Source organism: Cannabis sativa, chromosome 1 (genome assembly GCF_029168945.1).
Source record: "Cannabis sativa cultivar Pink pepper isolate KNU-18-1 chromosome 1, ASM2916894v1, whole genome shotgun sequence".
NCBI classification, from domain to species: Eukaryota; Viridiplantae; Streptophyta; class Magnoliopsida; order Rosales; family Cannabaceae; genus Cannabis; species Cannabis sativa.
In genome coordinates this window covers 71,996,541-72,140,719 of record NC_083601.1, presented here as the reverse complement: position 1 = coordinate 72,140,719, position 144,179 = coordinate 71,996,541, and the positions used below count along the sequence as shown (strand labels likewise).

The 144,179-nt window shown below is 33.8% G+C and overlaps 2 protein-coding genes and 2 pseudogenes across 2 annotated transcripts; 3 read left to right on the top strand and 1 right to left on the bottom strand.

Moving 5' to 3' along the window:
* Positions 1-31,886: 31,886 nt before the first annotated feature.
* LOC115705844 (amino acid transporter AVT6C) lies at positions 31,887-34,289 on the top strand. The gene is made up of 5 exons (XM_030633291.2): positions 31,887-32,512; positions 32,755-32,907; positions 33,035-33,238; positions 33,326-33,791; positions 33,900-34,289. Exons 1-5 carry the CDS (start codon positions 32,149-32,151, stop codon positions 34,030-34,032), a joined length of 1,320 nt encoding a protein of 439 aa, XP_030489151.2. The 5' UTR covers positions 31,887-32,148; the 3' UTR covers positions 34,033-34,289.
* A 319-nt stretch (positions 34,290-34,608) lies between these two features.
* LOC133033697 (cyclase-associated protein 1-like) lies at positions 34,609-36,828 on the top strand (annotated as a pseudogene).
* Positions 36,829-59,799: 22,971 nt separating this feature from the next.
* LOC115704003 (pentatricopeptide repeat-containing protein At3g53360, mitochondrial-like) lies at positions 59,800-116,254 on the top strand (annotated as a pseudogene).
* A 4,503-nt stretch (positions 116,255-120,757) lies between these two features.
* LOC115706983 (protein LURP-one-related 14) lies at positions 120,758-123,783 on the bottom strand. The gene is made up of 3 exons (XM_030634770.2): positions 123,422-123,783; positions 121,527-121,754; positions 120,758-121,437 (listed from the first exon to the last, which is right to left on the bottom strand). Exons 1-3 carry the CDS (start codon positions 123,692-123,694, stop codon positions 121,300-121,302), a joined length of 639 nt encoding a protein of 212 aa, XP_030490630.2. The 5' UTR covers positions 123,695-123,783; the 3' UTR covers positions 120,758-121,299.
* Between the last annotated feature and the right edge of the window lie 20,396 nt (positions 123,784-144,179).

The window sequence follows — 144,179 nt, the reverse complement described above, 5'->3', positions numbered from 1 at the left end:
GTATGGAGTATACATCGGAAGGGGCCGATATTGAACTTTGATTAAAATTTACCATAATATCTATTCAATTCAATATCACCTATTGATCCTAGATCAAATGATCTTAATCCTGATATGTTTAGGTTCGATCTCAAGAGTATTATACATGTTCTTTGATTTGTTAGTTAAGCCTACTTTTGGGTCAGGGTGATACGTACATTTTGGGAACATGATAGTATAATTGAGTGGGAGCGCTAACATAAATATGGAATCTATAACTTCTATAGGGATTTAGAAGTGAAACTATGATATCCTTCGAGCTTGGCTAAACAGAGATAAATGGTGGAGATCTCATTTCACTTTGCTGAAATATCATTTATGCGGAGCTAAGTGTTTTAAGGATAAAATACATTGAAGGTGTAACGGTAACTGTTGGGTTTTATGCCCTAAATAAAACTCATTTCAATATAATCAGATTTACTTATTAATAAAGATCAGAAATAACATTTAATGTTGCATGGTTCACATGATTTATTTCATGATTATTTACATAATGTATGAATTCTATTTAAGTCCAAAACATATCAATTTGTTAATGATTATAGTGTTGTCAACAAAGTGGAATATAATCTTAATTATATGTTCGAAAGTTCATTCCCTGATTTGTCAGTTCACTGGATTTAGACTGACATGATAATCAGCGATAGGTATTCTTACACCTTGGATAAGTGTTATGTCCTTTCCAGGGCATTGGCAAAGTTTACCAGCATCGGATGTATTGAGTATACATCGGAAGGGACCGATATTGAACTTTGATTAGATATGTTAAAAATTACCGTAATACCTATTCAATTCAGTATTACCTGTTGATCCTAGATCAAATGATCTTAATCCTGATATGGTTAGGTTCGATATAAAGAGTACTATACATCTTCTTTGATTTGTTAGTTAAGCCTACTTTTGGGTCAGGGTGATACGTACATTTTGGGAACATGATAGTATAATTGAGTGGAAGCGCTACCATAAATATGGAATCTATAACTCTTATAAGAATTTAGAAGTGAAACGATGATATCCTTCGAGCTTGGCTAAACAGAGATAAATGGTGGAGATCTCATTTCACTTTGCTAAAATATCATTTATACGGAGCTAAGTGTTTTAAGGATAAAATACATGGAAGGTGTAACGGTAACTTAGTGCCTTTTCAATGTAGATCATCTGTTAGAGGGTCATTAATCAAATTAGGATTATAACAATGGATAACTAATGACGTATCTATATCGTGGAACATATAGAACGTTCTATATACTGAGAGTGCAATTCTAAGTTCTATGCGTGGATTCAACGGAGAATTAATAATTCAGTGAATTTAAGATATAAATTCTTGATCTGCTTATTGGAAGCTCGGATATATAGACCTATGGTCCCCATACTAGTTGAGACCATACTGCTTGTAAGACTCAGTTAATTGATTTTGATTAATCAATTATAATTCTAAAGTTAGACTATGTCTACTTTGTGAATTTTCATTAAGCAAGGGCGAAATTGTAAAGAAAAGAGATTCTAGGTTTATTTGTTAACTAAGAGACTTTATATGTCTAATTAATAAATATATTAAATGACAATATTATTTAATAATTAATTTTTAGTTATTAAATAATTAGAATTGGCATTTAAATGATTGAATTTAAAAATTGGCATTTTTGAGAAAATGAGATGCAGAAATGATAAAACAGCAAAATTGCATAAGTGAGGCCCATTATCCAAGGCCCATGGCCGGCCACACTTATAGGGTTTTATCATTTATTTTTTCATTATTTTAATGCCAAATAATTCTAACCTAAACCTAGGTGGTTACCTATAAATAGATAGTGATGGCTCTCATTCACACTTAACTTTGTCAGATGAAATTTGAGCCTCCTTTCTCTATAGGTCGAACCTCTTCTTCTCTTTTCTTCTTTTACTTTTCGAAATTCTTGAGTGAATGAGTGAGTGCCCACACACATCAAGTGGTATCTCAATCATAGTGTGTAAGACTGTGGAAAATCAACAAACAAGAAGGAGAATCAGCATCAAAGGAAGGAGAGAAAGAGATTCAGGTTCAGATCTTCGTGATGCTCTGCTACAGAAAGGAATCAAGGGCTAGAGATCTGAACGGAAGGAGTCATTATATTCCGCTGCACCCAATGTAAGGTTTCCTAAACTTTATATGTGTTTATTTCATTGTTTTAGAATTCATATTAGGATGTTAATGAAACATACTTGTTAGTAAATCTATATCCTGGTAAAATATATCCAACAGTAACTTAGTGCCTTTTCAATGTAGATCATCTATTAGAGGATCATTGATCAAATTAGGATTATAACAATGGATAACTAATGACGTATCTATATCGTGGAACATATAGAGCGTTCTATATATTGAGAGTGCAATTCTAAGTTCTATGCGTGGATTCAACGAAGAATTAATAAGTCAGTGAATTTAAGATATAAATTCTTGATCTACTTATTGGAAGCTCGGATATATAGACCCATGGTCCCTATACTAGTTAAGACCATACTGCTTGTAAGACTCAGTTAATTGATTTTGATTAATCAATTATAATTCTAAAGTTAGACTATGTCTACTTTGTGAATTTTCACTAACCAAGGGCGAAATTGTAAAGAAAAGAGATTCTATGTTTATTTATTAATTAAGAGACTTTGTATGTCTAATTAATAAATATATTAAATGACAATATTATTTAATAATTAATTTTAGTTGTGAAATAATTAGAATTGACATTTAAATGGTTTAATTTGAAAATTGGCGTTTTTGAGAAAATGAGATGCACAAATGATAAAACAGCAAAATTGCATAAGTGAGGCCCATTATCCAAGCCCATGGCCGGCCACACTTTATGGGTTTTATCATTTATTTTTTTATTATTTTAATGCCAAATAATTCTAACTTAAACCTAGGTGGTTACCTATAAATAGATAGTGATGGTTCTCATTCAAACTTAACTTTGTCAGATGAAATCTGAGCCTCTATCTATTCTCTATAGCCGAAACCTCTTCTTCTCTTTTCTTCTTCAATACTTTTCGAAATCCTTGAGTGAATGAGTGAGTGCCCACACACATCAAGTGGTATCTCAATCATAGTGTGTAAGACTGTGGAAAATCAACCAACAAGAAGGAGAATCAGCATCAAAGGAAGGAAAGAAAGAGATCCAGGTTCAGATCTTCGTGATGCTCTGCTACAGAAAGGAATCAAGGGCTAGAGATCTGAACGGAAGGAGTCATTATATTCTGCTGCACCCAATTTAAGGTTTCCTAAACTTTATATGTGTTTATTTCATTGTTTTAGAATTCATATTAGGATGTTAATGAAACATACTTGTTAGTAAATCTAGATCCTGGTAAAATATATCCAACAACTGGCCTCAGAGCCATGGTAATGATTTACTTTCATGAAATATGAATTAAAATGATGATTTGTGTTGATTTGGATGGTTTCATGTGGTTTATGTGCTTATTTGATGATAGTTTAGAAATCGCAATATATGTTACTGAAATACTTCCTTTTTCGATGGGGAAGTATTTTTTCTGGAAAGTAGACGAAAAATTAAAAAATTTATGCTTTTACAGAACCTAATTTGGATTTTTTATGAATTAGTTATTATTTTTTGAAGTTGGACGATAATATCAGGATTTGAATGCACGCACGCACGCGCGGACGCTCGGACAGCACCCCTGTCTGAAGTGTAGCTCGCGCCCACGTCCCTTGGTCAAATGAGGCTGCTCGCAGCCTCTTTCCTAGGCCAAAATCATGCATCCGCGCGTGCAGGGGCATGCAATGCATACATTGCATACCCTGTGCCTCAAACTTGTTTTCTTCATAACGTTTGATTCAAAGATCGTTTTTCATTGAAACAAAAGCCAGTTTTTGGTAGAATTTTGTGTAGAATTTGAATTTTCAATTAAACATCTAATTGTCATCATAAAATTAATTTTTATTAATTTTTTAATTAATTAAAATTAGTTTCTGATATTAGTAGGCTTTGAATTTTGAAAATTTAATTTCTCACAAAGGAGCCTTATGGTTATTTTTGAAATTTTAGATTATTTTATTTATTTTAATTATAAGATAAGATATTATTTTAAATTTTAAATGATCTTACTTTGATATTAAAATATTATCTTATAAAAATAATCTTGTACTAATTTCAAAATTTGCTAACCATATCATATTTTTTTTTTCAAATTTGTTATTTTCAAAATATATTTTATTAATTAAAATCATAAGATTAGGAATATGTTAGGTTTAACATTTTATCTTATTAGACATTGTTTTATTAAAATTACATTTTGGCAAAAATAACATGAAGATTTGAAAAATTGGTTAGTTTAGTTTGAATAGATATTTTAGGGTTTCAAACCATAAACTTTTCAAACTTATTATTATTATTATTATTTATTCTAACCATATAAAATATCTTATTTTTCAATTAGTTTATTTATGTAATATTTAAATTTATTAAATTATAAGACTCAGAATATAATAAAATATCTAAATTTAAAATTCAAGATATTATATTATATTATCTTATTAGAAATTTTAAATAAATTTTAATTTTGAATAAACTTGATATTTGAAAAATTGGTTAGATATTTTTGATTTTTTGTTAGAATTTAAGAAATTTAGGAGTTTGTTGAATTTTGAATTTTTTCAAATATTCTCTAACAACCTAAATTTGAATTCTAGTTAAGATATTTATTTTAAAATTTTATTTTATTTTAAATTTTAAAATTGAGATATTTTAGCTTACTTTCTAGATATTCCAGATCAGTTATTTGTTTGTATTGTTTGATTATATTATTATGTATTGAATTTTTTTTTTTTACAAACCTATTATTTATTTGATCTAAATTGCTATGATTAACTTGTTGACAGATCCAATGATCTGATTTTAATCATAGTCCAATTGTCAATAGATCTTATAAATAATTTGTAACAAGTAAATTTTGCAATTTCTTTCATCTGTGTAAACCTAGTAACATGATAGGGCCCATCCAAATCTTTTGACCTGTGTGAGCCTATATGTTTGCTATTGGGCTTAGATGCATATAGGAAGCCCATTTAAGTTTTACTAAGTAAATGGACTAGGTTGCTAAAATAAATTTTGACATAAGTAAATTTATTTAGGCCCAATTAGATTTGGGCTTATTCAATGAATAACAATTGTTTATTTAAAGGTTAAATTCCTCTCTTTTGGGCCTTGTGTGAGAGTTGGGGATCAATAGAAGTGGGTACGACATACTGAACCCAGCTCCCCCTCACATGAACTACCTCAATTGTGAAGGCCCATTTGCCATATTTAAATAATTGTATAAGGTTAATTATATTAGTCTAACCTAATTAAAATTTAATTAGCAACATAATTAACTTTTAAAATATATAAAATTTATTTTTTTCATTTAATATTTTAAAGTTAATTTTAGAAAAACACTTAGTAAATGAAATTATTCTAGATAGTTATTTCTAGAACTAGTTATTTGTTCTAATATTTAATTAGGAAAATATCATAGATTGTGAAATTAATTGTTTAATAATTAATTTTGGTACAATCTAATCTAAAGTATATTTTTCCTAGTATTAAATTAGAATTAATAATTAAGTCTTCTCTATACTTAATTATTTATTTCTTCAATTTAATACATTTAATTAAATTGAAAATTTAAATATTTAAGTTGATTTTCACCATGATACTTAAATATTATTATTTTCATGTTATTTAATTAAAATTAAAAATTATTTTAAGTTTGAAATCTTATTTCATATAACTTAAATTTGAATAATTTTCAAAATATATTTTATTTTATTTTATTAATCTTTTTCCACAATTTTGAAATTGCATTTCTTAAATGCAGAAATTTTGAATTTTATTTGAAAAATAGATTAAAGTTGTAAATTATTTATTTTAATTTTGGACCAACTTAAATCAATGATTTTTTCATTTAATGATTAATTAAAATAAATGAAGTAAAATATATTTAATTAGAAAATGAATTAATTAGTCAATGAAAATCTAGATAGATATTATTTGTTTTTGCTTGAAGTATTTTTCTAGTGTATTTAATTAAATAGAAAATTAATATTTAAGTTGATTTTCAGCATGATACTTAAATATTTTAAATTTTTCTTATATATTTAATTAAATAGGAAAATTATATTTTTTTTGTTGTAAATTAATTTTATTAATTAATTTTGGGCCAACATTAAATTAGAATAATTTTTCCAGAAGTTATTTTTATTTATTTTTTCGAAATGCAATGTATATTTATAGAAAATTAAATTTGAGTTGTAAATTAATTTAAATTAATTTTGTAACAACTTAAATTGAATATTTTTCTAAATATTTATTGGAAATTATTACTAAGATGGAAATAATTCATGTTATTTTCATATCCATCTAAGTAAAATTTATAAATATTAAATTAAAATTTATATTTAGAATCTTTCATTCTAAATTGGAAATTTTAATTAAATAAATATATATTTAAAATAAATTGATTAAAATAAATATTAGAAGAAAATACACTTTAAATAATGAGCTTTATTATTAGGACATTCGATCTCCATTGTTGGTTTTACATAGCTTATGTTTTAGTGAGTAATCCTCCCTAATGGAGGAAAGTTCATTAGCAAGTTAGTGTTGGGTTTTATGCCCTAAATAAAACTCTTTAGAATCTGATTAGTTATCAATATAAGAAATTTGAAGTGATTGATGTTTGCATGAATTTTACATGCTAATGGTTTAATATGTTTAATATGTTTATTACATTCATACACACAAAATCAGTTAAATCCAGATCATATGTTTATTCACAATTACAGTATCGTCAACACAGTGGAATGTGATTGTGATCATATGAATCAAAAGACTTGGTCCCTGTTTCATCAGTGTTATTGGATTTACACTAATGTGATAATCAGCGATGATGTATACTTACACTTGGAGTAAGTGTTATGTTCTTTCCAGGACATTAGTAAAGTATACTAGTTTCGAATGTATGGAGTATACATTGGACTGGACCGATATTGCAACTAAGTTAAGATATTACAAACTTACCGTTATTGTAACACCCTAACTAACATAGGCGTATTACGTGATTTTTAAACATTCTGTGTAGCTCGTTGCTAATCAACGAGGTTTATGGAAAAACGTGATTAATTAAAATTTTTACTTTTTAATTAAACTTATAAAATAATATTACAAAAGACTCGGGATCCCGATTATAAAATCATTTACAAAAAGATTTAACTGTTTAACTAATACACAAAATAAATGTCGCCTAGCGACCAGTTACAAAATCAGCCTCGCTGTCCCGATGATCGTACGCTCCAGGCCTAACCGCCCCGACATGTACAACCTTCATAAGCTCGCTCACGGTCCATCAGCTCTAGCCTTGCCTTTACCTACACATCAACGTAGAACTGTGAGTCGACAGACTCAGTAAGAAAAGCATAATAATACTCATACATAAATCCCGGTCATGATCAGACGCCCATACCCCTGACCACAACCCTAACTGTCGTGTCCAACACGATACTGAGTCCCGCTACTGCCGTGTCCAACACGGTACTGAGCCACTACTGCCATGTCCAACATGGTACTGAGTTCTGAACGTTCATAGGGACGGTACTATTGACACGTAACAACCTGATCGGTCGAACCGGTCATACTCCGCCGCCGGTCATACTCGAGTTCGTACCAACGTGTTACTATATCCTCCTGATCGGTCGAACCGGTCATACTCCGGCTGCTGGTCATACTCCAGCCTGTACCGACGGGATACGTCAATAGTACGGAACCACCAACCAAGTGTCAGCCTGATCGGTCGAACCGGTCATACTCCGGCTGCTGGTCATACTCCAGCCTGTACCGACAAGACAGGGTTGGATGGTTCGAAGCCAACATACATAACTAATGTAATCTAACAGGCTTCTTACATGCACGCTAAACATGTAATCTACATATGCATACTATTATACTAATCTTACCTGGATTCCGAATTCAGGTGTGCCGGTCAACCTGACTGGAACTTTAACTGCGCGGCGGATTACATGCTCCTAAACCATAAAAATCACAACACTATAAGTGACACGCTAAATCACTTCCCGGGGACTTAAACTAGGAACCAAAAGTTTCCCTATCGATAAAAAACATGGCAATACCCCCTAAAACACAAAATCGAGAAAATCTAGGGTTTCAGAATTTTCCTCAACCGGCAGACCGGTTGCCCAACCGGAATTCCGGTTCTGGGAAAATTCAGAACCCCATCCGGAATTCCGGATGCACAACCAGATTTCCGGTTCCTCGCAGGCAGCAACATCAAAAATCATATCTTGCACAAATCAACCCCAAATCACATGAAACCTTCCAGACCTGTTCTATACCTCCCCTAGAACATTTCTAAAGCCTCAAAACCACCCAGAAAGCACAGAAACGAAAAGTGCCATTAAAGCTCAAGCTTTGAGTTCTAAACTCAAACTTGAGTAAAATCACCTAACATGCATTCAAACCAACTCAAATCCTCCTAAACAAGCATAATATAGCCTCTGAAAATGAAATCTACTAACTACAGCAAGTAATTTACAGATCCACACATTTCTTCAAAAATTCATGTTCTTGAACTAAAAACTTCAAAACTTAAATCCAAGCAACTATCATGCATACACTAACTCTGAACCACTTAAAATAGCAAGATTAAACCATTGAGAACAACAACAAACACAGCAGCAAGTATCACAACAATTCACATGCAACAATCATCTTTTAAACATTTTCTTCATAAAATACAAGAGGAAGAGATTAAAGACCTTACCAAAGCTTGAAGAATACTTAGATTGGAAGAGAAATGGCTTGAAAATCAAAGGAAAAAATCTAGCTTCATGCAACCACATACCCAGCCGAAAGAGAGAGGAAAAGAGAGAGAGGGTTTTTGAAAATTTTCTTTATTTTTTCTAAGTGTTGATTTTTGTAAAAAAAAAATGAATTAAAGCCACTTAACATATACAATCCATTTCAGCCAAATAAAGCATAAATAAACATTTATTTTTCAATTACTAAACTCACTAAAAGACAAAATACTAATGGGGCAAAAAGACCATTTTGCCCCTCCACCTTAAAACCACATAAATCATACTAAAGGGGTATTTTTGGGAAATTCTAAATTCCCGGCCATTCCCGACATTCCCAATGTCTAAAACTCGTCCCAAACTACTAACATACTAAGTTGTGATTTCTACTGAGCCAAACGCCGAGTTCTAAAATACCGGGCACCGGAAATGCAAAATATGAAAACTACTGAATGACATAGCAATGCATTTCTGAATTCCATAAATAACAGTATAATAAATTATTTAAATAGCTATAAATAATTTTCATAATTAATCATAAACACTGCTAATTTCCAAATTAACTAAGCGGGCTTTACAATTATCCCCCCATTAAAAGGATTTCGTCCTCGAAATCTAACCTGAATAACTCTGGATATTGAGCTCTCATATCTGACTCTAGCTCCCAGGTGGCTTCCTCCACCTTGTTGTTTCTCCAGAGAACTTTGACCAATGCTATGGTCTTATTCCGAAGGACTTTATCCTTTCTATCCAGGATCTGCAATGGCTGTTCCTCATAAGTCATGTCTGGCTGTAGCTCAAGACTCTCATAACTGAGTATATGAGAGGGATCTGAAACGTATTTTCTCAACATCGAGACATGGAATACGTTGTGAACTGCTGATAAGGCTGGAGGCAATGCTAACCGATATGCCACTTGACCTATCTTCTCAAGAATCTCGAAAGGTCCTGTAAATCTAGGGCATATCTTGCCTCTTTTCCCGAAACGTTTAATCCCCTTCATCGGAGATACCCGTAAAAACACATGGTCCCCTACTTGGAACTCAACATCTCTGTGTTTCGGATCTGCATAACTCTTTTGTCTGCTCTGTGAGGCAAGCATTCTAGCTTTTATCTTCTCTATTGCCTCATTGGTCCGCTGCACTGACTCTGGACCTAGGTATTTCCTCTCCCCTGTCTCATCCCAGTGGATAGGAGATCTACATTTCCTACCGTATAACAGTTCATAGGGAGCCATCCCTATCGTACTCCGGTAATCGTTGTTGTAAGAAAATTCTATCAACGGTAGATACTTATTCCATGAGCCTTCAAAGTCCATAACACAGGCTCTCAACATGTCCTCCAATATCTGAATTGTCCTTTCGGACTGACCATCTGTCTGAGGATGGAATGTTGTACTAAATTTCAGCCTTGTACCCATTGCTCGTTGCAAACTTTGCCAAAATTTGGAGGTGAACTTCGGATCCCTGTCCGAAACTATAGACTTCGGTACCCCGTGAAGTCTCACTATCTCTCTGACATACAACTCTGCCAACTGATCCACTGTAAATGTTGTTCTAACCGGCAGAAAATGAGCAGATTTCGTAAATCGGTCCACCACTACCCAGATGGAATCAAACAAACCCGTGGTCCTAGGTAACCCGACCACAAAATCCATCGTGATATCTTCCCATTTCCATTCTAGTAGGGTTAGAGGCTGCAACAACCCTGCTGGTCTCTGATGTTCAGCCTTAATCTGCTGACAAGTGAGGCATCTCGATACGAATTCTACCAAATTCTTCTTCATACCGCTCCACCAGAAGTACGGTTTCAAATCTTGGTACATCTTAGTGGTGCCGGGATGCAGAGAATACGAGGTAGAATGAGCCTCCTCAAAGATCTCATTTCTAAGTTCCACACTATTCGGAAGACAAACCCTGGCTTTATACGAAAGCATCCCACTGTCTGACACTGAAAAGTCCTTGGCTTGACCAGCCAACACCTCATCTCGGATCTTCACTAACTCTGGATCCGTCATCTGAGCGACTTTTATTCTTTCCAACAGATCAGATTGCAGCGTTAAGTTGTGAAGCTGACCTACCACAAACTCAATGCTGGATCTAACCATATCCTCTGCTAGCTGAGGTGAGATCCGAACCATACTAACTACTTGCCCGGGACCCTTTCTGCTCAGGGCATCGGCCACTACATTGGCTTTTCCGGGGTGATAGAGGATCTCACAATCGTAATCTTTCACTAATTCCAACCAACGTCTCTGTCTCATGTTCAAATCCTTCTGAGTAAAGAAATACTTGAGACTTTTATGGTCGGTATAGATTTCACACTTTTCCCCGTAAAGGTAATGCCGCCATATCTTCAGTGCAAAAACCACTGCGGCCAACTCTAGATCATGAGTCAGGTATCGCTGTTCATAATTCTTTAACTGACGGGAGGCATAAGCGATAACCTGGTCGGCTTGCATCAACACACACCCCAAACCCTGTTTGGATGCGTCACAATAAACTACGAACTTCTCCTTGTCTGAAGGCAAAGCTAGCACTGGAGCGGTAATCAACCTCCGCTTTAACTCCTGAAAACTAGCTTCGCACTTGTCTGTCCAAATAAATCGCTGATTTTTCTTTGTAAGTTCGGTTAGGGCATTGAAATTTTAGAGAACCCTTCGACGAACCTACGGTAGTACCCAGCTAAACCTAAGAAGCTTCTGATCTCTGTCACTGTCTTCGGTCTCGGCCAATCCCTGACGGATTCAATCTTCCCGGGATCTACCTTGATCCCATCTTTGCTCACAATGTGCCCTAGGAAGGACACCTGAGATAGCCAGAACTCACATTTCTTGAACTTGGCATAAAGCTTATGTTCTCGAAGCCATTGCAGTACCATCTGAAGATGTAACTCATGCTCCTCTTCTGATTGAGAGTACACGAGGATGTCGTCGATAAACACAATCACACAGATATCGAGGAAATCCTTGAATACTCTATTCATCAGGTCCATGAATGCTGCAGGAGCATTGGTTAGTCCGAATGACATAACCAGAAATTCGTAATGTCCATACCTAGTGCAGAAAGCCATCTTCGGAATGTCCTCCTCTCGGATTCTCAACTGATGATAACCCGAACGGAGATCAATCTTAGAAAAGACTATCTTCCCCTGAAGCTGATCGAACAAATCATCGATCCTAGGTAATGGATATTTATTCTTCACCGTCAGCTTGTTCAATTCCCTGTAGTCGATGCACATACTAATAGACCCATCCTTTTTCTTGACGAATAAAACCGGGGCTCCCCAGGGTGACACACTGGGCCGAATAAACCCTATGTCAAGCAACCCTTGGAGCTGAATCTTTAATTCCTTAAGTTCAGCTGGAGCCATTCTATACGGGCTTTGGAAACCGGTTCCACCCCTGGTGCCAAATCTATCACGAAGTCAATCTCCCGCTGAGGTGGTAACCCTGGAAGTTCTTCGGGGAAACATCCAAAAATTCCCGAACCACTTTGATGTCCTCTGGCCGAATGGTATCTGGCCGAGTGGTGTCCACCACCACGGCCAGAAACCCTAAACAACCGACGTGCAATAAATCCCTAGCTGACATGGCCGAAATCACTGGGATCTGAGATCCCTGAACTGAACCAACAAACACAAATGGTTCTTCACTTTCCGGTTGGAAGATCACCATCCTCCTTTTACAATCAATGCTCACCGAATATTTAGATAGGAAATCCATTCCTAAAATAATATCAAACTCTACTAGACTCATCTCTATCAAATCAGCACTTAACTCTCTACCATCTATCCTGATAGGCATAGACCTAATCCACCTTTTGAAGATAACCAATTCTCCGCCAGGTAATAGGGTTCCAAACCCTGATTCACATCTATCGTACGGTCTATCCAATTTACTAAAGATTCTGGCAGCCACATAAAAACAACCTTGACCTAAGCACTCACCCGGAGGATGCCTCTTACTAATGAGACACTCCAGTAGGAATAACGGGTCTCAACACTACCCTGACGACCGTCTTGATTCTGGTTCCCTCAGAACCTCTTGTTCTGCCTCGAGCCACCGGATGCAGTGGATGATTTCCTCCTCCAGTCCATGGCCGAACCACTACCTCCCCTGCTGAAACCTGACGCAGGAGGGGTAGGAGCCCCGCCACATACTGGAGTCTAACTGATCCCACATACATCTAACTGCGCCCTCAGCTCACAGTGCTTTCTCCGCCATCTCAGCTTAGATGGTCTTATCGTCGGTAGTGATCATAAGGTCATACTTGATCTTCACATCAAGTCCATCAAGATATTTTTCTTTCTTACTGAAATCGGTTGGCACGAATCCCGAGGCTAACCTCGCCAATCGGTTGAACTGAGTAATATATTCCGTCACGCTCATATTCTCACGTTGGGTCAGGTGAGCGAACTCTTTCCTCTAGGCGCTTCTGACTGCCTCATTATAATACTTGACGTTGAAGAGTTCCTGGAACCTTTCCCAGGTCATGGTGGTGACGTTGTGAATCTGAGACACCATGTCCCACCAGACCGGAGCGTCTTCTTGAAACTAGAAAGTGGCACACACCACTCTGTCGTTCCCGGTGACACCCATAAAGTTCAGGATCTTGGTAATCACCGTCAGCCACTGCTCGGCTTTCATCACGTCCGGACCTCCCACGAAAACCGGAGGTGCTTGCTTCCGGAACCGCTCGTACAAAGGTTCCAATCTATTAGCCGCCACCATTATCTCGGCCTGGGCAGCAGAGGCAGGTGCCACTGGAACTACGGGCACTGGAACTGCGGGAGCACCCTGCTGTCTCAACCTCTGAATCTCGAGGTCTTGCTCTTCAATCCGGGCTTGCATTTCAGCAAACCTAACTTCCCACCCCGGGCTTCCCGATTGACTTGGGCGACTCGCGGCGAGTTAACATCACCCCAACCGCGAACCCTGCACCTGGGACCTCTACCTCAGCCCAAAACACTTGAGGGGAACTGAGCTCCTCGACCTTGATCTGACCCGACTGAGATGCCCTAACTCCTAATATTTCGTCTAACGTCCATCTAGTCTGAACCGCCTCGAAATACCGAGTTGGCACTTCAGGTCACGATCATCGAGAGCTTACTAATGCCGCTTAATTTGGAAATTAAAAACGAAACATGCGCCTATTCTACTATTAGGCTACTAACATGCTTCCTAACAGACTTTTCTTTTTCATAACTGAATAAATAAACTACTAAAGCAATAAAGGCTTACTGAACCGTGAAACGAGCTAATTGCTGATGATGATTGTACATGTCGTGACGATCTTCTAAGACAACCCGCGGCTACGATACCAAATTGTAACACCCTAACTAACATAGGCGTATTACGTGATTCTTAAACATACCGTTGTGCAAATTTCGTTGCTAATCAACGAGGTTTATGGAAAAACGTGATTAATTAAAATTTTTGCTTTTTAATTAAACTTATAAAATAATATTACAAAAGACTCGGGATCCCGATTATAAAATCATTTACAAAAAGATTTAACTGTTTAACTGATACACAAAATAAATGTCGCCTAGCGACCAGTTACAAAATCAGCCTCGCTATCCCGATGATCGTACGCTCCAGGCCTAACCGCCCCGACATGTACAACCTTCATAAGCTCACTCACGGTCCATCAGCTCTAGCCTTGCCTTTACCTACACATCAACGTAGAACTGTGAGTCGACAGACTCAGTAAGAAAAGCATAATAATACTCATACATAAATCCCGGTCATGATCAGATGCCCATACCCCTGACCACAACCCTAACTGCCGTGTCCAACACGATACTGAGTCCCGCTACTGCCGTGTCCAACACGGTACTGAGCCACTACTGCCATGTCCAACATGGTACTGAGTTCTGAACGTTCATAGGGACGGTACTATTGACACGTAACAACCTGATCGGTCGAACCGGTCATACTCCGGCTGCTGGTCATACTCCAGCCTGTACCGACAAGACAGGGTTGGATGGTTCGAAGCCAACATACATAACTAATGTAATCTAACAGGCTTCCTACATGCACGCTAAACATGTAATCTACATATGCATACTGTTATACTAATCTTACCTGGATTCCGAATTCAGGTGTGCGGCCATTAACCCGATTTGGAACTTTAATCAACGCGGCGGATTACAGGCTCCTAAACCATAAAAATCACAACACTATAAGTGACACGCTAAATCACTTCCCGGGGACTTAAACTAGGAACCAAAAGTTTCCCTATCGATAAAAAACATGGCAATACCCCCTAAAACACAAAATCGAGAAAATCTAGGGTTTCAGAATTTTCCCCAACCAGCAGACCGGTTGCCCAACTAGAATTCCGGTTCTGGGAAAATTCAGAACCCCATCCGGAATTCCGGATGCACAACCGAAATTCCGGTTCCTCGCAGGCAGCAACATCAAAAATCATAGCTTGCACAAATCAACCCCAAATCACATGAAACCTTCCAGACCTATTCTATACCTCCCCTAGAACATTTCTAAAGCCTCAAAACCACCCAGAAAGCACAGAAACGAAAAGTGCCATTAAAGCTCAAGCTTTGAGTTCTAAACTCAAACTTGAGTAAAATCACCTAACATGCATTCAAACCAACTCAAATCCTCCTAAACAAGCATAATATAGCCTCTGAAAATGAAATCTACTAACTACAACAAGTAATTTACAGATCCACACATTTCTTCAAAAATTCATGTTCTTGAACTAAAAGCTTCAAAACTTAAATCCAAGCAACTATCATGCATACACTAACTCTGAACCACTTAAAATAGCAAGATTAAACCATTGAGAACAACAACAAACACAGCAGCAAGTATCACAACAATTCACATGCAACAATCATCTTTTAAACATTTTCTTCATAAAATACAAGAGGAAGAGATTAAAGACCTTACCAAAGCTTGAAGAATACTTAGATTGGAAGAGAAATGGCTTGAAAATCAAAGAAAAAAATCTAGCTTCATGCAACCACATACCCAGCCGAAAGAGAGAGGAAAAGAGAGAGTGGGTTTTTGAAAATTTTCTTTATTTTTTCTAAGTGTTGATTTTTGTAAAAAAAAAAATGAATTAAAGCCACTTAACATATACAATCCATTTCAGCCAAATAAAGCATAAATAAACATTTATTTTTCAATTACTAAACTCACTAAAAGACAAAATACTAATGGGGCAAAAAGACCATTTTGCCCCTCCACCTTAAAACCACATAAATCATACTAAAGGGGTATTTTTGGGAAATTCTAAATTCCCGGCCATTCCCGACATTCCCAATGTCTAAAACTCGTCCCAAACTACTAACATACTAAGTTGTGATTTCTACTGAGCCAAACGCCGAGTTCCAAAATACCGGGCACCGGAAATGCAAAATATGAAAACTACTGAATGACATAGCAATGCATTTCTGAATTCCATAAATAACAGTATAATAAATTATTTAAATAGCTATAAATAATTTTCATAATTAATCATAAACACTGCTAATTTCCAAATTAACTAAGCGGGCTTTACAGTTATACATATCTTTCCAAGTCCATATCAGTAGTTGATCTTAAGATTAAAAGAATCTAAGTCCTGATATGCTTAGGCTCAACTCAGGAGTGCTATTCATGTTCTTAGATTTATTAGTTAAGCCTACTTTTGGGTCAGGGTGATATGTATATTTTGGGAACATGATAGTATGATTGAGTGGGAGTGCTGAACATAAATATGGAATCTATAGCTTCTACTGGTGTATAGAAGTCAAGTGATGATTCCCTTCGAGCTTAGCAAATAGAAGTAAATGGATGAGCTCTTGTTTAACTGTAATGACCGCTTTAATAATTTGGATTAGTAAAGGCAATTAGCACTAATTTTTATTATTTTATTATTATTTGTGAATTAATTTAATTGTGGACCCCAATATTTAGAAATAAATATTAGAGTTATAATTTCTCAATTCCGGAGATTTTATTAAACTCTAGGGGTATTATCTAGCTTATATGTGTAATATGTTATTTTTGTAATTTTTGTTCGGCGACAACGGAAAATGCGATGGATGGCTAGATTGATCACATGGGTAAGTTTAGAACCTTATTTCTTAGTGGGAAATATTTTAAAGGAAATATTTTGTCGGGATTGAGCGGGGTTATGGAATTGACCATTTTACCCCTAGCTTTTGAGACACCTAAGTTGATAACTTAAAGGGCAAAGTGGTAATTTGTTTGGGGTTGTGTGGCTGCCTAAAAGTGTGGCACGTGGCCACTTGTTTTCAGCCAAGGGAAATGGATTTTCCCTAAATGAATTTATTTCATTTATCCCATTTAGAAAATTAGAAGGAAAATAAGAAATTCAAAGGAAAAGCTTTCTTCTTCTCTCTCTCTCTTCGTAACCAGCAAGGGCAAGGATAAAGGGGTGCTGAATCTTGGTGATTTTAGCAAGGAACCTTGGGAGATTCAAGTTAAGGTAAGCCCTAGTGAACCCCTCTTTAGTTTGTAAGTTTTTGCTTATTTTGAAATGGTGAAATTGTGTTAGAGGAGCTGTTAGAGTTTGATGTTAGTTTGGTTCGAATTCTAGGGTTAGGTTGAGTTGAATTTAGCCTATAGCAGCTGGTTTTGAGTTTATTTGGTTGGTTTGATATCACTTTGAACATGGAGTTCAAAGCTTAGAGCTTTAATGGCAAATTGATTTTGAATGGTTTGTTCTGTGAATTGTTGGCTGGAATATATTGTTTATGCCCTAATTAGGTACTCTGGAAGGTTTCATGGCATTTGGTGGAAGATTGAGCATTGAATGAAATGCTTTGGGGAAACTGGTGCAAACCGGCTAGCCGGTTTGCGGGCCTAAAAACCGGCTAGCCGGTTTTGGCAGGGTTCCCCGGGCCTTTCATTTTCTCAATTTTTGCCATTTCAATGCCTCGGATGGGTGTTTCCCCATTTCCAGAGTTGGAATAACCCATTAAGAGCATAGCAGAACCTAGGGTTTTGGTTTTGGATTTCCCGGGTTAGGGTTTTGAATCATGTAACTTACCCGGTTTCAAAATGTGATTAGGGCATCCATCTAGCACGAGATTTCCGTTCGTGTCGGCCAAAGACGTTTGAATTCGGAAAACAGGTAAGAACTGAATATAACGTGTGATATAAATATCTGGGTGTATGTATATGTATGATATATATATATGCATGCTGTGTGTATCCTTATATATGTTTGGGTGATATCATAGCGACATAACCATTGTGTCGGTTCAGCAGTACAGGCATCGTACTGGTTAAGAGTGTTATTCACCCTGGAAAGTATGTTTTGGTACTATCATAGCGACACAACCATTGTGTCGGTTCAGCAGTACAGGCATCGTACTGGTTAAGAGTGATATCATGGCCAATCATACTTTTGGATGCTATTGATGCTATCATAGCGGCACGAACAGTGCCGGTCCTACAACACGATTATAGTGCTGGTAGGAGTGATATCATGGTCAGTAGCACAAGCAGTTAGAACGTTCTTGCTCATCTGTTAAGCCCTATAGATAGGTGTATGGGCGCCTATTTACAGGTCGGAATTTATGTGATATGTTATATGCATTTCTTACTGAGTCTGTCGACTCACAGTTTCTACTTTCATGTGTAGGTAAAGGAAAGGCGAAGGCTGAACAGGAGTGAACCTGAGCTCGGGTGAGATTGTACATGTCAAAGCAGCGCGACCTGGAGTGTTCGGTCTCGGGACATCTGGGAGTTGTATTTTGAAAGTCGCTGTGCGACCTGTAAATCTGTATATTTTGGAATGTATGCTTGAAAAGTAAATTTTATAAAGTTTTAAAAAAAAAAAGGGGATCCCGGCACTTGTAAATATTTTAATAAATTACAAAGTTTAGTAGTTAATGCAAAAGTTTTAATTTGACACGTTTTTCGAGAAATTTCTTTGATTAGCAAAGATTGCACAATAATTTAAAAAGCACTGTAGCGTGCCTTAGCATTAGGGCGTTACATTAACTGACTAATTATTAGATCACTAAACACCATTTACAGGTAGCTAAGTGTTTTAAGGGGCAAAATACATTGAGGGGTGAGAATGGTAAAGAAATCCCATCTCGATGTAGATCATCTATATAGAGGATCTTTAAATCACAATAAGATTATAACAATGGTTAAATGAGATAGTATATTGATATCGTGGAACATACAATATGCTCTATATAAGTCTGAGAGTGCAATTCTAAGTTCTAAGAGTGGATTCAACGAAGAATTAATAAGTAGAAATTTACTTGGTAAATTTGGTTCACTTATTGGAAGCTCAACATATAGATCCATGGTCCCCATTCTAGTTGAGAACATTCTGCTTGCAAGACTCATTAATTGATTCGTGATTGATCAATTATAATTCTACAGTTAGACTATGTCTAATTTTATGAATTTTCACTAAGCAGGGGTGAAATTGTAAAGAAAAGAGTTTCTAGGTTTATTTATTTATTAATAGACTTTATATGTCTAATTAATAATTAAATTAAATGACAATATTATTTAATAATCTATTTTAGTTATTAAATAATTAGTTTTGGCATTTCAAAGGTTAGAATTGGAAAATTGACGTTTTTGAGAAAATAGAGATAAAATTTGATAAAACTGCAAAATCAAGTGAGGCCCATTAACACACCATGGCCGGCCACTTAAATAGGTTTTTCAAATTAATATTTTCATTATTTTAATGCCAAATAATTCCTAACCTAAACCTAGTAGTTGCCTATAAATAGAAAGTGATGGCTCAGTCACATAACATGCTTTCATTAGTAATCTGACAGAAATTTCTCTCTTCAGAAAAACTAAGCCTTCCCCACTTTCTATACCTGGCCGAAATCATCCCTCTCTTTTCCCTTCATCAATTTCGTGACCCTAGTGAAAGAGTGAGTGCCCACACACAGCAAGCAGTAACTCAATCATAGATTGGAAGACTGTGAAGGATCAAACTTGAAGAAGAAGGACATTCGGGCTCAGATCTTGATTATACTCTGCTACAGAAAGGATTCAAGGGTTAGAGATCTGAGTGGAAGGAGACATTAATTCCGCTGCATCAATGTAAGGTTTTCTTAACTTTATATGTGTTTAATTTATCGTTTTAGAAAGTTCATATTTAGGGTGTTTAAACAACATACTTGTGAGTAGATCTAAGATACTGGTAAAATATATTCCAACAGTTAGAACCGTTTAATCTCGAAAGATAAGTATATTAGTAAGTGTTTTATATGGTATTGATCACCCTAATGGTGGCGACTGTATTTGACTTACAAAATATGAAACAATGGTGGAAGCTCATAAGATAGAATAGCCTTGACTCTCGCCTAAACAGGACAACGCTGGATTCCAATCTTGATCGAATAAAAGGTTGCTAGAATGTTTATCATTTTAGATGAGCTGACAACTTTATTCAATGGATGGTATCACTGACTCTCGCCTAAACGGGACACTGATATCAGTTTGTTGAAGACCTTGGAAATTATTTAGGATTGTATGTTTTAGTATTTTCACTTGTCATTCCTACTTGCTATATGTTTAATAATTTCTGAATTGTGTATGAATTTACATTGAACCATGTTATTTTCTGTTATTAAATTGTAGTTTAATTTCTAATCTTCATTGTTGGTCTAACTTGGTTTGTTTTTCTAATGAGATAAATCCCTAATGGATTTTCACCATTATACATACATAATAGTGTTAGATCTCGAAAGATAAATATTACATTTAGCTGTTCATCAATTGATGACACGTTAGACTAGTATTTTTACAATATGAAACAAGAAGATTGTATAAATAAGATTGCTTTGACTCTCGCCAATCGAAGAATCGTTGGATTCTTATTTTAAACAACGAAATTATCCTAATTCCTCTTAGCTTATTCATTTCGAATTAGCTTAATAACATATCATTGGATGAATGGTCTATAAATCGTTTCATGTCATTCTATTTTCTCTTAAGAAATTAAATGACGCATATGATTATAATCCCAAAATTCTATCCCAAAATGATATAAATCCTCAATCTTAGAAATCTCCTACTTGTATGGGCAAATCAGACTTAGAGTAAAATTAGTAGTGGTGGTCCAATAAAGAATTACTCATTATATTTGGTATAAATTTAAGTCTTTGACTTTAATTTTAGATTCCAAACAGAAACTTTCTTATATTTCTAATTCCATAATACAATACCGTTACACTTTCACAAGTGTTTAATAACCATTTTCTATCAATGGATTCAAACTGTATGGAATATGAGTTTAGTATTCTGTGACCAGGATCCACCTGCACTATTCTAAGAACTCTTTGAAGTAACTAAACCTAAGTCATCAAAAAGACACAACCATATTTTATAAATCTATGGCATTTGTATCTTGTTCATAGTGGTTTTGACAAGATCATTCTCTGCAAAGAGTTAATATGCCTATATCCACTGAAAGTAAGTTCATCTCATTCACAGATGGATGTACATTCAGGGGTGGATATGAGTTTTTTGTTGTATTCTTAAAATGATCACTCTAGATTTTACCTTATGCAAAAGAAATTTGAAATGTTTGAAAAATTTCATGAATTTCTAGCAATGGTAAAAACCATTAAGGTAAGTGGTTAAAGATCTTGTGAACTGATAGGGGTGGAAAAATAGTTAGTAGATATGTAGTTCAAAGATCATTAAATGTATTTTTGAATTATATCCAAACTTACCTCCCCAGAAATTTTGATTTGCATATTGATGATTAGTTACTAATCGTTGCCTAAATCCTTCTATGGTAATACAATTTCAGAATGATGCAATGGTTGTATACTTAAAGTAAATCATTACTAGATTCATGGATGACCTAATCAAAAACTTAAGAAAAGTTAGAACTGTTAACCATGGTTTGCATGTTTGTTAGCTATTCTAAGTGATTAGGGGTGGACCATCCCATAGTCAATAGATAGGAAAGTGTTTGTGTAAACAAATACTACTTTTCTAAGAAAATGACTAAGTCTGAAAATAAAGTAGAAAATAAAGGAGATATTTTTCTTGATTCCAAAAGTGTTCTATCATCTTATTTGGCATATGATGATCTCACTGCTTCTGTTGTCTTGTCACAACCGAAGAGGTCCATACCATTTAGTTTTCTTAGACATAATTCACGGTACCTTGTCGTAGTGGGAGAGTTTCTAGGAACTCACCTTCTTATGACTTGGAAGACACTATTGATTAAAATCCATTGTGTGTTTAAATAAGTAATGGATTGTCAAGATAAGAAACTAAGAAGAAAAGCCAATAGAACTATGGTTTAATCCATTGACATGGAGTAACCTAAATTTTTCTATTACAAGGACATAAAAGGAAATTTTCGTTTATAAGTATATTCAATGGACTTAACAAAACTTCCTGTTCCTAGTATTATAGGTTTGAGTTTATCTAAACCTATGGCTTGTGGTATACCTAGTAATTACTTACTCTAATGCAAGCAACTTACTTTAGTAAGATGCTGAAGCATTTTCTTTCTAATGGCAATCTATAGAAGCTTCAAAACTTCTTAGACATAGATTTTATTTATCTAAGGAAAAGTCTCAACTATTCCAGAAAAGATAAAGCCATGAAAGAATTCTTTAAATCAACAGTGAGAGGCCTCAGGTATGCTTTAGTATGCCTTAGACCAGACACCTGCTGTTGAGTGGGAGTAAAGAGTAGGTATCAGATTAATCCAGGAAAGGAACATTGGAAGACAATCAAGTAAATCTTAAGATTAAGAAGAGGAACTATATGTTAGTCAATAAGGGTGTGTTTAAAACTCTTAGACCACACCACATCAGATTTCGAGACTTGCCTTTGTGCTAGAAAGTCTGCTGATAAGATGGTGATTACTCTGGGGTGGAGTAGTGATTTTGGAGAAGTGTAAAAACCTATCTGAAGTCTCTTAGTCCACCAGAGAGAGACTGATTGTTAAAGTTGCAGGAAATGTGCTTATTCAGTCTAAGAAAAGTTCTATATATAATTGTGGCACCGTTCCAACCTGTCTAAACTACTAGTGTTAATTTCCTGATTAACCAAAAGTAGTTGCCAAAGGTATAGAATCCAGTATCCCAAAAGAGTAGACATATAGAGAGGAATTTCACAATATCAAAGATTTTGTGATTAAGGAAGAGTAATGGTGGAGGAGAGGTTGTGGTTAATTCAACCCGTCAAATCCTATTACGAGGAGTATACTACTACTACACTTGATTTGTATATCAAGGTATTGAGATTATTTGAAATGCACATTTTGTTTTATATTAGTGCAAGTGGGAGTTTGTTGGGTTTTATGCCCTAAATAAAACTCATTTCAATATAATCAGATTTACTTATTAATAAAGATCAGAAATAACATTTAATGTTGCATGGTTCACATGATTTATTTCATGATTATTTACATAATGTATGAATTCTATTTATGTCCTATTACATATCAATTTGTTAATGATTATAGTGTTGTCAACACAGTGGAATATAATCTTAATTATATGTTCGAAATTTTATTCCCTAATTTGTTAGTTCACTAGATTTAGACTGACATGATAATCAGCGATAGGTGTTCTTACACCTTGGATAAGTGTTATGCCCTTTCCAGGGCATTGGCAAAATTTACCAGCATCGGATGTATGGAGTATACATTGGAAGGAACCGATATTGAACTTTGATTAGATATGTTAAAATTTATCGTAATATCTATTCAATTCAGTATCACCTGTTGATCCTAGATCAAATGATCTTAATCCTGATATGGTTAGGTTCGATCTCAAGAGTACTATACATGTTCTTTGATTTGTTAGTTAAGCCTACTTTTGGGTCAGGGTGATACGTACATTTTGGGAACATGATAGTATAATTGAGTGGAAGCGCTACCATAAATATGGAATCTATAACTTCTATAGGAATTTAGAAGTGATCTAGGTTCAGATTTTTGTGATGCTCTGCTACAGAAAGGAATCAAGGGCTAGAGATCTGAACGGAAGGAGTCATTATATTCCGCTGCACCCAATGTAAGGTTTCCTAAACATTATATGTATTTATTTCATTGTTTTAAATTCATATTAGGATGTTAATGAAACATACTTGTTAGTAAATCTAGATCCTGGTAAAATATATCCAACAGTAACTTAGTGCCTTTTCAATGTAGATCATCTATTAGAGGATCATTGATCAAATTAGGATTATAACAATGGATAACTAATGACGTATCTATATCGTGGAACATATAGAGCGTTCTATATACTGAGAGTGCAATTCTAAGTTCTATGCGTGGATTCAACGAAGAATTAATAAGTCAGTGAATTTAAGATATAAATTCATGATCTACTTATTGGAAGCTTGGATATATAGACCCATGGTCCCCATACTATTTGAGACCATAGTGCTTGAGACTCAGTTAATTGATTTTGATTAATCAATTATAATTCTAAAGTTAGACTATGTCTAATTTGTGAATTTTCACTAAGCAAGGGCGAAATTGTAAAGAAAAGAGATTCTAGGTTTATTTATTAATTAAGATACTTTGTATGTCTAATTAATAAATATATGAAATGACAATATTATTTAATAATTAATTTTAGTTGTTAAATAATTAGAATTGACATTTAAATGGTTGAATTTGAAAATTGGCGTTTTTGAGAAAATGAGATTCAGAAATGATAAAACAGCAAAATTGCATAAGTGAGGCCAATTATCCAAGCCCATGGCCGGCCACACTTTATGGGTTTTATCATTTATTTTTTTATTATTTTAATGCCAAATCATTCTAACTTAAACCTAGGTGGTTACCTATAAATAGATAGTGATGGCTCTCATTCACACTTAACTTTGTCAGATGAAAACTGAGCCTCTATCTATTCTCTATAGCCGAAACCTCTTCTTCTCTTTTCTTCTTCAATACTTTTCGAAATCCTTGAGTGAATGAGTGAGTGCCCACACACATCAAGTGGTATCTCAATCATAGTGTGTAAGACTGTGGAAAATCAACCAACAAGAAGGAGAATCAGCATCAAAGGAAGGAGAGAAAGAGATCCAGGTTCAGATATTGATAATACTCTGCTACAGAAAGGAATCAAGGGCTAGATATCTGAACGGAAAGAGTCATTATATTCCGCTACACCCAATGTAAGGTTTTCTTAAACTCTTATGTGTTTATTTCATTGTTTTAGAATTCATATTAGGATGTTAATGAAACATACTTGTTAGTAAATCTAGATCCTGGTAAAATATATCCAACAGGTCCACCCCTACTCACTTAGAATAGCTAACAAACATGCAAACCATGGTTAACATTTCTAGCTTTTCTTAAGATTTCGATTAGGTCATCCATGAATCTAGTAATGATTTACATTAAGTATACAACCATTGCAATGTTGACAATCCATTAGGGATTTATCTCATTAGAACAACAAACGAAGTTAGACCAACAATGAAGATTTGAAATTAAACTACAATTTAATAACAGAAAATAACATGGTTCAATATAAATTCATACACAATTCAGAAATTATTAATCACATAGCAAGTAGGAATGACAAGTGAAAATACTAAAACATACAATCCTAAATAATTTCCAAGGTCTTCAACAAACTGATATCAGTGTCCCGTTTAGGCGAGAGTCAGTGATACCATCCATTGAATAGAGTTGTCAGCTCATCTAAAATGATAAACATTCTAGCAACCTTTTATTCGATCAAGACTAGAATCCAACGTTGTCCCGTTTAGGCGAGAGTTAAGGTTATTCTATCTTATGAGCTTCCACCATTATTTCATACTTTTGTAAGTCAAATACCGTCACCACCATTAGGGTGATCAAATCTATATAAAACACTTACAAATAATATTATCTTTCGAGATTCTACGGCGTTAAATTACTAATGAACGTTCCTCCATTAGGGAGGATTACTCACTAAAACAAGAACTATGTAAAAACAACAATGGAGATCGAATGTCCTAATAATAATAAAGCTCATTATTTAAAGTGTATTTTCTTCTAATATTTATTTTAATCAATTTATTTTAAATATATATTTATTTAATTAAAATTTTAAATTTAGAATGAAAAATTCTAAATATAAATTTTAATTTAATATTTATAAATTATACTTAGATGGATATGAAAATAACATGAATTATTTCCATCTTAGTAATAATTTCCAATAAATATTTAGAAAAATATTCAATTTAAGTTGTTTCAAAATTCATTTAAATTAATTTACAACTCAAATAAAATTTTCTATAAATATATATTGCATTTCGAAAATTGAAGTATATAAAAATACTATTTTCGAAAATGCTTGTTAAAATAAAATAAAAGTAAATCTTGGAAAAATTATTCTAATTTTATGTTGGCCCAAAATCAATAAAAATTAATTTACAACAAAAATATAATTTTCCTATTTAATTAAATATTTAAGAAAAATTTCAAATATTTAAGTATCATGATTAGGAATCAACTTAAATATTGATTTTCTATTTAATTAAATATCACTAGAAAAATACTTCAAGCAAAACAGATAATATCTATCTAGACTTTCATTGACTAATTAATTCATTTTCTAATTATAATATATTTTAGTTCCTTTATTTTAATTAATCATTAAATGAAAAAATCATTGATTTAAGTTGGTCCAAAATTAAAATAAATAATTTTCAACTTTAATCTATTTTTCAAATAAAATTCGAAATTTCTGCATTTTAAAAAAAAATGCAATTTCGAAAATAATAAAAAAAGATTAATAAAATATATTTGGAAAATTATTCAAGTTTAAGTTATTCTGAAATTTTAAAGAAAAATTTCCAACTTAAAATAATTTTCTATTTAATTAAATATCATGAAAATAACAATATTTAAGTATCATGATGAAAATCAACTTAGATATTGAAATTTTCAATTTAATTAAATGTATTAAATTCAAGAAATAAATAATTAAGTATAGAGGAGACTTAATTATTAATTCTAGTTTAATACTAGAAAAATTATACTTAACTTAGATTGTACCAAAATTAATTATTAAACAATTAATTTCACAATCAATGATATTTTCCTATTTTAATATTAGAAATAATAACTAGCATAGAAATAACTATCAAGATAATATCTCAATTTAATTAAGTATCTTTTCAAAATTTGGAAAATATCTAATTTAAGTTGTTATAGAAAGAATCTAAAAAAAACAACTTAAAAAATTTCTAAATAAAATCTAATTAAATATCAAAATTAAGTAGTAACTACCTAATTTAAGAATATTCCATTTTGAGTTTAATAACTTAAAAAAATATCTCTAGAATCTTCAATAACCAACTCTTAGAATTCCTCAGCTCAATTTTAAATTCAAAAGATATTCAAATTTAAGTTGATAGGAAAAAAATTAGTTAGTAATAACTAATTTATAACTTAAATAGGAATATTTAATGAAATAATTAAAATAAGTTTCAGAAAGAATCTAGTTAGTTAAAATTCTTTATTGAATTAAATACAAGAAAAATACAAATAGTTTATCTAGAAATAATATCTTAAACTAAGAGTGTTTTTCTTAAAATTAACTATAAAATATTAAAATGAAAATAAATTTCATATATTTTAAAAGTTAATTATGTTGCTAATCAGTTTTGTTAAGTTAAACTAATTTCATTAACCTAACACAGTTATCCAAATCAGGCAAATGGGCCTTTACAATTGGGGTAGTTCATGTGAGGGGGAGCTGGGTTCAGTATGTCGTACCCACTTCTATTGGCCCCCAACTCTCACACAAGGCCCAAAAGAGAGGAATTTAACCTTAAAATGAACAATTGTTATTAATTGAATAGAAACAAAAACTAAATGGGCCTAAATAAAATCTATCATGGTGTGACATTTTATTTAGCAACAACCTATATGCATATAAACATAAAGTAAACATATAAGCTCACACACGCATACAGATTTGGATGGATCCTATCATGTTACTAGGTCATACACAGATGAAAGAAGAATGTAAAATTTACCAGTTACAAATTATTTACTTGACCTATTGACAATTGAACCATGGGTTAAAATCAGATTATTGGATCTGTCAACAAGTTAACCATGGAAATTTAGATCAAGCAATAATAGGTTTTAAAAAAAACTTACAAACAATCTAAAACACATACTCCTGCAACAAGTTAGATTGGCCAGTTGGATGTAGGATTTATTTAATTTAAAATATTAATTTCGAAAATAATAAATAAATAAAAAATATTTTCAGTTTTAAGTAAAATAAAATAATATTTAAAATTAAACCTACAATTTTTGAAAAAATTAGGTTTCTACTAACCTAAATATCATTTCAAAAAATTGCTAACCACCTTTTAAATTTTCATGTTATTTTATAAATTAAATATTCAATAAAATAAAATGATAAATACATACCCTTTTCTGATTTTATAATTTAATTTAAGTAAAAATAACAAAATTTAAAAGTTAGTAAAAATATCTTATTTCCTTTTAAAATACCATGATTATAGTAATCTTATTTTAAATCTAAATAAGGTCAAATTACTTAAAATAGAATATTTTATAAAAGGAATTTAATATCTGACCTTAGATTTAAAAATATGATAAAATAATCAAATTTTAAAAAATAAGAAAAGAAGTAAGCAAAAATAGATTTTTACCTATTTTCAAATTCAAATTACACTAATATCTAAAATTAATTTTTTTTTAAAAAAAATCAAATTAATTTATTTCTGATAATTTTAGATTTGAAATATGAAAAGTAAAAATCAAAATACAAAACTACACAAAAAATCGGAAGTTAATTTCATGAAATAGCATGAAAAATCGAAGAAAAACGAAAAAACTTTGAGGTGTACGGACGGTATGCAAAGCACACCATCCAGGTGCACATCCTTGGGCGCAAGGGGCTGCTTGGGCGCACAAAGGGTGCTGCCAGAAGCCAGCCACGCGCACAAGGGTGTGTCACCACCCCCGATTTTTTCAAAACTTCAAAAAATTATAACTAATTCAAATAAAATCGAAATTAAGTTCTGTAAAAAATTAAATTGCTTAATTTTTTCCAAACTATCCAATAAAAATAATTCCAGAAATGAAAATTCAATTATTTTTCATAAAATTTCACAAGCATCAATCAATCATCATATAACACACAGATCAACATGAAACCATCCAGATCAATATATATCATCATTTTAATTCATATTTAATGAAAGTAAATCATTACCATGGCTCTGGTGCCAATTGTTGGAAATATTTTACCAGGATCTAGATTTACTACCATGTATGTTTCATTAACATCCTAATATGAATTATAAAACAATGAAATAAACACATATAAAGTTTAGGAAACCATACATTGGGTGCAGCAGAATATAATGACTCATTCCGTTCAGATCTCTAGCCCTTGATTCCTTTCTGTAGCAGAGCATCATCAAGATCTGAACCTGGATCTCTTTCTCTCCTTCCTTTGGTGCTGATTCTCCTTCTTGTTGTTTGGATTCTTCACAGTCTTACACACTATGATTGAGATACCACTTGATGTGTGTGGGCACTACTCATTCACTCAAGGCTATTTCGAAATTGAAGAGAAGAAAAGAGAAGAGAGGGGCAGCTATGGCTTTTCTCTGAAAGAAACAATATGCAAGTCACCGTTTCATGAAGCCAACACTTTCTATTTATAGAATGCCAACTAGGTTTAGGTTAGAATTGTATGACATTAAAATAATAGAAAAATAAATGGTAAAAGGCTTGCATAGTGGCCGGCCATATAAGGAAATTGGGCCTCACTTTGCAACTTTCCCATTTTGTCATTTTTCAATCTCATTTTCTCAAAAAGGCCAATTTTCCAATTTAACCATTTAAATGTCAATTCTAATTATTTAATAACTAAAAAATAATTATTAAATAATATTGTTATTTAATATATTTATTAATTTAGACATATAAAGTCGCTTAATCAATAAATAAACCTAGAATCTCTTTTCTTTACAATTTCGCCCTTGCTTAGTGAAAATTCATAAACTAGACATAGTCTAAATTTAGAATTATAATTGATTAAACAAAATCAATTAACTGAGTCTTACAAGCAGTATGGTCTCAACTAGTATGGGGACCATGGGCCTATATAAACCGAGCTTCCTATAAGTCGAACCGAATTTACCAAGTAAATTCCCTAACTTATTAATTCCTTATTGAATCCACACTTAGAACTTGGAATTGCACTCTCAATCATATAGAACGCTCTATATGTTTCACGATATAGATACGCTATTAGTTATCCGTTGTTATAATCCTAATATGATCAATGACCCTCTAATAGATTATCTACATTTAATAAGCACTAAATTGCCGTTACACCTTCAATGTATTTTATCCTTAAAACACTTAGCTCCGTATAAATGATATTTCAGCAAAGTGAAATGAGATCTCCACCATTTATCTCTATTTAGCCAAGCTCGAAGGATATCATCTTTTCACTTCTAAATTCCTATAGAAGTTATAGACTCCATATTTAAGTTAGCGCTCCCACTCAATTATACTATCATGTTCCCAAAATGTACATATCACCCTGACCCAAAAGTAGGCTTAACTAACAAATCAAAGAACATGTATAATACTCTTGAGATCGAACCTAATCATATCAGGATTAAGATCATTTGATCTAAGATCAACAGGTGATATTGAATTGGATAGATATTACGATAAATTTTAATATATCTAATCAAAGTTCAATATCGGCCCCTTCTGATGTATACTCCATACATCCGATACTGGTAAACTTTGCCAATACCCTGGAAAGGACATAACACTTATCCAAGGTGAAAGAATACCTATCGCTGATTATCATGTCAGTCTAAATCCAGTGAACTGACAAATCAGGGAATAAACTTTCGAACATATAATTAAGATTATATTCCACTGTGCTGACAACACTATAATCTTTAACAAATTCATATGTTCTGGACTTAAATAGAATTCATACGTTATATGAAATAAATCATGTGAACCATGCAACATAAAATGTTATTTCTGATCTTTATTAATAAGTACTAAATCTGATTATATTGAAATATGTTTTATTTAGGGCACAAAACCCAACATGGGAGTCGTACCGAGTTTTCATAAAGTGTTTGTGTTACTTGCCTCTAAGTTTAGTTCTGTTGTGTTTTTTTTTTTTATTTCCCGTAATTTGAATAGTTTGGGGGATTTCCTGGCCTCACAAGCCAGAGAGAATCGGTTGTGCCAAACATCTCTGGTTTTAGGGAGTCACCCCCTGTTGTGGGAGACATCTGACTCGTTAGTTTTCTTTTTCGTTTTCAATGAAGGCAAGTTTTAATCAAAGAAAAAAAAAAAGTTACAGAACAGTGATATAGAGATTGAGACACAATAATTCAGATTTTAACTGCTTCTCTCAACAATAAATTAATAATAATGAAAAAATATCTTATTTAAAATAATAAACATGTATGTTTTTTTCTTGTAAAAAATAAGAAAATATCTAAAATTTTGGATAAGCACACATCTCCATCCAACCACCATATCTCCCTGCCCCCTGCCCTCTGCCCCATTGGCAAGCTTACCTGCCCATATTATACAAGACACTGATGCTTGCGCTTGACTGTTAATTATTATTCTTTTCCCCATTGAGTTTCTTCTCATAAAAGCAAAAAAAGAATGTACCATGAACTCATGAAGAGGGACGGTGGGTTAAAGTCCCATCTCTAAGTTTGATTTATGTGAAATGTTACACTAAAAACAGGTTTTATACCATAAAAATACAAAGTTCCGACTCGAAAATTAAATATATAAATAGTCTTAAGGGCCACTCTCATTTGCCATTTTTGGTTGATAGAAATGGTTTGTTTAGTGCCAAAAATGATATTAGTTTTAGTTTGCGTGCACGATATGGATGTACACGTTCCCTTTAATTCATCTTTTTGTTCTTATTTTAAATAATAATATTTTATATTTATGACTGGCAATCTGAATATATGGTCAAACATTATAAATAGTTTCAAGTGTAATTGCTAACTGTTTGTATGTATAGCGTATCAGGGCTGTAGATGACAAAGATTTTTAAACCGATAAGGCACTTTCTTTTGACCTTAACCCTACTCTCCCCATTTTACCCTCACAGGAACAAGCTTAATACTTATGCACGTCAATGGACATCTTGGTAAACTAAACTGCCCCAAAGCTGGGCCATCCATTATATATAGAGGGAGAATATGGACTAAAAAGCATTAAAGTTTATAATAAGGGAAAGTAATTGGACTCGGGAGGATGTCGCCGGCGATTGAACCACAAGCTCCGCTACTTCCGAAACAGCAAACGCAGGGGGCGAATCATGCGTCTATATCTGGTGCTGTGTTCAATATCGCCACAACCATAATCGGTGCTGGGATCATGTCGATTCCGGCAACTCTTAATGTTATCGGAGTAATACCCGCTTTTACACTTATTGTCATTGTCGGTCTATTAGCTGAAGTATCAGTGGAGTTCTTGGTGAGGTTTACGCAGTCCGGCGAATCCATTACCTATGCTGGAGTCATGAACGAGTCATTTGGCCGACTCGGTTCGGTGGCTACCCAAGTTTGTGTCATGGTGACTAATCTCGGGTGTTTGATAATTTACCTCATCATTATCGGTATGCTTCAATTGACAAGCTTATGAGTAATAGAAACTTGGGCTGTTCTGATTTAGGATTTGTTTAGTTTCGTTTCAAGTCTCTATGCTTACTGCGATACCCATTTATCAGAAATTCAAGTAGCCCAACCCTTAATTTGATTTCTATGAGCAAAATCACATGACGATCACAGATTTAATATATGTGGAAAGATTTTGTGGTAATCGTGTTGTTCATGAATGCTTTTGCATTTTTAATTGCAGGGGATGTACTTTCGGGAAGTCAATCTGGAGGAACTGTACACTTGGGAGTTTTGCGAGAATGGTTTGGCATCCATTGGTGGAACTCTCGCGAATTTTCCATCTTAGTCATTGTCGTTTTCGTTATGCTTCCATTGGTTTTGCTAAGGCGTGTAGGTCAGTCAAACCTACTGCAATTTTGCTCTGTTACTTCATATTGAATAAAGTTGAATTGGGTTATGCTTCAGAAGTTTTTGCCTGAATTTGCTGACTTTTTCATCTGGGTTATGGCTATTTTTGTCAGAATTGTTGAAGTTCAGTTCATTCGTATCAGTGCTTCTTGCCTTGGTTTTTGTTGGCATATGTACTGTGATGGCAATAATTGCACTTGTCCAAGGCAAAACCAAGGATCCAAAACTAATACCTCATCTAGACGAACACACATCCTTCTTTGACCTTTTCACTGCTGTCCCCATCATTGTAGCAGCTTTCACTTTTCATTTTAATGGTAAATAACATTCAAGAAGCACCCCAAATGTTTGTTCATATATAGGTTGCAATTATTGTGCTAATTCTTTCTGACCAATTCGAACAGTTCATCCAATTGGTGTTGAGCTAAGCAAACCATCAGACATGCTCTTAGCTGTCCGAATTGCATTAGTTCTTTGTGCAACAGTTTACTTCGCCATCGGCCTATTTGGCTACTTACTCTTCGGAGATTCAATCATGCCAGACTTACTAGTCAATTTCGATAGAAGCTCTGCTACACCAACTGGTGCAGTGCTTAATGATGCGGTTCGATTGAGCTATGCACTCCATCTGATGCTGGTTTTCCCTCTCTTGAACTTCCCATTAAGAGCAAATATAGATGAATTTCTCTTCCCCAAGGAATCCCTTTTGGCCTCAGACACCAAAAGATTTTTGGTTCTCACAATATCTCTTTTGGTCTTTTCATACTTAGCAGCCATAGCCTTCCCAAACATTTGGTATCTCTTTCAGTTTGTGGGGTCAACATCTGCAGTTTGCCTTGGCTTTATCTTTCCTGGTGCTATTGCTGTAAGGTTTGTTATCGTTTCTTTTCACCCACTCTTTGTTTGGAATGACATTATGCTCATTTTTATGTTCAAGTTATTTTGTTGGTGTTGTTTTGATTTCGAATCATTTTACAGGAATGTTAATGGTGTGTCCACAAGAAAGGACAAAATCATGGCAACAATAATGATAGTCTTGGCAGTAGTAACAAGCATAATTGCCATTTCCACAAATATATATAATCTGCTTGGAGATGGAGAAAAGTCATAGTTTTTCTTTTCCATATATATTGGTTGATTGAATGATTGTTAATTCTGTTGTTGTTGTTGTATCAAGTACGAACATTGCTTTTATCTTCTTCTTTTTCAACGATAATTAGGATAAAAAATACTTAATAGTTGATTTGATTGTACAAATAGATATATTTATAATGATAATTATGATTGAAAAAAAAAAAACAAGAATTGATGTTTTTTTATTGTATTATATTTTACTTACAGAATACAGATCCACCATCCTTTGCAAAACCAAAATGTGCCCTAACAATGTTGATTTTTTTTTTTTTTTTAATTTTTCGTGGAAAAACCTCTTTGTTGAAATCAAAAGCAAGCTGCCACATTGGGGGTAGCTTCCCTAATATTACTCTGGCTCCATTTAGCAATAGCTTCAATTGGAGATGGAGCGCCTAGGCTTCACACATTAACTCGATTGCTGAATTGATTTAATTAATTTTATCCATTGTAGAGAGCACATATGTGAAGCATATTGTGGGTTATCACAGCTATTTCCTAAGTTGTTTGATCAGTCTGAAACTGCACATCTACTTTGATCTTTGGTAATGTTTTAGAGATGAATTGAAAAAAAAAAATCCTATCTCAAATTAAATGCAGAACCACTTTGAGCATTTGTGACACATGACATTTTTCATGTATAGTCTTCATTATACCACTGAGGCTAGCTGGGTAGTGAGGGAGGGTAGGGGTAAGGTAGAGGTCTCATGTTTGCACCTAGGACCTCTTCATTATTTGGGTAGTAATCTGTGTACTAAATACTTCAAAAGAAAAAGAAAAAAAATGTGTAGTGCTTCATCAATGACAATAGAGTTTTGTGACTATACATGAACATGGCATTTCTAATTCAGATTCTTGTAGAGTACAAAAGCAAATACCCAAACCATGTAGAATGCGCCAAAGCCCTGGAGCTTTATTTACCTTGTTTGAGGGACTATGTTAAAAGTAATTATTCTTTGGGTCAAGTTTGGAGTTCTACTGGGAAAGCAGTCACTGCTGCTTCGTCAAAAGCTCCTAGACCCAGTGCTCCTGCGCCTCCTCCTCTCTGCCAGCATCTTTTTTTACATCTGAATCTTCTCATTCATCATCATCAACAGGTTGTAAGCAAGGGATGTCTGCTGTCTTCCAAGAAATTAATTCTGGGAAGCCTGTGACGTTTGGTAATTTTCTTTTTTGTTATGTTTTTTTTGCCTCTTTCCTTTGGTTTTATCTATTAAGTTTGCTTTAGGAATGTATTGGCCTGATTGCTATTTGTTTGTAGGTTTGAGAAAGGTTACTGATGATATGAAGATGAAGAACTGTGCAGGAAGAACTGGTGTTGTTGGTTCTGGTGAAAAAGAGACTCGCACCAGTGCACCTTCATTTTTTAAGGCAGGGCCTCAAAACTAGAACTTGAAATGGGTCATAAGTGAGTATTATTACATCTACATGGTGATTTATTTTGTATAGGGATTGTGCCAGTTTATGATGTTTTCAAATGGATGTTTATTTTGTAGGTGGGTTGTTGAGAATCAAATTGGAAAGAAAAGCTTAGTGATTGATAATTGTGATTCAAAACAATCTGTGCATATTTTCGGATGAAAAGACTCTATTTTGAAGGTTTCAAGGTAATTTATGTGTATTTACACGGTTTATAGTTTCTGTCTTACATGAGAAGTCGCATTTAGTTTATCATAATTTCTCATTTTCAGGTAAAGTAAATAACATCACTGTTGACAAATGTACTAAGATGGGAGTTGTATTTAGGGTAAGTAGAATATCTTTTGTGCCAGAAACAATCTGTTGTGATGTGGAATTCATGCTCATCAATGCTTTTTTTCCTATAATGCTTTTGAGATTGTAAACTGCAATGGGGTGGAGGTGCAATGTCAGTTATCTATTTATCTTTCCCTCAACTAACTTAATGATTTAATGGTTGAATTTGGACCTTTTGTGCTTTTAAACGTTATGATTCACAAGGTTTGGTCCAGAGGCCTTATATTATGTTGAGAATCAGTTGCAAGTATATTCCTAAAATGTTAATAAATGCATTTTCTTATTTATATGTATTTATGCTCTGTACGGATCAGCTCCAACAATTTCAGTTCACAATACAGAAGGCTGCCAATTAATCTAAGCAAAGATTCTCTTGGGGTTATCAATAACAACTGCCAAGTCAAGTGAGATGCCAAGTCAAGTGAGATCAATTCTGAGCTGGGCGGTGATTGGGTATGTTTCTTGTTTTGTATGACATTCTAATATCTTGTTTTTGACTACTTGATGGATTTTGTAGAGGTATCCTATAGTGCATAACTGGAATATTCTCTTTGATTCTAGAATATATGAACCTGATGCTTTTCTGTTACTTGACATTCTTGAATACTGCCTATACATCTTTACCAGGAACTGGAATGCCTTTTGGGCTGAATCTTATCCATGACCAGCTTCTATCACATGGCTTATCTATTTAAGGATGGTCACTTTGAGACTACTTGTAACACCCTAACTAACTTAGGCGTATTACGTGATTTTTAAACGTACTGTGCAGCTCGTTGCTAATCAACGAGGTTTATAGAAAAACGTGATTAATTAAAATTTTGCTTTTTAATTAAACTTATAAAATAATATTACAAAAGACTCGGGATCCCGATAATAAAATCATTTACAAAAAGATTTAACTGTTTAACTGATATACAAAATAAAAGTCGTCTAACGACCAGTTACAAAAATCAGCCTCGCTGTCCCGATGATCGTACGCTCCAGGCCTAACCGCCCCGACATGTACATTCCTCACAAGCTCGCTCACGGTCCATCAGCTTTTAGCCTTGCCTTTACCTACACATAAACGTAGATCTGTGAGTCGACAGACTCAGTAAGAAAAGCATAATAATATCATACATAATTCTAACTGCCGTGTCCAACACGATACTGAGTCCCGCTACTGCCATGTCCAACATGGTGCGAGCCCTCTTGCCATGTCCAACATGGTACCGAGTTACGAACGTTCATAGGGACGGTACTATTGACACGTAACAACCGATCGGTCGAGCCGGTCATACTCCGGCTTGGTCATACTCCGGCTGTCTGACGTGTTACTATATCCAGCTGATCGGTCGAACCGGTCATACTCCGGCTGCTGGTCATACTCCAGCCTGTACCGACGGAATACGTCAATAGTACGGAACCACCAACCAAGTGTCAGCCTGATCGGTCGAACCGGTCATACTCCGGCTGCTGGTCATACTCCAGCCTGTACCGACGTGACAGGGTTGGATGGTTCGAAGCCTATATACATAACTAATGTAATCTAGCAGGCTTCCTACATGCACGCTAAACATGTAATCTACATATGCATACTGTTATACTAATCTTACCTGGATTCCGAATTCAGGTGTGTCGGTCAACCTGACTGGAACTGAAACTGAGCGGCGGATTACTGGCTCCTAAACTATAAAAATCACAACGCTATAAGTGACACGCTAAATCACTTCCCGGGGACTAAAACTAGGAACTAAAAGTTTCCCTATCGATAAAAAGCATGGCAATACCCCTAAAAACATAAAAACGAGGAAAACACGGGTTCTGAAAAATTCCCCAACCGGTAGACCGGTTGCCCAACCGGAATTCCGATTCTGGGAAATTCAGGACCCTCATCCGGAATTCCGGATGCACAACCGGAATTCCGGTTCCTCGCAGGCAGCAACATCAAATTCTCATAACTTGCACAATTCAACCCCAAATCACCTCAAACTTTACAGACCTGTTCTATACCTTCCCTAGAACATATCCAAGGCATCAAAACAACCCAGAAACCTTAAACATGAAAAATGCCATTGGAGCTCAAGCTTTGAGTTCTAAACTCAAACTTGAGCAAAAACACCTAAACATGCATTTTACTAGCTTAATTCTACTTAATCAAGCTTATCTAAGCCTCTGAGAAACAATTAAAAACAACAGCAACATCACAGAACAGATTACACACTTTATCTTCAAAAATCACATATTTGCATATAAAAAGTTATGGCTTGCTCAACCTAATAATCATGCATCAAAACAACTTTAAATAACCCTAATCTAACAAACTTAAACCTCTGAAACTAACCTCAATTCACAGCAGCAAGAATCACATTAAAATCAAGCATGCATCATCACTTTTTCACACATTTTCATAAATTATAAAAGGAAAAGTTTAGATACTTTACCAAGGATGAAGAACACTTAGAATGCAAGAGAAATAGCTTGAAAATTCAGAAATTCCAGCCCTAGAATCACCCTACCAGCCGAGAGAGGAAGAGAGGAAAAGAGAGAGCCTTTTTGCAATTTTTTTCTATTTTCTAAGTTGAATGAAAAAAAAAAAAGAATAAAAAGGAATCTTTAAACACTAATTTCTTTCAGCCAAATAACATACATAAAATAAACATTTATTTCATTTAATAAATTCACATAAGACAAAACACTAATGGGGCAAAAAGACCATTTTGCCCCTCCACCATAAAATCACATAAATCATACTAAAGGGGTATTTTTGGGACATTCTAAATTCCCGGCCATCCCCGACATTCCCAATGTCTAAAACCCGTCCCCAAACTACTAACATACTAAGTTGTGATTTCTACTGAGCCAAACGCCGAGTTCCAAAATACCGGGCACCGGAATTACAAAATAGGCAAGCCTCTTGAATAACATAAATAACAGTATAATAAATTATTTAAATAGCTATAAATAATTTCATAATTAAACATAAACAACTGCTAATTTCCAAATTAACTAAGCGGGCTTTACAACTATCCCCCCCCCCCCTTAAAAGGATTTCGTCCCCGAAATCTAACCTGAATAACTCTGGATATTGAGCTCTCATATCTGACTCTAGCTCCCAGGTGGCTTCTTCCACCTTACTGTTTCTCCAGAGAACTTTGACCAATGCTATGGTCTTCTTCCGAAGGACTTTATCCTTTCTATCCAGGATCTGCACTGGCTGTTCCTCATAGGTCATGTCTGGCTGTAGCTGAAGACTCTCATAACTGAGTATATGAGAGGGGTCTGAAACGTATTTTCTCAACATCGAGACATGGAATACGTTGTGAACTGCTGATAAGGCTGGAGGCAATGCTAACCGATATGCCACTTGACCTATCTTCTTGAGAATCTCGAAAGGTCCTGTAAATCTAGGGCATAACTTGCCTCTTTTCCCGAAACGTTTAATCCCCTTCATCGGAGATACCCGTAAAAACACATGTTCCCCTACTTGGAACTCAACATCTCTACGTTTCGGATCTGCGTAATTCTTCTGTCTGCTCTGTGAGGCAAGCATTCTAGTTTTTATCTTCTCTATCGCCTCATTGGTCCGCTGTACTGACTCAGGGCCTAGGTATTTCCTCTCCCCTGTCTCATCCCAGTGGATAGGAGATCTACATTTCCTACCGTATAACAGTTCATAGAGAGTCATCCCTATCGTACTCTGATAAATGTTGTTGTAAGAAAATTCTATCAACGGTAGATACTTACTCCATGAGCCTTCAAAGTCCATAACACAGGCTCTCAACATATCCTCCAATATCTGGATTGTCCTTTCGGACTGACCATCTGTCTGAGGATGGAATGCTGTACTAAATTTCAGCTTTGTACCCATTGCCCGTTGCAAACTTTGCCAAAATTTGGAGGTGAACTTCGGATCCCTGTCCGAAACTATAGACTTCGGTACCCCGTGAAGTCTTACTATTTCTCTGACATACAGTTCTGCCAACTGATCCATTGAAAATGTTGTTCTAACCGGCAGAAAAATGAGCAGATTTCGAAATCGGTCCACCACTACCCAGATGGAATCAAATAAACCCGTGGTCCTAGGTAACCCGACCACAAAATCCGTCGTAATATCCTCCCATTTCCATTTTGGTAGGGTTAGAGGCTGCAACAACCCTGCTGGTCTCTGATGTTCAGCCTTAATCTGCTGACAAGTGAGGCATCTCGATACGAATTCTACCAAATTCTTCTTCATACCGCTCCACCAGAAGTACGGTTTCAAATCTTGGTACATCTTAGTGGTGCCGGGATGTAGAGAATACGGGGTAGAATGAGCCTCCTCAAAGATCTCGTTTCTAAGTTCCACACTGTTCGGAACACAAACCCTGGCTTTATACCAAAGCATCCCACTGTCTGATACTGAAAAGTCCTTGGCTTGACCAGCCAATACCTCATCTCGGATTTTCACTAACTCCGGATCTGTCATCCGAGCGACCTTTATTCTTTCCAACAGATCAGATTGCAGCGTTAAGTTGTGAAGCTGACCTACCACAAACTCAATGCTGGATCTAACCATATCCTCTGCTAGCTGAGGTGAGATCTGAACTATACCAGCTACTTGCCCGGGACCCTTTCTGCTCAGGGCATCGGCCACTACATTGGCTTTTCTGGAATGATAGAGGATCTCACAATCGTAATCCTTCACTAATTCCAACCAACGCCTTTGTCTCATGTTCAAATCTTTCTGAGTAAAGGAATACTTGAGACTTTTATGGTCGGTATAGATCTCACGCTTTTCCCCATACAGGTAATGCCGTCAAATCTTCAGTGCAAAACCACTGCGGCCAATTCTAGATCATGAGTCGGGTATCGCTGTTCATAATCCTTTAACTGACGGGAGGCATAAGCGATGACCCGGTCGGCTTGCATCAACACACACCCTAAACCCTGTTTGGATGCGTCACAATAGACTACGAACTTTTCCTTGTCCGAAGGCAAAGCTAGCACCGGAGCAGTAATCAACCTCTGTTTTAGCTCCTGAAAGCTAGCTTCGCACTTATCTGACCAAATAAATCTCTGATTCTTCTTTGTAAGTTTGGTTAGGGGCATTGAAATTTTGGAGAACCCTTCCACGAACCTACGGTAACACCCAGCTAAACCCAAGAAGCTTCTGATCTCTATCACTGTCTTCGGTCTCGGCCAATCCCTGACGGATTCAATCTTCCCGGGATCCACCTTGATCCCATCTTTGCTCACAATGTGCCCTAGGAAGGACACTTGAGATAGCCAAAACTCACATTTCTTGAACTTGGCATAAAGCTTATGTTCTTGAAGTCGTTGCAGTACCATCTGAAGATGTAACTCATGCTCCTCTTCTGATTGAGAGTACACGAGGATGTCGTCGATAAACACAATCACACAGATATCGAGGAAATCCTTGAATACTCTATTCATCAGGTCCATGAATGCTGCAGGAGCATTGGTTAGTCCGAATGACATAACCAGAAACTCGTAATGTCCATACCTAGTGCGGAAAGCCGTCTTTGAAATGTCCTCCTCTCGGATTCTCAACTGATGACAACCCGAACGGAGATCAATCTTAGAAAAGACCGTCTTCCCCTGAAGCTGATCGAATAAGTCATCGATCCTAGGTAATGGATATTTATTCTTCACCGTCAGCTTGTTCAACTCCCTGTAGTCGATGCACATCCTCATAGATCCATCCTTCTTCTTGACGAACAAAACCGAGGCTCCCCAGGGTGACACACTGGGCCAAATGAACCCTATGTCAAGCAACCCTTGGAGCTGAATCTTTAATTCCTTAAGTTCAGCTGGAGCCATTTTGTACGGGGCTTTGGAAACCGGTTCCACCCCTGATGCCAAGTCAATCACGAAATCAATCTCCCGCTCAGGTGGTAACCCTGGAAGTTCTTCGGGAAAAACATCCAAAAATTCCCGAACCACCCTAATGTCCTCTGGCCGAATGGTATCTGGCCGAGTGGTGTCCACCACCATCTTCATTTTACAATCGAAGCTCGCCGAATATTTAGATAGGAAATCCATTCCTAAAATAATATCGAATTCGACTAACTCATCTCCCATCTATCCTGATAGGCATAGACCTAATCCACCTATTGGAGTTAACCAATTCTCCGCCAGGTAAAAGGGTTCCAAACCCTGATTCATATCTATCATACGATCTTTCCATTTTTCTAAAGACTCTGGCTGCCACACCAGACATCCTTGACCTAAACACTCATCCATAGGATGCCTCTTACTAATGAGATACTCCAGTAGGAATAACGGGTCTCAACACTACCCTGACGACCGTCTTGATTCTGGTTCCCTCGGAACCTCTTGTTCTGCCTCGAGCCACCGGATGCAGTGGATGATTCCTCCTGCAGTCCATGGCCGAACCACTACCTCCCCTGCTGAAACCTGACGCAGAAGGGGTAGGAACCCCGCCACATTCCGGAGTCCTAACTGATTCCACATACATCTAGCTGCGCCCTCAGCTCACCATGCTTTCTTCGCCATCTCAGCTTAGATGGTCTTATCGTCGGTAGTGATCATAAGGTCATACTTGATCTTCACATTAAGTCCATCAAGATATTTTCTTTCTTACTGAAATCGGTTGGCACGAATCCCGAGGCTAACCTCGCCAACCGGTTGAACTGAGTAATATATTCCGTCATGCTCATATTCTCTCGCTGGGTCAGGTGGGCGAACTCTTTCCTCTTGGCGCGTCTGACCGCCTCGTTATAATATTTAGCGCTGATGAGTTCCTAAAACCTTTCCCAGGTCATAGAGATGACGTCATGGATCTGAGACACCATGTCCCACCAGACCCAAGCGTCTACTTGAAACTGGAAAGTGGCACACACCACTCTGTCATTACCGGTGACACCCATGAAGTTCAGGATCTTGGTAATCACCGTCAGCCACTGCTCGGCTTTCATCACGTCCGGACCTCCCAGGAAAACTGGAGGTGCTTGCTTCCGGAACCGCTCGTACAAAGGTTCCAATCTATGGGCCGCCACCACTATCGCGGCCTGGGCAGTAGGGGCAGGTGCCACTGGAACTACGGGCACAGGAACTGCGGGAGCACCCTGCTGTCTCAACCTCTGAATCTCGAGATCTTGCTCTTCTATCCGGGCTTGCATTTCCGCAAACCGTAACTTCCCAATTCCGGGCTTCCTGATTGACTTGGGCAGCCTGCGGCGAGTTAACATCACTCCAACCGCGAACCCTGCCCCTGGGACCTCTACCTCGGCCCAAAACACTTGAGGGGAACTGAGCTCCTCGACCTTGATCTGACCTGACCGAGATGCCCTGACTCCTAATATTTCGTCTGGCGTCCATCTAGTCTGAACCGCCTCGAAATCCCGAGTTGGCACTTCAGGTCACGATCATCGAGAGCTTACTAAAGCCGCTTAATTTGGAAATTAGAAACGAAACATGCGCCTATTCTACTATCAGGCTACTAACATGCTTCCTAACAGGCTTTTCTTTTTCATAACTGAACAAAATAAACTACTAAAGCAATAAAGGCTTACTGAACCGTGAACCGAGCTAACTGCTGATGATGATTGTACATGTCGTGACGATCTTCGGAAGACAACCTGGCGGCTCTGATACCAAAGTGTAACACCCTAACTAACTTAGGCGTATTACGTGATTTTTAAACGTATTGTGCAGCTCGTTGCTAGTCAACGAGGTTTATGGAAAAACGTGATTAATTAAAATTTTGCTTTTTAATTAAACTTATAAAATAATATTACAAAAGACTCGGGATCCCGATAATAAAATCATTTACAAAAAGATTTAACTGTTTAACTGATATACAAAATAAAAGTCGTCTAACGACCAGTTACAAAAATCAGCCTCGCTGTCCCGATGATCGTACGCTCCAGGCCTAACCGCCCCGACATGTACAATCCTCACAAGCTCGCTCACGGTCCATCAGCTTTTAGCCTTGCCTTTACCTACACATAAACGTAGATCTGTGAGTCGACAGACTCAGTAAGAAAAGCATAATAATATCATACATAATTCTAACTGCCGTGTCCAACACGATACTGAGTCCCGCTACTGCCATGTCCAACATGGTACTGAGCCACTACTGCCATGTCCAACATGGTGCGAGTTACGAACGTTCATAGGGACGGTACTATTGACACGTAACAACTGATCGGTCGAGCCGGTCATACTCCGGCTTGGTCATACTCCGGCTGTACCGACGTGTTACTATATCCTCCTGATCGGTCGAACCGGTCATACTCCGGCTGCTGGTCATACTCCAGCCTGTACCGACGGGATACGTCAATAGTACGGAACCACCAACCAAGTGTAAGCTTGATCGGTCGAACCGGTCATACTCCGGCTGCTGGTCATACTCCAGCCTGTACCGACGTGACAGGGTTGGATGGTTCGAAGCCTATATACATAACTAATGTAATCTAGCAGGCTTCCTACATGCACGCTAAACATGTAATCTACATATGCATACTGTTATACTAATCTTACCTGGATTCCGAATTCAGGTGTGCCGGTCAACCTGACTGGAACTGAAGCTGAGCGGCGGATTACTGGCTCCTAAACCATAAAAATCACAACGCTATAAGTGACACGCTAAATCACTTCCCGGGGACTAAAACTAGGAACTAAAAGTTTCCCTATCGATAAAAAGCATGGCAATACCCCTAAAAACATAAAAACGAGGAAAACACGGGTTCTGAAAAATTCCCCAACCGGTAGACCGGTTGCCCAACCGGAATTCCGGTTCTGGGAAATTCAGGACCCTCATCCGGAATTCCGGATGCACAACCGGAATTCCGGTTCCTCGCAGGCAGCAACATCAAATTCTCATAACTTGCACAATTCAACCCCAAATCACCTCAAACTTTACAGACACATGTTCTATACCTTCCCTAGAACATATCCAAGGCATCAAAACAACCCAGAAACCTCAAACATGAAAAATGCCATTGGAGCTCAAGCTTTGAGTTCTAAACTCAAACTTGAGCAAAAACACCTAAACATGCATTTCACTAGCTTAATTCTACTTAATCAAGCTTATCTAAGCCTCTGAGAAACAATTAAAAACAACAGCAACATCACAGAACAGATTACACACTTTATCTTCAAAAATCACATATTTGCATATAAAAAGTTATGGCTTGCTCAACCTAATAATCATGCATCAAAACAACTTTAAATAACCCTAATCTAACAAACTTAAACCTCTGAAACTAACCTCAATTCACAGCAGCAAGAATCACATTAAAATCAAGCATGCATCATCACTTTTTCACACATTTTCATAAATTATAAAAGGAAAAGTTTAGAGACTTTACCAAGGATGAAGAACACTTAGAATGCAAGAGAAATAGCTTGAAAATTCAGAAATTCCAGCCCTAGAATCACCCTACCAGCCGAGAGAGGAAGAGAGGAAAAGAGAGAGCCTTTTTGCAATTTTTTTCTATTTTCTAAGTTGAATGAAAAAAAAAGAATAAAAAGGAATCTTTAAACACTAATTTCTTTCAGCCAAATAACATACATAAAATAAACATTTATTTCATTTAATAAATTCACATAAGACAAAACACTAATGGGGCAAAAAGACCATTTTGCCCCTCCACCATAAAATCACATAAATCATACTAAAGGGGTATTTTTGGGACATTCTAAATTCCCGGCCATCCCCGACATTCCCAATGTCTAAAACCCGTCCCCAAACTACTAACATACTAAGTTGTGATTTCTACTGAGCCAAACGCCGAGTTCCAAAATACCGGGCACCGGAATTACAAAATAGGCAAGCTACTGAATAACATAAATAACAGTATAATAAATTATTTAAATAGCTATAAATAATTTCATAATTAAACATAAACAACTGCTAATTTCCAAATTAACTAAGCGGGCTTTACACTACTCCTGTTTCCCACTCTGGAGGGTAGTTAATACTTATTTCAGTTGCCGATTGCGTATACTGTTGTTCTCTAATATTATTCCTTGTCATTGATCATTTGGGCTGTGGTTGCGATTCTAGTCTTCTGTTCTTTCTTTAATACGTTATGGCAACCTTATGAGTTTGATAAACCTTGGGAAATTTTAGCACGATTTTCTTCTTTTTCAACCGTTTTTTTCTGTTGAGTTTTCTGAGTGAGATCTGTAACAGCTATCAAGCTGTAAAGAAAAGAGCATATGTATGTTCTTGTAATGTTCTGCTGTATAATTTTTCTTATTATCTTATTTTTTATTTATTTATATCGATTTTGTACTTGTATTTGAGTATTTTGAAGATGAAAGTAATGGTTTTGAAGCTGTTATTTGTTTTGAAGTGATGCGCGTTTTGCCAAAATATATTTAAGAATATGGTTTTGAGTGTAATAATTTGACAGTATCTTGTTCATGTTTATGTCTTTGTGGTTACATTTTCAAGGGTTGGAGACTGCTTGGAATTCTTTTGCTTTATGTTACGTAGATTAGGAATGCATGTAGTGAATTCTTTTGCTTTTACTATTCAAGGGTTAAATATTTTAGCTCATTATCCCAATTTGAGGAAATGCATGTACTTTGGCGGTCTTCATCCAATTTAATCTACATTATTTTGCTCATAGTGTATTCGAATCGCACTAAGTGCAGATTTCATATTTTAGATCTAATTCAATCCACACAATAGCTAAAATTCAATTCAATACATATTAGATCGATTATTTTAGATTAGTTACTTTTTAATATTAAATTATTTAATATCTATTAAAAAAATATATTTTTTCATATAACTAACAACAAAGTAAAATAAATTATTATTGTTTTATGTCTTCAACAACGAATAAAATGAATAAAAGAAAAATAACAAATCAAATGAAGAAAAATAATTGTATGTACAAAGAAATGTTTAATTTTTTTTTTACATTATATGTAAAAAAAAATTAAATGCAAAAATAAAATATACATTTGATCTATTAAGTTTTGAAATATATATTTGTACTAGATGGATGTTACGGTCTTGCAAGTAAGTTTAGTTTTATTTTAGATTTTCTTCATTCCATGGTCAACTACTGTCATTAATTCATTCAGCATCAAATGTATGTAAACCAGAAACAATGGCCTTGAACCCACATTACATTACGGCCTCCCACAATAAGCATAAGTAAGAAACATAAACATAAGTAAGAAAATTAAAGAAACAATGAACTAATAATGAGACCAATATCAATATAACATATCACGGAGAATTAACGATACTACACACTATACAAGACAAGATTTAACCAACATGTATAACAAGATCATCATTGTACAAAGGATCAGAGTAAGGGACACCCAATTCAAATATATCAGATCCACACTAATCAAGAACCTTCAAAGCTTTTCCCATGGTCTCAAGATCAGGATCACCAGCAATGATAAAAGGGATAATTTCCACCTACAAATTAGACACTTGTTTGATTATAAACATTCTCAAAAACTACTTTCTTCAACCACGAAAAAATTAGGTGTTCTCAATGTCACCTAACAATCATTTTTTTTCTTACCGGAGGGCAATTACAGTCAATTGATGAGACTGTGAAGAGTTTCTTCAAACAGGTGTCCAACTTTTGATTGAACGTGACAACCTTGATTTAAGAAACATAACCCAACAAGTAGGAAACTTACATGGAAAATTTCCTTTAGCTTTTTGAAATATTTTACATCTTCAAAGAGCATCCCTTTTAGCTTTTTCAAAGAAACATTAGCTTCTTCTCTGACTTAAGGGCAGTAACAAACAGATCAACACCAAAAGAATCAATATTATAGGAGAGAAGAGGATTGAGAGACATGCGAAAATGAGGATCAATTTACCTTGAGACTGCCATGGATGTTTGAAGCGGTCATTCGCTGACGTCGTTTTCTTGTTGCTAGGCTAGACCGATGAAAACTCTTCAAAAATTCAAAAAGGATGTAGCTATATAATACTTAACTACTTTTCAGGTTTTTAGGCAGTAGCTAAATTGAATAAAAATTTTTATCTTTTCAGTTCAAATATCTATAATTTTTACATTTTTTTTATTAGAATAATTTATAAAAGAATATAAATTTAATTATGGATATTCTGTTAAAGAATGGTATATTCTGTTAAAATAAACAGATAAACCAAAAATAATCGTTAAACCAAGAATTGACGTTTGATAGACACTTTTAATATATAAAGATTATGTGTTAGATTTTTTAATTACAATTTTTTTTTACATAAAATATTAGTTATACATATAATTTATTTAAAATTTATATAAATGTGTGTATATTAGATTGGGGTCAGTTACTTTTACATGTCAATCAACATCCGATCCGCACAAGTGTAGATTTTGAAGTTTCTAATCCAATCCGCACTCTGCAATTTGTAGATTGAATTAGATTAGATTGTGCGAATTGAATTGGATTGCTTATTTTATGAACACCCCTATATAATGCAATTTAAGCAACTACGTAACGAACATTTTCACTTCATCTAGTCTACGTTTTATATTAGATTTTCAACATTTTAGCTCATTACCTCAACTGGTGTACAATGTTGGAAATTATTTTACCAGGATCTTAGATCTACTCACAAGTATGTTGATTAACACCCTAAATATGAACTTTCTAAAACGATTAAATAAACACATATAAAGTTTAGGGAACCTTACATTGGGTGCAGCGGAATAATATGACTCCTTCCGTTCAGATATCTAGCCCTTGATTCCTTTCTGTAGCAGAGCATTATCAATATCTGAACCTGGATCTCTTTCTCTGAATCTTTGATGCTGAAACTCCTTTTTGCTAAAAGTCTTTCTTCACGATCTTCCTCACTATGGTTGAGGTATCACTTGCTCTTTGTGGGCACTATTCTCGCACTAAGAATTTCGAAATTGAAGAGGGAAGAAAGAGAGAGGGAGTGGTCGGCCAGATAGGGAGAGAGAAGGCTCAGGTTATCTTCTGAAGGAAAAATAGAAAATTTAAGTGTAATTTTCCTGAAGCCTTCACTATCTATTTATAGCATTCCACTAGGGTTAGGTTTGAATTATTTGACATTAAAATAATGAAAATATCAGTTTAAATTCCCTACAAAAGTGGCCGGCCATGCATAGTGGATTTGGACCTCACTTTTTGCAATTTTGCACTTTTATCTTTTCTGCATCTGATTTTCTCAAAAACGCCAATTTTCTAATTCAACCATTTAAATGCCAATTCTAACTATTTAATAACTATAAATAATTATTAAATAATATTGTCATTTATCATATTTATTAATTGAACCATACAAAGTATCATAATTAACAAATATGCCCCTATAAACTCTTTCTTTACAATTTCGCCCTTACTTAGTGAAAAATTCACAAGTAGACATAGTCTAAATTGAGAATTATAATTGATTAATCAAAACCAATTATATGAGTTTTACAAGCAATATTATCTCAACTAGTGCGGGGACCATGGGTCTATATAACCGAGCTTCCAATAAGTAGATCAAGAATTTATTACTAAAATTCACTAACTTATTAATTCTTCGTTGAATCCACGCATAGAACTTAGAATTGCACTCTCAGTATATAGAATGCTCTATATGTTCCACCATATAGACACATCATTAGTTATCCATTGTTATAATCCTTATTTGATCAATGAACCTCTATATGAATGATCTACACTGTAAAGTGATTAGATTACCGTTACACCTTACAATGTATTTAATCCTTAAAACACTTAACCCCGTATAAATGATATTTCAGCTTATGTGAAATGAGATCTCCACCATTTATTTTTGTTTGGTCAAGCTCGAAGGAGATCATCCTTCACTTACTATTCGCCAGATAGAAGCTATAGATTCCATGTTTATGTTAGCGCTCCCACTAAATTGCACTACCGTGTTCCCAAAATGTACGTATCACCCTGACCTAAAAGTAGGCTTAACTAACAAATCAAAGAACACGAATAGCCTCTTGAGATTGAGCCTAATCATAACAGGATTAAGATCATTTGATATAAGATCAACTAGGCGATATTGACTTGAATAGATATTACGGTAAGTTTAATAAATCTAAGTCAAAGTTCAATATCGGTCCCATCCGATGCATACTTCATGCATCCAATCTGAGCTTTACTCTAACCAATGCTCTGGAAAGAACATAGCACTTCTCCAAATGCAAGTAAACTCTGTTCTAAATTATCATATCAGTAAAACCCTGTGTCTGATAAATCTAGGAAACTTTATTCACATAGTCATGTTTACTTTCCAATGTGTTGACAGCACAATAAACAGGATCAAGTATGTGAAAAGGGTTTCAGATGAATTCATACATTATGTACATATAATCATGAAACAAATCATGTGAACCATGCAACATTAAATGTTATTTCTGATCTATATTAATAAGTAAATCTGATTATATTGAAATGAGTTTTATTTAGGGCATAAAACCCAACAAACTCCCACTTGCACTAATATAAAACAAAAAGTGCGTTTCAAATAATCTCAACACCTCGATATACAAATCAAGTGTAATAGTAGTAAACTCCTCGTAATAGGATCTGAAAGGTTGAATTAAACACAACCTTTCCTCCACCATTACTCTTCCTTAATCACAAAATCATTAATAATGTGAAATTCCTCTCTATATGTCTACTCTCTTGGGATACTGGATTCTATACCTTTGGCAACTACTTTTTGGTTAATCAAGAAATTAACACTAGTAGTTAAGGCAATTTGGAATGGTGCCAAAAATGTATAGAACTTTCCTTAGACTGAATAAGTACCTTTCCTACAACTTTAACATTCAGTCCCTTTCTGGTAGACCTAGAGACTTCAGATAGGTTTTTACACTTCTCCAAAATCACTATTCCACCCCCAGAGTAATTACCATCTTATCAGAAAGATTTTCTAGCACAAAGGCAAATTTTTAAATATGATGTGGTGTAGTCTAAGAGTTTTAAACACACACTTATAGACTAACATATAGTTCCCCTTCTTAATCTTAAGATTTACTTGATTGTCTTTCAATGTTCTTCTCCTGGATTAATCTGATACCTACTCATTACTCCCACTCAACAATAGGTGTCTGGTCTAAGGCATACAAAAGCATATCTAAGACCTCTCACTGTTGATTTAAGAAATTGTTTCATGGCTTTATCTTTTCTGGAATAGTTGAGACTTTTCCTTAGATAAATAAAATCTATGCCTAAGAAGTTGTGAAGCTTCTATAGATTGCCATTAGAAAGAAAATGCTTCAGCATCTTACTAAAGTAAGTTGCTTGCATTAGAGTAAGTAATTACCAGGTATACCACAAGCCATAGGTTTAGATAAACTCAAACCTATAATACTAGGAAGTTTTGTTAAGTCCATAGAATAGACTTATTAACTAAAATTTCCTTTTATGTCCTTGTAATAGAAAACTTTAGGTTATTCCATGTAAATGGATTAAACCATAGTTCTATTGGCTTTTCTTCTTAGTTTCTTATCTTGACAATCCATTACTTGTTTAAACTCACAATGGATTTTAAATCACTAGTGTCTCCCAAGTCATAAGAAGGTGAGTTCCTAGAAACTCTCCCACTACGACAAGGTACCGTGAATTATGTCTAAGAAAACTAAATGGTATTAACCTCTTTGGTTGTGACAAGACAACAGAGGCAGTGGGATCATCATATGTCATATAAGATGATAGAACACTTTCAGAATCAAGAAAATTATCTCCTTTATTTGCTACTTGTTTTCAGAGGCAGTAGTATTTGTTTGAACAAACACTTTCTTATCTATTGACTATGGGATGGTCCACCCCTAATCACTTAGAATAGCTAACAAACCATGGTTAACAGTTCTAGCTTTTCTTAAGATTTTGATTAGGTCATCCATGAATCTAGTAATGATTTACCTTAAGTACCAAGCCATTACATCATTCTGAAATTGTACTACCATAGAAGGAATTAGGCAACGACTAGTAACTAATCATCAACATGCAACTCGAAATTTCTGGGGAGGTAAGTTTGGACATAATTCAAAAATCAATTTAATGATCTTTGAACTGCATATCTACTAACTATTTCTCCACCTCTATCAGTTCGCAAGATCTTTAACCACTTACCTTAATGGTTTCAACCATTGCTAGAAATTAATGAAATTTTTAAACATTTCAAATTTCTTGCTAAAAGGTATAATCTAGAGTTATCGTTTTAAGAATACAACGAAAAACTCATATCCACCCCTGAATGTACATCCATCTGCGAATGAGATGAACTACTTTCAGTGGATATAGGCATATTAACTCTTTGCAGAGATTGATCTTGTCAAATCCACTATGAACAAGATACAAATGCCATAGATTAATGAAAAATGTGGTTGAGTCTTTTGATGACATAGGTATAGTTACATCAAAGAGTTCTTAGAATAGTGCAAGTGGATCATAGTCACAGAATACCAAACTCATATTCCATACAGTTTGAATCCATTAATAGAAGATGGATATTGAACACTTGGAAAGTGTAACTGTATTGCTTCCTGGAAATAGAAATATAAGAAAATTTCTGTTTGGATTCTAAAACTAAAGTCAAAGACTTAAATTTATACCAAATATTATGAGTAATTCTATCTTGGACCACCACTACTAATTTAACTCTAAGTCTGATTTGCCCATACAAGTAGGAGATTTCTTAGATTGAGGATTTATATCAATTGGGAATAGAATTTCGGGATTATAATCATATGCGTCATTTAATTTCTTAAGAGAAAATATAGAATGACATGAAATGATTTATAGACCATTCATACAATGATATATTATTGAGCTAATTCGAAATGAATAAGCTAAGAGGAATTAGGATAATTTCGTTTATTAAATAAGAATCCAACGATGCTTCGATTAGCGAAAGTCAAAGTAATCTTATTTATATAATCTTCTTGTTTCATATCGTAAAAATACTAGTCTAAGGTGTCATCAATTGATGAACAACTAGATTTCGCATATACAATATTTATCTTTCGAGATCTAACAATATTATGTATGTCTAATGGTGAAAATCCACTAGGGATTTATCTCATTAGATAAACAAACCAAGTTAGACCAACAATGAAGATTCGAAATTAAACTACAACTTAATAACAGAAAATAACATGGTTCAATATAAATTCATACACGATTCAGAAATTATTAAACATATAGCAAGTAGGAATGACAAGTGAAAATACTAAAACATACAATCCTAAATAATTTCCAAGGTTTTCAACAAACTGATATCAGTGTCCCGTTTAGGCGAGAGTCAAAGCTACCATCCATTGAATAGAGTTGTCAGCTCATCTAAAATGTTAAACATTCTAGCAACCTTTTATTCGATCAAGATTGGAATTCAGCGTTGTCCCGTTTAGGCAAGAGTCAAGGCAATTCTATCTTATGAGCTTCCACCATTGTTTCGCAATTTGCAAGTCAAATATGGTCGCCACCATTAGGGTGATCCATACCATATAAAACACTTACAAACTACTTATCTTTCGAGATTAAACGGTGCGAAATTGCTAATGAACGTTCCTCCCATAGGGAGGATTACTCATTAAAATAAACGCGATGTAAAACCAACAATGGAGATCGAATATCTTAATAATAAAGCTCATTATTTAAAGAGAGTTGTATTTTCTTTGATTCTCTTTATTTAATCTATTTATTTTAAAACATATATTTATTTAGTTTAAATTTCCAATTTAGAATGAAAAATTCTAAATATAAATTTTAATTTAATATTTATAAATTTTACTTAGATGGATATGAAAATAATATGAATTATTTCCATCTTAGTAATAATTTCTAATAAATATTTAGAAAAATATTCAATTTAAGTTGTTACAAAATTAATTTAAATTAATTACAACTCAAATTTAATTTTCTATAAATATATATTGCATTTCGAAAAATTAAAGTATTCAAGGATACAATTTTCGAAAATGCATGTTAAAATAAAAAATAAATCCTGGAAAAATTATTCTAATTTAATGTTGGCCCAAAATTAATTAATAAAATTAATTTACAACAAAAAATATAAATTTCCTATTTAATTAAATATATAAGAAAAATTTCAAATATTTAAGTATGATGATGAAAATCAACTTAAATATTAATTTTCTATTTAATTAAATACACTAGAAAAATACTTCAAGCAAAAATATCACCTATCTAGATTTTCCTTTGACTAATTAATTAAATTTCTAATAAAATATATTTTACTTCATTTATTTTAATTAATCATTAAATGAAAAAATCATTGATTTAAGTTGGTCCAAAATTAAAATAAATAATTTACAACTTTAATCTATTTTTCAAATAAAATTCGAAATTTCAGCATTTAAGAAATGCAATTTCGAAATTTGATTAATAAAATAAAAAAATATATTTTGAAAAATATTTAAATTTAGTTTAAAAAATAAATTTCAACTAAAAATAATTTTTCTATTTAATTAAGTGTCATGAAAAAGAAATATTTAAGTATGATGATGAAAATCAACTTAGATATTTAATTTTCAAATTAATTAAATGTATTAAATTCAAGAAATAAATAATTAAGTGTAGAGAAGGCTTAATTATTAATCTCTAGTTTAATACTAGGAAAAAATATACTTAAAATAAATTGTACCAAAATTAATTATTTAAATAATTAATTTCACAATTTATAATATTTTCCTAAATTAATATGAGAAATAATAAGTAGCCTAGAAATAACTATCTAGAAAATATCTTATTTGACTAAGTATCTTTTCCACAAAATTTGAAAAAAAATTTCTAATTTAAGTTGTATTAGAAAAAATCTAGAACTTAAATATTTTCAAATTTAAATTTAATTAAATATCAAAAATTAAGTTGTAACCACTTAATTTGAAAATATTCTATTTTAAGTTAATATTCGAAAAGATATTAACTTAAAAAATATCTAAAGAATCTTAATAACCAATGCCTAAAATTCCTCAACTTAATTTTGAAATTTTAAATCCAAAAGATATTCAGATTTAAGTTGGTTAGTTGTAAATAACTAAATATCAACTTAAATAGGAATATTTAATGAAAAATTTAAATTAAGCTTCAGAAAGAATCTAGATGGTTATAATTCTATATTTAATTAAATACAAGAAAATACACATAGTTTAGCTTAGAATAAAATTCTTTAAACTATGATTTTCTTAAATTAATTTCAAAATAAATTAAATTAATTATGTTGCTAATCCATTTTTTTAGGTTAAATTAGTTTAATTAACCTAGTGCAGTTATTCAAATCAGGCAAATGGGCCTTCACAATTGGGGTGGTTCATGTGAGGGGGTGCTGGGTTCAGTATGTCGTACCCACTACTATGGTTCCCAACTCTCACACAAGGCCCAAACGAGAGGAATTTAACCTTAAAATGAACAACTGTTATTAATTGAATAGGCCCAAAAACTAAATGGGCCTAAATAAAATCTATCAAGAACTGTGACATTTTATTTAGCAACAACAACCTATATGCATCTATAATGAAATTAAACACATAGGCTCACACAGGTACACTTTGGATGGGTCCTATCATGTTGCTAGGTCATACACAGATAAAAGAAGATTGTAAATATACCTGTTACAAATTATTTACTTGACCAAGGGAGCCATCAGATCATTAGATCTGGCAAAAGTTAACCATGGCTATTTGTAATCAAGCAATAATAGGTTTTAAAAACTTACAAACAAGCTAATACAAACAAGGTTAGCTGGATAGTTGGATGTAGGATTTATTTAATTTTAAATAAATAATTTCGAAAAAAAAAATTTCGAAAATTTAAAAAAAAATTTATAAAATTTAAAATTCGAAATTAATATAAAAAAAATCTTTAAAATTAAACCTACAATTTTGAAAAATTAGGTTTCAACCAACCTAAATATCATTTCAAAATTGTGCTAACTACTTTTAAATATTTAATGTTATTTTATAAATAAAAATTAAATAAAAAATTAAAAAAGATAAATGAATATCTTTTTCAGATTTTAAATGTAATTTAAATAAATAAAATAGCAAAATTTAAAAGTTAGCAAAATATCTTACATCTATTTAAAATTACATAAGTATAGTTATCTTATTTTAAATTTAAATAACGTCAAATTATTTAAAAAAAAAGATTTATTTTAAAAATTTAAAATCTGACCTTAAATTTAAAAATAAGATAAGATATAATAAAATTTAAAAATAAGATAGATAATTAAGCAAAAAAGATAGATACTTACTATTTTTAAATTCAAATTACACTAATATCATGAATTAAATTTAAAAAATATTAATAAATTTAATTATGATAATTAGAATTGAATTAGGAATAGTAAATGTATAAATACAGAACTACACAAAAAATCGGAAGTTAATTCCATGAAAAGGCATGAAAAAACGAAGAAATACGAAAAAATTGCAATCTGTACTTGGCATACTGTCCATGGGCGCGCAAGGGGCTGCATGGGCGTGGTTTCTCGGTGCGACACAACCCGATTTTTTTGAAACTTCAAAAAATCATAACTAATTCAAATTAAATTGAAATTGAGTTCTGTAAAAAGGTAACTTGCTTAATTTTTTCCATAATATCCAATAAAAATAATTCCAGAAACAGATATTCAATTATTTTCACGAAAATTTACAAACATCAATCAATCATCAAATAACACTCAATACAACATGATACCATTCAAAACATCAAACAATCGTTTTAAAGTCCAAATTTCTTGCAAGCTAATCAATTACCATGGCTCTGAGGCCAGATGTTGAAAATAATTTATCAGGATCTTAGATCTACTCACAAGTATGTTGATTAACACCCTAAATATAAACTTTCTAAAACGATGAAATAAACACATATAAAGTTTAGGAAACCTTACATTGGGTGCAGCGGAATAATATGACTCCTTCCGTTCAGATATCTAGCCCTTGATTCCTTTATGTAGCAGAGCATTATCAATATCTGAACCTGGATCTCTTTCTCTGAATCTTTGATGCTGAAACTCCTTTTTGCTAAAAGTCTTTCTTCACGATCTTCCTCACTATGGTTGAGGTATCACTTGCTGTGTGTGGGCACTATTCTCACACTAAGAATTTCGAAATTAAAGAGGGAAGAAAGAGAGAGGGAGTGGTCGGCCAGATAGGGAGAGAGAAGGCTCAGGTTTTTTTCTGAAGGAAAAATAGAAAATTAAGTGTAATTTTCCTGAAGCCTTCACTATCTATTTATAGCATTCCACTAGGGTTAGGTTTGAATTATTTGGCATTAAAATAATGAAAATATCAGTTTAAATTCCCTACAAAAGTGGCCGGCCATGCATAGTGGATTTGGGCCTCACTTTTTGCAATTTTGCAGTTTAATCTTTTCTGCATCTGATTTTCTCAAAAACGCCAATTTTCTAATTCAACCATTTAAATACAAATTCTAACTATTTAATAACTATAAATAATTATTAAATAATATTGTCATTTATCATATTTATTAATTGAACCATACAAAGTATCATAATTAACAACTATGCCCCTATAAACTCTTTCTTTACAATTTCGCCCTTACTTAGTGAAAAATTCACAAATAGACATAGTCTAAATTGAGAATTATAATTGATTAATCAAAACCCATTATATGAGTCTTGCAAGCAATATTATCTCAACTAGTGCGGGGACCATGGGTCTATATAACCGAGCTTCCAATAAGTAGATCAATAATTTATTACTAAAATTCACTAACTTATTAATTTTTCGTTGAATCCACGCATAAGAACTTAGAATTGCACTTTCAGTATATAGAATGCTCTATATGTTCCACCATATAGACACATCATTAGTTATCCATTGTTATAATCCTAATTTGATCAATGATCCTCTATATGAATGATCTACAGTGTAAAGGGATTAGATTACCGTTACACCCTACAATGTATTTAATCCTTAAAACACTTAACCCCGTATAAATGATATTTCAGCTTATGTGAAATGAGATCTCCACCATTTATTTTCGTTCGGTCAAGCTCGAAGGAGATCATCCTTTACTTACTATTCGCTAGATAGAAACTATAGATTCCATGTTTATGTTAGCGCTCTCACTCAATTGCACTACCGTGTTCCCAAAATGTACGTATCACCCTGACCTAAAAGTAGGCTTAACTAACAAATCAAAGAACACGAGTCATAACAGGATTAAGATCATTTGATCTAAGATCAACTAGGCGATATTGACTTGAATAGATATTACGGTAAGTTTAATAAATCTAAGTCAAAGTTCAATATCGGTCCCTTCCGATGCATACTCCATGCATCCAACCTGAGCTTTACTTTAACCAATGCTCTGGAAAGAACATAGCAGTTCTCCAAATGCAAGTAAACTCTGTTGTAGATTATCATATCAGTAAAACCCTGTGTCTGATAAATCTAGGAAACTTTATTCACATAGTCATGTTTACTTTCCAATGTGTTGACAGCACAATAAACAGGATCAAGTATGTTAAAAGGGTTTCAGATGAATTCATACATTATGTACATATAATCATGTAACAAATCATGTGAACCATGCAACATTAAATGTTATTTCTGATCTATATTAGTAAGTAAATCTGATTATATTGAAATGAGTTTTATTTAGGGCATAAAACCCAACGTACAATTCAATTGGTTACATTTTTAAGCTAAATTGCTCATTATCTTATTCCAATTGGGATAAGGAGCTAAAATATTGAACGCACATAAATATAGTTTTTTTCTTTTAAAAAAATGTAAATGTAGTTTATTTAGGAAGTAATAATGTCACACTTATATTATTTTGGGATTATTTTACAAATACACAAAAATAATAAAAAATTACAAAAATACAATTATGCGGAATTTTAAATATATTTCTTTTTACAATTTTTATAATTTTATTTATAGAAAATATGGTCTTTTGATATATTTTTATGTTGTACTCTTGTTCATTTGTTATTTTTTTTGAACAAGAAGAAAACTTTTTATTCAAAACAACCACAAACTACAAGCAAACAACATCTGCAACACGCTAGCAAGCCACCCAAACAACAATTACCACTCATTAACTACATTAAAAATGTATTCCTCGAACCTATTCGTACTACTAGAACAGAAGCCCATAAATCTAATTTTAACAACCCTCCTAATTTCATTACTAACAACTACAATTGTCATAGAATTAAAAAGACAACTATTTCTAATCAACCAAACATAATACAAGGTTGTTGCAATAAACGAGTTTATGACTTTCTCTTGCAAACTTTGAAGAAGCTTTGAGTACCAAACACTGATATTAATAGGCCAATCAAAGACACCCAACCATTTGCTAATCTCGTTAACCACCCCGTTCGTAAAGGAACACTCCACAAAAAGATGGCTATGAGTCTCTCTAGCACCATCACAAACTGGGAAAAAATCAATAGGTATAGTCAGAATTTTACTGATATGATCTCTAGTTAGAAGTTGGCTGTTGATAGCATACCAACCAATAAATCTATGCTTCAGAACAATCATCTTATGCCAAATATTAGTAGCATAATCCACTCTTTAGCCTTGAACAAAAGATAAGTAGAATTTTTTTGCTTTGAACTTACCTTTTTTACTAGCTTCAACAATATCATGTTTTTCCACCAACCCCTGAAGCCTCAAAAGCTTCTTCAAGTACCAACTCGCATCTTGCATAAAAGCTACCGACTAGAAGCTTTGACCCTTTAAGTAAATGACATTGATCCAACGCACCCAAAGGTTGTCCTTCTTGCTCGAAATAGCCCAAATGTATTTCTCCATCAAAGCAACCTTTTTAATAAGACGGGAGATAAAATTTTCTTCGATTGCCAATGGTTCCCCAAAGAAAATCTCTACAATATTTATCAATGGTTCCAGTAACTTTTTGGGGAAGAATAGATAGGCTCATCCAAAAGTTTCTTATACCCAAGAGCACTGAGTGAATTAATTGCGCCCTTCCTACAAAAGACAAATTTCTGCTAGCCCAGTTATGAAGTTTCTTGTGAACCTTGTCTATGATAGTACCACAATCAGCAGATTGCCATTTCGTTGGTCTAAGGTGGGCTCCCAGGTACTTAAGAGGAAAGCTACCCTTTTCCATTTGTAATAAGCCTAATCGAGTTTTCATTTCCTTTGTAGTAAATTATCAAATCATCTGCAAAGTAGAGATTCACATGTTTGAGAGACTTACAAATCGGATAAAACCCGAAGCCTTTCAACTTAGATCTTTGGATCATCAGTCTAGTCAAGTACTCCATGATTAACACAAAAAGGAGGGGTGACATCCAATCCCCTTGGCGAAGGCCTTTCTCACCTTCAAAGGTGCCTTAAAAATGACCATTCATCATTAAGATATAAGAGGCACCATGGAGGCAACTTACAATCCAAGTGATGAATTTTGAGGGAAAACAAAGGCCCTTTAACAGATCAGAGATAAAATTCTAATCAACAATGTCATATGCCTTGCTAAGATCAATCTTTAAAATACCTCTAACAGAGATGTTCTTCCTAGTGTACCCTTTAAGTATGTCTTGAAAAATCAAGATGTTATGGGCCAATTGTCTATTCTTGATAAAGCACCTTGATTGTCATAAATCAAGCTAGGGAGCACTTCTAATAAAAGAGCACAAATCATCTTGGAAATGCATTTGTAAATTGTGTTGCATGAAGGTATCGGTCTATAGTCGCTAGCATTATGAGGGTTATCTATTTTGGGGACAAGAGAAATATTAGTCTCGTTAAGCTCTTTTGGAAGAAAACTATCTTGAAAGAATCAACAAAATGCTTTAGATAAGTCCTCTCCAATACCATCCCAAAAACCTTTAAAGAATCCAAGGCTTTCTTGACATTTGTTTTATTGAAAGGCCAAGTTAATTGAACCTACTGAACCAGGCTTAATTTATTTCCTTCCTCCAAACAGTCAAAATCAATCCTCCTAGTAGTTGAACTCTTCCTTCCCATGAAGTTTCTAAAATGAAGAAGAAAATGATCAACCACTTTGGTAAAATCTTCAATAATAGAATCACCAACACTTTAGGAAAGAATCCTATTCTTAGTTTTCCTCTTTTTCATACTGGTATGGAAGTAGCTTGTATTATCATTCCGATATTGGGTTTTATGCCCTAAATAAAACCCATTTCAATATAATTAAATTTACTAATTGATAAAAGATCAGAAATCATTTTATATTGCATGGTTCACATGATTTATTTCATGATTGTATATGTTTAATGTATAAATTCTATTAAGTCCAGAACATATATTTATTCATGATTATAGTGTAGTCGACACAATGGAATGTAATCATGATTATATGTTCAAAAGTTCAAGTCCCATGATTTATCAGTACACTGGATTTAGACTGACATGATAATCAGAGATAAGGTATACTTACACCTTGGATAAGTGTTATGTCCTTTCCATGGTATTGACAAAGTATGCCAGTATCAGATGTATGGAGTATACATTAGATTGGACCGATATTGAACTTGGATAAGATATCATAAAGTTAACGTTATATTTTTCTAAGTCAATATCACTAGTTGATCTTAGGTCTATAGATCTTAATACTGAGATGGTTAGGTTCGATCTCAATTGTATTATTTATGCTCTTAGATTTGTTCGTTGAAGCTCGTACGATTGAACATATACATCTTGAGAACATGATAGTTCAATTAAGTGAGAGCGCTAATCATAGATATGAAATTTATAGCTTCTATAAGTGTTTAGAAGTGAAACGATAATTTCGTTCGAGCTTGGCTTAATAGAGATAAATGATTGAGGTCGCATTTCAATAACTATATTAGTTTACTGAAATATCATTTATAGGTAGATAAGTGTTTTAAGGATAAAATATACTGAAGGGTAGAGTGGTAAATTTGTCCCGATTCGATGTAGATCATCTTTAGATGATCTTTGACTATTTGGATTGTAACAATGGATAATTCATAGCGTATCTATATCTTGATACATATAGAGCGTTCTATATAGTTAAGAGTGCAATTTCGAATCTATAGTGGCGCAAGGAGAAATTAATAAGTTAGAGAATTTACTTGGTAAAATCTAGATCTACTTATTGGAAGCTTGATTATATAAGCCCATGGTCCTCACACTAGTTGAGATAATACTACTTGCAGACTTAGTTAATTAGTTTTAATTAATAAATTATAATTCTAAAATTAGGCTATGTCTTATTTGTGAATTTTTACTAACCAAGAGCTTAGTTGTGAAGAAAAGAGATTTTGGAGTTTATTTATTAATAAAGAGAATTTGTTAAGTCTAATTAATAAATAAGATAAATGACAATTTTATTTGATAGTTAATTATAATTATTAAATAAATAGTTTTGACATTTATAGGATTGAAATTGGAAAATATGGTACTATTGAAAGAAGAATAAATAGTTGAAATAAAGTGGCAAAATTGTAGTGAGACCCACATAATGGCCGGCCACTTAGTGTAATTTTTTCCCATTATTTTATTTTTCTAATCCATATAATTAAATCCTAAACCCTAGTTGAAATACTATAAAAGAACATGATGCTCTCATTGTCATTCAACCTTTCAACCTACCTAAATCTAGTTTCTAACTTTGTCAAACAACTTGTAGATGAGAGACTCTTTCTATAGTGATTTTGCACCTTATTCATTGTTCTTCACCGATTCGAGCCATAGTGATAGAGTATCATGCCCACAGATAGCAAGTCAAGTACTCAATCATAGTGCGGAAGACGGTGGTAACTAAACCCGAAGGAGAGAAAGAGATTCAGGCTCAGATCTTGTTATTATTCTGCGACAGAAGGAAACAAGGGTTAGAGATTTGAGCGGAAGGAGTCATATTATTTCGCTGCCATCAATATAAAGTTTTTTAAACTCTTATGTGATTAATTTCATCGTCTTATAGAATTCATATTTAAGGTGTAATGAAACATACATGTTAGTAAATGTAATGACCGCATTTGTAATATGGATTAGTAAAGACAATTAGCACTAATTATTGATATTTTTATAGTTATTTGTGAATTTATTTAATTGTGGGTCCCATTATTAAAAGTGGGCACTACAGTTATAATCTCTCAATTTTGGAGATTTTATTAAGATCTACATGTATTATTTGTATTATATTTGAATTATGTTATTTTTTATAATTTTTGTTTGGCGACAACGGAAAATGTGATGGATGTCTATTTTAATCACATGGGTAAGTCTAGAACCTTTTTCTTAGTGGGATATATGTTGGAGAAAAATAGAATACCGAGTTTGAGCGAGGTTAGGGTTTTTGACTATTTTACCCCTAGGCTTGAATTGGCTTTATTTAAAGCACCAAGGGCATTTTAGTCATTTTGTCTAGGTGATTAGGTGGCTGCTTAAGGAAATGGCAGCTGGCCATTTAGTTTAATTCTCAGCCTAATAATGTTAATTGATTTATTTACTCATTTGGAAAATAAAGAAAAATAAAGAAAAGCCAACAAAATCAAAGAACATTCTGTCTTTCCCTTCTCTCTCTCTTCGAACCCAGCAAGAACCAAGATGAATTTCTGTTGAATTTCTCATTTCAATTGAGAATTGGAGAAGACGATATCTTGAAGAATACATTCTGTACTAGGTATGGACATTACGAGTTTCTAGTGATGTCTTTTGGACTCACCAATGCCCCAGCTACATTCACGGATCTAATGAACCGAGTATTCAAGGATATTTTGGATAAGCATGTAATAGTTTTTATAGATGATATTCTAGTATATTCAGAATCAAAAGAGTAACATGAGTTACATCTAAAATTAGTACTTCAATGACTATGGGATCATAAACTCTATGCTAAGTTCAAGAAGTGTGAGTTCTGGTTGTCACGTGTCTCTTTCTTAGGGCACATAGTGAACAAGGATGGGATCATGGTTGATCCGGCCAAAATAGAAGTTGTTTAGGATTGGCCAACACCAAAATTAGCTACAGAGGTTAGAGGCTTTTTCGGTCCAGCTGCTTATTATTGTCATTTTAGCAAGGGAGTCAAGTAGGATTCAAGCTAAGGTAACCCTAGAACCTATAATCTTGTGTTTTTTTTTGAAGTTTTGAGTTTGGTTTGATTATGTGATTTTGAGATATAAGGGTTGTTAGGGTTAGGTTGTGTTTTAATTCAAATTCTAAGCTTAAATTGAGTTGATTTTAAATTCTTGATGCTGTATTAGATGATTGTTGTGGTGGATGACCAAGTTTGAGTTTCAATCATCAATGGCATATTTTGATTCAGAGTGTTTTTCTGGTTTCTATTGCTTGGAATATATTGTGAAAGGTTATTATAGGTGTTCTGAAAATTTTGATGGCATTTGGACAAGTTTTGAGCAAGTTTAGAATTGTTCGGGGAGACCTGGTGGAAACCGGTTAACCGGTTTGCCAGGACTTGTAAAACCGGTTCACCAGTTTTGGCGAATTCCCCGAACAATTTGTTTTCTCAATTCATGTCCACTACAGTGCCTTGGTTGGGTGATTTCTTATTTCCTAGGGTATTGTGGTTCCATTTAGTATTTACAGAATCTTAGGTTGGAGGTTTGGGTTTCCCAGATTAGGATTTTGGCATGTTATTTACCTGGTTTTAATATGTGATTAGGGATCCATCTAGCACGAGACTTTTCGTTCAGTTCAGTCAACTCACTTGAATTCGAAAAAGAGGTAAGAACAACGTATAATATGTGATATGAATATGCGAGTGTATGTATGTGTTAATGTATATGCATGCTTATATGGTTAGTACACTACCAACACTTGTACGGAAAAAATGGTGTTAACACAGATTTTCGTTAACCAAATTTGAGCCTCACGATGATAATTCAACACAGAAAAAATAAAAGCTATAGAAAAAAAATATATGAACACAGTGTTTTTTACATGGTTTTGCAGTTAAAATTCTGCATAGTCCACGAGTCAATCTTATTCAAATTTCTGAGTATTTTTTTAGGGCCTCTTTCATAAGAGTTTTTTCGTCCCTTTTTTGAGATTGTGTTGCCACTATGTATAATTGCATAGTGGCAGTTAATTACAAAGTTGACAAAAATATGTTTATAGCTATTAAAATCGTGGGATTTGATTACATTTCACAAAATGTAAATGTGGTGTATGATTTTGAAAATTATATAGCTGTGATTCTCCCGCTTTTACTGGGTCAAAAATATCGTGTATTAAACACGTCTTTATTTGTTGAATCCGGAGATGTCTCGACAGAAACTTGATTGTAGTGATCCCAATGGCGAGCTGGAGCCATTCTTCTTTCTAAGGTCGACAAGATATGTCTTACGTCGATCGCGGGTATACAGAAATCTTCTGACTTGCCAGGGTTATGAGCCTCGCTCCTGTTAGTTGGATGAAGCTATAGGAAGTCTCCTCATAGCGAGACGGTCATCTCGCATTCTTGTTCTTCGAGTCAATCCGACTTTGACATTTAGTTTGCTTATTGAAAGCTAAGGTATGTGTTACTTTTCTCCGATGCCTCGCTATTCACCTTCAGCGACATATGGTTTCTCGTTAATAAACTAAGTACAAGTTTGTACATTGATTCCTCGCCTAAGACCTTACAATTAGTGAGTTACAAATATACTCTAATACTTACGCAATTAATGAGTTATTCCATAAAAATATATTGCACCGATTCACATTCCCTTTATTTTGATACGTGTCCTCCAGTAGAATTTTGGGTATAATAATTACCCCGTAAAAAGTTCATTTTTTAATAAAAAAACTTTTTATTAATTAAAATTATAAGATTAGGAATATGTTAGTTTTAACATTTTATCTTATTAGACATTTTTTTTATTAAAATTATATTTTGGAAAAAATAACATGAAATTTTGAAAAATTGGTTAGTTTAGGTTTGAATAGAAATTTTAGGGTTTCAAACCATAAATTTTTCAAACTTATTTTATTTTATTATTTTTAATAAAATTAAAATATTCTAACCATAAAAATATCTTATTTTTCAAATAGTTTATTTTGTAATATTTAAATTTATTAAATTATAAGACTAAGAATATAATATTAGGAATATCTAAATTTAAAATTCAAGATATTATATTATATTATCTTATTAAAAATTTAAATAATTTAAATTTTGAATAATCTTGAAATTTGAAAAAATTGGTTAGATATTTTTGAATTTAGGTTAGAATTTAGGGAATTTAGGAGATTGTTAGGTTTTTGAATTTTTTCAAATATTCTCTAACAACCTAAATTTAAATTCTAGTTAAGATATTTTTTATTTTTGGAAAATTTTAAAATTGAGATACCTTAGCCTACTTTCCAGAATTCTAAATTATTTGTTACTTGGTTTGTATTGTTTGATTATATAATTAATTATTCAAAAAAAAAATTTACAAATCTATTATTTATTTGATCTAAATTGCTATGATTAACTTGTTGACAGATCCAATAATCTGATTTTAAACATAGTTCAATTGTCAATAGATCTTATAAATAATTTGTAACAGGCAAATTTTGCAATTTCTTTCATCTGTGTAAACCTAGTAACATGATAGGGCCCATCCAAATCATTTGAGCTGTGTGAGCCTATATGTTTACTTTTGAGCTTAGATGCATATAGGAAGCCCATTTAAGTTTTAAGTAATTATAGGTTGCTAAAATAAAATTTCACATAAGTAATTTTATTTAGGCCCAATTAGAATTGGGATTATTCAATGAATAATAATTATTTATTTAATGGTTAAATTTCTCTCTTTTGGGCCTTGTGTGAGAGTTAGGGGGCCAATAGCAGTGGGTACGACATACTGAACCCAGCCCTCCCTCACATGAATCACCCCAATTGTGAAGACCCATTTGCCTTACTTAAATAATTGTATTAGGTTAATTATATTAGTCTAACCTAATTAAAATTGAATTAGCAACCTTATTAACTTTTAAAATATATGAAATTTATTTTTTTATTTAATATTTTTAAGTTAATTTTAGAAAAATACTTAGTTAATGAGATATATTCTAGATAGTTATTTCTACTGACTAGTTATATTTTATAATTTTTAATTAGAAAATATTTTAAGTTGAAAATTAATTATTTATTTTAATTAATTTTGGACCAACTTAAATTAATAATTTTTTTCTAGTATTAAATTAGAATTAATAATTAAGTTTGTTTTATACATGATTATTTAATTCTTGTATTTAATACATTTAATTAAATTGAAAATTAAATTTTTAAGTTTATTTCATTCTTGATACTTAAATATTCTTTTTTTCAGAATATTTAATTAAATAGAAAATTATTTTAAGTTGGAAATTTAAATTTCAGAACAACTTAAATTTGAATAATTTTCATAACATATTTTATTTTATTAATCATTTTTTTATAGAGAATTCGAAATTGCATTTTTTTATTTAAATGCAGAAAATTTTGAATTTTTCTTGAAAAATAGATTAAAGTTAAAAATTATTTATCTTAATTTTAGACCAACTTAAATAATTATATTTTTCATTTAAATGAACTAAAATATATTATAATTAGAAAATAAATTAATTAATTACTATCAAATCAGCACTTAACTCTCTACCATCTATCCTGATCGACATATACCTAATCCACCTGTTGGAGATAACCAATTCTCCGCCAGGTAATAGGGTTCCAAACCCTGATTCATATCTATCGTATGGTCTATCCAGTTTACTAAAGACTCTGGCGGCCACATAAGAATGTGTAGCCCCAGAATCAAACAAGACTGAGTAAAGCGAGTTATTAACAGAAAGCTGACCTGTGACAACTGATGGGCTGGCATCTGCATCAGCCTGAGTGATGGCGAACACCCTGGCTGGAGTGGGTATCGCTGGAGCTCTCGGTGCCTCTGATCGGAGCTGGGGACAGTCCCTCTTGAAATGTCCGGGCATGCCACAGTGAAAGCATCCCTGACCTTTGCACTCACCTCGATGGTGCCTTTTGCAGCTAGGGCAGTCGGGATAGGAGAATCGGGTCTCGGTACCACCAGGACGACTCCCTCTATTCTGGTTCCCCCGGAACCTCTTGTTCTGACTCGAGCTACTGGATGCAGTGGGTGCTCTCTTCCTCTGATCAATGGCCGAACCACTACTCCCCCTGCTAAAGCCTGATGCGGGAGGAGTAGGAGCCCCGCCACTCGCCGGAGTACTAGCTGACTCCGACATACACCCAACTGCGCCCTCAGCTCGCAGTGCCTTCTCCACCATCTGAGCATAGGTGGTGTTGTCGTCCGTGGTGATCATCAAATCGTGTTTGATCTTCGCATTTAACCCGTCCAGATACTTCTCTTTCTTGCTGAAGTCGGTTGGCACAATTCCCGAGGCTAACCTCGCCAACCGGTCGAACTGAGTAGTATACTCGGTTACGCTCATATTCTCACGCTGGGTCAGGTGAGCGAACTCTTTCCTCTTGGCGCTTCTGACCGCCTCATTATAGTACTTGGCGTTGAAGAGTTCCTGAAACCTTTCCCAGGTCATGGTGGTGACATCGTGAATCTGAGACACCATGTCCCACCAGACCAGAGCGTCCTCCTGGAACTGGAAAGTGGCACACACCACTCTATCATTACCGGTGACACCCATGAAGTTCAGAATCTTGGTGATCACCGTCAGCCACTGTTCGGCCTTCATCACGTCTGGACCTCCCAAGAAAACCGGAGGTGCTTGCTTCCGGAACCATTCATACAAAGGTTCCAATCTATTGGCCGCCACCACTATCTCGGCACAGGCGGCGGGGGCGGGTGCCCCTTTGGAACTACGCACCGAACTGCAGGAGCACCCTGCTGTCTCAACCTCTGCATCTCGAGGTCTTGCTCTTCTATCCGGGCTTGCATCTCAGCAAACCGAACCTCCCAATTCTGGGCTCCCTGATCGGCTTGGGGAGCCTGGGCAGCCTGTGGCGGGTTCTCATCACCCCGACCACGAGCCCTGCCTCAGGGACCTCTACCTCGGCCCCTAACTGGCGGGGGAAACTGAGCTCCCTGACCTTGATTCGACCCCACTGAGTTGCCCTGACTCCTGGTAGTCCGCCTAACGTCCATCTAGTTAGAACCGCCTGCGAAACCAAGAGTTGGCATATCAGGTCGTATTCAAGGAGAGCTTACTAATGCCGCTTAATTTGGAAATTAAAAACGAAACATGCGCCTATTCTACTATCAGGCTACTAACATGCTTCCTAACAGGCTTTTCTTTTTCATAACTGAATAAATAAACTACTAAAGCAATAAAGGCTTACTGAACCGTGAAACGAGCTAACTGCTGATGATGATTGTACATGTCGTGACGATCTTCGGAAGACAACCTGGCGGCTCTGATACCAAATTGTAACACCCTAACTAAAATAGGCGTATTACGTGATTTTTAAACATACTGTGCAGCTCGTTGCTAATCAACGAAGTTTATGAAAAACGTGATTAATTAAAATTTTGGCTTTTTAATTAAACTTATAAAATAATATTACAAAAGACTCGGGATCCCGATTACAAAATCATTTACAAAAATTTACTGTTCATACAAAATACTTGTCGCCTAGCGACTAGTTAAAATATTTTGCCTTGCTGTCCCGAGGATTGTACGCTCCAGGCCTAACCGCCCCGACATGTACAATCTTCATAAGCTCGTTCACGGTCCCTCAGCTTTAGCCTTGCCTTTACCTACACATAAACGTAGAACTGTGAGTCGACAGACTCAGTAAGAAAAGCATAATAATATTCATACATAATCCCGGTCCTGATCAGACGCCCAAACCCCTCATCATAACCCTAACTGTCGTGTCCAACACGATACTGAGTCCCCCTAACTGCCGTGTCCAATATGGTACTGAGTTCTGAACGTTCATAGGGACGGTACTATTGACAAGTAACAGCCTGATCGGTCGAACCGGTCAGACTCCTGCTGCTGGTCATACTCCAGCCTGTACCGACGTGTTACAGTATCCACCTGATCGGTCGAACCGGTCATACTCCGGCTGCTGGTCGTACTCCAGCCTGTACCGACGGGATACGTCAATAGTACGGAACCACCAACCTAAGTGTCAGCCTGATCGGTCGAACCGGTCATACTCCGGCTGCTGGTCATACTCCAGCCTGTACCGACGTGACAGGGTTGGATGGTTCGAAGCCAACATACATAACTAATGTAATCTAACAGGCACGCTAAACATGTAATCTACATATGCATACTGTTATACTAATCTGACCTGGATTTTGAATTCAGGTGTGGCGGTCAACCTGACTGGAACTTAATTGCGCGGCGGATTACATGCTCCTAAACTATAAAAATCACAACACTATAAGTGACACGCTAAATCACTTCCCGGGGACTTAAACTAGGAACTAAGAGTTTCCCTATCGATAAAAAGCATGGCAATACCCCCAAAAACATAAAATCGAGGAAATCTAGGGTTCCTGAATTTTTTCCCAACCGGTAGACCGGTTGCCCAACCAGAATTCCGGTTCTGGAAAAATTCAGAGCCCCATCCGGAATTCCGGATGCACAACCGGAATTCCGGTTCCTCGCAGGCAGCAACAATCAAAAATTCATATCTTGCTCAAATCAACTCCAAATCAATTCAAACCTTCCAGACCTACTCCATATAACCCAAATAACATTTCTAAGGCATCAAAACCACCCAAATTGCACATAATAAAAAATCACCATTAAAGCTCAAGCTTTGAGTTCTAAACTCAAACTTGAGCAAACCTAGCTAACATGCAATCAAACCAGCTTGAATCTACTTAAACATGCATAACTAAGCCTCTGAAAACAACTTAAAACATCAACAACACCACAGCAACAGATTCAAGACATTTCTTTCAAAAATCATATTTTTGAGCTAAAAATTCCAAACTTGAAACAAAGCAATTAACATGCATTTCTAACAGCTTAATTAACTTCAAATTAACATGCTTACATCTCAGAAAATTATCAACAAAACACAGCAGTAACAACAACTAAAAATTCATGCATGCATGCATCATCTTTTCATCAAAATTCAACAATTTAAAGAAGAAAATAAGAGGAGCTAACATAGCTTGAAATGAACCTTAAAGAGAGATGAATTCACAAGCAAAACTTCAAGGAAAAAGGCCAGCTCCTTGCTGCTCCAAGATGATCGAAAGTGAGAGGAAAGAAAGAGAGTTTTTTTGAATTTTTTCTCTAATTTTTCTAAGTGTTGAAAATATGAGGCTTTGAAGAGGAAATGAAATAAAAAGAATTCTTTTCAGCCAACAAACAATTAAAATAAACATTTATTTTTCAATTAATAAAATCACTAAAAGACAAAATATCATTGGGGCAAAAAGACTATTTTGCCCCTCCACACTAAAACCACATAAATAACACTAAAGGAGTATTTTTGGGAAATTCTAAATTCCCGGCCATTCCCGACATTCCCAATGTCTACTAAACCGTCCCAAACTACTAGCATACTAAGTTGTGATTTCTACTGAGCCAAACACCGAGTTCTAAAATATCGGGCACCGGAATGCAAAATTATGCAAACTACTACATGACATAAAAATGCATCTCTGAATTCAATAATAACAGTATAATAAATTATTGAAATAGCTATAAATAATTTCATAATTAAACGTGATTAACTGCTAATTTCTAAATTAAACTAAGCGGTCTTTACAATACAACTCTTTGAAATAATGAGATTTTAGTTATAAGGATATTCGATCTCCATTGTTGGTCTTACAATAGTTAAATGTTTTCAATATAACCTCGAGACGCTAGACTTCGTCCCCCTTATGGATGGTTATTCGTTGAAAGCATTTAACACCGTAAGATCTCATATGATAAGTATTTTGTAAGTTTTCGTCTCTATTAGACTCTCCCCTGCGGTGACTACTTACAGATAAATTTCTGAAGTATGAAACAATGGTGGAAGCTCATAAAATAAGATAACCTTGACTCTCGCCTACCGGGACAACGTTGGATTCTTATTTTGATCGAATAAAAGGTTGCTAGAATGGTTTCTATTTTAGATGAGCTGACAACTCTATTCAATGAATGATACTTTGACTCTCGCCTACCAGGACACTGTATCAGTTTGTTGGAAACCTTGGAAATTATTTAAGATGTGCTTGTTTTGTATTTTCACATGTCTTTGTTATTTGCTAAATGCTTGATAATTTCTGAATTGTGTGTGAATTTATATTGAACCATGTTTTTTTTCTAATATTAATTCTAGTTTAATTTCGAATCTTCATTGTTGGTCTAACTTAGCTTGTTGTTTTTAATGGGGAAGATTCTAATGAATTGTCATCCATTAGACAAACATAACAGTGTTAGATCTCGATAGATAAATATTTGTAAATGCAACATCTAGTTGTTCATCAATTGATGACACCTTAGACAAGTATTTACAATATGAAACAAGAAGATTATACAAATAAGAATAACTTTGACTCTCGCCTACCGGGACATCATTGGATTCTTATTTTAAATCGAAATTATCCTTTACTTATTCCTCTTAGCTTATTCATTTCGAATTTGCTTACATAGTATATCATTGGATGAATGGTTTATAAATCATCTGCTTATAATGTCATTCCTATTTTTTTTTTCTTTTAAGAAATTGAATGGCGCATATAATTATATTCCCGACATTCTATCCCGAAATGATATAAATCCTCAATCTTAGAATCTCCTACTTGTATATGCTTACTTTAGGCAAATTAAACTTAGAGTTAGATTAGTAGTGGTGGTCCAAGAGAGAAGAATACTCATGTATATTTGGTATTAATTTAAGTCTTTTACTTTAAATTTTAGATTCCAACTGTATGTTAATATGGAATGTGAGTTTAATATTATGGAATGTGAGTTTACTTTCCAGAATACAATACAGTTCAAATTTTAAGTAATTAATATCCATTTTCTATCAATGGATTCAAGCTGTATGTTAATATTGAATGTGAGTTTAATATTCTGTGACCAAATCCACTTTGACTATTCTAAGAACTCTTTATTGTTAGACATAAGTCATCGAAAGACCACAACCACATATTTTATAAATCTATGGCATTTGTATCTTGTTCATAGTGGTTTTGACAAGATCCTTCTCTGCAAAGAGTCAATATGCCTATATCCACTGAAAGTATAATCATCTCATTCGAAGATGGAGGTACATTCAAGGGTGGATATGAGTTTTCATTATATTCTTAAGACTATCACTCTAGATTTTACCTTATACTTAAGAAATTTGAAATGTTTGAAAAATTTCATGAATTTCTAGCAATGGTGGAAAACCATTAAGGTAAGTGGTTAAAGATCTTGCAAACTGATAGGGGTGGAGAAATATTTGTTCGATATGCAATTCAAAGATCATTAAGTTGATTTTTTGAATTATATCCAAACTTACCTCCCCAGAAATTAGATTTGCATATTGATGATAGTATAAGGTCTATGATTAGTTACTAATCGTTGCTTAGGTCCTTCTAAGGAAATACCCCAGTGATAGGAGAATTTCAAAATGATGAAATGATTGTGTACTTAGTATAATGAGAAATTTACACCTACCGACGAAATTTTTTAAAAAATATCATAACTAACGCTGATGTTTTTATGTGTGAAATTTTGGCAGGTATATACGTGGTACAGTGTTTCTTTTTTTCATTTTGTATGTACATGCTAGCTTATTTATTTTTATATTTTTACCTAAGCATCCATCTACCTCCTTTATATTGTTTTTCTTTCTATTTATTCATTTATTTTGTTACTTTTTTTTGTTAATGACATGACATCAACATATCTCTTTCATTTTATTTTATTTATTTTTGAAAAACTTTATAATAATTTTCAACTTCATTTACTTCTTTCTCCTTTTTTTTTTTCTTTTTCCAAGTTTAAAAAGATTAATTTTTACTACATAAATAATTGTTTGGGTTTAAAAATTACATCATTGTATTTTTTTTAAGATGACTATTATGTGATAAGTATATATTTTTTCATCATCACTAAAGAAGATTAATCAGGGTCAAATGTAACATTTTAGTTTCTTTTATATTTTCTTAACAAATAAGTAATTAAACTTTAAACTTAAACAAAACAAAATTTAATGTATCATCAACTTGATAGGTTACTAAAAAGTATTTTTCTTTTTTTATCTTTAGATATTACAAGATTAAATTATAAATAAACTTATTGTTATAAAATTATTTTGATAGAGTTATAAAATAACTTGTAAATACAACAAATAGTATCTTAAACATCATACAAGTTATATTAAAAGAAAAAACAAAAAAATCACACATTAAATTTAGACAAAATTAAATATACTAGCCAATTCCATCAATTACTAAAAAATTATTTTTTTATATAATAATTAAATGTAACTAAATTGTAGTTTTTATATACTTATTTTATTATTTTATAGAACACATTTGATGTATTTTAAAACTACTTATTATAATGAAACTACATAGTATCTTAAATTTATAAAAAATATAAAATAAAAAAAAAGTTATATTAATTTTGCTAATAAGTTATATAATAATTTATTATATTTTTAATGTAATTTATTAGTTTCAAATATATTTGGAGGTAACATAAAGTAGCTATATAATATATATATGTATAAATAATATAAATTCATTTAATAATATAATATAACTTAAAAATAAAATTATAGTTGTAAAAGTAACTAATTAGTAGGTAAACAGCAATATGATTTTAAAAGTAATTAATTGGTAGGTAACAAAAATGTAAATGAGATAATATTATCTCAAAGTAAAACTTATTAAAAAGAAATCAATTAGTATCATAGTACTTTACTTTTTAACGATATAACTTTTAAATACAAAATTAATCTTTTTTGGGTAGATTAGTCACAATAAAAAAAAAAATACTTTTAGTATGGTACATATTTGATTTTGTTTGAGTTTAAAAATTTTATTATTTTTTTGAACAATTTCAAATATATTCTTCGGTGACGGTAAAGAAAATGTACGTTTCTCACATATCAAAATGATACTTGAGGAGTAGATCGCAATAATATTATTTTTTAATCAAAATAATTAACAGTGTAATTGTTATTTATTTTTTAAATTATAAAAAACAAAAATAGATATAGATGCAAAAGAAAATAATAAAAAAAAAATAAAAAAAAGTCACCATACATAAAAGAAAAAATGATGAAAAAAAAAATAAATGTGCCACTTGAATCTAAAACTAACATGAAAAAAGAGATATCATTTGTTTATATATGCGGTACAGTTACCACTTATTGTATTATTTAAATTATTCATGGTATATTTGTTAATTACTTTATAATTAAGTATATAATTAAAAATTTCCCTAGTATAAACCATTACTAGATTCATGGATGACCTAATCGTAATCTTAAGAAAAGCTAGAACTGTTAACCAAGGTTTGCATGTTTGTTAGCTATTCTAAGTGATTAGGGGTGGACCATCCCATAGTCATTAGATAAGAAAGTGTTTGTTTCAACAAATACTACTTTTCTAAGAAAATGACTAAGTCTAAAAAACAAAGTAGCAAATAAAGGAGTTATTTTTCTTGATTCCAAAAGGGTTCAATCATCTTATTTTATATTAGATGGTCTCACTGCCTCTGTTGTCTTGACACAACCGAAGAGGACCATACCATTTAGTATTCTTAGAAAAAATTCACGGTACCATTTTGTAGTGGGAGGGTTTCAAGGAACTCACCCTATTATGACTTGGGAGACACTTATGATTAAAATCCATTGTTAGTTTAAACAAGTAATGGATTGTCAGAATAAGAAACTAAGAAGAAAAGCCAAGAGAACTATGGTTAAAACCATTCATATGGAACAACCAAAATCTGTTACAAGGACAAGAAAGGAAATTTTCATTAGTAAGTCTATTTAATGGACTTAACAAAACTTTCTGTTCGTAGTATTATAGGTTTGAGATTATCTAAACCTATGGCTTGTGGTATACCTGGTTAATTAATTACTCTAGTGCTAGCAACTTACTTTAGTAAGATGCTGGAGCATTTTTCTAATGGTAATCTATAGAAGCTTCTCGACTTCTAGATATAAATTTTATTTATCTAAGGAAAAGTCTCAACTATTCCACAAAAGATAAGGCCAATGAAGGAATTCCTTGGATCAACAGTGAGAGGTCTCAGATATGCTTTAGTATGCCTTAAACCAGACACGTGCTGTTGAGTGGGAGTAATGAGTAGGTATCAGATTAATCCAAGAAAGGAACATTGGAACACAATCAAGTGAATCTTAAGATCAAGAAGAGGAACTATATGTTAGTCAATAAGGGTGTATTTGATGCTCTTAGACTACACCAAATTAAATTTATAGACTTGCCTTAGTGATAGAAAGTCTGCTGATTAGATGGTGATTACTCTGAGGGTGGAGTAGTGATTTTGGAGAAGTGTAAAAACCTATCTGAAGTCTCTAACTCTACCAGAGACACTGAATGTTAATGTTGCAGGCAAGATACTTATTCAGTCTAAGGAAAGTTCTATACATTTTTGGCATTGTTCCAACATTTATTAACTACTAGTGTTACTTCCTCACTAACGCAAAAGTAGTTGCCAAAAAGTAAAGAATTCAGTATCCCTAAAGGAGTAGACACATAGAGAGGAATTTCACAATATCAAGAATTTTGTGATTAAGAAAATGTAATGGTGGAGGAAATGTTGTATTAAATACAACCAGTCAGATCCTATTACGAAGAGTACACTACAAACTACACTTGATCTAGATATGAAGGTGTTGAGATTATTTGAAATGCACTTTTTGTTTTATATTAGTGCAAGTGGGAGTTTGTTGGATTTTGTGCCCTAAATAAAACTCATTTCAATATAATCAGATTTACTAATTAATAAAGATCAGAAATCACATTTTATATTGCATGGTTCACATGATTTATTTCATGATTATAAATTCTATTAGGAACAGAACATATGTATTTGTTCATGGTCATCGTGTTGTCAGCACAGTGGAATATAATCATGATTATATGTTCAAAAGTTCAATTCCCAGATTTGTCAGTTCACTGGATTTAGACTGGCATGATAATCAGCGATAGGTATACTTACACCTTGGATAAGTGTTATGTCATTTCCAGCGTATTGGCAAAGTTTACCAGTATGATATGTATGAAGTATACATTGGAAGGGACCGATATTGAACTTTGATTAGATATGATAAATTTACAGTAATATCTATTCAATTCAATATCACCTAGTTGATCCTAGATCAAATTATCTTAATCTTGACATGATAAGGTTCGATCTCAAGAGTGTTATTTGTGTTTTTTGATTTGTTAGTTAAGCCTACTTTTTGGTCAGGGTGATACGTACATTTTGGGAACACGATAGTACAATTGAGTGGGAGCGCTAAACATAGATATGGAATCTATAACTGTTGGAATTTATTTTACCAGGATCTTAGATCTACTCACAAGTATGTTGATTAACATCCTAAATATGAACTTTCTAAAACGATAAATTAAACACATATAAAGTTTGAGAAACCTTACATTGGGTGCAGCGGAATATAATAACTCCTTCCGTTCAGATATCTAGCCCTTGATTCCTTTCTGTAGCAGAGAATTATCAATATCTAAACCTGGATCTCTTTCTCTGAATATTTGATGCTGAAACCTCCTTTTGCTGAATGTCTTTCTTCACGATCTTCCTCACTATGATTGAGGTATCACTTGCTATGTGTGGGCACTACTCATACACTAAGGATTTCGAAATTTGAGAGGGAAGAAAGAGAAAGTGGGTTCGGCCAAAGATAGGGAGAGAGAAGGCTCAGTTTTTCTGATTCAGAAAGTGTCAGAAGAATAGTCTAATTTTCCTGAATCCTTCACTATCTATTTATAGCATTCCACTAGGGTTAGGTTTGAATTATTTGGCATTAAAATAATGAAAATATCAGAGGGAAAAACCCTACAAAAGTGGCCGGCCCTATACATGTGGATTTGGGCCTCACTTTTTGCAATTTTGCAGTTTTATCTTTTCTGCATCTGATTTTCTCAAAAACGCCAATTTTCTAATTCAACCATTTAAATGTCAATTCTAACTATTTAATAACTATAAATAATTATTAAATAATATTGTCATTTATCATATTTATTAATTGAACCATACAAAGTATCATAATTAACAAATATGCCCCTATAAACTCTTTCTTTACAATTTCGCCCTTACTTAATGAAAAATTCCCAAATAGACATAGTCTAATTTGAGAATTATAATTGATTAATAAAAACCAATTATATGAGTCTTACAAGCAATATTATCTCAACTAGTGCGGGGACCATGGGTCTATATAACCGAGCTTCCAATGAGTAGATCAAGAATTTATTACTAAAATTCACTAACTTATTAATTCTTCGTTGAATCCACGCATAGAACTTAGAATTGCACTCTCAGTATATAGAATGCTCTATATGTTCCACCATATAGACACATCATTAGTTATCCATTGTTATAATCCTAATGTGATCAATGATCCTCTATATGAATGATCTACATTGTAAAGGGATTAAATTACCGTTACACTCTACAATGTATTTATTCCTTAAAACACTTGACCCCGTATAAATGATATTTCAGCTTATGTGAAGTGAGTACTCCACCATTTATGTTCGTTTGGTCAAGCTCGAAGGAGATCATCCTTTGCTTACTATTCACCAGATATAAGCTATAGATTCCATGTTTATGATAGCGCTCCCACTCAATTGCACTACCGTGTTCCCAAAATGTACGTATCACCCTGACCTAAAAGTAGGCTTAACTAACAAATCAAAGAACACGAATAGCCTCTCGAGATTGAGCCTAATCATATCAGGATTAAGATCATTTGATCTAGGATCAACTAGGCGATATTCACTTGAATAGATATTACGGTAAGTTTAATAAATCTAAGTCAAAGTTCAATATCGGTCCCTTCCGATGCATACTCCATGCATCCAACCTGAGCTTTACTTTAACCAATGCTCTGGAAAGAACATAGCAGTTCTCCAAATGCAAGTAAACTCTGTTGTAGATTATCATATCAGTAAAACCCTGTGTCTGATAAATCTAGGAAACTTAATTCACATAGTCATGTTTACTTTCCAATGTGTTGACGGCACAATAAACAGGATCAAGTATGTAAAAAGGGTTTCAGATGAATTTATACATTATGTACATATAATCATGAAATAAATCATGTGAACCATGCAACATTAAATGTTATTTCTGATCTATATTAATAAGTAAATCTGATTATATTGAAATGAGTTTTATTTAGGGCATAAAACCCAACAAACTCCCACTTGCACTAATATAAAACAAAAAGTGCGTTTCAAATAATCTCAACACCTTGATATACAAATCAAGTGTAGTAGTAGTAAACTCCTCGTAATAGGATCTGAAAGGTTGAATTAAACACAACCTTTTCTCCACCATTACTCTTCCTTTAATCACAAAATCATTGATAATGTGAAATTCCTCTCTATATGTCTACTCTCTTGGGATACTGGATTCTATATGGCAACTACTTTTGGTTAATCAAGAAATTAACACTAGTAGTTTAAGGCAATTTGGAATGATGCCAAAAATGTATAGAACTTTCCTTAGACTGAATAAGTACCTTTCCTACAGCTTTAACATTCAGTCTCTCTCTGGTAGACCTAGAGACTTCAGATAGGTTTTTACACTTCTCCAAAATCACTATTCCACCCCCAGAGTAACCACCATCTTATCAGAAAAATTTACTAGCACAAAGGCAAATTTTGAAATCTGATATGGTGTAGTCTAAGAGTTTTAAACACACCCTTATAGACTAACATATAGTTCCTCTTCTTTATCTTAAGATTTACTTGATTGTCTTCCAATGTTCTTCTCCTAGATTAATCTGATACCTACTCATTACTCCCACTCAACAGTAGATGTCTGGTCTAAGGCATACAAAAGCATATCTAAGACCTCTCACTGTTGATATAAGAAATTCTTGCATGGCTTTATCTTTTCTGGAATAGTTGAGACTTTTCCTTAGATAAATAAAATCTATGTTTAAGAAGTTGTGAAGCTTCTATAGATTGCCATTAGAAAGAAAATGCTTCAGCATCTTACTAAAGTAAGTTGCTTGCATTAGAGTAAGTAATTACCAGGTATACCACAAGCCATAGGTTTAGATAAACTCAAACCTATAATACTAGGAACAGGAAGTTTTGTTAAGTCCATTGAATAGACTTATAAACGAAAATTTCCTTTTATATCCTTGTAATAGAAAACTTTAGGTTACTCCATGTGAATGGATTAAACCATAGTTCTATTGGCTTTTCTTAGTTTCTTATCTTGACAATCCATTACTTGTTTAAACTCGCAATGGATTTTAATCACTAGTGTCTCCCAAGTCATAAGAAGGTGAGTTCCTAGAAACTCTCCCACTACGACAAGGTACCATGAATTATGTCGAAGAAAACTAAATGGTATTGATCTCTTCGGTTGTGACAAGACAACAGAGGCAGTGGGATCATCATATGTTATATAAGATGATAGAACACTTTTGGAATCAAGAAAAATATCTCCTTTATTTGCTACTTGATTTTCAGACTTAGTCATTTTCTTAGAAAAGTAGTATTTGTTTGAACAAACACTTTCTTATCTATTGACAATGGGATGGTCCACCCCTAATCACTTAGAATAGCTAACAAACCATGGTTAGAAGTTCTAGCTTTTCTTAAGATTTTGATTAGGTCATCCATGAATCTAGTAATGATTTACATTAAGTACCCAACCATTACATCATTCTGAAATTGTATTACCATAGAAGGATTTAGGCAACGACTAGTAACTAATCATCAATATGCAACTCGAAATTTCTGGGGAGGTAAGTTTGGATATAATTCAAAACTCAATTTAATGATCTTTGAACTGCATATCTACTAACTATTTCTCCACCCCTATCAGTTCGCAAGATCTTTAACCACTTACCTTAATGGTTTTAACCATTGCTAGAAATTAATGAAATTTTTCAAACATTTCAAATTTCTTTGCTAAAAGGTATAATCTAGAGTTATCGTTTTAAGAATACAACGAAAAACGCATATCCACCCCTGAATGTACATCCATCTGCGAATGAGATGAACTACTTTCAGTGGATATAGGCATATTAACTCTTTGCAGAGATTGATCTTGTCAAATCCACTATGAACAAGATACAAATGCCATAGATTAAAAAAAATGTGGTAGTGTCTATTGATGAGATAGGTTTAGTTACATCAAAGAGTTCTTAGAATAGTGCAAGTGGATCCTGGTCACAGAATACCTAACTCATATTCCATACAGTTTTAATCCATTAATAGAATATGGATATTAAACACTTGAGAAAGTGTAACTGTATTGTATTCTGGAATTAGAAATATAAGAAAATTTCTATTTGGAATCTAAAATTAAAGTCAAAGACTTAAATTTATACCAAATATAATGAGTAATTCTATCTTGAACCAGCACTACTAATACAAACTCTAAGTCAGATTTGCCCATACAAGTAGGAGATTTCTAAGATTGAGGATTTATATCAATTGGGAATAGAATTTCGGGATTATAATCATATGCGTCATTTAATTTCTTAAGAGAAAATATAATGACATGAAATGATTTATAGACCATTCATCCAATGATATATTATTGAGCTAATTCGAAATGAATAAGCTAAGAGGAATTAGGATAATTTCGTTTATAAATAAGAATCCAACGATGCTTCGATTAGCGAAAGACAAAGTAATCTTATTTATGTAATCTTCTTGTTTCATATTGTAAAAATACTAGTCTAAGGTGTCATCAATTGATGAACAGCTAGATGTTGCATATACAATATTTATCTTTCGAGATCTTACACTATTATGTATGTCTAATGGTGAAAATCCATTAGAGATTTATCTCATTAGAAAAACAAACATGTTAGAGCAACAATGAAGATTCGAAATTAAACTACAACTTAATAACAGAAAACAACATGGTTCAATATAAATTCATACACAATTCAGAAATTATAAACATATAACAAGTAGGAATGACTAGTGAAAATATTAAAACATACAATCCTAAATAATTTCCAAGGTTTTCAACAAACTGATACAGTGTCCCGGTAGGCGAGAGTCAAAGTATCATTTATTGAATAGAGTTGTCAGCTCATCTAAAATAGAAACCATTCTAGCAACCTTTTATTCGATCAAAATAAGAATCCAACGTTGTCCCGGTAGGCGAGAGTCAAGGTTATTCTTATTTTGTGAGCTTCCACCATTGTTTCATGTTTTATGAGTTTATCTCTAAGTAGTCACCGTAGGGGAGAGTCTAAATAGAGATGAAAACTCACAAAACACTTATCAAATGAAATCTTACGGTGTTAAATGCGTTCAACGAATAACCATCCATAGGGGGACAAAGTCTAGCGTCTCAAGGTTATATTGAAAACATTTAACTTTTGTAAGACCAACAATGGAGATCGAATATCTTAATAATAATCAAGCTCATTATTTAAAGTGAGTTGTATTTTCTTTGATTCTCTTTATTTAATTTATTTATTTTAAATATATATTTATTTAAAATTTCCAATTTAGAATGAAAAATTCTAAATATAAATTTTAATTTAATATTTATAAATTTTACTTAGATGGATATGAAAATAACATGAATTATTTCCATCTTAGTAATAATTTCCAATAAATATTTAGAAAAATATTCAATTTAAGTTGTTACAAAATTAATTTAAATTAATTTAAAACTAAAATTTAATTTTCTATAAATATATATTGCATTTCGAAAAATTAAAGTATTCTAGGACACAATTTTCGAAAATGCATGTTAAAATAAAAAATTAATCCTGGAAAAATTATTCTAATTTAATGTTGGCCCAAAATTAATTAATAAAATTAATTTACAACAAAAAATATAATTTTCCTATTTAATTAAATATATAAGAAAAATTTCAAATATTTAAGTAGATGATGAAAATCAACTTAAATATTAATTTTCTATTTAATTAAATACACTAGGAAAAATACTTCAAGCAAAAATATCATCTATCTAGATTTTCCTTTGACAAATTAATTCAATTTCTAATAATTTACTTTAATTCAATTTATTTTAATTAATCATTAAATGAAAAAATTATTGATATAAGTTGGTCCAAAATTAAAATAAATAATTTACAACTTTAATCTATTTTTCAAATAAAATTCGAAATTCCAGCATTTAAGAAATGCAATTTCGAAATCTGATTAATAAAATAAAGAAAAAATATATTTTGAAAATTATTTAAATTTAGTTGAAAAAATAAATTTCAACTAAAAATAATTTTCTATTTAATTAAGTGTCATGAAAAAAATATTTAAGTATCATGATGAAAATCAACTTAGATATTTAATTTTCAAATTAATTAAATGTATTAAATTCAAGAAATAAATAATTAAGTGTAGAGAAGACTTAATTATTAATCTCTAGTTTAATACTAGGAAAAATATACTTAAATAAATTGTACCAAAATTAATTATATAAATAATTAATTTCACAATGTATAATATTTTCCTATTTAATATTAGAAATAATAAATAGTCTAGAAATAACTATCTAGAAAATATCTTATTTGACTAAGTATCTTTTCCACAAAATTTGAAAAAATATCTAATTAAGTTGTATTAGAAAAAATCTAGAACCTAAATATTTTTCTAATTTAAATTTAATTAAATATCAAAAATTAAGTTGTAACCACTTAATTTGAAAATATTCCATTTTAAGTTAATATTCGAAAAGATATTAACTTAAAAAATATCTAAAGAATCTTAATAACCAATGCCTAAAATTCCTCAACTTAATTTTGAAATTTTAAATCCAAAAGATATTCAGATTTAAGTTGGTTAGTTGAAGATAACTAAATATCAACTTAAATAGGAATATTTAATGAAAAATTTAAATTAAGCTCCAGAAAGAATCTAGATGGTTATAATTCTATATTTAATTAAATACAAGAAAATACATATAGTTTAGCTTAGAATAAAAAATTCTTTAAACTATAATTTTCTTAAATTAATTTCAAAATAAATGAAATTAATTATGTTGCTAATCAATTTTATTAGGTTAAACTAGTTTAATTAACCTAGTACAGTTATTCAAATCAGGCAAATGGGCCTTCACAATTGGGGTGGTTCATGTGAGCGGGTGCTGGGTTCAGTATGTCGTACCCACTACTATGGCTCCCAACTCTCACACAAGGCCCAAAAGAGAGGAATTTAACCTTAATAAGAACAACTGTTATTAATTGAATAGGCCCAAAAACTAAATGGGCCTAAATAAATTCTATCAAGAACTATGATAATTTATTTTAGCAACAACAACCTATATGCATCTATAATAAAATTAAACACATAGGCTCACACAGGCACACTTTGGATGGGTCCTATCATGTTGCTAGGTCATACACAGATGAAAGAAGATTGTAAATATACCTGTTACAAATTATTAACTTGACCAAAGGAGCCATCAGATCATTAGATCTGGCAAAAAGTAACCATGGCTATTTGCAATCAAGTAATAATAGGTTTTGAAAACTTACAAACAAGCTAAAATACATACTCCTCCAACAAGGTTAGCTGGATAGTTTGATGTAGGATTTATTTAATTTTAAATTAAATTATTAATTTCGAAATAATTAATTAAATAAAAAAGATATTTATTTTCGAAAATTTTTAAAAATATAAAAAAAAAATCGAAAATTTTAAAAATTTTTTAAATTAAACCTACAATTTTGAAAAATTAGGTTTCAACCAACCTAAATATCATTTCAAAAATTTGCTAACTACTTTTAAAATTTAAATGTTATTTTATAAATAAAAATTAAATAAAAAATTAAAAAAGATAAATGAATATCTTTTTCAGATTTTAATGTAATTTAAATAAATAAAATAACAAAATTTAAAAGTTAGCAAAATATCTTATATCTATTTAAAATTACATTATTATAGTTATCTTATTTTAAATTTAAATAAGGTCAAATTATTTAAAAAAAAAATTAATTTAAAAAATTTAAAATCTGACCTTAAATTTAAAAATAAGATAAGATATAATCAAATTTAAAAATAAGATAGATTATTAAGCAGATAAGATAGATACTAACTATTTTAAATTCAAATTACACTAATATCTTGAATCAAATTTAAAAAATATTTAATTAATTCAAAATGATAATTAGAATTGAATTAGGAATAGTAATAGTATAAATACAGAACTACACAAAAAATCGGAAGTTAATTCCATGAAAAAGCATGAAAAAACGAAGAAAAACGAAAAAATTGTGAGCTGTACGGGCAGTTTTCGCGATCGTGGGAAAATTTCAGCACAACTCCGATTTTTTCGAATCTTCAAAAAATCATAACTAATTCAAATTAAATCGAAATTGAGTTCTGTAAAAAAGTAACTTGCTTAATTTTTTTCATAATATCCAATAAAAATAATTCTAGAAACAGAATCGCAATTATTTTTCACGAAAATTTACAAACATCAATCAATCATCAAATAACACTCAATACAACATGATACCATCCAAAAACAAACAAACAATCGTTTTAAAGTCCAAATTTCTTGCAAGTAAATCAATTACCATGGCTCTGAGGCCAGTTGTTGGAATTTATTTTACCAGGATCTTAGATCTACTCACAAGTATGTTGATTAACATCCTAAATATGAACTTTCTAAAACGATAAATTAAACACATATAAAGTTTGAGAAACCTTACATTGGGTGCAGCGGAATATAATGACTCCTTCCGTTCAGATATCTAGCCCTTGATTCCTTTCTGTAGCAGAGCATTATCAATATCTAAACCTGGATCTCTTTCTCTAAATCTTTGATGCTGAAACCTCCTTTTGCTGAATGTCTTTCTTCACGATCTTCCTCACTATGATTGAGGTATCACTTGCTGTGTGTGGGCACTACTCATACACTAAGGATTTCGAAATTTGAGAGGGAAGAAAGAGAAAGTGGGTTCGGCCAAAGATAGGGAGAGAGAAGGCTCAGTTTTTCTGATTCAGAAAGTGTCAGAAGAATAGTCTAATTTTCCTGAAGCCTTCACTATCTATTTATAGCATTCCACTAGGGTTAGGTTTGAATTATTTGGCATTAAAATAATGAAAATACCAGAGGGAAAAACCCTACAAAAGTGGCCGGCCCTATACATGTGGATTTGGGCCTCACTTTTTGCAATTTTGCAGTTTTATCTTTTCTGCATCTGATTTTCTCAAAAACGCCAATTTTCCAATTCAACCATTTAAATGTTAATTCTAACTTTTTAATAACTATAAATAATTATTAAATAATATTGTCATTTATCATATTTATTAATTGAACCATACAAAGTATCATAATTAACAAATATGCCCCTATAAACTCTTTTTTTACAATTTCACCCTTACTTAGTGAAAAATTCACAAATAGACATAGTCTAATTTGAGAATTATAATTGATTAATCAAAACCAATTATATGAGTCTTACAAGCAATATTATCTCAACTAGTGCGGGGACCATGGGTCTATATAACCGAGCTTCCAATAAGTAGATCAAGAATTTATTACTAAAATACACTAACTTTATTAATTCTTCGTTGAATCCATGCATAGAACTTAGAATTGCACTCTCAGTATATAGAATGCTCTATATGTTCCACCATATAGACACATCATTAGTTATCCATTGTTATAATCCTAATGTGATCAATGATCCTCTATATGAATGATCTACATTGTAAAGGGATTAAATTACCGTTACACCCTACAATGTATTTATTCCTTAAAACACTTGACCCCGTATAAATGATATTTCAGCTTATGTGAAATGAGTACTCCACCATTTATGTTCGTTTGGTCAAGCTCGAAGGAGATCATCCTTTGCTTACTATTCGCCAGATATAAGCTATAGATTCCATGTTTATGATAGCGCTCCCACTCAATTGCACTACCGTGTTCCCAAAATGTATGTATCACCCTGACCTAAAAGTAGGCTTAACTAACAAATCAAAGAACACGAATAGCCTCTCGAGATTGAGCCTAATCATATCAGGATTAAGATCATTTGATCTAGGATCAACTAGGCGATATTGACTTGAATAGATATTACGGTAAGTTTAATAAATCTAAGTCAAAGTTCAATATCGGTCCCTTCCGATGCATACTCCATGCATCCAACCTGAGCTTTACTTTAACCAATGCTCTGGAAAGAACATAGCAGTTCTCCAAATGCAAGTAAACTCTGTTGTAGATTATCATATCAGTAAAACCCTGTGTCTGATAAATCTAGAAAACTTTATTCACATGACTATATTCACATAGTCATGTTTACTTTCTAATGTGTTGACGGCACAATAAACAGGATCAAGTATGTGAAAAGGGTTTCAGATGAATTTATACATTATGTAGATATAATCATGAAATAAATCATGTGAACCATGCAACATTAAATGTTATTTCTGATCTATATTAATAAGTAAATTTGATTATATTGAAATGAGTTTTATTTAGGGCATAAAACCCAACAATAACTTCTATAGGTATTTAGAAGTGAAACGATGATTTTCTTCGAGCTTGGATGGATAGAGATAAATGATTGAGATCTCATTTTAGTGATTATATTATTTCACTAAAATATCATTTATATGTGGTCAAGTTTTTTAAGGATAAAATATATGAAAGGGTGCAATGGTAATTTTATCCCTATGCAATGTAGATCATCCATAGAGCATCATTGGTTATTGGGATTATAACAATGGATAATTAATAGCGTATCTATATCGTGGAACATATAGAGCGTTCTATGTAACTAAGAGTGCAATGCCAAGTTCTATGGTGGATGCAATGAGGAATTACTAAGTTAGTAATTTACTTAGTGAATTCTAGATCTACTTATTCAAAGCTCGGTTACATAGGCCCATGGTCTTCTCACTACTTGAGATAATACTACTTGTCGGCTCAGTTAAATGATTTTAGTTAATCAATTATAATTCTAAAATTAGACTATGTCTTATTTATGAATTTTCACTATGCAATGGCTTAATTGTGAAGAAAAGAGGTTTTGGGGTCAATTTGTTAATTAAGAGACTTTGTATGGTCTAATTAATATATATTATAAATGACAATTTTATTTGATAATTATTTTAATTATTAAATAAATAGTTTTGGCATTTATAGGTTTGAATTGGAAAATATAGTATTATTGAAAAGAAGAATAAGTGGTTGAAATAAAGTGGCGAAAATCTAACTAGAAAGAGGTCCACTATCTTGTATGGCCAAGGTTGAGTTTTTGCCCAATATTTTATTCTTTTTTAATCCATATAATTCAACCCTAACCCTATTGAAGAATATTATTAAAGGAAGGCTATAGTCTCTTCATCCAAACTAATGTCTCCAAAGCTAATAACCTAGCTTTTGACGAGACCTCTTCCTTCTTCTTCTCCCTCTTCGATTTCAAAAACACTTAGCCTTTCTTTACCAAATTATATTCAGCCATTAGTGATTGAGTAAGTGCCCACACACATCAAGTTGGTCCACAATCATAGTATGTAAGACTGTGAAGAATCCAATCAACAATAAGGAGATTTCTCGGGCTCAAGGAAGGAGAGAAAGAGATCCAGGTTCAGATCTTGATAATGCTCTGCTACATAAAGGAATCACGGGCTAGAGATCTGAACAGAAGGAGTCATTATATTCCGCTGCACCCACTGTAAGGTTTCTTAAACTTTACATGTGTTTATTTCATTTTTTTAGAAATTCATATTAGGATGTTAATGAAACATACTTGTTAGTAAATCTAGATCCTGGTAAAATAATTCCAACATGCATCAAATTGGAACCTTAGAGCATAGTGAAACTTACAGCCTTTCGGCGATATTAATATTACCCCTGCACCCAAACCCTGTTCGTTGGATGCGCCATCCATATATAACTTCAAGGTTTCCTCATCTCGCTGATCAGGTGGGATCTCTTCTGGAGTTATACCTTCTATCAAGAAATCAGCTAAAGCTTGGTCCTTAATGGATGTTCGAGGAAGGTATGTTATGTCGAACTGCCCTAGTTAAATCGACCATTTTATCAATCTTCCAAAAGCATCTAGTTTTGATCAAACTTGTCTCAAGGGCTGATCGGTTAACACTTTTATGGGGTGAGCCTAGAAGTATGGCCGTAGTTTGTGAGACGCAGGGACTAGGCATAACGCGAGTTTTTCTATAGGGGGATATCTGGATTCTACCCCTAGTAACCTTTTACTTACGTAGTAAATAGGTTGTTGGTGCTTGCCCTTTTCTCGCACTATAGATGCACTAATCGCATCTTCTGAGATGGCTAAATAAAGAAATAACGTCTCTCCAGTTATTGGTTTTGCCAAAATTGGAGGCGTTACGAGATGCCTTTTTATGCTCTGAAAGGCCTCTTTGCACTCTTTTGTCCACTCGAAACTTTTGTTGCCTCACAATATGTTGAAGAACAGCACACACTTATCAGCTGACTTAGAAATGAATTTGTTAAGTGCCACCATTCAACCTGTCAAGGCCTATACTGTTGGGTTTTATGCCCTAAATAAAACTCATTTCAATATAATCAGATTTACTTATTAATATAGATCAGAAATAACATTTAATGTTGCATGGTTCACATGATTTATTTCATGATTATATGTACATAATGTATGAATTCATCTGAAACCCTTTTCACATACTTGATCCTGTTTATTGTGCCGTCAACACTTTGGAAAGTAAACATGCCTATGTGAATAAAGTTTCCTAGATTTATCAGACACGGGGTTTTACTGATATGATAATCTACAACAGAGTAGTTACTTGCATTTGGAGAAATGCTAAGTTCTTTCCAGAGCATTGGTTAAAGTAAAGCTTAGGTTGGATGCATGGAGTATGCATCGGAAGGGACCAATATTGAACTTTGACTTAGATTTATTAAACTTACAGTAATATCTATTCAAGTCAATATCGCCTAGTTGATCCTTGATCAAATGATCTTAATCCTGTTATGATTAGGCTCAATCTCAAGAGGCTATTCGTGTTCTTTGATTTGTTAGTTAAGCCTACTTTTGGGTCAGGGTGATACGTACATTTTGGGAACACGATAGTGCAAATGAGTTGGAGCGCTAACATAAACATGGAATCTATAGCTTCTATCTGGCGAAAAGTAAGCAAAGGATGATCTCCTTCGAGCTTGACCAAACGAAAATAAATGGTGGAGTACTCATTTCACATAAGCTGAAATATCATTTATACAGGGTTAAGTGTTTTAAGGATAAAATACATAGTAGGGTGTAACGGTAATCTAATCCCTTTACAGTGTAGATCATTCATATAGAGGATCCTTGATCAAATTAGGATCATAACAATGGATAACTTATGATGTGTTTATATGGTGGAACATATAGAGCATTCTATATACTGAGAGTGCAATTCTAAGTTCTATGCGTGGATTCAATGAAGAATTAATAAGTTAGTGAATTTAAGTAATAAATTCTTGATCTGCTTATTGGAAGCTCGGTTATATAGACCCATGGTCCCCCCACTAGTTAAGATAATATTGCTTGTAAGACTCGTACAATTGGTTTTGATTAATCAATTATAATTCTCAATTTAGACTATGTCTATTTGTGAATTTTTCACTAAGTAAGGGCGAAATTGTAAAGAAAGAGTTTTATTTGTTAATTATGATACTTTGTATGGTTCAATTAATAAATATGATAAATGATAATATTATTTAATAATTATGGCATTTAAATGGTTGAATTTGAAAATTGGCGTTTTTGAGAAAATTAGATGCAGAAATGATAAAACTGCAAAATTGCAAAAAGTGAGGCCCAAATCCATACTGTATAGGGCCGGCCACTTTTGTAGGGTTTTACCTCTGATATTTTCATTATTTTAATGCCAAATAATTCAAACCTAACCCTAGTGGAATCCTATAAATAGATAGCGAAGGCTTCAGGAAATTTACACTTAGCTTTCACACATTTCATTCAGAAAAACCTGAGCCTCTCTCTCTCTACCTTGGCCGACCACTCCCTCTCTCTCTTCTTCCTTAAGATTTCGAAACACTTAGTGATTAGAGTAGTGCCCACATAGAGCAAGTGATACCTCAATCATAGCGAGGAAGATCGTGAAGAAAGACTTTCAACAAGAAGGAGTTTCAGCACTAAAGAATCAGAGAAAGAGATCCAGGTTCAGATCTTGATAATACTCTGCGAGAGAAAGGATACAAGGGTTAGAGATCTGAACGGAAGGAGTCATATTATTCCGCTGCACCCAATATAAGGTTTACTAAACTTTATATGTGTTTATTTCATCGTTTTAGAAAGTTCATATTTAGGGTGTTAATCAACATACTTGTGAGTAGATCTAAGATCCTGGTAAAATAATTTCCAACAACTGGTATCAGAGCCATGGTAATTGATTTGCTTGCAAGAAATTTGCGCTTAAAACGATTGTTTGATGTTTTGGATGGTATCATGTTGTATTGAGTGTTATATGATGATTGATTGATGTTTGTGAATTTTTTTGAAAAATAATTGAATATCTGTTTCTGGAATTATTTTTATTGGATAGTATGGAAAAAATTAAGCAATTTACTTTTTTACAGAACTTAATTTCGATTTAATTTGAATTAGTTATGATTTTTTGAAGTTTAAAAAAAAATCAGGAATCGGGCAACCAGCTTCCGCGCGCGGAAATCATGCTAGTGACCCCCCTGCGCCGAGAAATCTCGGCTATGCACTCCTCTGCGCGCGCGGACGAGAATGCACAGCATACCGTCTGTACAGCTTGCATTTTTTTTTCGTTTTTCTTCGATTTTTCATGCTATTTCATGGATTTAACTTCCGATTTTTTGTGTAGTTATGTATTTATACATTTACTATTCCTAATTCAATTCTAATTATCATAATTAAATTAATTAATATTTTTTAATTTAATTCATGATATTAGTGTGATTTGAATTTGAAAATAGTAAATATCTATCTTTTTGCTTAATTATCTATCTTATTTTTAAATTTGATTATATTTATCTTATTTTTAAATTAATTTTTTTTTAAAATAATTTGACCTTATTTAAATTTAAAATAAGATAACTATAATCATGTAATTTTAAATAGATGTAAGATATTTTGCTAACTTTTAAATTTTGTTATTTTATTTATTTAAATTAAATCATAAAATCTGAAAAAGATATTTATTTATCTTTTTTTTAATTTTTATTTATAAAATAACATTAAATTTTTAAAAGTAGTTAGCAAATTTTGAAGTGATATTTAGGTTGGTTGAAACCTAATTTTTCAAAATTGTAGGTTTAATTTTAAATATTATTATATTAATTTCGAAAATATATAAATTTTATTTTATTTTATTATTTTTCGAAAATAATTTTTTTTATTTAATTATTTTTTTTCGAAATTATTTTAAATAATTTTTTTAATTTAATTATTTAATTATTTAAAATTAAATAAATCCTGCATCCAACTATCCAGCTAACTTTGTTGCAGGAGTATGTGTTTTAGCTAGTTTGTAAGTTTTTAAAACCTATTATTGCTTGATTGCAAATAGCCATGGTTAACTTATTGACAGATCCAATGATCTGATTTTAACTCATGGCTCCCTTGGTCAAGTAAATAATTTGTAACAGGTAATTTTCACAATCTTCTTTCATTTGTGTATGACCTAGCAACATGATAGGATCCATCCAAATTATGTGCCTGTGTGAGCCTACATGTTTAATTTTATTATAGATGCATATAGGTTGTTGTTGCTAAATAAAATATCATAGTTTTTGATAGATTTTATTTAGGCCCATTTAGTTTTGGGCCTATTCAATTAATAATAGTTGTTCATTTTTGTTGGGAATTTATTTTACCAGGATCTTAGATCTACTCACAAGTATGTTGTTTAAACACCATAAATATGAACTTTCTAAAACGATAAATTAAACACATATAAAGTTAAGAAAACCTTACATTGATGCAGCGGAATTAATGTCTCCTTCCACTCAGATCTCTAACCCTTGAATCCTTTCTGTAGCAGAGTATAGTCAAGATCTGAGCCCGAATGTCCTTCTTCTTCAAGTTTGATCCTTCACAGTCTTCCAATCTATGATTGAGTTACTGCTTGCTGTGTGTGGGCACTTACTCTTTCACTAGGGTCGAAAAAGATGAACGAGAAAAGAGATAGAGGGTTTCGGCCAAGGTATAGAAAGTGGGGAAGGCTCAGTTTTTCTGAAGAGAGAAATTTCTGTCAGAAAGGATTGTTGAAAACTTGTCAAAGCATGTGTTGTGACTGAGCCATCACTTTCTATTTATAGGCAACTACTAGGTTTAGGTTAGGATTTATTTAGCATTAAAATAATGAAAATATTAATTTGAAAAACTTCATCTAAGTGGCCGGCCATATGGTGTTTAATGGGCCTCACTTGATTTTGCAGTTTTATCAAATTTTATCTCTATTTTCTCAAAAACGCCAATTTTCCAATTCTAACCTTTTAAATGCCAAAACTAATTATTTAATAACTAAAATAGATTATTAAATAATATTGTCATTTAATTTAATTATTAATTAGACATATAAAGTCCATTAATAAATAAATAAACCTAGAATCTCTTTTCTTTACAATTTCACCCCTGCTTAGTGAAAATTCATAAAATTAGACATAGTCTAACTTTAGAATTATAATTGATCAATCACGAATCAATTAATGAGTCTTACAAGCAGAATGTTCTCAACTAGAATGGGGACCATGGATCTATATGCTGAGCTTCCAATAAGTGAACCAAATTTACCAAGTAAATTCCTACTTATTAATTCTTCGTTGAATCCACTCTTAGAACTTAGAATTGCACTCTCAGACTTATATAGAGCATGTTGTATGTTTCACGATATCAATATACTATCTCATTTAACCATTGTTATAATCTTATTGTGATTTAAAGATCCTCTATATAGATGATCTACATCGAGATGGGATTTCTTTACCGTTCTCACCCTTCAATGTATTTTGCCCCTTAAAACACTTAGCTACCTGTAAATGGTGTTTAGTGATCTAATAATTAGTCAGTTAAACAAGAGCTCATCCATTTACTTCTATTTGCTAAGATCGAAGGGAATCATCACTTGACTTCTATACACCAGTAGAAGCTATAGATTCCATATTTATGTTCAGCACTCTCACTCAATCATACTATCATGTTCCCAAAATATACGTATCACCCTGACCAAAAAGTAAGCTTAACTAATAAATCAAAGAACATGAATAGCACTCCTGAGTTGAGCCTAAGCATATCAGGATTTAGATTCTTTTAATCTTAAGATCAACTACTGATATTGACTTGGAAAGATATGTATAACGGTAAGTTTGTAATATCTTAACTTAGTTGCAATATCGGTCCAGTCCAATGTATACTCCATACATTCGAAACTAGTATACTTTACTAATGTCCTGGAAAGAACATAACACTTACTCCAAGTGTAAGTACACATCATTGCTGATTATCACATCAGTGTAAATCCAATAACACTGATGAAACAGGGACCAAAACTTTTGATTCATATGATCACAATCATATTCCACTGTGTTGACGATACTGTAATTGTGAATAAACGTATGATCTGGATTTAACTGATTTTGTGTGTATGAATGTAATAAACATATTAAACATATTAAACCATTAGCATGTAAAATTCATGCAAACATCAATCACTTCAAATTTCTTATATTGATAACTAATCAGATTGTAAAGAGTTTTATTTAGGGCATAAAACCCAACAAACTCCCACTTGCACTAATATAAAACAAACTGTGCAAATTGGTCAATCTGATGTCTTGATCTTCAGATCAAGTGTAGTATATTTGAATCCACCCAAACTTCTGGAAATTAGTTCATAAAAACTTATGAAACATCCTTTACTATATGCTTTACTCATCAAGGGATACTGAAATCTTTACTGTTTTAAAAGTACATCTGGATAAACAGAAGACACATCTCTCATATTTTAAAATATGTAATTGAGATAATACAGTGTAGACTTTTCTTCAGTGATATAACTTTCTGGTATTTTCGAATAGACCAAGTTATAGTTCTTTTCTGGTAGAGCTTGAATCATTATTCAATAATTCCTCCTTCCCCAAAGTAAGCACCATCTTATAGAAATCGAAATTAGATGGTGAGATACTAAGGATAACTGATACACAGTTCCTTAATATCTGACATATAGATCACTTTCATAAATCTTTCCTGAATATCTTCTAATGTTCCCTATTTGATTACATCTCAGATAGCTCCCACTCAATAGAAGATGTCTGGTTAAATAATACTTTTAACCTCTAATTGTTTAGAGAGTTACCTAGTTGTGACTTTTGTATTAGTCTTAAAACTTTAAGTTAAGACTAAGTCATCAACATAGCAGACTAGTATTTGAAGTGAAAAATACATGCCAGAGATAAAGTAATCAAAATTAAGATACCATCAAATTTTATGAGGATTAAGAATTCTTGGTTCAAGTCATTTGAATGAACTGAACTAGAGTTCTTTATCTTATTCTCATAATTCTGATAAGCTATTCCTATCCATGTGAATGGTTAGATTTGCTTTTCAGTAGTGTTCTTAAGTACCTATCACAATTATCAACCTAATGAAGATGGGTATAGAATTTTAAAATTCTCCCACTCAATTAAGGTAGTGTGAAACTTTAACAAAGAACTTTCAAAGGTATCAAACTTTTACTTACAACAGTAAAAACGAAATGGAACATACAATCAAGATCAAGAATTTATATTGACAATAGCTGACTCATTATATTACTTCCATGTTTAAACAAGATATGTGTTTCATAGGGAATTGTGGAATAGACTCCACCCCTAAGAATATACATATAGGGTACTTGTGGATAACCTCCACCCCTAAGTATATAGAGATTATGATCCACCTCTAAAGGTTGTAAAGATCATGATTCTCATAGTGTGATAGAGTTTATGTGGAGTTGAATACTATCCAAAGTTCATTAGATATAAAAGATCGTTGAACTGCATAGTTTTCTTAACTTTTCTCCACCCCTATCAGATCATAAGATCCTTTTATTAAACAAATTCTTAATAATTGTATGAGAATTAACAATTATTGATAAACATAGAAATAATTTCTAGTGTTTTTATAATATAACTCTATGAAGAGTTGAAAATATCATAGAATTTGCATCAATAATAAAAACACTTACACATACAAACATACAAATATAATGTGGTAATAATTGATGAAGATAAATTAAATGAAGCTCAATCTCATAAATTGCAATAGTGAATTTCGAAAATTAGAAACTTTATTAATAAAAAAAATGTATTGCAACAATATGAGAGAAACAGGGATAAATATCCCTGACTAAAATTTGAAATCCAAATTGTCTTTAAACTAAAACAATTAATTCAAAAATTGAAGAGCTTCATCTTCATCTGGACGATTTCACCCTTGGTCCAGCTTTCTGATTTAACTCAATTGAGTTCAAGTAGCTTGGCCTATAAGAAGAAGAAAAACAAATAAACAAAGTTAGTCCAGAATCATAAATCCAATTGGATAATAATTCACTAAACTCTTAAAGTTTATAAATGGAAATACCTTGTTTCTTTGCAAGAAGTTTAGGACACTGGGGTTTCCAATGACCTTTCTCATTGCAGTAGAAACACTTTCCTTTTAGTGCAGCATCACCGGAAGGAACAGCCTTTTTATTCTTCATGGCTTTTGTTCGCTTCTTGGTGTTGTTCCACTTCTTCTTCGATTTGGGCTTTGAAGCAGAGGCAACATTTGCTTCAGGTTTTATCGTCCCATTACCATTCCCAGGATTGTGAGGTTTACTCCCTTTCTTCTTGGGTCCTCCAATCAAATTTTCATAAGTTTGAAGGTCATTGACTAATTCATGAAAGTCAATTTCCTTCTTATTCATGACATAATTTGATGTATATGGTAGAAATACTGGAGTCAGGCTATTCAAGATAAGACTAACTTGAGTAGCACTGTCCATTTCAGCACCATGATCCTGGGCTTCTTGGAAATAACTGGACATGAGGAGAACATGGTCACGCACGTTTTGATGAGGTTCCATCCGTGCATTAATGTACTTCTTAGTCGCGTCAAAGCATGACTGAAGTGATGCCTTACCGAATAACTCATTTAACTTCGTCATTACTTCAGCAGCCTTCTCAGTTTTAGAAAACCAAGTTTTGAGGGTGTCAACCATGCTAGAAAGCATAAAGTATAGAGCTTTGTCATTTGCTTTCTGCCAACGCTCATACTTTTCTTTCACAGCTTTGGATGCATTATCCCCAGGCACTTCAGGTGACGGCTCAGTTAAAACAAACAAGGCACTTTCTCCTATGAGAGCAATATTAATGTTCTCATTCCATTTATTAAAGTTAGATCCATTCAGCTTATTTTTCAGTCAACAGTGATAACATGGGATTCATTTTGACAAAACAGGATACTACAAAATAATAGAAATCAACAAATAGAAATTAAATAATGGTTTAACACACAAAATCTATTCAGAAATTATAAGCACATAGCAAGTAGGAATGATATGAGAAAATACTTAAAAAATTCAATCCTAAATAATTTCCAAGGTTTTCAACAAACTGATATCAGTTTCCCGTTTAGGCGAGAGTCAAAGCTACCATCCATTGAATAGAGTTGTCAGCTCATCTAAAATGTTAAACATTCTAGCAACCTTTTATTCGATCAACATTGGAATCCAGCGTTGTCCCGTTTAGGCGAGAGTCAAGGCTATTCTATCTTATGAGCTTCTACCATTGTTTCGCAATTTGCAAGTCAAATATGGTCGCCACCATTAGGGTGATCTATACCATATAAAACACTTACAAACCACTTATCATGCGAGATTAAACGGTGCGAAATTGCTAATGAACGTTCCTCCATTAGGGAGGATTACTCACTAAAACAAACGCGGTGTAAAACCCACAATGGAGATCGAATATCTTAATAATAATAAAGCTCATTATTTAAAATGTATTTTCTTTATTATTCTAATAAATAAATCTCATTAAATTCTAAATTAAGAATTGAAATTCAAAATAAGAATTTAATATAATATTTATAAAATTATACTTAGATGGTGATTGAAATAAAATTAATTATTTCCATCTTAGTAATAATCTTAAATATAAATATTAAGGAAATTAATTTAAGTTGAATTAAATAAATAATTAGCAACTTAAAAATTTCCTTTGAGAATATATTTATTGGGTTCGAAAATTTAAAGTATATAAACATACAATTTTCGAAAATAATAAAAATAGAAAAGAAATACTTCAAGCAAAAATATCACCTATCTAGATATTCTTTTGACTAGTTAATTCAATTTCTAATAATATATATATATTTTAAATTTATTTATTTAAATTAATCAATTAAATGAAAAAATCATTGATTGTAGTTGGTCCAAGAATTAATTAAAATAAATAATTAATTTACAACTCAATCTATTTTTCAAAATAAAAAATTCAAAAATATTGCATAAATAAAATGCAAATTTCGAAATTGATTAATAAAATAAAGAAAAAATATATATATATTGAAAATTATTTAAATTTAAGTTGAAAAATTAAATTTCAACCAAAAAATAATTTTCTATTTAATTAAGTGTCATGAAAAATCAATAAATATTTAAGTATCATGATGAAAATCAACTTAGATATTTAGATTCTTCAAGTTAATTAAATGTATTAAATTCAAGAAATAAATAATTAAGTGTAGAGAAGGCTTAATTATTAATTTCTATTTAATACTAGGAAAAATATACTTAATAAAATTGTACCAAAATTAATTATTTAAATAATTAATTTCACAAAGTATAATTTTTCTATTTAAATATTAGAAATAATAAGTAGTCTAGAAATTACTATCTAGAAAATATCATATTTGACTAAGTATCTTTTCAAAAATTTGAAAAATATCTAATTTAAGTTATATAGAAAAAATCTAAAACTTAAATAATTTCAAATTTAGATTTAATTAAATATCAAAATTAAGTTGTAACCACTTAATTTGATTTAAAGTTAATATTTGAAAAGATATTAACCAAAAAAAATATCTAAAATATTCCATTTTAAGTTAATATGTGAAAAGATATTAACTTAAAAAATATCTTAAGAATCTTTAATAACTAATGCCTAGGATTCCTCAACTTGATTTAAAATTTAAATAAAATATTCAAATTTAAGTTAGATAAGAAAAATCAGTTGATACAACTAATTTATAACTTAAATATGAATATTTAATTAAACAAGCTCCAGAAAGAATCTAGTTAGTTAAAATTCTATATTTAATTAAATACAAGAAAAATACAAATAGTTTGTCTAGAAATAATATCTAAACTAAAAGTGTTTTTCTTAAAATTAACTTTAAAATATTAAAATGAAAAAAAATTTCATATATTTTAAAAGTTAATTATGTTGCTAATTCAATTTTATTAGGTCAAACTAATATAATTAACCTAGTACAATTATTCAAATCAGGTAAATGGGCCTTCACAATTGGGGTAGTTCATGTGAGGGGGTGCTGGGTTCAGTATGTCGTACCCACTTCTATGGCTCCCAACTCTCACACAAGGCCCAAAAGAGAGGAATTTAACCTTAAAATAAATAACTGTTATTAATTGAATAGGTCCAATAACTAAATGGACCTAAATAAAATCTATCATGGTGTGACATTTTATTTAGCAACAACCTATATGCATCTATATAATAAAATAAACACATAGGCTCACACAGGTACACACTTGGATGGATCCTATCATGTTGCTAGGTCATACACAGATGAAAGAAGATTGTAAAATTTACCTGTTACAAATTATTAACTTGACCAAGGGAGCCATCAGATCATTAGATCTGGCAAAAAGTAATCATGGCTATTTGCAATCAAGTAATAATAGGTTTTTAAAAAACTTACACACAAGTTAAAACCACATACTCCTGCAACAAGGTTAGCTGGATAGTTGGAAGTAGGATTTATTTAATTTTAAATAAATAATTTCGAAAAATAAATAATTAAATAAAAAATATTTTAATTTTCGAAAAAATAAAAATAAAAAAAAATATTTTTTATTTCGGAAAAAAAAATTTTAATTTCGAAATTTAAAAAAAAAAATTAAAATTAAACCTACTTTTTGAAAAATTAGGTTTCAACCAACCTAAATATCATTTCAAAATTTGCTAACTACTTTTAAAAATTAAATGTTATTTTAAAAATAAAAATTAAATAAAAATTAGAAAAGATAAATGAAATATCTTATCAGATTTTAAATTTAATTTAAATAAATAAAATAACAAAATTTAAAAGTTAGCAAAATATCTTACATCTATTTAAAATTACATGATTATAAATATCTTATTTTAAATTTAACTAAGGTCAAAATATCTAAAAAAGATTTGATTTTTTAAAAAAATATTTATAAAATCTGACCTTAAATTTAAAAATAAGATAAGATATAATCAAATTTAAAAATAAGATAGATTTTTAAGCAAGAAGATAGATACTAATTCTATTCAAATTCAAATTACACTAATATCTTGAATTAAATTTAAAAAATTTTAAATTAATTCAAAATGATAATTAGAATTGAATTAGGAATAGTAATAGTATATATACAAAACTATACAAAAAATCGGAAGTTAATTCCATGAAAAAGCATGAAAAATCGAAGAAAAACGAAAAAATTGTGAACTGTACGGACAGTTCTGCGATCGCAGGAAAAATTCAGCACAGCCCCGATTTTTTCAAATCTTCAAAAATTCATAACTAATTCAAATAAAATCCAAATTGAGTTCTGTAAAAGGCTAACTTGCTTAATTGTTTCCATACTATCCAATAAAAATAATTCCAGAGACAGAATCGCAATTATTTTTCACGAAAATTTACAAACATCAATCAATCATCAAATAACACTCAATACAACATGATATCATCCAAAAACATACAAACAATCGTTTTAAAGTCCAAATTTCATGTTAGTAAATCAATTACCATGGCTCTGAGGCCAGTTGTTGGAATTTATTTTACCAGGATCTTAGATCTACTCACAAGTATGTTGTTTAAACACCCTAAATATGAACTTTTTAAAACGATAAATTAAACACATATCAAGTTAAGAAAACCTTACATTGATGCAGCGGAATTAATGTCTCCTTCCACTCAGATCTCTAACCCTTGAATCCTTTCTGTAGCAGAGTATAATCAAGATCTGAGCCCGAATGTCCTTCTTCTTCAAGTTTGATCCTTCACAGTCTTCCAATCTATGATTGAGTTACTGCTTGCTGTGTGTGGGCACTTACTCTTTCACTAGGGTCGAAAAAGATGAAGGAGAAAAGAGAGAGAGAGGGTTTCGGCCAAGGTATAGAAAGTGGGGAAGGCTCAGTTTTTCTGAAGAGAGAAATTTCTGTCAGAAAGGCTTGTTGAAAACTTGTCAAAGCATGTGTTGTGACTGAGCCATCACTTTCTATTTATAGGCAACTACTAGGTTTAGGTTAGGATTTATTTGGCATTAAAATAATGAAAATATTAATTTGAAAAACTTCATCTAAGTGGCCGGCCATATGTTGTTTAATGGGCCTCACTTGATTTTGCAGTTTTATCAAATTTTATCTCTATTTTCTCAAAAACGCCAATTTTCCAATTCTAACCTTTTAAATGCCAAAACTAATTATTTAATAACTAAAATAGATTATTAAATAATATTGTTATTTAATTTAATTATTAATTAGACATATAAAGCCCATTAATAAATAAATAAACCTAGAATCTCTTTTCTTTACAATTTCACCCCTGCTTAGTGAAAATTCATAAAATTAGACATAGTCTAACTTTAGAATTATAATTGATCAATCACGAATCAATTAATGAGTCTTACAAGCAGAATGTTCTCAACTAGAATGGGGACCATGGATCTATATGCTGAGCTTCCAATAAGTGAACCAAATTTACCAAGTAAATTCCTACTTATTAATTCTTCGTTGAATCCACTCTTAGAACTTAGAATTGCACTCTCAGACTTATATAGAGCATGTTGTATGTTTCACGATATCAATATACTATCTCATTTAACCATTGTTATAATCTTATAGTGATTTAAAGATCCTCTATATAGATGATCTACATCGAGATAGGATTTCTTTACCGTTCTCACCCTTCAATGTATTTTGCCCCTTAAAACACTTAGCTACCTGTAAATGGTGTTTAGTGATCTAATAATTAGTCAGTTAAACAAGAGCTCATCCATTTACTTCTATTTGCTAAGCTCGAAGGGAATCATCACTTGACTTCTATACACCAGTAGAAGCTATAGATTCCATATTTATGTTCAACACTCCCACTCAATCATACTATCATGTTCCCAAAATATACGTATCACCCTGACCCAAAAGTAGGCTTAACTAATAAATCAAAGAACATGAATAGCACTCCTGAGTTGAGCCTAAGCATATCAGGATTTAGATTCTTTTAATCTTAAGATCAACTACTGATATTGACTTGGAAAGATATGTATAACGGTAAGTTTGTAATATCTTAACTTAGTTGCAATATCGGTCCAGTCCAATGTATACTCCATACATTCGAAACTAGTATACTTTACTAATGTCCTGGAAAGAACATAACACTTACTCCAAGTGTAAGTACACATCATCGCTGATTATCACATCAGTGTAAATCCAATAACACTGATGAAACAGGGACCAAAACTTTTGATTCATATGATCACAATCACATTCCACTGTGTTGACGATACTGTAATTGTGAATAAACATATGATCTGGATTTAACTGATTTTGTGTGTATGAATGTAATAAACATATTAAACATATTAAACCATTAGCATGTAAAATTCATGCAAACATCAATCACTTCAAATTTCTTATATTGATAACTAATCAGGTTGTAAAGAGTTTTATTTAGGGCATAAAACCCAACAATTTTAAGGTTAAATTCCTCTCTTTTGGGCCTTGTGTGAGAGTTGGGAACCATAGAAGTGGGTACGACATACTGAACCCAGCACCCCCTCACATGAACCACCCCAATTGTGAAGGCCCACTTGCCTGATTTAAATAACTGCACTAGGTTAATTAAATTAGTTTAACCTAATAAAATTGATTAGCAACATAATTAATTTCATTTATTTTGAAATTAATTTAAGAAAACCATAGTTTAAAGAATTTTATTCTAAGCTAAACTATATGTATTTTCTTGTATTTAATTAAATATAGAATTATAACCATCTAGATTCTTTCTGAAGCTTAATATAAATTTTTCATTAAATATTCCTATTTAAGTTGAAAATTAGTTATCTCTAACTAATCAACTTAAATCTGAATATCTTTTGAATTTCAAATTTTCAAAATTATGTTGAGGAATTTTAGGAATTGGTTATTAAGATTCTTTAATTAAGTGGAAAATTTTCAAGATTTTTCAAATATAAACTTAAAATGGAATATTTTCAAATTAAGTGGTTATAACTTAATTTCAAATTTAATTAAATCTAATTTGAAAGATATTTAAGTTGATTTTTTAGATTCTTCTAAAACAACTTAAATTAGATATTTTTTCAAATTTTGTGGAAAAGATACTTAGTCAAATAAGATATTTTCTAGATAGTTATTTCTAGACTACTTATTATTTCTAATATTAAATAGTAAAATATTATACATTGTGAAATTAATTATTTAAATAATTAATTTTGGTACAATTTATTTTAAGTATATTTTCCTAGTATTAAACTAGAGATTAATGATTAAGCCTTCTCTACACTTAATTATTTATTTCTTGAATTTAATACATTTAATTAAATTGAAAAATTAAATATCTAAGTTGATTTTTATCATGATACTTAAATATTTCTTTTTCATGACACTTAATTAAATAGAAAATTATTTTTAGTCGAAATTTATTTTTTCAACTAAATTTAAATAATTTTCAAAATATATTTTTTCTTTATTTTATTAATCAATTTTCGAAATTTCATTTCATAATGCAAGATGATTTTGAATTTATCTTGAAAAATAGATTAAGTTGTAAATTAATTATTTATTTTAATTAATTTTTGGACCAACTTAAATCAATGATTTTTTCATTTATTGATTAATTTAAAATAAATGAATTAAAGTATATTATTAGAAATTGAATTAATTAGTCAAAGGAAAATCTAGATAGGTGATATTTTTGCTTGAAGTATTTTTCTATGTAATTATTATTTAAGTATTTCGAAAAACATAAAGTTTTTATACTTTCTTTTTCAAAATACAATAAATATATTCTCATGAAAATTTATTTTGAGTTACAAATTAATTGAATTAATACAACTTAAATAATTGTCTTAATATTTATATATCAAAATTACTACTGAGATGGAAATAATTCAATTTATTTTATCACCATCTAAGTATAATTTTATAAATATTAAATTAAATTATAATTCAGAATTTTAATTCTAAATTCGATATTTGATGAATATATTTTATTATAAATAATAATGAAAATACATTTTAAAATAATGAGATTTATTATTAAGATATTCGATCTCCATTGTTTGTTTTACATCGCGTTTGTTTTAGTGAGTAATCCTCCCTAATGGAGGAACGTTCATTAGCAATTTCGCACCGTTTAATCTAGAAAGATAAGTAGTTTGTAAGTGTTTTATATGGTATGGATCACCCTAATGGTGGCGACCATATTTGACTTGCAAATTATGAAACAATGGTGGAAGCTCATAAGATAGAATTGCCTTGACTCTCGCCTAAACGGGACAACGCTGAATTCCAATCTTGATCGAATAAAAGGTTGCTAGAATGTTCAACATTTTAGATGAGCTCACAACTCTATTCAATGGATGGTAGCTTTGACTCTCGCCTAAACGGGACACTGATATCAGTTTGTTGAAAACCTTGGAAATTATTTAGGATTGTATGTTTTAGTATTTTCACTTGTCATTCCTACTTGCTATATGTTTAATAATTTCTGAATTGTGTATGAATTTATATTGAACCATGTTATTTTCTGTTATTAAGTTGTAGTTTAATTTCGAATCTTCATTGTTGGTCTAACTTGGTTTGTTTATCTAATGAGATAAATCCCTAGTGAATTTTCACCATTAGACATACATAATAGTGTTAGATCTCGAAAGATAAGTAGTTTGTAAGTGTTTTATATGGTATGGATCAATTGATGACACCTTAGACTAGTATTTTTACAATATGAAACAAGAAGATTATATAAATAAGATTACTTTGACTCTCGCTAATCGAAGCATCGTTGGATTCTTATTTTTAAACGAAATTATCCTAATTCCTCTTAGCTTATTTATTTCGAATTAGCTCAATAACATATCATTGGAAGAATGGTCTATATATATCATTTCATGTCATTCTATCTCTTAAGAAATTGAATGACATTTTTGATTATTTTCCCGAAATTCTATCACAATATGATATAAATCCTCAATCTTAGACATCTCCTACTTGTATGGGCAAATCTGACTTAGAGTTTAAATTAGTAGTGGTGGTCCAAGAAAGAATTACTCATTATATTTGGTATAAATTTAAGTCTTTGACTTTAATTTTAGATTCCAAACAGAAATTTTCTTATATTTCTATTTCCAGAATACAATACAGTTATACTTTCACAAGTGTTTAATATCCATCTTCTATTAATGGATTCAAAACTGTATATTAAATATGGAATATGAGTTTAATATTCTTTGACCAAATCCACTTGCACTACTCTATGAACTCATTGAAGTAACTAAACTTAAGTCATCAAAGGACACAACCACATTTTATTAATCTATGGCTTTTGTATCTTGTTCATAGTGGTTTTGACAAGATCAATCTCTGCAAAGAGTTTATATGCCTATATCCACTGAAAGTTTTTCATCTCATTCGTAGATGGATGTACATTCAGGGGTGGATATGAGTTTTTCGTTGTATTCTTAAAACGATCACTCTAGATTATACCTTATGCAAAGAAATTTGAAATGTTTGAAAAATTTCATTAATTTCTAGCAATGGTTAACCATTAAGGTAAGTGGTTAAAGATCTTGCGAACTGATAGGGGTGGAGAAATAGTTAATAGATATGCAGTTCAAAGATAATTAAATTGATTTTTGAATTATATCCAAACTTACCTCCCCAGAAATTTCGATTTGCATATTGATGATTAGTTACTAGTCGTTGCCTAAGTCTTTCTATGGTAATACAATTTCAGAATGATGTAATGGTTGTATACTTAATGTAAATCATTACTAGATTCATGGATGACCTAATCAAAATCTTAAGAAAAGCTAGAACTGTTAACCATGGTTTCTTAGCTATCCTAAGTGATTAGGGGTGGACCATCCCATAGTCAATAGATAAGAAAGTGTTTGTTTAAACAAATACTACTTTTCTAAGAAAATGACTAAGTCTGAAAAGTAGCAAATAAAGGAGATATTTATTTTTTGATTCCAAAAGTGTTCTATCATCTTATTTGACATATGATGATGCCACTGCCTCTGTTGTCTTGTCACAACCAAAGAGGTTAATACCATTTAGTTTTCTTAGACATAATTCACAGTACCTTGTCGTAGTGGGAGAGTTTCTAAGAACTCACCTTCTTATGACTTGGAAGACACTAGTGATTAAAATCCATTGTGAGTTTAAACAAGTAATGGATTGTCTAGAAACTAAGAAGAAAAGCCAATAGAACTATGGTTTAATCCATTCACATGGAATAACCTAAAGTTTTCTATTACAAGGACATAAAAGGAAATTTTCGTTAATAAGTCTATTAAATGGACTTAACAAGATTTCCTGTTCCTAGTATTATAGGTTTGAGTTTATCTAAACCTATGGCTTATGCTACACCTGGTAATTACTTACTCTAATGCAAGCAACTTACTTTAGTAAGATGCTGAAGCATTTTCTTTTTAATGGCAATCTATAGAAGCTTCACAACTTCTTAGGCATAGATTTTATTTATCTAAGGAAAAGTCTCAACTATTCTAGAAAAGATAAAGCCATGAAAGAATTTCTTAAATCAATAGTGAGAGGTCTTAGATATGCTTTTGTATGCCTTAGACCAGACACCTGCTGTTGAGTGGGAGTAATGAGTAGGTATCAGATTATTCCAGGAGAAGAACATTGGAAGACAATCAAGTAAATCTTAAGATTAAGAAGATGAACTATATGTTAGTCAATAAGGGTGTATTTAAAACTTTTAGACTACACAACATCAGATTTCGAAATTTTTCTTTGTGTTAGAAAATCTTTCTGATAAGATGGTGATTACTCTGGGGGTGGAATAGTAATTTTGGAGAAGTGTAAAAACCTATCTGAAGTCTCTAGGTCTACCAGAAAGGGACTGAATGTTAAAGTTGCAGGAAAGGTACTTATTCAGTCTAAGGAAAGTTCTATACATCTTTGGCACCATTCCAAATTGCCTAAACTACTAGTGTTAATTTCTTGATTAACCAAAAGTAGTTGCCAAAAGGTATAGAATCCAGTATCCCAAAAAGAGTAGACATATAGAGAGGAATTTCACATTATCAATGATGCATACAAGTGTTGGAAATATTTTACCAGGATCTAGATTTACTACCAAGTATGTTTCATTAACATCCTAATATGAATTCTAAAACAATGAAATAAACACATAAGAGTTTAAGAAAACCTTACATTGGGTGCAGCAGAATATAATGACTCCTTCCATTCAGATCTCTAGCCCTTGATTCCTTTCTGTAGCAGAGCATTATCAAGATCTGAATCTGGATCTCTTTCTCTCCTTCTTTGATGCTGATTTTTCACAGTCTTACATGCTATGATTGAGATACCACTTGATGTGTGTGGGCTCTACTCTATCACTCAAGGAATTTTGAAACCTTTAGAGAAGAAAAGAGAGAGAGGGGCGGCTAGGCTTTTTCTGAAAGAAACAATATGCAAAGTCATGAAGCCAACACTTTCTATTTATAGAATGCCATCTAGGTTTAGGTTAGAATTGTATGGCATTAAAATAATGGAAAAATAAAATGGTAAAAGGCTTTGCATAGTGGGCGGCCATTTAAGGAAATTGGGCCTCACTTTGCAACTTTCCCATTTTGTTATTTTTCATTCCCATTTTCTCAAAAATGCCAATTTTCCAATTAAACCATTTAAATGTCAATTCTAATTATTTAATAACTAAAAATTAATTATTAAATAATATTGTAATTTAATATATTTATTAATTTAGACATGTAAAGTCTCTTAATTAATAAATAAACCTAGAATCTATTTTCTTTACAATTTTGCCCTTGCTTAGTGAAAATTCATAAATTAGACATAGTCTAACTTTAGAATTATAATTGATTAAACAAAATCAATTAACTGAGTCTTACAAGCAGTATGGTCTCAACTAGTATGGGGACCATGGGTCTATATAACCGAGCTTCCAATAAGTCGAACCGAATTTACCAAGTAAATTCCCTAACTTATTAATTCCTTATTGAATCCACACTTAGAACTTGGAATTGCACTCTCTGTCATATAGAACGCTCTATATGTTCCATGATATAGATACGTCACTAGTTATCCATTGTTATAATCCTAATTTGATCAATGACCCTCTAATAGATGATCTACATTGAATAGGCACTAAGTTACCGTTACACCTTCAATGTATTTTATCCTTAAAACACTTAGCTCCGTATAAATGATATTTCAGCGAAGTGAAATGAGATCTCCACCATTTATCTCTGTTAAGCCAAGCTCGAAGGATATCATCGTTACACTTCTAAATTCCTATAGAAGTTATAGACTCCATATTTATGTTAGCGCTCCCACTCAATTATATTATCATGTTCCCAAAATATACGTATCACCCTGACCCAAAAGTAGGCTTAACTAACAAATCAAAGAACATGTATAATACTCTTGAGATCGAACCTAATCATATCAGGATTAAGATCATTTGATCTAGGATCAACAGGTGATATTGAATTAAATAGATATTACGGTAAATTTTAATATATCTAATCAAAGTTCAATATCGGTCCCTTTCGATGTATACTCCATACATCCGATACTGGTAAACTTTGCCAATGCCCTTGAAAGGACAACACTTATCCAAGGTGTAAAAATACCTATCGCTGATTATCATGTCAGTCTAAATCCAGTGAACTGATTAATCGGGAATAAACTTTCGAACATATAATTAAGATCATATTCCACTGTGCTGACAACACTATAATCTTTAACAAATTCATATGTTCTGGACTTAATTCATACATTATATACATATAATCATGAAATAAATCATGTGAACCATGCAAAATAAAATATTATTTCTGATCTTATTAATAAGTAAATCTGATTATATTGAAATGAGTTTTATTTAGGGCACAAAACCCAACAACAAGAACACCTACAACATAAAAACATGCTTTTTCAATCTTCAACTTCAGCGAAAAATTCCAGATTAAAGGGGTAGGAAGACTACCTCAAGCTCTACTCAAATCCAAGCACCTAAACCACTAAAATCCTAGCATGATCCAAGGAAATTTTCAAGAATTAACCAAATTGATGAGATGAGAAAAAGAGAGGGTGAGGGAGTCGGTTTAGGGCCAAGAAAATCAGAGAAGAAAATGTCTTTTTCATTTTACAAAATCCTATTGGTTGAAAATAAATTAAATGGTCAAAAAAACCAAAATGCCCCTAGGGCCATTATATAACATATGCACAACTCAAGGGCAAAGTTATCATTAATCAAACACACACAATTCAAATATATTTCAAATTATTCAATCAATTATAAAATGCCAAAATAAAATCCCGAAAGTGTATTTCGGTCCCGAATTTGGTTCAGCCCGAAATATCCAATTGTGACTAAGATGCGCCGATTTGTCAGAAAATATTGTAGAAGGACAAAATAAGTATACTACATAATAATATAGTCCATAAGCTTGCTATAACATCAAAATTACAGTTTTACCCTTCTTGGGTCAAAATTACAAAAATGCCCCTAGCTCACAAACGGGATCTTAACATGTCATTAATCAGTTTAATTCACATATATTTAATTATATCATAATATAATTCCACATAAATACACATTTAACTAGTTAGGGTTCACTAATCCATCTGTCTTAATCTTAGGGTATTACACTGACCTTATTACATACTTAACGATAACCAAGTAATCGTCCAACATTTTTTTGCAAGTAACAGGTGAGAGCATGAGTTTATTCGAGGCTCTGGGGTTTCTTCCCCACCTATGAATTCCTTCGTCTTCCTAAACCTAGCTCCCACCAACAAAGTAAGTCACTTCACCCTTATTTTTTGTATTTCTTTTCTTTTCTTTTTGACTTCTTGACTCTTTGTAAGTTTGTGATTGTTTTAACTCAAGGGAAGGAAATTTTCCTTTTTGATGCAGACTAGACCAGTAACTAAGCCATAGCCTACTGCTGAGAAATCAAATAGAGATTTACAAGATGACTTTTGAGTTCAATTACTGTACACAAGACTTGAAAATAAATATTAGTTGATTTTTTGCACGATTCTACAAATAAAAGATCTTTAGAAGCTACACGAGCTGTCCATGGTTTTGTGTTAAAATATGGCTTTCCAGAATCAAACTTGCTAGTCCTGTTAAATCATGTAACGCACGCTTATTTGAAATGCATGGACAGTGCCACCACTCATCAAGTATTTGATAAAATGTCTGAAAGAAATATATTCTCTTGGACTGCTATGATTGTTGGGTCTACCGAGAATGGGTTATTCTTGTTGGGTTTTGTGTCCTAAATAAAACTCATTTCAATATAATCAGATTTACTAATTAATAAAGATCAGAAATCATTTTATGTTGCATGGTTCACATGATTTATTTCATGATTATGTTTAATGTATAAATTCTACTAAGTCCAGAACATATGTATTTGTTCACGATTATAATGTTGTTAGCACAGTGGAATAAAATCATGATTATATGTTCAAAAGTTTAATTTCCTGATTTGTCAGTTCACTGGGTTTAGACTGACATGATAATCAGCGATAGGTATATTTACTCCTTGGATAAGTGTTATATCCTTTCCAGGGCATTGGCCAAGTTTATATTTATCATATGTATGGAGTATGCATTGGAAGGGACCGATATTGATCTTAGATAAGATATCATAAACTTACCGTTATATCTTTCTAAGTTAATATAAATGGTTGATCTTAGGTCTATGGATCTTAATCTTGACATGGTTAGGTTCGATCTCAAGAGTGTTATTTGTGTTCTTTGATTTGTTAGGTAAGCCTACCTTTTGGTATGGGTGATACGTACATTTTGGGAACATAATAGTACAATTGAATGGAAGCGCTAAATATAGATATGGAATCTATCGCTTCTATAAGTTCTTAGAAGTGAAACGATGATTTTCTTCGAGCTTGGCTGAATAGAGATAAATGATTGAGATCTCATTTTAGTAATTATATTAGTTTACTAAAATATCATTTATAGGTAGCTAAGTGTTTTGAGGATAAAATACATTGAAGGGTAGAACGGTAAATTTGTCCCTATTCAATGTAGATCATCTATAGAGGATCCTTGACTATTAGGATTGTAACAATTGATAATCATAACGTATCCATATCGTGGTAATATATTGTTGGGTTTTATGCCCTAAATAAAACTCTTTACAATCTGATTAGTTATCAATATAAGAAATTTGAAGTGATTGATGTTTGCATGAATTTTACATGCTAATGGTTTAATATGTTTAACATGTTTAATATGTTTATTACATTCATACACACAAAATCAGTTAAATCCAGATCATATGTTTATTCACAATTACAGTATCATCAACACAGTGGAATGTGATTGTGATCATATGAATCAAAAGTTTTGGTCCCTGTTTCATCAGTGTTATTGGATTTACACTAATGTGATAATCAGCGATGATGTGTACTTACACTTGGAGTAAGTGTTATGTTCTTTCCAGGACATTAGTAAAGTATACTAGTTTCGAATGTATGGAGTATACATTGGACTGGACCGATATTGCAACTAAGTTAAGATATTACAAACTTACCGTTATACATATCTTTCCAAGTCAATATCAGTAGTTGATCTTAAGATTGAAAGAATCTAAATCCTGATATGCTTAGGCTCAACTCAGGAGTGCTATTCATGTTCTTAGATTTATTAGTTAAGCCTACTTTCGGGTCAGGGTGATACGTATATTTTGGGAACATGATAGTATGATTGATTGGGAGTGCTGAACATAAATATGGAATCTATAGCTTCAACTGGTGTATAGAAGTCAAGTGATGATTCCCTTCGAGCTTAGCAAATAGAAGTAAATGGATAAGCTCTTGTTTAACTGACTAATTATTAGATCACTAAACACCATTTACAGGTAGCTAAGTGTTTTAAGGGGCAAAATATATTGAGGGGTGAGAACGGTAAAGAAATCCCATCTCGATGTAGATCATCTATATAGAGGATCTTTAAATCACAATAAGATTATAACAATGGTTAAATGAGATAGTATATTGATATCGTGGAACATACAATATGCTCTATATAAGTCTGAGAGTGCAATTCTAAGTTCTAAGAGTGGATTCAACGAAGAATTAATAAGTAGGAATTTACTTGGTAAATTTGGTTCACTTATTGGAAGCTCAGCATATAGATTCATGTTCCCCATTCTAGTTGAGAACATTCTGCTTGTAAGACTGATTAATTGATTCGTGATTGATAAATTATAATTCTAAAGTTAGACTATGTCTAATTTTATGAATTTTCACTAAGCAGGGGTGAAATTGTAAAGAAAAGAGTTTCTAGGTTTATTTATTTATTAATGGACTTTATATGTCTAATTAATAATTAAATTAAATGACAATATTATTTAATAATCTATTTTAGTTATTAAATAATTAGTTTTGGCATTTAAAAGGTTAGAATTGGAAAATTGGCGTTTTTGAGAAAATAGAGATAAAATTTGATAAAACTGCAAAATCAAGTGAGGCCCATTTATACACCTTGGCCGGCCACTATATGGAGTTTTTCAAATTAATATTTTCATTATTTTAATGCCAAATAATTCCTAACCTAAACCTAGTAGTTGCCTTTAAATAGAAAGTGATGGCTCAGTCACATAACATGCTTTAACAAAAGTTTTCACAAGCTTTTCTGACAGAAATTTCTCTCTTCAGAAAAACTGAGCCTTCCCCACTTTCTATACCTTGGCCGAAACCCTCTCTCTCTTTTCCCTTCATCTTTTTCGTGACCCTAGTGAAAGAGTAAGTGCCCACACACAGCAAGCAGTAACTCAATCATAGATTGGAAGACTGTGAAGGATCAAACTTGAAGAAGAAGGACATTCGGGCTCAGATCTTGATTATACTCTGCTACAGAAAGGAATCAAGGGTTAGAGATCTGAGTGGAAGGAGACATTAATTCCATTTTGCATCAATGTAAGGTTTTCTTAACTTTATATGTGTTTAATTTATCGTTTTAGAAAGTTCATATTTAGGATGTTTAAACAACATACTTGTGAGTAGATCTAAGATCCTGGTAAAATAATTTCCAACATATATAGCATTCTATATAACTGAGAGTGTATTCAATTCCAAGTTCTATAGTGGTTCAATGAGGAATTAATAAGTTGAGAGTTTACTTAGTGAATTCTAGATCTACTTATTGAAAGCTCGGTTATATAGGCCCATGGTCCCCTCACTAGTTGAGATAATACTGCTTGCAGACTCAGTTAATTGATTTTAATTAATCAATTATAATTCTAAAATTAGACTATGTCTTATTTTATGAATTTTCACTAAGCAAGGGCTTAATTGTGAAGAAAAGAGATTTGGGGTCAATTTGTTAATTAAGAGACTTTGTATGGTCTAATTAATAAATTACATAAATGACAATTTTATTTAATAATTAATTATAATTATTAAATAAATAGTTTTGGCGTTTATAGGTTTGAATTGGAAAATATGGTATTATTAAAAAGAAGAATAAGTGGTTGAAATAAAGTGGAAAAAATATAACTAGAGATTGGCTCACTTAAGTGTACGACCAAGTGTAATTTATTGTGCAATATTTTATTCTTCTTTTATCCATATAATTCAACCCTAAGCCCTAGTTGAAACACTATAAAAGGAACATGATGCCCTCATCTCATCCACTTGAACTTTTGTCAACTTGACTATTCCACCAAACCTAGATGAGAGAGTTCCTTCCTTAGTTGTTTCAAACCTCCTTCATTGTTCTTCACTTATAATTCGAACCCTTAGTGATGAGTGACATGCCCACATATAGCAAGTCAAGTACTCAATCATAGTGAGTAAGACGGTGGTAACCAAACTCGAAGGAGAGAAAGAGATCTAGGTTCAGATTTTGATAATGCTCTGCTACCAAAAGGAATCAAGGGCTAGAGATCTTGAACAAAAGGAGTCATTATATTCTGCTGGAATCAATGTAAGATTTTCTTAAACCCTTATGTGTTTATTTCATTGTTTTAGAGAGTTCATATTTAGGATGTTAATCAACATACTTGTTAGTAAATCTAGATCCTGGTAAAATATTCTCAACAATTCTATGATGGGTTTGAGTTCTTTTGTGAGATGATGAATCATGGAATCTTTCCAGATAAGTTTGCGTATTGTACAATTCTTCAGACATGTATTGGTTTGGACTGTATTCAATTGGGTAAAATGGTACATGCTCAAATTGTTGGAAGTGGCTTTTGATCTCTTACTTTTGTCAATATATCTCTTCTTAACATGTATGCGAAGTTGGGCTCCATAGAAGATTCATGTAAGGTGTTTAGGAACATGAAAGGACATAATCAAGTCTCCTGGAATGCTATGATATCAGGATTCACATCAAAAAACCATCACTTAGAAGCGTTTGAATTTTTTCTCAAAATGAAGAATGAGGGAATTTCACCTAATATGTACACCATAATTAGTGTCTCAAATGTTGTTGGTAAAATAGGTGATACTGACAAGGGTAAAATAGTTCAGGCTTATGCTTTTGAACTTCATCTGGATTCTAACATTAATGTGGGAACTGCTTTAATAGACATGTACTCAAAATGTAAGTCTTTGTCTTATGCGAGATCCATTTTTGACTCAAATTTCACTAGCTGTGGAATTCATACCCCCATGGAATGCAATGATATCAGGCTATTCACAATGTGGGTACAGCCAATTAAGCTTTGGAACTATTTGTAACCATGTATGAGAAAGGTATTTGTCCAGACCTTTACACGTATTGTAGTGTGTTCAATGCAATATCTGTTGTAAAATGTACAGGTTTCATAAGGTAAGTTCATGGAATGGTTTTGAAGTCTAGATCAGTGTTCAAGACAAGTGTTTCCAATGCAATTGTTGATGCATACGCTAAATGTGAGTTACTTGAAGATGTAAGGACAACTTTTGATAGGAGGGAAGAAAGAGACATAGTGTCTTGGACAACCTTAGTAGTGGCTTATTCTCAATGCTCTGAGTATGAGGAAGCACTTAAGACCTTCTCAAAAATGAGGGAAGATGGGTTTATACCCAATCAGTTTACTTTTTCTACCGTGCTTGATTAAGTGCTAGCCTTTCTTTGCTTGATTATGGCAGACAAGTCCATGGTCTTTTATGTAAGGCTGGCCCGGATGCTGGTAAGTGTACAAAAAGTGCTCTTATTGACATGTATTCGATCCAAATGTGGCTTCATAACTGAGGCAACAATTATTTTCGAGAGGATTCCCAACCCTGATACTATTACATGGACTGTTATAATATCAAGTTATGCTCAACATGGTCTTGTGGAAGATGCTCTACTACTCTTTAAAAGAATCGAGCAAATGGATGTGAAGGCAAATGATGTTACCTTATTGTGCATCCTGTTTGCTTTCAGCCACATGGGTATGGTAGAAGAAGGTTTACTTTACTTTCAACGAAAGAAGGAATGTTATGGTTTGGTCTTTGGTCGTGTCGGTCGCCTTGCTGATGCTATTGACTTCATAAAAAAGATACCTATTGAGCCTAATGAAATGATCTGGCAGACCCTATTGGAAGCATGTAGGGTCCATGGAAATATTGAGTTGGGGAGTATTCAGCTACTTATGTTCTTCTTTCCAACACTTATATGGAGGCAGGGAGTTACGAAGATAGAATTAGTTTAAGACATATGATGAAAGACCAAGGTGTAAGAAAGGAAACAGGATGTAGTTGGATTTTTGTCAAAGGTGAAGTCCACAAATTTTATGCAAGAGATCAACTACATCAACAAAAGGACCATGTATATGCTAAGTTGGAGGAGTTAAGGATGACAATCAATTCAATGAATTATGTGCCATATTTGAGCTACGAATAGTAACTGAAGTTGGACAAAAACTTGAGTTGCTTGGCGGAATTAGGATTAGCAAAAAGACTTGCGGGGAGGTCAGAGCCCTGACCCGACGGGGCGGCTATGAGAGCTAAAGGAAATTTGTCCTCCATTGTGTTAGCTAATCTGTTGTAGAGGTCCTCTCTCTCTCTCTCTCTCTCTCTCTCTCTCTCTCTCTCTCTCTCCTTTTTATGACTTCTGTAAGAGCTTAGATTGTCATCGTGTTTGAGTAATTTCGGTTTAAATGTTTTATTATCATTGAGTTTTATCATTTCTTTTGTATAAATTCTTGTCATCAATCTTGCTCCATTTTCGAACTTCGATCAATACTTTTAACCAATTTATTATAAAGAGTTATTATGTTGTGTACTGAATTATTTCACTGTTTGTTCTTTATCTAAAATGAAACGTTAATGTTGTTCAGACATTAACCTAAGGTTTATGATATGACGATAATATTAGTCCTAAGTTTAACCTAAAGTTTTGTAATGCCAATTTTGTAAGACATATCTTGACTATTTTGGTTGAGACCATCTTATCTTGCTTCACCTCTTAATCAGTCTTTGACTACTAATTTCAAGATAATTTTGTTTATCTAAAGTTTAATATATATTTAACAGTTGTCAACTACTACTTTTGATTAATTGTGTTTGTTCTTTGTTAATTATTAGTGCCATTTATGTAAATATATGACAATTGTCTTCCCTATGTAAGGTGAGGGCCTCTAATAATATTATTGGTGCCATTTATATACATTTGATCTTGAGGCAATTCTAGAAGAAATACTATTTCTTATCCTTTTTGTCGATTAGATAATTATATTAATGAAGTTTGTACATGCTTGTGGCAATTAGATCCAAACTTTTTAATAGATTTCGTTATCATATTTTCTTTTAATTTTTTGCATGCATCATTATTGTATTTCGCCAAATAAGTTATTGATTGTGATTTAGACAATATGATGTGGAGTATGTTCTTTCAACAAATACACTATAGGTACAATATCTGTAATTACAAATTTACAATCTCTTAGTATCACTGGAGATGAAATAATGGATAGATGTAAAAAGAAAAATAAAAAATTATCTATTTGTTCATTCTTTTTCATCAGATTATTATAAGTTTCCTGTTGCTTAAGCTTAAGTGCCAAAATTTTAGAAGAAAGTAGGATCTTATCTTTATTATCTGTATGTGATCATTTTATACTGCGAAAATTGATTGTAAAATATAAGCAGTGTGTAGTTACTAGAGAAAAATGGTTGGGAGAGAGTAGTAAGGAAACTAAACATTTATGAAATGATACTGGTATGAAAGGAATAATTTTTTATGAATCCTAATACCAAATCCTACAATCACCTACAATCTTGATCCAGAATTAGGAAAAAAAAATAGCTAGCTCGAAAAATTATTTTAGATGATTATCTTTTATTGGTGGTTGAGAATAGTGGTTTTAATGACAATTTATAAACTATTTTTTTAATATTTCAAATGGTGTTTAAGAGACATTTTATAAATGACGGAAGTTGCATAGTATTATGAGCTTTAGGTATAGGTATGTGTCATGCCCATACCATACGATGCTCACTACTACAATCTAAGCCTTTAGCTTCCCTTTTTTCAATCTAATTTATAAAAAGGGAAGCTAAAGGGGGTGAAAATATCTGCATTGACATTTAGAGGCGGTTTTTTGGTAAAAACCGTAGGTATAGAGTGTATATATATCTATGCCGTCGGTTGGGGGTTGGGAAAAATCAGGGTTTTTTTATATAACCCTATGGCGTCGGTTATTAGGTATTAACCGACGCCATAGGTGCCACCTTTATTCGACACGTGGCACCTATGGCGTCGGTTAATACCTAATAACCGACGCCATAGGGTTATATATCAGACCCTTTCTGCTTCGTCTTCCTCACTTCCTCATTTCACACCTTGCTGAGCACGAAGAACAGCCACCCACAGCAGCCCCAACCCACGAAAAAACCCTCGCCAACCACCACTAAAACAACCTCATTCACCCTCATTTCTTAACCATTTTACCCCATTTTTGTCTTAAAATCTTCTATTTTCTATACCTAAACCTATACTGTAAAAAAGTTTAGTTTTTTTCCCCTCTATATACCAAACCGAACCTATTATAAAGAAAGGTGGTGGGTATAACTCCGGCCACCGATTTTAGCGGAGAAAACGTTGAGTCTCAACGTCCATTAAGGTATAAATATGCTTTCTATTCATTTTATTTGTGTACATTGGTATTATTTCGTTTTTGTAAATTTTTTTAGAATTTTTTTATTTTATTAATATTATATTGTGTGTGTTCTAGAGGTGGTCGGATTTTTGTAGCATTTTATCGCCGGATTGCGTTTATAAGGTAAATATTTATTAACTTGATATATAATATATATATGTATATACTTTGTGTTTTATTATTGAATATGTGTTTATATATATCTTGTGTGTATATACTATTTGTGTATTTTGTGTATTTGTATTGTATATATATTTGTTGTGAATGAGAATGAGAGGTAGTAGGAATTTAATTAGTTTAGAGATAAAATTTTTAAAATAATGGTAGTGTGAATATATAATTGATTATATATGTATATATATTTATATGTTATTTTTTTAAAAATTAACTATGGAAATTAGTAACTAGCTAGTAACTTGCTACTTTATTTAATAACTAGTAAGTAATTTAATAATTAAAATTTTAAATTGGTTGTATATTGCATTATGTTATTGGTTGTGTGCTAATATTTGAGGGTCGACATATTTCGGTGTTGATCGAATTTGCAATAGGTATATCCATCCACTAACCTTTTGTTAGTATAAATAATTATCAATGCATGCTTAGTTGAGTTTGAATATCTTAAATATTCATCCGTAGTGAAGTAGGTTCTGCGAATACATGTACTGCGGTCGGATGGGTGGATAAATTTTGTATTGTTTATGTTAGTTTCTTTGTTCTGTATTGTTATATTTGTTTTGTTTATTACTTTAGGCACTTTTAAAATTTTTGGGAACGTCCAATTACAGTCGTTATGCTGCCAAAATTTCAGTAGAATTTGGATCAAATTTTATTATAAAAAACATAAATGTTAAAGGAAAAGTACATAACATAAATAACTAGGTTATTACTCGCTAGTTGTAAGAAATTAGGTGACATAACACATTCATATTTGACTCAAAACATGTTCGTGTTAGTAGGTCTTTATATTTGACTCAAAACATGTTCGTGAAATTAGGTGACATTTGTTTTGTTTGTTACTTTAGGCACTTGTCTTGTATAATCTAATTGATGTGTCTATGCATTTATTATACTTAGTAGGTCTTTATATTTGACTCATAATATGTTCGTGTTAGTACCATGATTATCAATGTCAAAGTTCATATTTGAAAGGTTCTCAAATTTTGTTTATTAATGGTATTAGGAAAATGTTATTAATAGATTTAAATTTTTTGGAAACGTTCAATTATAGTCGTTATGCTGACGAAATTTTGGTAGAATTAGGATAATATTTGATTTTCGTTTCTCTTAAACTTGGTTGTTAGGATTTTATCGGAAGTGACTTTATCGGAAGTCAAGTACATAATTTTTGGTATAAGGTATGTTTTCTTTAACTTACTTTTATAAGAATATTTTTTATATATATTTAGATAATCCTTAAATACTTAGAGTAATTTTCGAATAATATTAATACATAGGATAGATATTGTTGAGTGTTAATGATAGATATAGTAAGCTAAAAAAAATACAAAAATATTGGGATAATATACTAATTATTATACAAAACATAACTTAAAAAATTATAAAAATAATAATAATATACTAGAAAAATATAAACCCATATTATAAAATTTAAATGTATAGAAATATTAAATTACATAAAAATTAAAATATTACACATTATTTTATTATTCAATAAACTAATTATTATACAAAACATAACTTAAAAAATTATAAAATTAATACTAATATACTAGAAAAATACAAACCCATATTATAAAATTTAAATGTATAAAAATATTAAATTACATAAAAATTAAAATATTACACATTATTTTATTATTCAATAAACTAATTATTATACAAAACATAACTTAAAAAATTATAAAAATAATAATAATATACTAGAAAAATACAAACCCATATTATAAAATTTAAATGTATAAAAATATTAAATTACATAAAAATTAAAATATTACACATTATTTTAATATTCAATATACTAATTATTATATAAAACATAACTTAAAAAATTATAAAAATGATACTAAAATACTAGAATACAAACACATATTAATTATAAAATATAAAATATTAATAAAAAAATACCTAATATACAAACATATAGAGCAATGTAAATTTGTATTTATTTAACTTTTTAATTTAATTTTATTTATGCTTTAATTTAATTTAATTAATAATACAAAAATAAATTTAGATTTTTAATAAATGTAAAAAAAATATATTAATGAAAGCTGAAAAAAATTTTAGGAAACCCCTATGGAGTCGGTTATTTTATAAAAACCGACGCCATATGTACCCCTATGGCGTCGGTTATTTCATAATAACCGACGCCATAGGGGTACATATGGCGTCGGTTTTTATAAACCCTTTAGCGTCGCCCTGATCAGCGTCGGTAGCGAATTTCGCGAAAACCGACGCTGAAAGGGCTTAAAAACCGCCTCTAAAGGGGGTTTTTGTAGTAGTGGCTCCAGCACTTATAGACACACTATGTTCTACAGCAATAGTAGATAATTGCATACTTCTAATGATATTATGATTTCTCTTTTGAAACAAAAGTTTGATTCTAGTTTTCTTTTAAATAGAAAGCTACTTGACATTATCCCATCGAATATAAGTTTCAGCGATGGATTGTTTGTTATCGGTGATAGTATTGATTAGATTCGAGTGATAGATAATGAATGTAAGATAAAATATTGAAAACGTTTATTACAAGCACGACACCCTAACTAACATGTTATTAGTAATGTAAATACAGGATACAATGTGAGGCTTACTTGAAACGATGTATACAGCATAGGTATGTTATATGTATAATAATAGTTGACTTGACTCTATACTACATTAAATTACAATCATGCATATATATGTTCTATATAATTAAATACATGTAATATCATTTTCGTAGAGGATCACAACTAATGCGACAATAAAAGCGTAATCTACGCCTGGATAAATTTTGAGTGCAAGCTTTTTAGTACCTTTGGCAATGTTCTCCCACGAGAAGACGAATTTAAACTGTATTAATTTTTCAATCATGAAATCATATTTTATTATTTATATATAGCTAATAAAAAATGAGAAATTGAAATATATTATATAAATACCTCAGCAATGAGAGTTTCGCCTTTGTAAACTTTATAAGACCAAGATGGTGAGTTGGATTCAACAATCTGAAAGTTTGGAACATCTTCATTGAGATTATTGGGTAGGAAAACTTTGTGTCGAAATTTCGTTAGCTGGAAAGAACTCGATCTTCGAACGCTGAATATCATGTTATTTTGTTCCGAGCTTTCTCCTCGATAAATCGTCCACCGATGACGTGATGACAATGCCTTTTACATCATTTGTAATATATATTTTTAGTGAATAAATTTTATGATTAAAGTTATTGAGTATAGGTATTATTTAATTTTAAACTAAACTTTGAGCACAATAAATGCAAATGAGACTTGATTTTATGTATATGTATGTCATGGTAAATACGCTCTCTCCACCATATTTAGGTGGCGTTTGGTAACATTTTTTTAATCAATTTTTTATTTTTAAAAGTAGAAAAGTGAATTTTTTAAAACTGTTTTTACTTTTCAATTTTATAATTAGAAATCAAAATTTTAAAAAGAAAAAAAAAATAACTTTCAATATTTTTTTAAACAGTTTTTTTTTTCTTAATGAATCTTTTGGATTACGACCAGACCCGGACCCAAATCCTCTCCCCACAGCCCTGGCGCTGAACCCGACTTTTGACTTGAACCCGAATCCGACCCCGGATCTAAACCCGACTTAAATAAAATCAAAATATAAAAATAAAAATGAACTTTACAAAACACACTTTTGTTTTCTGTTTTTAAATGAAAAACAAAAGTAGTTATAGAACGCATTTTTGTTTTTCAAAAATATTTTTTTTAAAAACAAAAATTTTACTTTCATTTTGTGATTAAAAAATTAAAAAACGAAAGTGTTACCAAATGGCACATTAATTATATATAGGTCTTTTATGGGATAAAAAAAACTAAATATTTGTAACTACTTTTGTAATTAATAAGATTGTGTATTTTTTTTAATGGAAGAGTGTTAATTATAATTTTGTATTACAATATTTTTTTAATTTTTATATTCAAAAACATATACTGGAATATTTTTATATTTTTTTATGGTGGGGTTCGTTATAGTTGCAACATCTTATCGGTAAATTTTTAAGAAAATCTGAATAGTTTATAGTATCAATAAGAGAGTTCTTGACATTTTAGTTTACTACACGTGTTTAAAAATTTCAAACTTGTTTTCAAAACTGTAAACTATTCAAACAATTTCAAAAATTTACAAGAATAATATTGTAACTATAATAAACACTGTCATGCAAAAAGTGTGAAAAAGAAAATATTTCAAAATGTATTTTCAAATGCGAAGGTAGAGAAAGAATGTTGGAATTACCAATTTTCTTTTTAAATAGAGAAATGGAATGGTGTAGCGGTAGAAATTAACAGTAAGGGAGACCAAAAGATAGAAAAGAAATTAAGGGGAGCCAATACATAATTTTTTTGAAAAATAAAATTTTTAACATAAAATTACTTTATAAATTTTTCTTTGTCCAAAATTTTGGAAGGGCCCATTGGCGCTTTTGGAGCTAAAGTAGCTCCGTCTCTGAGTGTAGCTCATTTGTATAATCATTTATCAATTACACAATTAGAAATGAAAATTTGACTCGTGGATATGGGGCCTTGCAGGTACTTGCCTCTAACTGGGCAAGTTTTCCCCACCTAAATAGGAAATTGGGTGGGTACAGCACCCTGTCTTGATAGTACTCGTTTAATATTTATTTATTTAAATAAATATATGTATGCATAACTAAAAGATTTCTTATATTATTTATTAAATCAAAGTTTATGACACCTAATATTAAATTGTACCAATAGTAATGCCACACTTCTTATTGTGCCTATCCGCTTAAGGTCTCTTAACATTTCTCACATCACATGTGTGGTTAAAATAAAATATATACCTTCTCGCGCATGTTAAGAAGAGGAAAACCAGCAGCATCACGCATGACCCTCTTTTTCTCGAAATTATGAGACGAACCATTGACGTGGAAGTAAAGATTTCCATTAGCATCTAAAGCTTCGTATTTTGAATCAAACAAATTGTGGCTTTTTTTCTTCACTATTAGCTCCACAGGGTAAGGGACACAGAAAAAATCCCCTACAACGCTCACCAGGGGAACACCATATGCCTCAGCCGCTGCTGGTGCTGCTGCGGTTGCCACTGGCTTCATCATTGTAAAATGCCTAAACAAACTTATTCCAACTGATCTACTACTACGTACTTAATATTAGAGCTAAAATACTTCTTCGATCAATTCAAGATTTATGGTTTAATTAGCTTTTTATTTGGCTTTGCCTTAAATAGTCATATTTAGAGCTCTACTTGGGGCTGTTCAGTTATGGATCAGTTCCCAATTTCCCGGAAAGTAAGGTTGATTTTGGATGAATAAATTAATCAATAACGCGCTAGTATAGTCAAACAAGGTAAAGTTTTTTATTTTATTTTTATTTTGGTATATTATATTAGCAATATTTTGAATTTTGCATGTTTAAATACGTAAGAGAAATGTAGATATGTTTTTTAACATTGATGATTGTCTAGTTTGCGTGTTTTTTTTCATCTTAATAAAATACTTTAGCCTTTTTGTATATATATTGGCATTGGACGGTTTGGCTCATTGAATTTGAAAAAAGTCTTGATCATCATGATATTCATATAACAATCCCCATTCCTTTTCCAACAACCCTAATAGGACCTGTGACAATTTTCTTTGAATTAGTACTGATAAAATAATTTCACTTCCTGGAACATTACATTATTTTTCACCTAAATCCATAGAACTTTATGGCATTGCGTTAAAAAAAAATAAAAAATAAAAAATAAAAAATAAAAAGTGAGCTCTCTCTCTTTATAGCTCTTTTATCTTTATAGAGGGTCTTCCTCTAATGGGGATTTAGTGTATACTAATTTATATTAAATCCTTCCAGAAATTTAAAAGAAAACAAAAAATAGAACCAAAATGAGATTTTCTTAACAAGCTCATTAATTAACGCCTTCATGATATGTTGTTTATATTCCATATTGGTAGTTGTATTCCTATTCCCTCATTTTGAAGATTTTCGACAATCCTTTCCCAAAAATATGTTGTAAACATTGTAAAATTAAACTGAGCAAGTACCTATGAAGTCGCCAACAATTTTTTCAATTGAGAATGTACAATATAAATAAAATTAAATTAAGAATCATTAAGTATTAAGGGATCATGTTCAGAGTTGGATAAAGTGGTTAAAAGGTTGTTGTAAGTTAGTTAGTGTGTGACTTTCTTAATGTTGTTCTCCTTCTACTTTGTTTTGTGCTGATATAAATAGACCACTTCTTGTACTATGAACATTGTAACAAACACAATAGATTCCTTTCTCTCTCAATCTGATCTTTATATTCTCTTTCTTCTCTTTCCTTTTACTCCATTGTTATTGTTATTGTTCTTGCACTATGAATAGAAGGATTAACAATCCTAATATGGTATCAGAGCTTGATTTTCCCTCGTTGAGTGCTACCATGGCGACTGTTGGAACTCAAAATCAATTAAACCAATCGAACCTGGGAAATTCAGCAAATTCATACCATGTTCCTCAAAGAAATCGCAATCGAGCGACAGACGAGTTTGCCCCTGTATATTTTTCTATTAGTCTTTCAGTAAAATTTAACGATCACAACTTTTTACTTTGGAAACAGCAGGTGCTTACTGCAATTCGTGAAATCGCCTACTGAAACTCAGGGCTGCTTCTTCTTCAGGTTGTCCACATTATCAGCTTTGTCACAAAATAGGGCACACAGTTGTTGACTGCTTTACAGGTTCGATAAAAGCTTCACAAGTGTATCACCAAATAATGTTGCACCTTCTCCTCAAGCCAATCTGATGCATACCTTGAACTAGAATGACACCAATTGGTACCCCCAGACTCAGGGGCCACCAACCATTGCACCTCTGATGCTCAAAACTTGGCTTCATGCTCCACTTATGAAGGGCCTGAATGGTTGTTTGTTGGGGATGGTACTGGTTTGTCCATCAAGCATATTAGTCACTCTTTTCTCTCTAATTCATCTATTTTTTATCCTCTCATACTAAATAATCATCTTCATGTTCTTGCACTAACTAAAAACCTGCTTAGTGTATCCAAATTTGCTAGAGATAATAATGTATTGTTTGAGTTTCATTCTGATGTTTGCTTTGTCAAAGACCATGTTCATCACAAGGTTTTGTTGACTGGGACATACCATAATGGCTTGTATTCTTTTGACTCTTCCAATCTGCATTTGATGCACTCTCCCCTTAAACCTGCTATGTTTGGAAAGTCTTCATCTCAGTCACAAATGCAGCCACAAATTATGACTGATACTACATCTCCCTCTTCATAGTGTACTAATTCTACCCTAATAAATACCAAACATTGTATGTCTGAATTTGATATTTGGCACAACCGACTTGGCCATCCTTCTGAAAAGGTTGTTGTGGACCTCGCTTTTAGCCAACGACAGTGAGTATAATTTAGTAAGCGATAAGTAGTTTATAACGATTGAAAGATAATAAAGCAATATAAAGACACAGGAATTTTATAGAGGTTCAGCCCCGAGGAGTTCGATAATAGCCTAATCATCGTTATTTGTATTAACTCAAGAACAAGGAGAAAGGTTCCTTTCTTATAGCTCTTACAAAAATATCTCTGAATATGAATTCTTAGATAATATCTCTAAAGTAAAATATTTTTCTTCCTTTGCCCAGTGAACATGCATAACTATTTATAGAGCTATGAGCTTGGAGAGGAAGTATTTCCCTTCTCGTTATAATGGATATAAGCAGAAAGATTGCATAATAAATACGGAATACACTGATCATGGGATTTGGATAGCTTGCCATATCTCTGCAATCTGATCCCCAAGTTATAGGGATTTCCTTGATGACTCACGGTGCGAAAGCTGAATTCGCTAAGTGTTGGTCGCTCTGTGCAGATTGCTGAGTGCTTTGCCTTGAACATGCATATGAGGTATCCTGTTCAGACTATATCTTACGGGCAGATACTCGGAGTCGATTCCAAGTGTCACCATCATGTGATGCCACGTCAGAGTGCAAAAATTGGGATAACTACATTTGCCCCCCAAGTCTGTACGGGACTTCTGAAGTTATGTGTAGACTTCATCCGATCTGCTTTTGCATTTGGATGGGTGACACTTGTCAAGCGCGTCTGTTTGCGACTCGATGTGAGGCTGACTGGGCGTCCCTTCGGTTTTCGGCTAATAAATGCTCTGACAATTAATATTTCAAAATCTAATTTTCTCTCACCATGGTTGATAGCTACACTTGATTACTTTTGATTTCCCATATTCGCTTTTTGGGGAGAACCGAGGCGTCTGAGGTTCTTTTGAAATGATTACCCCTTTCTGTTGTTTGCCTATAAATACCAGTGAGCATTTGTCCACAAGCTCATTTTCACCAATCTTCCTTCCTAAGTATGTTCAGAGCGAAAAGAGAAGTTTTTGGCTTCAAGCTTGCTGAAGTTGTAACACCCTAACTAACATAGGCGTATTACGTGATTTTTAAACATGCTGTGCAGCTCGTTGCTAATCAACGAGGTTTATGGAAAAACGTGATTAATTAAAATTTTGCTTTTTAATTAAACTTATAAAACAACATTACAAAAGACTCGGGATCCCGATTATAAAATCATTTACAAAAAGATTTAACTGTTTAACTGATATACAAAATACATGTCGCCTAGCGACCAGTTACAAAATCAGCCTCGCTGTCCCGATGATCGTACGCTCCAGGCCTAACCGCCCCGACATGTACAACCTTCATAAGCTCGCTCACGGTCCATCAGCTCTAGCCTTGCCTTTACCTACACATCAACGTAGAACTGTGAGTCGACAGACTCAGTAAGAAAAGCATAATAATACTCATACATAATTCTAACTGCCGTGTCCAACACGATACTGAGTCCTGCTACTGCCATGTCCAACATGGTACTGAGCCACTACTGCCATGTCCAACATGGTGCGAGTTCGAACGTTCATAGGGACGGTACTATTGACACGTAACAACCCGGTCGGCCGAACCGGTCATACTCATTCTTGGTCATACTCCGGCTGTCTCGACGTGTTACTATATCCTCCCGATCGGTCGAGCCGGTCATACTCTAAATTTCTTGGTCATACTCCGGCCCCTGTCTCAGACGGGATACGTCAATAGCACGGAACCACCAACCGGTGTCGGCTGATCGGTCAAGCCGGTCATACTCGGTCTTGGTCATACTCCGGCCTTTTTGACGTGACAGGGTTGGATGGTTCGAAGCCAACATACATATCTAATGTAATCTAACAGGCTTCCTACATGCACGCTAAACATGTAATCTACATATGCATACTGTTATACTAATCTTACCTGGATTCCGAATTCAGGTGTGCCGGTCAACCTGACTGGAACTGAAGCTGAGCGGCGGATTACTGGCTCCTAAACCATAAAAATCACAACGCTATAAGTGACACGCTAAATCACTTCCCGGGGACTGAAACTAGGAACTAAAAGTTTCCCTATCGATAAAAAGCATGGCAATACCCCCTAAAACATAAAAACGAGGAAAACTAGGGTTTCTGAAAATTCCCCAACCGGTAGACCGGTTGCCCAACCGGAATTCCGGTTCTGGGAAATTCAGGACACCCATCCGGAATTCCGGATGCACTGGCAGGAATTAGGTTCCTCGCATGACAGCAACATCAAATAATCATATCTTGCACAATTCAACCCCAAATCACCTCAAACTTTCCGGACACATGTTCTATACCTTCCCTAGAACATATCCAAGGCATCAAAACAACCCAGAAACCTCAAACCCGAAAAATGCCATTGGAGCTCAAGCTTTGAGTTCTAAACTCAAACTTGAGCAAAACCACCTAATCATGCATTTCACTAGCTTAATTCTACTTAATCAAGCTTATCTAAGCCTCTGAAAACAATTTACAACAACAACAATAACTCAGAAACAGATTCACTATATTTTCTTCCAAAAATCACATTTTTGCATAGAAAATTCAAAGCTTTGAACAACCTAACTAACATGCTTCAAAATAGCTCAAATAACATCAATTAAACATGATTTAAACCTCAGAAATCAACAATCAAACACAGCAATCACAACAGCCACAAAAAGCATGCATTTACTCAACTTTTCACCATTTTTTTCAAGAAAACAAAGGAGAACAATTAGGAAATACATACCACAATCAAGAGTACCCAAAGCTATGAAGAATCTAGCTAGAAATTGATGGAAAAACCCAGCCTTTGAAACCCCATGCACCAGCCGAAATAGAGAGAGAGAATGAGAGAGTTCTTTTCAAAATTTTCTATTTTATTTTCTAAGTGTTGAAATGAGAGAAAAAAAGAATAAATGCCACATATACCATATTATTTCAGCCATTAAATAAACACTTAAACATTTATTTTTCAATTTAATAAAATCACAAAAGACAAGAAGTCATTGGGGCAAAAAGACCATTTTGCCCCTCCACACTAAAATACCTAAATCATACTAAAGGGGGTATTTTTGGGAAATTCTAAATTCACGGCCACTCCCGACATTCCCAATGTCTAAAACCCGTCCCCAAACTACTAACATACTAAGTTGTGATTTCTACTGAGCCAAACGCCGAGTTCCAAAATACCGGGCACCGGAATTACAAAATAGGCAAGCTACTGAATGACATAAATAACAGTATAATAAAATATTTAAATAGCTATAAATAATTTCATAATTAATCATAAACAACTGCTAATTTCCAAATTAACTAAGCGGGCTTTACAACTATCCCCCCCCCCTTAAAAGGATTTCGTCCCCGAAATCTAACCTGAATAACTCTGGATATTGAGCTCTCATATCTGTCACTAGCTCCCAGGTGGCTTCTTCCACCTTACTGTTTCTCCAGAGAACCTTGACCAATGCTATGGTCTTATTCCGAAGGACTTTATCCTTTTTATCCAGGATCTGCACTGGTTGTTCCTCATAAGTCATATCTGGCTGAAGCTGAAGACTCTCATAACTGAGTATATGAGAGGGGTCTGAAACGTATTTTCTCAACATCGAGACATGGAATACGTTGTGAACTGCTGATAAAGCTGGAGGCAATGCTAACCGATATGCCACTTGACCTATCTTCTCGAGAATCTCGAAAGGTCCTGTAAATCTAGGGCATAACTTGCCTCTTTTCCCGAAACGTTTAATCCCCTTCATCGGAGATACCCGTAAAAACACACGTTCCCCTACATGGAACTCACATCTCTGCGTTTCGGATCTGCGTAACTCTTCTGTCTGCTCTGTGAGGCAAGCATTCTAGCTTTTATCTTCTCTATTGCCTCATTGGTCCGCTGAATTGACTCTGGACCTAGGTATTTCCTCTCCCCTGTCTCATCCCAGTGGATAGGGGATCTACACTTTCTACCGTACAACCGTTCATAGGGAGCCATCCCTATCGTACTCTGATAACTGTTGTTGTACGCAAATTCTATCAACGGTAGATACTTATTCCATGAGCCTTCAAAGTCCATAACACAGGCTCTCAACATATCCTCCAATATCTGAATTGTCCTTTCGGACTGACCATCTGTCTGAGGATGGAATGCTGTACTAAATTTTAGCTTTGTACCCATTGCCCGTTGCAAACTTTGCCAAAATTTGGAGGTGAACTTCGGATCCCTGTCCGAAACTATAGACTTCGGTACTCCGTGAAGTCTCACTATCTCTCTGACGTACAGTTCTGCCAACTGATCCACTGAAAATGTTGTTCTAACCGGCAGAAAATGAGCAGATTTCGTAAATCGGTCCACCACTACCCAGATGGAATCAAATAAACCCGTGGTCCTAAGTAACCCGACCACAATATCCATCGTAATATCCTCCCATTTCCATTCTGGTAGGGTTAGAGGCTGCAACAACCCTGCTGGTCTCTGATGTTCAGCCTTAATCTGCTGACAAGTGAGGCATCTCGATACGAATTCTACCAAATTCTTCTTCATACCGCTCCACCAGAAGTACGGTTTCAAATCTTGGTACATCTTGGTGGTGCCGGGATGCAGGGAGTATGGGGTAGAATGAGCCTCCTCAAAGATTTCATTTCTAAGTTCCACACTGTTTGGAACGCAAACTCTGGCTTTATACAAAAGCATCCCACTATCTGACACTGAAAAGTCCTTGGCTTGACCAGCCAACACCCCATCTCGGATTTTCACTAACTCCGGATCTGTCATCTGAGCGACTTTTATTCTTTCCAACAGATCAGATTGCAGCGTCAAGTTGTGAAGCTGACCTACCACAAACTCAATGCTGGATCTAACCATATTCTCTGCTAGCTGAGGTGAGATCTGAACCATACTAACTACTTGCCCGGGACCCTTTCTGCTCAGGGCATCGGCCACTACATTGGCTTTTCCGGGATGATAGAGGATCTCGCAATCGTAATCCTTCACTAATTCCAACCAACGCCTTTGTCTCATGTTCAAATCTTTCTGAGTAAGGAAATACTTGAGACTTTTATGGTCGGTATAGATCTCACACTTCTCCCCATAAAGGTAATGCCGCCAAATCTTCAGTGCAAAAACCACTGCGGCCAATTCTAGATCATGAGTCGGGTATCGCTGTTCATAATCCTTTAACTGACGGGAGGCATAAGCGATGACCCGATCGGCTTGCATCAATACACACCCCAAACCCTGTTTGGATGCGTCACAGTAGACTACGAACTTCTCCTTGTCCGAAGGCAAAGCTAGCACCGGAGCAGTAATCAACCTCTGCTTTAGCTCCTGAAAGCTAGCTTCGCACTTATCTGACCGAATAAATCTCTGATTTTTCTTTGTAAGCTCGGTTAGGGGCATTGAAATTTTGGAGAACCCTTCGACGAACCTACGGTAGTACCCAGCTAAACCTAAGAAACTTCTAATCTCTGTCACTGTCTTCGGTCTTGGCCAATCCCTGACGGATTCAATCTTCCCGGGATCCACCTTAATCCCATCCTTGCTCACAATGTGCCCTAGGAAGGACACCTGAGATAGCCAGAACTCACATTTCTTGAACTTGGCATAAAGCTTATGTTCTCGAAGTCGTTGCAGTACCATCTGAAGATGTAACTCATGCTCCTCTTCTGATTGAGAGTACACGAGGATGTCGTCGATAAACACAATCACACAGATATCGAGGAAATCCTTGAATACTCTATTCATCAGGTCCATGAATGCTGCAGGAGCATTGGTTAGTCCGAATGACATAACCAGAAACTCGTAAAGTCCATACCTAGTGCGGAAAGCCGTCTTCGGATTGTCCTTGTAACACCCTAACTAATTTAGGCGTATTACGTGATTTTTAAACGTACTGTGCAGCTCGTTGCTAATCAACGAGGTTTATGGAAAAACGTGATTAATTAAAATTTTGCTTTTTCATTAAACTTATAAACCATTTACCAAAAAGTCTCGGGATCCCGATTTATAAAAATATTTACAAACGTTTTTACTATTCAACTTTTACATCAAAATAAGGTCATCTAACGACCGTTACAAAAATCTCAGCCCTGCTGTCCCGAGGATCGTACGCTCCAGGCCTAACCGCCCCGACATGTACAACCCCATAAGCTCGCTCACGGTCCATCAAAAGAATCGCCTTGCCTTTACCTACACATGAACGTAAACTGTGAGTCGACAGACTCAGTAAGAAAAGCATACTAATATCATACATAAAACTGACTGCCGTGTCCAACACGATACTGAGTCCCGCTACTGCCATGTCCAACATGGTACTGAGCACTACTGCCATGTCCAACATGGTACTGAGTTTTGAACGTTCAGGGGACGGTACTATTGACAAGTATCCTCCTGATCGGTCGAACCGGTCATACTCCGTGCCCGGTCATACTCCACCTGTACCGACGGATAGGTCAATAGCACTGAACCACCAACCAAAGGTCGGCTGATCGGTCGAACCGGCCATACTCGAGGCGCCGGTCATACTCCAGCCTGTACCGACGTGACAGGGTTGGGTGGTTCGAAGCCTAAATACATATCTAATGTAAACTAACAGGCTTCCTACATGCACGCTAAACATGTAATCTACATATGCATACTGTTATACTAATCTTACCTGGATTCCGATTTCAGGTGTGCTTGGCCAACCCGACCGGAACTCGAAAGCCGAACGGCGGATTACTGGCTCCTAAACCATAAAAATCACAACGCTATAAGTGACACGCTAAATCACTTCCCGGGGACTAAAACTCGAAACTAAAAGTTTCCCTATCGATAAAAAGCATGGCAATACCCCTAAAAACCCAAAAACGAGGAAAAACTAGGGTTCGAAAATCCCCAACCGAAGACCGGTTGCCCAACCGAATTCCGGTTCGGAAAAATACGAACCCCCATCCGAATTCCGGATGCTCAACCGGAATTCGGTTCCTCGCGAGCAAGAACCAAAAATTCCCATATCTTGACCAATTCGAACCCAATTGATCCCAAACTTTCCAGACCTGCTCAATAGGTCCCAAATGACCATTCCAAGGCCTCAAACCTACCCAGAAACCTCACAAGCAAATTTCACCATTGAAGACCAAGCTTTGAGTTCAAGAACTCAAACTTGGTTAAACCCACTAGCATGCACCCTAGCCTAGTTTATTCTACTTAACTAAGCATTAAAACACCTCTGCAAACTAACAATAACATCCAGCAAATATACAGAAACAAAACATGGCATTTTCTCACAAAAATCATCAATTTTCACATATAAATTAAAAGCTTGAACAACCTAGCTACTCATGCTTCAACTAACTCATTTATCATCAAAAATCATGCTTTGAAACCATAAATTAACAACAAAATTACAGCAGCAAGAACATTTCACAATCACATGCATTTTCAACACTTTTCATCATTTTCTTGAATAAAACACAAAGGAAATAAAAGGGATCAAACCTACTTGAATTACACTTAGAGGAGGAGAAAATCACAAGCTTTGAAGAGGAAAAATCTCTGCCCTAGCAGCCCAAGATTCAGCCGAAATGAGGGAGAAAGAGAGAGCTTTGAGTGAGTGTGTGTGTTGGAATTTCTTTTCAAAAATGGCTAAGTGGTGGAAAAAGAAATTAATATCATAATATACCATTTTTTTTAAATCCATTTCAGCCAAATAATCACATAATTAATTATTCATTTTCCATTTAATAAATCATATAAGACAAAACACTAATGGGGCAAAAAGACCATTTTGCCCCTCCACCATAAAATCACATAATTCATACTAAAGGGGTATTTTTGGGACATTCTAAATTCCCGGCCATTCCCGACATTCCCAATGTCTAAAACCCGTCCCCAAAATACTAACATACTAAGTTGTGATTTCTACTGAGCCAAACGCCGCGTTCCAAAATACCGGACACCGGAAATGCGAAATATAAAACTGCTGATGACATAATTATGCATATCTGAATTCCATAAATAACAATGATAAATTATTTAAATAGCTATAAATAATTTCCTGATTAACATAAATAACTGCTAATTTCCAAATTAACTAAGCGGGCTTTACAACTATCCCCCCCCTTAAAAGGATTTCGTCCCCGAAATCTAACCTGAATAACTCTGGATATTGAGCTCGCATATCTGATTCTAGCTCCCAGGTGGCTTCTTCCACCTTACTGTTTCTCCAGAGAACTTTGACCAACGCTATGGTCTTATTCCGAAGGACTTTATCCTTTCTATCCAGGATCTGCACTGGCTGTTCCTCGTAAGACATATCTGACTGAAGCTGAAGGCTCTCATAACTGAGTATATGAGAGGGGTCTGAAACGTATTTTCTCAACATTGAGACATGAAATACGTTGTGCACTGCTGATAAAGCTGGAGGCAATGCTAGCCGATATGCCACTTGACCTATCTTCTCGAGAATCTCGAAAGGTCCTGTAAATCTAGGGCATAACTTGCCTCTTTTCCCGAAACGTTTAATCCCCTTCATCGGAGACACTCGCAAAAACACATGGTCCCCTACTCGGAACTCAACATCTCTACGTTTCGGATCTGCGTAACTCTTCTGTCTGCTCTGGGAGGCAAGCATTCTAGCTTTAATCTTCTCTATTGCCTCATTGGTCCGCTGAACTGACTCTGGACCTAGGTATTTCCTCTCCCCTGTCTCATGCCAGTGGATAGGGGATCTACACTTCCTACCGTACAACAGTTCGTAGGGTGCCATCCCTATCGTACTCTGGTAACTGTTGTTGTACGAGAACTCCACTAACGGTAGGTATTTACTCCATGAACCCTCAAAGTCCATAACACAGGCTCTCAGCATATCCTCCAATATCTGAATTGTCCTTTCGGACTGACCATCTGTCTGAGGATGGAATGCTGTACTGAATTTTAGCTTCGTACCCATTGCCCGCTGCAAACTTTGCCAAAATTTGGAGGTGAATTTCGGATCCCTGTCCGAAACTATAGACTTCGGTACCCCGTGAAGTCTCACTATTTCCCTGACGTATAATTCTGCCAACTGATCCACTGTAAACGTTGTTCTGACCGGCAGAAAATGAGCAGATTTCGTAAATCGATCCACCACTACCCAGATGGAGTCATACATACCCGTGGTCCTAGGTAACCCGACCACAAAATCCATCGTAATATCCTCCCATTTCCATTCTGGTAGGGTTAGAGGCTGCAACAACCCCGCCGGTCTCGATGTTCAGCCTTGATCTGCTGACACGTGAGGCATCTCGAAACGAATTCTACCAAATTCTTCTTCATACCGCTCCACCAGAAGTACGGTTTCAAATCTTGGTACATCTTGGTGGTGCCGGGATGTAGAGAATATGGAGTAGAATGAGCCTCCTCAAAGATCTCGTTCCTCAAGTCCACACTGTTTGGGACACAAACCCTGGCTTTATACAAAAGCATCCCACTGTCTGACACCGAAAAATCTTTGGCTTGACCCGCCAATACCTCATCTCGGATCTTCACTAACTCCGGATCTGTTGTCTGAGCAACCTTTATTCTTTCTAACAGATCAGATTGCAGCGTTAAGTTGTGAAGCTGACCTACCACAAACTCAATGCTGGATCTAACCATATCCTCTGCTAGCTGAGGTGAGATCTGAACCATGCTAGCCACTTGCCCGGGACCCTTTCTGCTCAGGGCATCGGCCACTACATTGGCTTTCCCGGGATGGTAAAGAATCTCACAATCATAGTCCTTCACTAATTCCAACCAACGCCTTTGTCTCATGTTCAAATCTTTCTGAGTAAAGAAATACTTGAGACTTTTATGGTCGGTATAGATCTCACACTTCTCCCCATACAAGTAATGCCGCCAAATCTTCAGTGCAAAAACCACTGCGGCCAATTCTAAATCATGAGTCGGGTATCGCTGTTCATAATCCTTTAACTGACGGGAGGCATAAGCGATAACCCGATCGGCTTGCATCAATACGCACCCCAAACCCTGTTTGGATGCGTCACAATAGACCACGAACTTCTCCTCGTCCGAAGGCAAAGCTAGTACGGTGCAAGAATCAATCTCTCGTTTCCAATTCCCCGAAAACTAGCTTCGCATTTATCTGTCCAGATAAATCGCTGATTCTTCTTTGTAAGCTCGGTTAGGGGCATAGAAATTTTGGAGAACCCCTCCACGAACCTACGGTAGTACCCAGCTAATCCCAAGAAGCTTCTGATCTCTGTCACTGTCTTCGGTCTCGGCCAATCCCTGACGGATTCGATCTTCCCGGGATCCACCTTGATCCCGTCCTTACCCACAATGTGTCCTAGGAAGGACACCTGAGACAACCAGAACTCACATTTCTTGAACTTGGCGTAGAGTCTATGTTCTCGAAGTCGTTGCAGTACCATCTGAAGATGTAACTCATGCTCCTCTTCTGATTGAGAGTACACGAGGATGTCGTCGATAAACACAATCACGCAGATATCGAGGAAATCCTTGAATACTCTGTTCATCAGGTTCATGAATGTTGCAGGAGCATTGGTTAGTCCGAATGACATAACCAGGAACTCGTAGTGTCCATACCTAGTGCGGAAAGCCGTCTTTGGAATGTCCTCCTCTCGGATTCTCAACTGATGATAACCCGAACGGAGATCAATCTTAGAAAAGACCGTCTTCCCACGAAGCTCGATCGAACAAGTCATCGATCCTAGGTAATGGATATTTATTCTTCACCGTCAGCTTGTTCAACTCTCTGTAGTCGATGCACATCCTCATAGATCCATCTTTCTTCTTGACGAACAAAACCGGGGCTCCCCAAGGTGACACACTGGGCCGAACGAACCCTATGTCAAGCAACCCCTGGAGCTGAATCTTTAACTCCTTAAGTTCAGCTGGAGCCATCCTATACGGGGCTTTAGAAACCGGATCCACCCCTGGTGCCAAGTCAATCACGAAGTCAATCTCCCGCTGAGGTGGTAACCCTGGAAGTTCTTCGGGAAAAACGTCCAAAAATTCCCGAACCACGCTGATGTCCTCTGGCCGAATGGTGTCTGGCCGAGTGGTGTCCACCACCACGGCCAGAAACCCTAAGCACCCACCGTGCAATAATTCTCTCGCTGACATAGCCGAGATCACCGGAATCCGAGATCCCTGAACCGAACCCACAAATACGAACGGTTCTTCACTTTCCGGTTGGAAGACCACCATCTTCCTCTTACAGTCAATGCTCGCCGAATATTTAGATAGGAAATCCATTCCTAGAATAATATCAAATTCGACTAAGCTCATCTCTATCAGATCAGCGCTCAACTCTCTACCATCTATCATGATCGGCATAGACCTAATCCACCTATTGGAGATAACCAATTCTCCGCCAGGTAACAGGGTTCCAAACCCTGATTCATATCTATCAAAGGGTCTACCCAACTTACTAAAAACTCTGGCCGCCACATAAGAACGTGTAGCCCCAGAATCAAACAGCACTGAATAAAGCGAGTCGTTAATAAGAATCTGACCTGTAACAACTGATGGGCTGGCATCTGCATCAGCCTGCGTGATCGCGAATACCCTGGCTGGAGTGGGCATCGCTGGAGCTCTCGGTGCTTCTGGCCGGAGCTGGGGACATTCCCTCTTGAAGTGCCCGGGCATGCCGCAATGAAAGCATCCCTGCCCCTTGCACTCTCCCCGATGGTGCCTCTTGCAGCTAGGGCACTCTGGATAGGAGAAGCGAGTCTCATTACCACCAGGACGACTCCCTCTGTTCTGGTTCCCCCGGAACCTCTTGTTCTGACTCGAGCCGCCGGAAGCAGTGGGTGCCCTCTTCCTCTGATCAATGGCCGAACCACTACTCCCCCTGCTAAATCCTGATGCAGGAGGGGTAGGAGCTCCGCCACCAACCGGAGTACTGGCTGAATCTGACATACATCCCACTGCGCCCTCAGCTCGCAGTGCCTTCTCCACCATCTTAGCGTAGGTGGTGCTGTCGTCTGTGGTAATCATCAGGTCATGCCTGATCTTGGGATTCAACCCGTCCAGATACTTCTCCTTTCTGCTGAAGTCGGTCGGCACAATTCCCGAGGCTAACCTCGCCAACCGGTCACAACCGAGTAGTATACTCGGTGACGCTCATGTTCTCCCGCCGGGTCGTGTGAACGAACTCTTTCCTCTTGGCGCTTCTAACCGCCTCATTGTAGTACTTCGCGTTGAAGAGTTCTTGGAACCTCTCTCGGGTCATGGTGGTGACGTCATGGATCCGAGACACCATGTCCCACCATACCGGTGGCATCCTCCCGGAACCGAAATGTGGCGCACACCACTCGTCGTTGCCGGTGACACCCATAAAGTTCGAATTCGGTGATCACCGTAAGCCACCGCTCGACTTTCGACACATCCGGACCTCCCAGAATACCGGAGGTGCTTGTTTCCGAACCTCTCATACAAAGGCTCCAATCTATGGGCCGCCACTACCATCTCGGCACAGGCGGCAGGGGCGGTGCCACCGGAACTACGGCACCGGAACCGCAGGAGCACCCCTGGCTCGTCTCAACCTCCGAATCTCGAGGTCTTGCTCTTCGATCCCGGCTTGCATCTCCGCAAACCGCAACTCCCGGCCGGGCTCCCCGATCGGCCGGGGAGCCTGGGCACCGTGGCGGGTTCTCATCACCCCGACCACGAGCCCCCGCCGGGACCTCTACCTCGGCCCCCTGGCAGTGGGGGAAACCGAGCTCCCTCTCCCCGATTCGACCCCACGGAGTTGCCTCGACTCACGGTAGTCCGCCCGGCGTCCATCTAGTTAGAACCGCCTGCGAAACCAAGAGTTGGCATATCAGGTCGTATTCAAGGCGAGCTTACTAATGCCGCTTAATTTGGAAATTAGAAATGAAACATGCGCCTATTCTACTATCAGGCTACTAACATGCTTCCTAACAGCTTTTCTTTTTCATAACTCGAATATAATAAACTACTAAAGCAATAAAGGCTTACCGAACCGTGAACCGAGCTAACCGCCGATGATGATTGTACATGTCGTGACGATCTTCTAAGACAACACTGCGGCTCGATACCAAGTTGTAACACCCTAACTAATTTAGGCGTATTACGTGATTTTTAAACGTACTGTGCAGCTCGTTGCTAATCAACGAGGTTTATGGAAAAACGTGATTAATTAAAATTTTGCTTTTTCATTAAACTTATAAACCATTTACCAAAAAGTCTCGGGATCCCGATTTATAAAAATATTTACAAACGTTTTTACTATTCAACTTTTACATCAAAATAAGGTCATCTAACGACCGTTACAAAATCTCGGCCACTTCGTCCCGAGGATCGTACGCTCCAGCCTAACCGCCCCGACATGTACAACCCCATAAGCTCGCTCACGGTCCATCAAAGAATCGCCTTGCCTTTACCTACACATGAACGTAAACCGTGAGTCGACGGACTCGGTAAGAAAAGCATACTAATATCATACATAAAACCGATCGCCGTGTCCAACACGATACCGAGTCCCGCCATCGCCATGTCCAACATGGTACCGAGCACTACCGCCATGTCCAACATGGTACCGAGTTTTGAACGTTCGTGACGGTACTATTGACAAGTATCCTCCTGACGGCCGAACCGGTCATACTCCGCCGCTGGTCATACTCCAGCTGTACCGACGGATAGGTCAATAAGCATCGAACCACCAACCGGTGTCACTGACGGCCGAACCGGCCATACTCCGCGTTGGTCATACTCCACTCGTACCGACGTGACGGGGTTGGGTGGTTCGAAGCCTAAATACATATCTAATGTAAACTAACAGCTTCCTACATGCACGCTAAACATGTAATCTACATATGCATACCGTTATACTAATCTTACCCGGATTCCGATTTCAGTGTGTGCCGTCAACCTGACTGGAACTGAAGCTGAACGGCGGATTACTGGCTCCTAAACCATAAAAATCACAACGCTATAAGTGACACGCTAAATCACTTCCCGGGGACTAAAACTCGAAACTAAAAGTTTCCCTATCGATAAAAAGCATGGCAATACCCCTAAAAACCCAAAAACGAGGAAAAACTAGGGTTCTGAAAAATCCCCAACCGGAAGACCGGTTGCCCAACCGGAATTCCGGTTCTGGAAAAATCTGAACCCCCATCCGGAATTCCGGATGCTCAACCGGAATTCCGGTTCCTCGCAGGCAGCAACCAAAAATTCCCATATCTTGACCAATTCGAACCCAATTGATCCCAAACTTTCCAGACCTGCTCAATAGGTCCCAAATGACCATTCCAAGGCCTCAAACCTACCCAGAAACCTCACAAGCAAATTTCACCATTGAAGACCAAGCTTTGAGTTCAAGAACTCAAACTTGGTTAAACCCACTAGCATGCACCCTAGCCTAGTTTATTCTACTTAACTAAGCATTAAAACACCTCTGCAAACTAACAATAACATCCAGCAAATATACAGAAACAAAACATGGCATTTTCTCACAAAAATCATCAATTTTCACATATAAATTAAAAGCTTGAACAACCTAGCTACTCATGCTTCAACTAACTCATTTATCATCAAAAATCATGCTTTGAAACCATAAATTAACAACAAAATTACAGCAGCAAGAACATTTCACAATCACATGCATTTTCAACACTTTTCATCATTTTCTTGAATAAAACACAAAGGAAATAAAAGGGATCAAACCTACTTGAATTACACTTAGAGGAGGAGAAAATCACAAGCTTTGAAGAGGAAAAATCTCTGCCCTAGCAGCCCAAGATTCAGCCGAAATGAGGGAGAAAGAGAGAGCTTTGAGTGAGTGTGTGTGTTGGAATTTCTTTTCAAAAATGGCTAAGTGGTGGAAAAAGAAATTAATATCATAATATATCATTTTTTTTAAATCCATTTCAGCCAAATAATCACATAATTAATTATTCATTTTCCATTTAATAAATCATATAAGACAAAACACTAATGGGGCAAAAAGACCATTTTGCCCCTCCACCATAAAATCACATAATTCATACTAAAGGGGTATTTTTGGGACATTCTAAATTCCCGGCCATTCCCGACATTCCCAATGTCTAAAACCCGTCCCCAAAATACTAACATACTAAGTTGTGATTTCTACTGAGCCAAACGCCGCGTTCCAAAATACCGGACACCGGAAATGCGAAATATAAAAACTGCTGATGACATAATTATGCATATCTGAATTCCATAAATAACAATGATAAATTATTTAAATAGCTATAAATAATTTCCTGATTAACATAAATAACTGCTAATTTCCAAATTAACTAAGCGGGCTTTACAGTCCTCCTCTCGGATTCTCAACTGATGATAACCCGAACGGAGATCAATCTTAGAAAAGACCGTCTTCCCCTGAAGCTGATCGAACCAATCATCGATCCTAGGTAATGGATATTTATTCTTCACCGTCAGCTTGTTCAATTCTCTGTAGTCGATGCACCTCCTCCTAGATCCATCCTTCCTCTTGACGAATAAAACCGGGGCTCCCCAGGGTGACACACTGGGCCGAATGAACCCTATGTCAAGCAACCCTTGTAGCTGAATCTTTAATTCCTTAAGTTCAGCTGGAGCCATCCTATACGGGGCTTTGGAAACCGGATCCACCCCTGGTGCTAAGTCAATCACGAAATCAATCTCTCACTGAGGTGGTAATCCTGGAAGTTCTTCGGGAAACACGTCCAAAAATTCCCGAACCACTCTGATGTCCTCTGGCCGAATGGTATCTGGCCGAGTGGTGTCCACCACCACGGCCAGAAACCCTAAGCAACCGCCGTGCAACAATTCTCTCGCTGACATAGCCGAGATCACCGGGATCCGAGATCCCTGAACTGAACCCACCAATACAAACGGTTCTTCACTTTCCGGTTGGAAGACCACCATCTTCTTTTTTAAAATCAATACTCGCCGAATAATTAGATAGGAAATCTATTCCTAAAATAATATCGAATTCGACTAAACTCATCTCTACCAGATCAGCACTTAACTCTCTACCATCTATCCTGATCGGCATAGGCCTAATCCACCTATTGGAGATAACCAATTCTCCGCCAGGTAACAGGGTTCCAAACCCTGATTCATATCTATCATACGATCTTTCCAATTTTCTAAAAACTCTGGCTGCCACACCAGACATCCTTGACCTAAACACTCATCCATAGGATGCCTCTTACTAATGAGACACTCCAGTAGGAATAACGGGTCTCAACACTACCCTGACGACCGTCTTGATTCTGGTTCCCTCGGAACCTCTTGTTCTGCCTCGAGCCACCGGATGCAGTGGATGATTTCCTCCTCCAGTCCATGGCCGAACCACTACCTCCCCTGCTGAAACCTGACGCAGAAGGGGTAGGAGCCCCGCCACATTCCAGAGTCCTAACTGATTCCACATACATCTAGCTGCGCCCTCAGCTCACCATGCTTTCTTCGCCATCTCAGCTTAGATGGTCTTATCGTCGGTAGTGATCATAAGGTCATACTTGATCTTCACATTAAGTCCATCTAGACATTTTCTTTCTTACTGAAATCGTTTGGCGCAAATCCCGAGGCTAACCTCGCCAACCAGTCGAACTGAGTAATATATTCCGTCATGCTCATATTCTCTCGCTGGGTCAGGTGGGCGTACTCTTTCCTCATGGCGCTTCTGACGGCCTCGTTATAACATTTAACACTGAAGAGTTCCTAAAACCTTTCCCAGGTCATAGAGATGACGTCATGGATCTGAGACACCATGTCCCACCAGACCAGAGCGTCTTCTTAAAACTGAAAAGTGGCACTCACCACTCTGTCGTTCCCGGTGACACCCATAAAATTCAGAATCTTGGTGATCACCGTCAGCCATTGCTCGGCTTTCACTACATCCGGACCTCCCAGGAAAATCGGAGGTGCCTGCTTCCAAAACCGTTCTTACAAAGGTTCCAATCTATTGGCCGCCACCACTATCTCGGCCTGGGCAGCAGGGGCAGGTGCCACTGGAACTACGGGCACTGGAACTGCAAGAGCACCCTGCTGTCTCAACCTCTGAATCTCGAGATCTTGCTCTTCTATCCGGGTTTGCATTTCCGCAAACTGTAACTTCCCAATTCTGGGCTTCCTGATTGACTTGGGCAGCCTGCGGCGAGTTAACATCCTCCAACCGCAAACCCTGCCCCTGGGACCTCTACCTTGGCCCAAAACACTTGATTGGTGGTGAATAATGCATATTTATTGATCTCAAATGTTAAACTAAATTAAATTTTAATTTATATTTTCATGAAATTAATGAAAAATATATTGTATAACTGAAAATATTTAGTTTGAATTTAATTTGGTTCATTTTGCAGGAATTATGTGTATTTTGATACAAATGAAAAGAATGATTCAATTGTGAAAGAAAGAAATGAGAAAAATTGACATTCTTGCAAGGGAAGAACCCAATTTAAGAAGAAATAACATCAAGCCCAGCCCAAATTTCTACCATGCGGATCATATTGTGACTAAAGCTATTCAATATATATATATAATTCCAAGTTGCTCATTAAGTCTTATTCCTATCCATGACTTGGTCTCTTCCCTTGTGATCGACATGTGGCAAGGTGGACCATCATTGTGCTTTGATTTGGAAAGGCAATATTCTTCCAGCCAACTTCTTTTAATTCAAATCCCATTATTTTAGTTTTAAGAATCAAATCCCATTGTTTTAGTGATTAGATTAAAAACTGTAATTTTTCGTATTGACTTTCACACAATTTTTGCTTCAGATTTATTTTCTTTTTATTGTGTTATAATTGTGTCCCCAAAACACTATATAAAGGGACCTCTTGTACATATTAAAGAAAAAATTCATTGGCAAAAAATATAGTAAATTTTAGTTTTATTTTATCTATCCCTTCTCATATTTTCTCTTTAGATTATTGTGAGAATGTCTAGCATTTTTGGCTAGTTTCCTAGATAAGGTAAAGGATGATCTTATATGTGAGGTAATATTTACTTGTGTTTTGATTCACCAAGTGCTTAAAGTTTATACATTTGAGTAGTATATTTTTCTTCTTTTTTTTTATCTCTATATTAATATATTTTTCTATTTAGTATTATATAGAAATAGTCATGCTTTTTCTATGTGAATATGATTAGGATAAATATACATTAATATTATAATTTTATGATTAATCTCTTATTGCATTATTACCAAACAAAAGGTATATTGTCATTCTTA

What these genes read in the sequence shown, in the direction of transcription:
- LOC115705844 (XM_030633291.2), top strand. Translation starts at nt 32,149, where the DNA reads ATGTCGCCGGCGATTGAACCACAAGCTCCGCTACTTCCGAAACAGCAA. An exon ending in GGTTTTGCTAAGGCGTGTAG is followed by an intron (nt 32,908 to 33,034) that starts GTCAGTCAAACC and finishes TATTTTTGTCAG; the next exon opens with AATTGTTGAAGTTCAGTTCA. An exon ending in TTTCACTTTTCATTTTAATG is followed by an intron (nt 33,239 to 33,325) that starts GTAAATAACATT and finishes CAATTCGAACAG; the next exon opens with TTCATCCAATTGGTGTTGAG.
- LOC115706983 (XM_030634770.2), bottom strand. Translation starts at nt 123,694, where the DNA reads ATGATGAAGCCAGTGGCAACCGCAGCAGCACCAGCAGCGGCTGAGGCA. An exon ending in TTCTTAACATGCGCGAGAAG is followed by an intron (nt 121,755 to 123,421) that starts GTATATATTTTA and finishes ATGATGTAAAAG; the next exon opens with GCATTGTCATCACGTCATCG. An exon ending in GCGAAACTCTCATTGCTGAG is followed by an intron (nt 121,438 to 121,526) that starts GTATTTATATAA and finishes AAATTAATACAG; the next exon opens with TTTAAATTCGTCTTCTCGTG.